This window comes from Populus alba, chromosome 6, assembly GCF_005239225.2.
Source record: "Populus alba chromosome 6, ASM523922v2, whole genome shotgun sequence".
Lineage (NCBI taxonomy): Eukaryota > Viridiplantae > Streptophyta > Magnoliopsida > Malpighiales > Salicaceae > Populus > Populus alba.
The window spans coordinates 16592061-16723373 of record NC_133289.1 but is presented as its reverse complement, the minus strand read 5'-3'; the positions used below and the strand labels follow the sequence as shown (position 1 = coordinate 16723373).

At 32.9% G+C, this 131313-nt stretch overlaps 12 protein-coding genes and 1 pseudogene across 18 annotated transcripts; 6 read left to right on the top strand and 7 right to left on the bottom strand.

Moving 5' to 3' along the window:
* Positions 1-13537: 13537 nt before the first annotated feature.
* LOC118043905 (putative leucine-rich repeat receptor-like serine/threonine-protein kinase At2g24130) lies at positions 13538-16629 on the bottom strand. The gene is made up of 2 exons (XM_035052019.2): positions 14085-16629; positions 13538-13938 (listed from the first exon to the last, which is right to left on the bottom strand). Exons 1-2 carry the CDS (start codon positions 16627-16629, stop codon positions 13538-13540), a joined length of 2946 nt encoding a protein of 981 aa, XP_034907910.1.
* Positions 16630-23911: 7282 nt separating this feature from the next.
* LOC118043906 (DNA-directed RNA polymerase 3, chloroplastic) lies at positions 23912-35488 on the top strand. Of its 4 annotated transcripts, XR_012170166.1 has the most exons (20): positions 23913-24902; positions 25469-25672; positions 25846-25979; positions 26354-26423; positions 26910-26968; positions 27242-27359; positions 28064-28177; positions 28536-28667; positions 28976-29392; positions 30241-30291; positions 31361-31431; positions 31582-31666; positions 31874-32026; positions 32300-32374; positions 32485-32574; positions 33053-33100; positions 33195-33309; positions 34267-34370; positions 34747-35278; positions 35363-35488. XR_012170166.1 is itself a non-coding variant. In XM_035052022.2 (19 exons), exons 1-19 carry the CDS (start codon positions 24105-24107, stop codon positions 34855-34857), a joined length of 2934 nt encoding a protein of 977 aa, XP_034907913.1. In that variant the 5' UTR covers positions 23912-24104; the 3' UTR covers positions 34858-35488. The 4 variants fall into 4 exon arrangements, 3 of the variants coding, with proteins under 3 accessions (XP_034907913.1, XP_034907912.1, XP_034907911.1); XM_035052022.2 differs by having other exon boundaries at positions 23912-24902; positions 31582-31651; positions 34747-35488; XM_035052021.2 differs by having other exon boundaries at positions 23912-24902; positions 33201-33309; positions 34747-35488.
* A 2281-nt stretch (positions 35489-37769) lies between these two features.
* Positions 37770-38792, bottom strand: LOC118043748 (mitogen-activated protein kinase kinase kinase 20). Its single transcript, XM_035051812.1, has one exon. The coding sequence runs from the start codon at positions 38790-38792 to the stop codon at positions 37770-37772; it is 1023 nt and encodes a 340-aa protein (XP_034907703.1).
* Positions 38793-40494: 1702 nt separating this feature from the next.
* Positions 40495-44448, bottom strand: LOC118043908 (uncharacterized). 2 transcript variants are annotated; one of them, XM_035052023.2, is made up of 5 exons: positions 44026-44448; positions 43657-43730; positions 43463-43578; positions 43252-43320; positions 40495-41059 (listed from the first exon to the last, which is right to left on the bottom strand). In XM_035052023.2, the coding sequence occupies exons 1-5, from the start codon at positions 44088-44090 to the stop codon at positions 40814-40816; spliced, it is 570 nt and encodes a 189-aa protein (XP_034907914.1). In that variant the 5' UTR covers positions 44091-44448; the 3' UTR covers positions 40495-40813. The 2 variants fall into 2 exon arrangements, with proteins under 2 accessions (XP_034907914.1, XP_034907915.1); XM_035052024.2 differs by having other exon boundaries at positions 43463-43566.
* A 6274-nt stretch (positions 44449-50722) lies between these two features.
* On the top strand, positions 50723-57676 carry LOC118043909 (autophagy-related protein 11). The gene is made up of 5 exons (XM_035052025.2): positions 50723-52592; positions 53713-55390; positions 55809-56029; positions 56428-56608; positions 56997-57676. Exons 1-5 carry the CDS (start codon positions 51649-51651, stop codon positions 57411-57413), a joined length of 3441 nt encoding a protein of 1146 aa, XP_034907916.1. The 5' UTR covers positions 50723-51648; the 3' UTR covers positions 57414-57676.
* Positions 57677-67861: 10185 nt separating this feature from the next.
* LOC118043912 (uncharacterized) lies at positions 67862-70981 on the top strand. Of its 2 annotated transcripts, none has more exons than XM_035052030.2 (4): positions 67862-68079; positions 68567-68948; positions 69188-69886; positions 70160-70981. In XM_035052030.2, the coding sequence occupies exons 2-4, from the start codon at positions 68582-68584 to the stop codon at positions 70369-70371; spliced, it is 1278 nt and encodes a 425-aa protein (XP_034907921.2). In that variant the 5' UTR covers positions 67862-68079; positions 68567-68581; the 3' UTR covers positions 70372-70981. The 2 variants fall into 2 exon arrangements, with proteins under 2 accessions (XP_034907921.2, XP_034907922.2); XM_035052031.2 differs by having other exon boundaries at positions 68562-68948; positions 70160-70980.
* Positions 70982-71152: 171 nt separating this feature from the next.
* Positions 71153-74717, bottom strand: LOC118043911 (uncharacterized). Its single transcript, XM_035052029.2, has 6 exons — positions 74386-74717; positions 73827-74108; positions 73555-73728; positions 73338-73444; positions 72583-72917; positions 71153-72042 (listed from the first exon to the last, which is right to left on the bottom strand). Exons 1-6 carry the CDS (start codon positions 74545-74547, stop codon positions 71429-71431), a joined length of 1674 nt encoding a protein of 557 aa, XP_034907920.1. The 5' UTR covers positions 74548-74717; the 3' UTR covers positions 71153-71428.
* Positions 74718-78338: 3621 nt separating this feature from the next.
* LOC118043913 (nuclear pore complex protein NUP43) lies at positions 78339-82100 on the bottom strand. Its single transcript, XM_035052032.2, has 5 exons — positions 81322-82100; positions 80287-80356; positions 79431-79665; positions 79149-79222; positions 78339-79073 (listed from the first exon to the last, which is right to left on the bottom strand). Exons 1-5 carry the CDS (start codon positions 81969-81971, stop codon positions 79020-79022), a joined length of 1083 nt encoding a protein of 360 aa, XP_034907923.1. The 5' UTR covers positions 81972-82100; the 3' UTR covers positions 78339-79019.
* A 289-nt stretch (positions 82101-82389) lies between these two features.
* LOC118043914 (uncharacterized) lies at positions 82390-83100 on the top strand. Of its 2 annotated transcripts, none has more exons than XM_035052034.2 (2): positions 82390-82814; positions 82926-83100. In XM_035052034.2, exons 1-2 carry the CDS (start codon positions 82441-82443, stop codon positions 83044-83046), a joined length of 495 nt encoding a protein of 164 aa, XP_034907925.1. In that variant the 5' UTR covers positions 82390-82440; the 3' UTR covers positions 83047-83100. The 2 variants fall into 2 exon arrangements, with proteins under 2 accessions (XP_034907925.1, XP_034907924.1); XM_035052033.2 differs by having other exon boundaries at positions 82392-82814; positions 82920-83100.
* A 3608-nt stretch (positions 83101-86708) lies between these two features.
* On the top strand, positions 86709-99226 carry LOC118043916 (protein REDUCED CHLOROPLAST COVERAGE 2). Its single transcript, XM_035052035.2, has 23 exons — positions 86709-87353; positions 87812-87873; positions 88555-88647; positions 88873-88945; positions 89074-89379; positions 89480-89544; positions 89634-89765; positions 89881-89922; positions 90019-90540; positions 90627-90784; positions 91060-91582; positions 91872-91934; positions 92024-92125; positions 92269-92589; positions 92685-92777; positions 92850-92951; positions 93046-93150; positions 94306-94439; positions 95064-95247; positions 95999-96130; positions 96220-96332; positions 96467-96545; positions 96644-99226. The coding sequence occupies exons 1-23, from the start codon at positions 87284-87286 to the stop codon at positions 98765-98767; spliced, it is 5598 nt and encodes a 1865-aa protein (XP_034907926.1). The 5' UTR covers positions 86709-87283; the 3' UTR covers positions 98768-99226.
* A 1506-nt stretch (positions 99227-100732) lies between these two features.
* LOC118043750 (AP2-like ethylene-responsive transcription factor At1g16060) lies at positions 100733-101989 on the top strand (annotated as a pseudogene).
* Positions 101990-111294: 9305 nt separating this feature from the next.
* Positions 111295-112946, bottom strand: LOC118043917 (anthocyanidin-3-O-glucoside rhamnosyltransferase). The gene has a single exon (XM_035052036.2). The coding sequence runs from the start codon at positions 112864-112866 to the stop codon at positions 111469-111471; it is 1398 nt and encodes a 465-aa protein (XP_034907927.1). The 5' UTR covers positions 112867-112946; the 3' UTR covers positions 111295-111468.
* A 10548-nt stretch (positions 112947-123494) lies between these two features.
* On the bottom strand, positions 123495-125095 carry LOC118043918 (anthocyanidin-3-O-glucoside rhamnosyltransferase). Its single transcript, XM_035052037.2, has one exon. It carries the CDS (start codon positions 125056-125058, stop codon positions 123661-123663), a length of 1398 nt encoding a protein of 465 aa, XP_034907928.1. The 5' UTR covers positions 125059-125095; the 3' UTR covers positions 123495-123660.
* Between the last annotated feature and the right edge of the window lie 6218 nt (positions 125096-131313).

The following is a 131313-nucleotide window of genomic DNA, read 5'->3' as shown; positions in this document are numbered from 1 at the left end:
GAAAAGTATGAAGAACACCGGATAGAATTTTCTCACGAACCACATGACAATCAATGTCAATGTGTTTGGTGCGCTCATGGAAAACCGGATTGGCCGCAATATGAAGAGCAACTTTACTGTCACAGTAAAGGAGAGCAGTTTGTAGGGGAATTTGTAAGTCGTGGAGAAGGGCTTGAAGCCACACAATCTCACAGCATGTGGATGCCATTGCTCTATACTCAGCTTCAACAGAAGATCGGGAGACTGTGGTTTGTTTCTTAGATTTCCAAGAAATCAAAGAATTATCAAGGAAGACACAGAAGCCTGTGACTGAACGTCTAGAATCCAAGCAACCAACCCAGTCGGAATCACAAAAAGTTTTAAGTTGTAGGCTAGAGGCGACTGCAAAGAATAGTCCCTGACCTGGGGAGGCTTTAATATAACGTAGGACTTGAGTGGCTGCATCAAGATGAGGAACGCGTGGCTTATCCATAAACTGACTTAAAACCTGAACAGCAAAAGAAATGTCAGGACGACTAATGGTGAGATAGAGTAGTCGGCCAACAAGTCGTCTATATGAGGTAGGATCATCTAAGAGTGGTCCAAAATCCTTAGAGAATTTCACATTAGGATCCATTGGAACTTTGGCTGGTTTCGAAGCTAACAAACCAGTAGTCTCAAGGATGTCCAAGGCATACTTGCGCTGACAGACGGATAAGCCAAGCTCACTGCGAGCTATTTCCAAACCAAGGAAATACTTCAATTGTCCAAGATCTTTAAGCTGAAATTTGTTATTAAGCAAGTGAATAAACGTGGAAACTGCATCTGAATTGTCACTGGCAACAACTATATCATCAACATAGACTAAGATAGCAATGAAGGAATCTGCCAATGATCGAGTAAACAAAGTGTAATCAGCCTTGGACTGCACGAAACCAAAGTCAAGCAATGCAGAGGAAAATTTGGCAAACCATTGCCGCGAAGATTGCTTTAAACCATAGAGTGACTTATGGAGTTTGCAAACTTTGGATGCCCCCTTTTTAGCAAAACCAGGGGGTAGGGACATGTAGACTTCTTCATCTAAATCGCCATGAAGAAATGCATTGTTAACATCCAATTGATGGAGATGCCAATGCTTGACAGCAACAACTGCCAAAAGAGTTCTCACCGTGGTGAGCTTAGCCACAGGTGAAAAAGTGTCATAATAGTCCAGTCCTTCACATTGAGTGTACCCCTTGGCAACAAGCCTGGCCTTATACCTCTCTAAGGTGCCATCAAACTTGAGTTTAACTTTTATAGACCCATTTGCATCCAATAGTATGTTTAGAAGCAGGGAGATCAACAATAGTCCAGGTATTATTCAATTTAAGAGCTTTAATCTGATTGTCCATAGCCTCACACCATTCCTTAGAATGCATAGCTTGAGTATACGAAGTAGGCTCAACAAGGGTAGATACAGAAAGACTAAAGCATTTCTGATTAGGAGATAGATGATCATAAGAAAGGACAGAGGAAAGTGTATAAGGAATACCTGAAACTGAAGAAGAAGGTGCAGGCTCTGAAGAGGAGGTTGCAATATGACAATGATAGTCATGCAAATATCCAGGTTTGTGTTTTATCCGAGAAGACTTCCTGCATGGCTGAGAAATAATCTCAGAAGGAGATGCTAAAAGAGGTGCTGAGTCAGAATTCAAAGAGGGAGGAGATGGACTGGGATTAGAGGGTGAGGGAGTATTAGTGTGAAAAGGAAAAGAAGCTGAATCCATGTGATCAAGGGATGGGGCTACTGATTCATGTAGTGTAAGAGGTAAAGGAAGGACAGAATCAGTAGAGGAGATATGATGTTTGAGGGAAAAAGGAAATATAGCTTCATGGAATATAACATTCCGGGAGACAAAGACAGTGTTGAGATGTAAATCATAGAGTTTATAGCCCTTGATGTTATATGGATAGCCAAATAATATACAAGGTTTGGCTCTAGAGTCAAATTTCTGGCGATGTCTAAGGAGAGTAGTTGTATAGTAGAGGCAACCAAAGACTTTTAAATGGGAATAAGATGGACGAGATTGGAACAACATTTCATAAGGAGATTTGTTATGTAAGACATGAGTAGGAATCCTATTGATCAAATGCACGGCAGTGAGAACACAATCACCCCAAAATGATAAAGGTAGATGAGACTGAAAATGAAGGGATCGGGCAACATTTAAAATGTGCTGGTGCTTTCGTTCAACAACTGAGTTTTGTTGTGGAGTTTCAACACAACTCAGTTGATGAACTACACCTCTTGAGGCATAAAATTGAGGCATGTGGAATTCAATTCCATTATCTGATCGAAGAGACTTGATTTTTGTATTAAACCGTGTCTCAACCATAGTGAAAAAGGATTGAATATGAGTTCTAGTCTGAGATTTATTGTCCAAAAGATGAATCCATGTGAATCTGGTATTATCATCTACAATGGTCAGGAAATAAGAAGAGCCACTAATAGATTTAGTGGAAAAAGGACCCCAAAGATCACAATGAATAAGATCAAAGGGTTGTGCAGAAGCTGTGATGCTGTGTGGGAAAGGTAATCGGTGTTGTTTAGCTAGAGGACATATGCTACAAGTCTTATTAGATTCATGTAAAACTTGAGGAATTACATGAGAAAGCAATTTCAAGGGATAATATGAGGGGTGACCTAATCTGTAATGCCATAGACTATTGTTTACAGCATGAACAAAGAAACTAGCAGAAGTTAGATTCATTGTTGTAGGCTGGGACATAGTTTTCACAGGAGTGGAAAATGCAGAATTCCTAGATAAAGCAGAAACCGGATTTTGCAGCAAATGGTATAAACCTCCAGCTTCTTTACCCACACCAATCGTTCTCCAGTTTGCAAGAGTCTGAACAAAACAGAATTTGGATAAGAAGATGACACAACAGTGTAAGGTTTGAATGAGCTTACTGACAGAGATTAAGTTGAAAGAAAAAGAAGGGATACAAAGCACATTGGTTAAAATAAGAGATTCTGTAATCTTAATGGTACCAATGTGAGTAACTGAAGCATGTTGTCCATTAGGTAACCTTACTGTTTTGGAAACGATAGAAGTAATGTGTGTAAATAATGAGGTAGAACAAATCATATAATCTGTAGCTCCAGTGTCAATTATCCAAGGGGCCTTGACAGAATTTGTGAGAGCAGTTGGAGGAGTAAGAGATAAGGTAGATGAAAAAACAGAATGTTTTGTATTGATAGGAGATATACTGGAAAGAGTACCTGCTTGGTTTAGTTTGATTGGAGAGTCACCTGAAGTAAGAATTTCAGATTCTTTATGGACAGATGAAGAGACTCGATTCACAGAGGATTCAAGTTCTGAGATTGAGGGGTTGAACATCTCCATGAGTTGCTGACATTGTGCATAAGTGATAGGTAGCTGAGGAACAATGCTGTCAGAGACCTGATTTACACTGTGAACTGCATTCTTCCCTTTGGTAAACTTGTAACCAAGTGGGAATCCATGAATTTTGTAGCATTTTTCCACAGTGTGGCCATGAATACCACAATGAGAGCATATTGAACGCTCTTTGCGAGGATAAGAGGATTTGTGTATAGCAAAATAGGTTGGAGTTGGAGCTACTGTCCTGGCAAGTAATGCAGTGGTGTTCTGATTGAAAGAAACACTTGAAGAAGAAATCATACGCTGCCTCTCTTCCTGAATTATAAGGGAGAAAACTTTGTTAATGGATGGTAATGGATCAATTAACAAAATTTGTCCTCGAATGTGGGAATAACTCTCATTCAAGCCCATGAGAAATTGATAAACATGCTGTTGATGATGATAAGATAGAATAGTCTTCAATGCTCCACATGTGCACGTAGGAATGGGTTGATGATTGCGTAATTCATCCCATAAGCCTTTCATAGTTGTGAAATAAGCATTGACAGAGTTATTCTCCTGTGACAGAGATGAAATGGACTTCTGTAGCTGAAAAATACTGGGGTCCATTGTGTTGAAGAATCTATCTTAAAGATCATTTCTAAATTTCAGATGCATCATCAATATAGATGATGCTGTTGGCAATCTCTGTTGAAACAGAATTCAATAACCACGAGAGAACCATATTATTGCAGCGAGTCCATGCCAAACCTTGAGAATCTGATAGATTGCATGGCCTAGACAAGGTGCCATTAACAAAATTGAGTTTGTTCTTGGCTGATAAAGCCATCATCATCGCCCTCTTCCATGAATTATAATTCTCACCATTTTTGAGTTGCTTCGAAAACAATCATGGCTCCAAAGATTGTCACCATGATGTAGAAAGAAAGGATTGGAAGAATCCATTTCTGAAGTAGCTTCAGTCATTGTTGAGAATGAAGAGAGAAGAGAGAATGAAGAAAAAGAAGGATGCGGAAAAAAAATTCAGAGAGAATGCTCTGATACCATATTAGAAATGAAAATGTTTAACTGATTTTCTTATTCTGTATTGATTTAACTGATACAATATTTATAGCCTACATTTAGTATAGTAACAGAATCAGTTATAAATAACAGATTAATACCAGACTTTACAACAGAATACCAGACTTTACAACAGAATCTAACCACCTGCTGTGCCTACTCTAACCGTTTGCTAAGCTTGTTATAGCAGCCTTAGTTTTCAGCTCATCAGTGCAATGTCTTCATTTTATCCATTAGTAGACTTGAGTGTGCCGAGTATATTCAATACAATGAGAGCAGCATTCTAGCACCTGGTTTTGAAAGGGAAACCTTGATACTACAGCTATCATCTTCTTCTTGTTGTTTTTTTGAACAATAGTACTAACTCAAGATCGTATCAGTCAATCCATATTTCTTTCTTAAAACAAAAGCATCGCTCCTTATTCCATGCCTCACAGAGCTTTTATATATATATATGTGTGTGTGTGTGTGTGTGGATCCACTCTTCATTTCTGATTTTCTTGGGGTGTGCTTCTTGGATTTTATCCTTTCCATTTCTTGAAATGTGTGAGTGGCTTCTGCTTTATTTTGGAAAGATTTGCTCAAGTGACATTTATAAATGTTCCTAAATCTTGATTGCCTTTATGTGTTTATTGCATTGCCACGAAAAGTCTTATTTTGCTTATTGTTTCAGTCCCAGGTTGAGATCTTATTCTTTTCATGTCGTTTCAGGGTATATTAAGTGTCCTTGTGCAATGTACATGCTATTATTATTATTATTATTATTGCTATTATTCACTATTTTAGCCTGCACACATCGTCATATTTTCTTTTCTACAAAATATTAAAACTTGAAGGTTTAAGATTGATTCGTTATGGCGACAACAAATGAAAATTTGACCTCTTATAAACTGTTTTATGTTGTTCAATTTAAATTTCCCAATCTCTTTTTGCTAACTTTCAACTTTCTTACAAGCAAGGTTAAAAGATATTTTGCTCTTCAAAAATTGATCATGATCATATTTATCATGGACATTGTTAAATATATATTAATGATTTAAGTAGATTTAGCAGTTTGCTTTAATTTTAAGAATAATGATGGTGTATAATTTTTAACAAATAAAAAAAAAATACCTTTATTGCCATTTGGATCCCGGCCCAAACCCAACACCCAATCTAACCCAACTAAGTTTTTTTTTTCATCTTCTTATCTTTTTTAACATGTTATTTAATACAGACTGAAAAAGATTTTAAGTTATGAAACATTTCTATTTACATAAAATTTATTTTTTATCAACAAATTCTTTACAAGTATATATTTTTATATTGGGTTAACATTATATTTTTAGCTAATAGGCACAGTGCAACATGCACCACGTCCCATGCAAACTAGATGTCTTATTTCTTGATCAATGATTATTTTTTAACCAATGTTTCATTGAACTTTCACCAACCACTCTAACAATAATACTACAACAATGATGGACACACTAATATATATTTTTTCACCAATTAATATTTATACAATTTCATGAGATGATTTGATGTAACTAAGATTTATAAATATCTTAAATCATCAAATAAATAGGGTAAGATCACAAATCTTCACTCTTTAATAATTTGTTCTTATATATATATATATATATATTTTTTTTTTCTTATACATTTATTGATTTAATTTTGATAATAAACATTTTCTTGTTTCAAGAGACATTTTTTTTTTTTAGAAATAATTAAACCCATACATAAAGTTCAAATCAAACTCCCAATTTCTATGTAAAGTCTTTTTTAAAAAAATTATAAAGTTGAAGTTTTCAAATATGATTGAAAGCTAAATTTCTATGTAAAGTTATTTTTATAAAAATTATAAAGCTGAAGTTTTCAATTTTTTTTCACACAAAAATTATACAGTTGAAGTTTTCAAATATAATTGAAAGCCCAATTTCTATGTAAATTTTTTTTTCATAAAAATTATAAAGTTGAAGTTTTCAAATATGATGGTCTCAATAAATGTTATTATCAAAATTAAATCGGAAGATTAATTCAAGGCAATGCTTCACCTAGTAGTTTACCGGTTCAATTGTCAGCTCACTGAAATGACATATTTTTTTATTGTTTTATAATCTTATATAATTCGATTAAGGAAAAAATATAATCTAGTTGTTTGAATATTCCAAATGGTCACCAGATCAATAGGTTCATCTTAGTTACACTTGGTTCTTTTTTATTTTTTTAATATTTAATCAAGTTTTGATAATACTAGGTTAAGGTTATATTATTATTATTATTATTATTTTGGCTAATTCAATTAGAAAAAAATACATGAAAAAACAAAGATGTTAATTAGATAACTTAATTATAACCTCCGGGAAAATCCACTATGAACAACATTGAAATTCATATAACTTGCATCAAATAAGATATCTATATTATATTTATATATATATTTTAAGGAGTTCACTTCATCTAGATACTCCATAGTATAGTTAGGACTAGCCTCCATACTAGAACATAGTCTCCAGGTTAGACTATATTTTTTATGCAAAAAATATTTTTTAGGTGCCAAAACAAAGCAAAAAAATGATATAACAAAATCAAATTTGGTAAATCTAAGTTATCATGACAAATCTATAACTATAGTAATTAGAGTCCAACCAACTCGAGATATCTCCATAAACCCGCGACCTAGATAATAAAATTGGAATAATTTGATAAAAAATAAAAAGGATTATAAAGTTTTTTTTTTTTTTTTAAAAAAAAATCATGTTAACTTTTCAAACCCACGACTCTTATTATTAGACCTAAAGCACTAAATATGAAAAAAATCATGAAGTTCAATTCCTAATCAATCAAATATTGAAAGATAAAATTAAAAACAAAATTATATAAAAGGATTAAAAAATAGCAATTAAAATAATGATGATCAAAATTGAAAAATAAAAGAAATTCTATATTTGATTGAATGATAAAATTAAAAAAGTAAAATTAATTTAGTAAAAGAACAAAAAAAAATCAAAAGAATGAGGATTAAAGTTGACATAGAAAAAAAATATTTTTGATTGAAGGGTGAAGTTGAAAAGAATAATAACTTTTAATAAAGAGTCATGAAAAAAAAAATAAAAATCAAAAAATAAGGACCAAATTAGAGAACATAATACCATCAATTTGAATTGAAGAATGAAAATGAAAACCAATAAAACTTTTGCAAAAAGGACAAAGAAAAAAATAGAAATACAAAGAATGAGGAACAAATTGGAAAATCTAATATTTGGTAAATTGAGATTGAAGAATGAAATTAAAAATAATTAAAACTTCTACAAAAAGACAAAGATAAAAAATTAGAAACAAAAGAATAAGATTGAAATTGCAATTCCAACAGCCAAGAGGGCCTCAAGCTATAATTCTCGGGGAAGGAGGGAGAGGAAAAGGGCCTACCAACGACAAACCGGACCACCATCAAAGACATGCATTGCACCAATAGAAAGAGGACATAACAACGCTTCCAATGAATGAAAAAAATGCATTATTTGTTGTCGGGAGGCGTTGCGTTGCACACATTTATCCTTTTTTTTTTTTTTTTTTTAGCCAAATGCCAAATAACCTTTGAGCTAACTTAATAATTATGCAAAAACCATGGTGAAAAGACCTAAAAACCCCTTGACTTTAGGTTTATTTTTTTCTTTAAGAGTATTTTTGTAGTTTCACTATGATTTTAATTGTTTATTATTTTTTATATTTGGTCAAATACTAAATTGTCCCTCAGTCTAAATTATAATAATGAAAAAACCATTATGAAAATACAAAAATATCTCCTGACACAATGTTTACATTTTTTGCTTCAAATGTTATTTTGGTTGTTTCACTATGCTATCATGAAGGAAAAAGACTTATTTGTCTCCGATCAATTTGGTATAAACAAATGAGTCACATAAAAAGACTTTAATATCCTTGATAGCTAGCATTAAGTTTTTTTGTTGGAGTGGTAAAAATATAATCACACTGCTCTAGTGAACAATGTAAATGAGTGAAGAGCTAAAGTGTTTTTCTAAAGGGTTTTAGCTCTTTTTTAATAGTGATTTGTAATTTACCAATATATATATATGAATTTTTCTTCAAAGCACAAAATTCAAACACAACAAATATATTTAGAAAAGTAACTAGTTGTGGACTCGCGCTGTGCCATATGGTCTCTCTCTCTCTCTTTCTCTTTTTTTTTTATGATGTTCAGGTATTGCAAACATTTTTTTTTTTTAAGAAAGAATCTGCAATTTGGGTGATAAAAATTTTTATTTTAATGAGATAATAAAAAAATAAACAATGATAATAAATGAATCAAATTAAAAAAAAAACATAATCACAAAAACAAGGATAAATACATCTTTTTTGAAAGAGGATAAACAATATAGCATGAGATTGTGATAGCTTACCTACACTTTTTTTTTTAAAAGGGTAAACACAAAAAAAAAAATTGATGGGATATATTAAAAATAAAAAAATTCAATTGAAAAAAAAGAAGAAGGAAATTGAGATTAATTTGCCAAACTATCCATTTAGGTCCTGGACCTCGTTGGATTTCATAATTTTTAATTTAAAAAATTAATTTTTTCATTTAAACACAATTTTATATTTTCAAAATAAAAATAAAAATAGGATTACATGTGGGCTTGAAATATTAAAAAAAAAAAAATCCTCAAATCAAATAAAAAAAAACCTTTAAAAACCACACAAATTATGAAATTTTTTTTTTTTAATGTTAAAGGGTTGAAAAAATATCAAATTAAAAGAGTATTTTTAAAAATTAAATAGGCCGTATATTAAATTAAATAATATTCTTAATTAGAAAACACCATAAAAATGCAAAAGACCTATTTAGATTTTATTGAAAAAAGCTAAAAAAAAAATTCAATTAAAAACTAAAATAAAGGATGAAAAATGGAAGTAAAGAAAAGGACAAAACCAAATCAATGGGCCAAAAAGAGGCGCAATCGAATGGGAGCACAAGCACATTGGTATGGGTGGACTTATTATTTTTTATTTTTTTTGAAAAAAACACAAAAAAAAATTAAATAAAAATGTTCCAATTTTTTTGGTCAACATGAAAATTAAATTACATAAAAATAAAATGATGTTAAAGTCTCGAACTAATCTGAGTTAGTATAATAAACCCGCGATCTGGAAGTCAATTAGAAAAAATAATATAAAAAAATAGCAATAAAAAAAATGATGATTATAGTTGATATAAAAATCCAATTAAATTAAATGTCAAGGAATTGAATTGAAAAGAGAAATCCATGAAAAAAAATTAAAAAAAAAAGCAATTAAAAAAATGAGTACTATAATTTAAATAAATTAAAAATGGGATTACAACTTTCAATTTTACAAAGAGATGAGATTGAATAGAAAAATGCCAAAGAAGAGGATTTAAAACATACAAAAAGTAATTAAGAGAATGTGAATTATAATTGAAATACAAAACAAATAAAAGGACTTCATTTAAATTTGGTTGGGCGAGTGCAAATCCCAATGCTAAGAGAGAGAAAATATGTGGAGAAAGAACAAAACTTGCCTTTGCGAACCATACGTGACCCCATTAGAAGTGCCTTCACTTGGAGGCTTTAGAGACATGACGGTCTGTTGTTTTTGCCGACAAAGGAAAGTTGCATTTTCAGCTATTTAAATGCAGCGGACCTCCACATATTTTTTTAATTGTTATTTTCTTATTATTTTTTGATTTTTTTTAATTTTATCCCTTAATATTTTATTTTTTTTATTTATTTTATTGAATTTTGGTTTTTCATTCTTTTAATTTCTCTTTTTTTATCTTTTCTTAATTTTATTTTTCAATTAATTCATTAACATTTTATTTCATTTTTTTTTATCTAAATTTAATCCTTATTCTTTTAATTGCTCTTTTCCTTATCCTTTTTTTTTTTTTAGATTAACTTAGATCGCAAGTTAGTTAAGTTAACTCGAGGTGACTTATATTTTTTTCAATGTTATTTATTTATTTGACATGATCCTTTTTTCTAGGTTATTTTTTTAAAAAATATTTTTTTAATCTAGGTCTCTTGTCGTGCGTGGCAGGTTAGTAAAGTAAGCCCAGGCTTGACTCAGGTTTTTTTCTTCAGACATTTATTTTTTAAAAATAATTTTTTTTTTAATTTTATCATTTTATATTGGGTTATTGGGCCTTGAACTTTATGGTTTTTTTTTTTTTTTTGCTTTCCATTCTATGGGGTATCCTAATCTCATATTATACCATGTTTTCATTAAGTTAACTTAGGTTAACTTAAGTTATTATCATCTGAATATTTTTTTATGTTAAAAAAAATTAACTCGTAGTATGGCGTGCACAATATATATATATATATATATATATATGTGTGTGTGTGTGTGTGTGTGTGTTTGTTTTACATGTTTGTTTAATAGCCCAAGTTTCTCTGTAAATTAAACATCTATAGATAGATAAAGACCTATGAATAATGTTAGTTATGGCAATCACAATCATGGAGCACCATGTCACATTCGCCTTCCTCTTTCATGCACAAGGAGTATTTTATGTAGCTAGTGGGTTATCATTTGCAGCTGCTTTAGAACTACTTCTTCAACCCGCCTCTACAATGTGATATGACCAAGAACAGTGAATGAGCTTAATTTGCAGTTTGTGGAAGACTTCTTTTTATGTGGAAGAAGGGAGTCCAAGTGAGGAGGCAGAAATCATGAAAGCTTTTGCTTTTTCTTTCTCCTTTTTCTCTCATCTTCTTCGGGAGGTTGGTTTTGTTTATGTCTCAAAGCAAAGTTTCTCCTTTTTAGGAGTGGAGTTTCAATATTCAGACGACCCCTGCATTCTAATTTCATTGGTAAAATTGTCTATGAACTTCCAAATTCCAGGCCAGAATTTCAGTTGTTTAGCATTGATAGAGTTGCTTAGCAAGATAGCAATCTCTCGTTGCTTATTTCTGCAGTCAAGGGCAGGTTAAAGGCTTGAGTTAGCTATTGTTTCATAGGTTTTATTAATATTTTTTAATTAGTTTTATATAAATTTTTTTTATAATTTTGAATTGAGTTATCAAAAAATTTAAAAAATTTATATGGAGCTTTTTAATATAATATTTTAGTTTGGATTAAGATTTTAAATTTTTTTTAAAAAATTCTAAAATTTAATGAAAAATTATAATTTAACCAGTTTTTGAGTAGGTCATCTCCTGGGATATTTTATCTTGGACCAACAATTTCTCCTGTGGATGGTTCACAACATGTGTCCATGAATGAGTAGAGAGACCTTTAATTTACTGAAACTTAAGGATACAAATATATTTACTAATTAAGACCACACGTGCAGAAGATACAAGTGAGGTTTTTTTTTTTAATTTATTTGTATGGAAGAACTGCCTCGTTCTCAGGAAAATTCTGATGTCAAATACCATCTGTCATTAATTATGTGAAGTTGTTGAAGGAAGGATTGAAATGGGAGGTGTAAGGAACCCAGTCAGACTAACTGGTAAATTACCAGTCAAGATTAGCTGCAAACCGAGTGGAATATTTGATAAAATTATGCTCCAGCTTTTCAGAATCTTTTTCGAGGACAGAAACACACTAGTTTCGCCTTGATATTTATTTATGACTCCTTCCAGTACGTGCTCCCATGTGTAATGGTGTTTCAGCAAATTTTGCAGAAAATGAATCCATAGCATATGCGACGGGGACAGCTAACTGGCACCTGAGATTTACTAGGCATGGTTGCACCAGACAATGATACCAGGTTTGCATTGCAGTTTCACAAATGACCATTATTAATTTTCAGGCCATAATGGTGGTTCTGGCTAGGACTTTTAGTGCCCAGCTATGAAGCTGCAGCCTTCACCCGTCACCTTTGGCCATCATACGAATATAGAGTTCGAGATAATCATAGGCCTTTGGAGATAGAATTCTAAAATCAATACTGCTCCAAAGATTGTCATTTTTTCCAAGTTCTGCAAATATCTGTTTCATTGGTAACAGTTCTAAGTTGCAAACTAGTATCAGCAGACTCTGCGCCAACATCTGCAACTTTTTTGGTTGCTTTGCTAGTACTGGGAGGGAAGAGAATCATTGGCCTGCTGAAGTCATGTTAAGGAAATTGTTTATGCCCACCTATGGTTTTTTTTCCATAAATCTCATTATAACAATAAGGAAATAGAGGGAGAAAAAGGATAGAGGAGGTGATGGTAGGTGCATGAATTATGATGGATGGGAGAAAACTATAGCAAGATATTGGTAGTTTGTGCAAGAACACAGCTTAGTTTATTAGAGATTAGGACAGTGGCCTAATTCATATCACATTGCACATAAATTCGGTCTCCAGGACAGTCTCGGATGTTTACGCCCTCATGTGGCATCCCTATTTGACTTTGTTATTGATTTGAGTTTCTTTGTTAATGTTTTCCCAGAGACAATCTAACCTTCTGCAGCAAGCATTGTGGTCTAGGGACTCTGTCCCTATTCTCACGTTGAAGTGATAAAAAGGTCCCGAGTGCTTCTTATGATTAAAATGGAGGTGAGTAATAGGCTTATTATAATCTTCCACTTACTCCTCAGTTAAGGCAAATCCATATCATAGGTAGGCTAAAAGGGACCCTGGTGCATTTTCTTGATTATAGAAATCACTGTATTGCTCACCACAAAAAGAAATGCTGATATTTTAACAGAGAAATAGACCAGCAGAACAAAGACTAAGGTTGAAGCATCAATGTCTGGTTCATAGTTGAACTATGATTCAGAGTTCACAATCGAGTGAAATCTATTAAGAAATTAACAAATCAAGGAGGTTTTTGGTCGGTTGTGATTAGAATACAACTGACAAAAGCAAGGAATATTTTTCCAGCTTAAAGAATCCATTGGACGGTGAAAAGAAGATGTTCTTTATGCTTTGACAAATCTGTCTGATCTTTTCACCTCACCACGAACACTGTAGTTATCAGTATTGAAAATGATCCTACAATACACAGTTGCGAGAAGGTCAAAACTTCGGCAAATTGCTAATCAAGAAAGCTGTTGTATTGAATTAAAATCAAACTTAGTTACCATGAAAATAATCAAACAAATGAATACAATGATTAACAGTTTCAGAGGCTACTTTCAATGCTGTTGCATAATTAAGCACTGGCCTTAGGATATGCTTCGTCAATCAGCAGGGGGGGTGGACTAGAGAGATACTGCTTTAGGCTGCCCATTTCGTTGGCTACTTCTAGCATGCTTGGTCTTGTTGAAGGATTGTTTTGAGTGCAAATAAGACCAAGCTCAATCAATTCCAAGATTACATCACTCCATATTTTGTTATAGTATACCGGCATGCCAGATGGAGCAAACCTAAGCACTGTTTTATCAACTATGGGCTTGAGCTTGTCGGGATAGTGGCTCTTAATCCATCCATGCAAGCTTGAACCTTCATGAAACAGAACATCTGTGGGGCGTCTTCCGGTTATAATTTCTAGCAGGAGGACTCCAAAACTGTAAACATCTCCTTGCGTTGAAGCACGCTTTCCCATTCCGTATTCTGCGTTGGATCAAGTTGACAAGGAAATTAATAAACATAACAAGGTCTTCAAAAATGTTCTCTCTTTCCATGAGGAACATTATAAATCATTTCGTGATTATAAATAATGAAATAATACTACGTTGTTGCAGAAACTAAGTACATACCAGGGGCAATGTAGCCGACAGATCCACATAGCAATCCATCAGTTGAGCTAAAGGACACTGAATCATCTGTTGGATTACTGTCATCAGCACCTTTAATCAATCTTGCGATTCCAAAATCAGTTACCAAAGCTGTCATGTCTTCATCTAGAAGAATATTGCTTGGCTTGAGATCACAGTGAACTACTCTAACAGGAGAATAATGGTGCAAATAGGCCACCCCTTCAGCCACATCATTACATATGCTCACCAACTGAATCAAATCCAACCCTGTATTTAGTCCATGACTTGGGTATAAATGCCTTTCCAGGCTCCCATTTGACATGAGAGGAAGGACAAGAGCCTTAAAATCTGGCTTGCTGCATATTGTGATGATCTTGATCAAATTTCTGTGTTTGGCTCTTTTTAGGACTTGGCATTCTCTTTTGAAGCTCCCTGAAATTTCTCCAGCTGTCTTTGTATCCAATACCTTAACAGCTATCCTTGTGTTGTCTTGAAGAACTCCCTTGTAGACATGGCCAAATTGGCCTGAACCTATCAGGCTTGAAGCGCTAAACCCCCCTGTAGCTTCAATGAGATGTCGATATGAGATTCTTGGATGCTTGAGGTCTTTCGTTTTGTTGTCCTCATCTTCCAAGTCACCTCGATTGAATTTCTCCATTTGCCTTTTGAATTTTGACCTGAGAGCGAGGGGGTATGCAAATATGCATAATAAGGTAGTAGCAAACAAAGACAGGAGGACAGGTAAAACAAGTGAATGATGAGCATGTTTCCTCCGGCAGTTGGGCATGCCCTTTATTTCACCGCAAAGGCCTTCATTGCCTTGGAAAGAATCTATCGTCAGAGAAGAAAATGCCCCCTTGTTTGATGTGTTTCCAGAGAACTTGTTGAAAGAGAAGTTGAGATGCTTGAGAGTTGGTGATGCCTCCAGAGATTGTGGTATATTGCCACTCAACTGGTTTGAAGATACATCCAGTTCCTTAAGATAGGGTAGCTGTCCTATTGTAGCTGGAAGAAGACCTTCTAAGACGTTCCCTGAAAGGTTAAGATGCTCTAGTGCAATGCAGCTTCCAAGTTGTGGCGGGATCGAGCCAGAGAGATTGTTGGAAGATAGATCGATTGCTAGCACCATGTCCATTTTACTTAGCTCTAGTGGTAAAGGACCATGCAAGTGATTGCTCGACAGATTCAAATACAACTTCAAGCTCTTGAGTCCTGCAACTTCACTAGGAATTATCCCAGAAATCTTATTTCTAGAAAGGTCTAGGATCTCCAAATTGACACATTGTCCCAAGCTTGGTGGTATGGTTCCTGAGAGCTGATTTTCATAAAGTAAGAGTCTCCGTAGCTGTGAAAGGTTGGCAAAACTGTCTGGGATGGGGCCTGTAAGTTTGTTTTTTGACAAATCAAGAAGCCCCAAGTGGGAAATGTTAGCAAGAGCTGCTGGAATTTCACCAGATAGTGAATTGTTTGACAAATAAACCCTCTCTAGTTTTCCCATACGACATAGTTCTAGAGGGATGGTACCGTTCAAAAGGTTACTAGACAAGTTTAAAAGGGTGAGATTGACAAGGTTTGAAATGTGAGGAGGGATAGAGCCATAAAGAAGATTCTCATCTAGATGAATCTGTACAAAATTGGTAGAAAGATTACCGATAATAGGAGGTATCTCTCCGCGAAGGTTATTTCCGGCTAATTCAAGTTCTTGAAGGTCAGAAGAATTAACTAAAGAAGCAAAAAAGGGTTCAAGATTGGTGTTACCATCATGGCTAACGAAGTCATTGTAAGACAAATAGAGGAACTGTAACTTTGGCATTTTACGTACAATCTCTGATGGCAATTCCCCCGTCAGCATATTTGACTCCAAATCGAGCCATGTAAGATTGGTGGACTTAGAAAGTGCTCGAGGGACCCGACCGACTAGTCTATTCGACCAAAGCAAAAGAAACCTCAAAGCACTAAGCTCACATTCATTCTTCAAAGGGATTTTTCCAGTTAAAGAATTGTTAGAGAGGTCCATATACTCCAGAGAAGAGGACCCATTGCAGAAAAGTGGCGCAGGAATATCACCAGCAAGCCTGTTACTTCCCAAATCAAGATATACTAATTGGTGAAGAAATCCCAGCTCCTCGGGAATGTTTCCTCCGAGAAGATTCCATGATAAACTGAGCTGTCTTAACTGGAAAAGATAGCCCAACTCTGCTGGAATATGGCCTTCAAAGAAGTTCCTTGACAAATCAAGAACCAGCAAAGAAGAAAGATTCGCAAGAATCGGAGAAATCCTGCCGTGAAGTGATAGGCCACTAAGGTCAAGCTGTATGACACGATCACTACCATTGTCGCACCTGACTCCTGTCCAGTGGCAAACGTGATTGCTTGAAGAGTTCCAGCTCTCAAGTGCACCTTCAGGGTCTAATACAATACCTGACCTGAAAGAAAGCAATGAAATTCTATCCTTAACAAGCTGGGGACTTCCTTCCCCAGAAACCACTACCAAAATAATGATCAAACAAAGGAAACTAAACATGGAGAATTTACAAGAACCCATATTGATTCTTTTATCCCTTCGATCTAGAGAGAGTCAGAAGAAAATGGTTTCAAAGGTAGGAGGAAGCAAAGGGAGGGAGTTAGTGGAAAATGAGCAATCCACAACCATGGCCTTAAGATGTTATATAGCTTTGACATGTTCAGTATAAAGGAGCTTTAGGCTTTGCTGGCTAGATAAATTTTTTTGTGCCCAACTGCCGTCGAAGGTGTGAAATGAACGTTTGGAGCCTAGCGAATAGCGTACAAACATGTGTCCACGTGAGAAATGACACCTAAGCAATGTTACAAGGTGTATAGTGTTGGTGCTGTACGTGTCAGCTATATGCCTAACATCGTAACACCTTGTACTTCGCTCAAATTAGTGGATTATTGGTTGTAATAAAAGAGAAAGATAATTTTAGGTTAATAGAGCATGCTCGAGGGATGGTGTGGCCTTTTGGGTGATTAGGATTTCGGTACGTTTGTCGGCTAGATAGTGGATTTGAGACAGAATGGAATGTGAACACAAAGATTAAAAGAAGCATAATATGTCGTTTACGTGTCTTTGATTGGGTAATATAGCACTCATTGATGTAATTTACAAACTTTTAAGGATAGCACAACATGCAGGTAGATAACCTTGAAGGAAAACAATGATGCTTCAATGTGGTATTTGGAAGTGATAAACTCAAATTTATTGTGTTTAAAAACTTTTTTAAAGGTCTACAAATCTATTGTTTTAAGCAATAAGCCAAAGCAGTAGTTCTAATGAACTCGATCTAAGGGAAAAACTCAATTGTCATGGGCTTGGTTTTGAAAAAAAGTCCAACTTTCATGAGTTCAACTAAATTTTGAATTTTACACTTCTAAGTGTATAAAAATCTTCTAAGAAATCTACCATATTTTTATCTCATAATTATGTTAGAGATATTTATATCTTATTAATGCATATGCCAGGTATGTTTTCTCTCATTAATGCATGAGTAAGAGATATTTATCTCTCATTAAAAATATCAGGGCAAATTACACTCTAGCACTTTCTCTCCATAAACAGACAAGACTTATAAGCTATAGATACCTCATGAATCCTTTAGGCTCTAGGTTCACAATCTTCATTCTTTGCTGTATGCATATTTTCAGAGTATATTTCTCTAATATATATCATTTTCTTCTCTCTTTAAAAACATACTTAAGCATATGAGAGTCCTCAAATCTACAAAAAAAAAAAAAAAAATCTTTTACAAGTACCATCCACCAGCCACTTTGGCCTACCAGGTACTGGTTACCAGCCATCTTAACCATAGAGAATGGATCAGATTGTTAGAATTAAGAGATTAATCGATTATCCAACATATAAGTCTTACTCCTAAATTACTTGGATTTTTTTAGATATCATTATTGGAGTCGTCTAAGTTAAATTGAACAAAAAGTTAGTTCATTCGTGTTTCTTAAAAGCTCTTTTCATAAATGACGAAACCCTAACACAACAGTAGCTATACCAATAACTATATTTATGGCTATGCCAACAACATGTCAATGGCTAAGCCAACAATTATGCCTAAGCTATGCCCCACATGGTTATGCTAGAGGTTACGTCCATGGCTATGCTCATGAGACTATGCTAGTAGCTACACACGACTATGCTCAGGTCGATGCCCACAATTATGCTTATGACTATGCCTAAGGCTACGGTCCACGACTATGCCTCAAGGTTACGCCCACAAATAATTTTTATGACGGCTTGTACACACTAAAAGATGTCACTAGGACTTAAGGGCTTATATGATACACAAATGATAACATTATCCACTATAAGTATATTCTCCCTCACTCTTGGTAGACCAGAAGCCTCTCACACTTTACCCACAACCTTTTAAGGATAGGATTGACTTAGTCTTTATAGTGCGATAACACAACTCTCCTAAGAAATGATGGATCTGAATACTTTCTAGTACGATAACATAACTCTTATTAAAAGGGATGGATATGAAGTCTCCCTAGCGCGATTGCACAAATATCATTGGAGTGGATAGATCTAAAGTCTCCCTAATGCAATTGCACAACTCTTATTAGAAGGGATGGATCTTAAGCCTCCCTAGTGCGATAACATAACTCTTCCTAGAAAGGATGGATCTAAAACCTTCTTAGTGTGATTACACAACTCTCCTTAGAATGGATGGATTTAAAGCCTCCCTAATGCGATTGCATAACTCTCTTTGGAAGTTATAGTTACAAAGCCTTTTTAATATGATAACACAACTCTCATTGGAAAGGATGAATTTAAAGCCTATCTAGTATGATTGTACAACTCTTTTTAGAAAGGATGAATCGGAAGCCTTCATAGTGCTATTATATAACTCTCATTTGGTCCTTCATTTATGCCCTTTAGATATTTTTCTAAATATAGGTGTAGATATGGGTATGTCGCCTCCGTTTCTTAGAAATATTTCTAAGTATAGGCATCATCATGGGTTCCTCTTGGCCATTTAAAAATCTTCTAAGTATAAGACTCACCCTTTTTTGATCCCCACAGTCACTTATAAATTTTTCAAGTATAAGGCTCACCCTTATCGGGTTCCTTTCAATCTCTTAGAAAATTTTCTAAGTATAGACTTACTCTTCTTAGCTTTTCCCTCCATCCTTTATAAATTTTTCTAAGTATAAGCATCGACATGGGTTCATCCCCTTCTCCTCTTAGAAATCTTTCTAAGTATAAGCTCCTCTTCCATGAGTTTCTCCACCTATTAGAAAACTTTTCTTAGTATTGGTTCCTCTATGATTCCCCTATCCATGCTTAGAAATTCTTTTAAACTATAATGTATGTACACACGGCTTCTTTAATACATTACCTGGGGTTTGCACTTCTCTTCTCAATGAATAAAATTCAACAAACTCATCTTACTATGTATTTTTACAAAGTCTTTAGGTATAAATATCACAAAGACTTTGGGGTTACTGATAAACTCCAATTTAACAGGCCTAAAAACTCCTTCAAAAACCCAAAAACTTATGGTCTCAAGTAATGTGCTCGAGCTCAGCCTAGGAGAAAAGCCTAAACCTCATGAGTTCAGGCTTAGAGAAGAGCCTAATGTCATTGGCTTAGCTTAAAGGAAGATACCAATGTCATACGCTCATCCTAAGGGAAGAGCCAAATGCAATAGGCTTAGCTTAGGAAAAGAGCCCAGCCTTCATAAGCTCAACCTTGAGAAAGAGCTCAATGTCATGGATTCAACTTAGAAGAAGAGTCTAATGCCATGGGCTAAGCTTAGGGGAAAATCCTAGCCCTCATGAGCTTAGCTTAGGGGAAGAACTTAGCCTTCATAAGCTCAACTAAATTTTGGATCCTACTTTCCCAAAACCTTAGATGTATAAAAAAATCTTCCAATGGATCTACCTTATTTCCATTGCATTAATAATTGTGTAAGAGATATTTATCCCTCATTAATGCATATATTAGGGATAGTTGTCCTCATTAATGCTTGTAAAAGAGATATTTATCCTTCATTAAAACTATTAAGGTAAAATTACAATCTAATTCATCCTCTCTATAAAAAGATAAGACTTCTAGGCTATAAATACCCTATGAATGCTTAAAGCTATATATTTTCAGTATTATTTCATTCTCTCTCTAAAAAAAATACTTAAGCATTTAAGAATCCCTAAATTTATCAAATGGGATCTTTTACAAGTATCATTCAATGGTCGATAACTAATACCAATGGAATATTTCATCGCTATATTGTCAAAAAATTATTGACGGATAAGGCGAAAAAATTTAGTTGCTAACTTCATCGCTAAATCCATCAAAGAGCCTAAAATATCCTAACCGTTATGTGACTTTCTAATGAAATAACATCCTTTTTGCCAAAAAAAATCACCAACCTATTTGTTTTGTCCATCGATGATTTCATCAAAAACTTAGTAAATCTTTTTTTGAGTTATTAGGGTATTAAATAAAAAAAAAAAAACAACAATTAAACACAATAAAACCAACCAAACACTAAATTTACTGAACATTAAAATTTTATTAATTCAATGTTCATTACAGTATTAATTTTGTAATAATAAATACAACACTATACAAATGAAGGTGAAGGTGAAGGTGAAGGTGTGGGTGGAGGTGGAGGTGGAGGTGGAGAGGAGGAATCCTGAGCCAAAAGGACCGAAATGAAGAGAATAACATGAAGATGTATATTCCATCAATTTCTTCCAATTCTACCTACTTTCTTCTTCTAATATGACTTTCATCACCATCATCATCTTCTTCTTTTCTAATTTGGCTACTCGCTCCTAGACCTATTCTTAAACCCTCGACTCAAATTCCAGCTTTGATTGGCTTAGGCTGGACTATTGTTTTTCTAGAGTTGAAGTAGTATGAACCCATCTTATTTCTCTGACCAATGTTATAGGCATCCTATATACCTGATTCGTATCGAGTCTATCAGTTGCTTTAGCCTCCAACCATAATCAAAGATCATGAAGCAGATGGGTGAAAATGTCTTCTCCATGTTTTTCAAACATTGCAGCTTTGCATCTTTCCTATAAAAGATAACAAAAAAGTAAATTATAATTAAAATTTTTAAAAAATTAGATGAATTCAAAAAAATATTCAACAAATGCCTCATCTCTGCTATTTACAAAATTTTTCATCCATTCCCCCTTATTCACCTTACTTATATAAGTCTCCTCATATAACTCTATCGGTGCATGCTCATGCCCAAGTTATTGTTCCTACAATATAAATATGTTGCAAAAAAATAACAAGTAAACATCGTATTGAAAGATAAGACAAAATAATTCCGAAATTTTACCAAGCGCTTTGCATGATTGACAAGTGGGAGCAATCCACTAGTGTGCATGCTCACTGAACCATGTGTTTTGTTATTTCAATTTTGTGACTAGGATCATGATCGCCTTCCAAATTATTTTGATGCTAAAAAATCTTGAAACTTCTTCCAATTATCCTCTATGACTTGACTCGCTCTATACTTCTTCCATACTTCAACGTCATCAAATCCAACTTAATTTTTTGCATGTTTATGGGCATCATATCACAAATCATGTAACCTAGTACAAAAACATTTGTTAAGTATAATTAAAATAAAATAAAACTACAAAATATTTCAATAAATTAACCTAAAACATAAATGAAATGCAAAAAATAGGTGGGTTTGCTTACTTTGTGTATTGAAGTTTCATAAAAAATTTCCAACAATCGATGTTGACACTACTACTAATAGATGTAGATGAGGATTGGGGTGGCCGACATTGTGATAAAAGGAGGGGTTGGTTTCTAGAGAGAAGAAGAAGAAGAAGAAGAAGAAGAAGAAGAATGACGATGGGGAAGAAATGTACATGTTACTTAGGGAACTATGTGATGATGCATACTTGTCAGAGGGATTTTCTTCCATCTTAACACGATAAAGGTAGATGATCTCACAAATAAATATCACGGGTAGTAAACCTTTAAGAGGAGATTTAGGAAATATATATTATGATGGTCACGGGTATGAAATTTGACTTCAAGTATGAAAATACACTTCTAAATTGTCATGGTAGTAAAATATATTGCATGTATGTTGAATTGGCATGTACGTATAATCCATTGATGGTAGTATCAAGACAATGGAAGTAAGAATAAAGTAAAGGGTTTGTATCAAAGAAAAAAAGTGTAACGACCCGGTATAAGTTATGAAAGAAAGGGTGTCTGCTAGTATATAGCCAGAGTGTCTAAGGCAAGATTATAAAATATTATTTTGAAATCTTGCATAGTATTGTAAATTACTCAGGATATCTTGCCAATGAATAAACTGGGAAGAATGAACTCATTAATGTAAAGAAAAAAAAATATTATGTCATTTTGTATAGGTGTTGAACTTGGAATGATGAAGTAAATTGATGTATGGATTCAATATTAAATGATTGATGTCATTGTATTCTTATGTGGTATATATTTGATTTTAGGTGTGTCTCAAACTTGAGCAGAGTAATAGATTGTATATATATCCTTTTAGTTTATGTAATGAAAATAAATAGACATGCTAGATTTCTCTTGATATGAAATAGGTGCTAATCTTTTGGTGATGCACACAAAATTAATATTAGTGATGCAAGCAATTTAACTTTTGCTTTTTATTATTATATTGTATTTCAACATTCAATCTACTCTTGTATATTAAATTAATTATACATGTAAATAAATATAATGTTTCTTATATACATAATTTGTTAATGTTATTTATGTGGAGTTGTTTTGTATGTGATGTACAAATTGGGATAGATAACTTGATAAAGAAAAGGATGTCTACTCTTGATTTATGTTGTGAATAAATAAAGTTCATGATAATTGAACAAAATAAGATTGTAATGGTGATATGTATGCAAATGTGATAACTTGGGAATATCTTGTTTTTAAGGAAACCTTGTTGGCATTTCAATAAAGTTTTAATTGACCTTAAAGAATTAAGAACCACGGGTTATCGAACTGTAATTTTTTTTAAAAAATTACATTGCTTTTCATTGAATTCAAGTTATAATGCCTCTAGACACAAATTTTAAATTTTTTTACTTCAAGAATAATTTTATCATTTTAATGTGGTTTTGAAATATTAAAAGATCGATTTATCCCAAATCAATATGATAATGACTAATACATCATATGAAAAGATAATTTTACACTTAATAGCTAGTTATTTGGGTGTTTTTACGAGGGCAAAATGATTATTTTATTATTTCATAGTAGCAAATGTTTTGGTTTACAATCCTTAAAAATTTTTTTATTACAAAAGTAAAAAAAAAAAAAAAAACCCTTAAGATTTTCCTATTTGACACCCTATTTTCAATTTATTCCAAAACAAAAAATATGTATTAATTAGATTTTTAATGTTTATATTTTCCATCAATGCTTGATATAACTTCTGCTTCTACTTTTAGGTGTTTTTTAAAAATGTTTTGGCTTGAAAAAAGTATTAAATTGATGTTTTTTTAATGGTTTTAATGTCATAATATATATATATATATATATATATATAATTTTAATTTATTTTAGAATAAAATATTATTTGAAAAAAATCATGGATCACAATTACAAACACCTTAAATATTTTTATGCAAAAAATAGTGTTTTTTTTTTTTTTTTAAAAAAGAAAATCTATTGAAAATACTAACAAAACTACAGAAGGCTCAAATAGACCGATTGAGAACTGTCTACGACTTCGAAGGACTTAAAAGATAAAATATTTTTGTGTACTATATTAATAATTTGATAATACATTAGGGTTTAATTTAAAGTTCCCTAAACAAACAAAAAGTTGGATACTTGGAGTATGCAATGTTTCATTACGAAAAGAAAATAGCCTGCTGTATCTGTGTGGATGGGCTGGTAGCTATTGAGGTTTTAGAGAGGTTTGATTTTCATAGAAGTTGAGCTCTCTCTGTTCCCTTGTCTTCTGCCCTTCTAAACCCAACCTTATCTCCACTCTCTCTAGCAGAAAAAAAATGGCTTCCACAACCCCTTTCTCTGTTCAACACCCAACATGGACAACATCAAAAACTCTTAAATTTCATGAACCCTACAAAAACCTCCATTTTCTCTCTAACCCGTCTTCTCATTCTCTTTCCAATCCTTCTCTCTCTTCCTCTTCTTTCCCTCTCAATCCCAAACTTTCTATCCTAAACCCACCACTTCTCTTTCACCCTTTACATGATTCTTCTCATGACCGTCTCCTTGAAGACTTTGAAATCCCCACCATTAATAACCACCAAAAGCTTGAAACTTTGATCAAATTTGACCAAATTGTGCATGGAGAGTCTTCCAAAAGAGTTTTTATTCGAGACTCACCTTGGATTTCAGCTCTTTATTGGAAGGGTACGCGTAAAATAGCCAATAAAAAAGTGAAGTTAGAGTTAAAGGATATTGAGAAGAGGAAGTATAATTTGTTAAGGAGGAGGCAAATTAGGGAAGAGACCGAGGCGTGGGAGAGAATGGCAGAGGAGTATACGGGGTTAGTTAAAGAAATGTGTGAGAGAAAGTTGGCACCTAATTTGCCTTACGTTAAAAGTTTGTTCTTGGGGTGGTTTGAACCATTGAAAGAGGCTATAGAGAGGGAGCAGAAACTGGAGAAATCGAAGAAGCAGAAGTCGGCATTTTCTCCCAATATTGAATTGTTGCCAGCTGATAAAATGGCAGTCATTGTTATGCATAAGATGATGGGGTTGGTGATGGTGGGCCATGAAGATGGGTGCGTGCGGGTTGTCCAGGCTGCGGTGCAGATTGGTATAGCTATAGAGCAGGAGGTGAGTGTTAGAGTTGCTGTATTTGGCTATCATTTCTAACTTAGTATTGGGATGCGTTTGACATAATTATTTGTGCTCTTGATTTTAGGCTGGAGGGTATATGGTTATTTAGCTAAAGCTGAGTACTTAATATCCATATAGTGTCTTGTTAGTTGTAGGGATGTGGTGACCATGTTGAGGTACTAGTTAGATATTCTGTTTGAATAATGCATCTTGGTGTTTTTAAGCTTAGATACGTGTAGGAAACATTAAAGTATTAAAATTATTTTTAACATGCAAAATGTTACTGATATATAGTATATTGATTAAAAAAAAATTAACACCACCAACTAGAAATGTGATGTTATATATTGTAGTCCATGTTTGTAGACAGATTCAAGGTCAATTAAGAGTTAAGACTTGATGTTAGGTTCGAGTTGATAAACCAAACTTGAAAAGTATGAAACTTGATAACAGGCTTAACTTGAGCTACCCATAATGAGATGAAAAGTTACCCTGCAAAATCTATTTCAAACATCAAGCTTGATAATTCTATCTTTGAGCTCCCAGTTCTCTGCCTCTATCAGGTTAGAATTCATAATTTCTTGGAGAAGACGAAGAATCACCAAAGGAAGAAGACAATGCATGATGTTCAAGAGAGTATGGACAAGGAGAAGGAGATGCTCAGGAAACGTGTAAATAGTTTGATTAGAAGGAAAAGGCTCATGGAGGTCCAAAATCTGGTGATACAGGATGAAACTAAACCTTGGAGTCGAGATAAACAAGCTAAGGTTTGTAGCCCGCACCATTTATTTCAAAAGGGCTAATTGGGCCCCTTTCTCTATTTAGTTTTGATAACTTTCTGGATTGAAGTTTTTTCTTTCTGTTTTTGGTTTCGCCTTAACTTTCTTCTTTTGTGTCTTTTCCCCCCGCCTAGTTTCTAATGCACAATATAATTTTGCAGCTTGGAAGTCGTCTAATAGAATTATTAACTGAAACAGCTTATGTACAACCCCCAGTTGACCAGTCAGAGGGCATTCCACCAGATGTTCGACCTGCATTTAGGCACATATTTAAAAGTCTAACAAAGAATCCAGGGTGAGACTTTATTTTCTATTCCCTTTTGTAAGCTATTTTGTCCAAGCGCTCCCTAAGCAGTTGGTAATTGTCCAGTGTATCATCCTTATACATATCAGTTTAGGGTCTTCTTAGGGAATTGGTTGCGTAAATGAGCACTGGCCAATATATGATTTATAGGTTCTTCATCTTGGTTTCTGTTTGACCATTGACATTCAAGAGATGGCTGTATGGTTGATTATTAGTCCATAAAATTTATTTTTCATATATGTGGCTGTTTGTCATAAGTTTCTTAGGAATGGTTAACAGTGCATTTTTTTTTTAATTTGCTTCTAATCCCCCAACCCTTCAATCTTGGTTCCATATGTTTATGATTCTCATTTTTATCCATTTAGGCAGAAAACTGTGAAGAAGTATGGGGTTATAGAATGCGATCCCCTCATCCTCACAGGGCTTGATGGAACGGTGAGTGAAAACAAAACATCTCTTTCATTCTGAACATGAGGATTTTAGTGTACTTAAATTTAATTTCGATTAACAAGGTTATTCTGCAGTTACCTACCCATTTAACCCCCCTAGATAATTCTCAACAAAGTTAATGCATTTCTGTTACTCATTTCCATATTTCCATGCTTCTTGTTTTTCTTAGCATAAATGTCAGCAATGCATCCAATTGATCTTACCATAGTTCATTTGACATCTCAATTTTGGTCCCTTGGAAGAAAAGGAAAATGGTTTCTGGTGGTATAACTTATCACTTACTTGGTGTGTAGTTCTGGTATAACTGTTTTCAAATCTTTATTTTGACTCCACTCAAAACATCTCATATGTATACCTATGAATTTGGGGAAGGGGAATGGGTGCTAGTATTGAAGATATTAAATGCATATCTAATTGTGACTTTTAGCCGTAGGACACTCTACTAATATATGCATCTATGTTCTGATGCAGGCTAAGCACATGTTGATTCCTTATTTTCCAATGCTGGTGCCTCCCAAAAAATGGAGAGGGTATGTATGAATCAGAGACGATAGATAATGTAGATATCTCATACTCTTTTTAGAAAGATTGCTGTTATCTTCTTATGAGAGGCTGCTAAGGTCCATAGATATTATCTTAATTATAAAATGAAAGTACAGAATCTTGACTGACCCTGGCATGCTTTACCTAGCCGACTTTTTTCCTTTCGAAAAATAATGTGAATATGGACTGCACATGGTTTCTATGTTATTTTGAAGCTGTTCAAAAGTTTTATAGGAGATTTATATTGAAGCTCCTTGCAGGTATGATAAGGGTGGGCACTTGTTCTTGCCTTCATATATCATGCGCACTCATGGATCTAGGCAGCAACAAGATGCAGTCAGGAGTGTTCCTGGGAAACAGATGCAGAAAGTATTTGAGGTGAGCGATGCTTATTTTGGTTCCCTCCTTGCTCGTTTTGTTTCTACTCTTGCATAGAAAAAGAAGGGTCAAGCTTGGCTGGCTAGAACTTGTGCATTTGTTGTGGACCAGCTGCTAGGTCTTGAGCATTTGCCAAGTGCACACACCTGTCCTTCATGATGATTAAATAATTAAAGCACATGATCCAAAAATATTGAACAAATAAAAAGTTTAATAATAGATCAGATCAACAGGATACTGAAAGATTATGTAATATCCTAAAATAAAAATACAGTTTAATGAATGTAAATGAATTGTCCTGGGATTGTGTTAATGTAGCATATATGCACAACCAATAGTTTGATAGTGTAGGTTATTCCATTATTTTTACGATAATTATGTACAACATGTTCATTCAAATATTAAGACCATCAAACTTGTGCTGTTGAATCTCAGTTCCAACTTATGCTTTGAACTCACGACTGATTTTATTTTACAGTGGCATTTTTTTTATAAGAGAAGTGTTTATATAGAGACACTTCCTGTGCTAAAAGATGACATTTAATCTTGCCAGTTAACTGAAATTTATGCCTGGGTCTGAAGTATGCTGGTTGAGATTCCTTGTCTAATGGCATGTTGTTATGTTTCAATCAAGCCACTGCTATGGTTTTGTTCTCATGAAGCTAACATATGACTTGATTCCTTGTCTGATGTCGCATAAACAGGCCCTGGATACACTCGGAAATACCAAATGGAGGGTGAACGGAAAAGTGCTGGATGTGGTGGAGAGGATATGGGCGAGTGGTGGTAACAATGCAGGCTTGGTCAATCGAGGAGATGTGAGAAAGTTGAAATTTCACTTAAATAATTTCTTGTGCAACAGTTGGTTATGTCAATTGCATGGGCAATGGGATCATTTGAAAGTTAGAACATACAGTATGCAACTATTTTGATGGCTTCTACATTCATTTAGTTTACCTGTGATAATTTGATTTGGTGATCCTTGAAATCTCATAGACCACATGATTCTTGTGAAATAATCTGTCATGCATTAGGAATCTTGGTGGTTGGATGTGATGCCACAAGCAAATTGCCCTTTAGTCAATTACCAAAATAAGATCTGTTACTTTCTTATGATATTAATTCACCATTTAAACAACTTGACATTTATCTGAATTGTACTTAATTGGGTTTCAGATTCCTATACCAGAGAAACCATTCTCAGATGATCTAACAGAAATTCAAAGGTGGAAATGGAGTGTGAGGAAGGCAAAGAAGATAAATCAAGAGAGGCACTCTCAAAGATGTGACACTGAACTTAAGCTTTCTGTAAGATCCACTTCCTTCTCAGTTTTCAAATTGACAAGATGTCTGATTTCTGTATGCTGCAAGATTGTGTTGTTGATTGAATTGATTCGTTCATAGAAACAAAATGCTGGCGAGTTCTTATGCTCAAGAATCAAGATATTGGCTTGATTGACAATCTTTAAATCTATTGCAATAATTTAAAGTTTCTTACTTCATATACACTTAATAGCTCGAGTAACCAGATAAATGTTGAATTTGCACTTCTTGCCTAATAACACGCATATACAGGCTTTACATTTCATTTCATTTCATAACCATGGCTTATATAGGTTGCTCGAAAGCTGAAAGATGAGGAGGGATTTTATTATCCTCACAATCTTGATTTTCGAGGCCGTGCATACCCGATGCACCCACATTTGACTCATCTAAGTTCCGATCTTTGTCGAGGAGTTCTTGAATTTGCAGAAGGAAGGCCATTAGGGAAGTCTGGGTTATGTTGGTTGAAAATACATTTAGCAAACTTGTATTCTGGTGGGGTTGAAAAGTTGTCGCATGATGGCCGTCTAGCATTTGTGGAAAATCATCTAAGTGAGATATTTGATTCAGCAGAGAACCCTGTCAATGGAAAGCGCTGGTGGTTAACAGCTGAAGATCCTTTCCAGTGCTTAGCTGCTTGTATTAATCTGTCAGAAGCCTTAAAGAGTGCGTCACCACATACTGTCATCTCCCACCTGCCAATCCATCAGGTAAATCCTTCACCATAAGCAAATGCAGCAAAAAGAAAATTTGCTAAAAAATAAAAATAAAATACTATAAACACATTTTTGAAGGATGCACTTCTTTTCAACAATTGTGGGGAAAAATGAAATAAACATGCAAATATTACCTGATTGTGCAAATATCTGCTTTCCCGCTTATCTGACAGACTGTTGTTGCCATTACCTTTTGAAACCAGCTCTCCTAGTCAATTTGAAAGATTGTAGCGGAGAGCTTAGTTGTCACTTAATTATTAGGATAATAATTTCTATTAGAATGAAGTAAATTTAGATGAAAACTGTCATTTCTATCACCAGGCATGAATCATTGTTCAGATTTTTTTTTTTCCATGTACTTAGGACATAAAGTGTAAGATTTGAATAATTGATCTAAGCCATTTTCAACATGGCTGAATTTGTATGGGATAAGAAGTTTGAATTAATAACCAATGCCACATGTGCAAAGCTCTTAACTGTGTAATGTTTCAAGAGCTTTCACAGGAGTTCTCTTAGTTGATAATTTAGCAAGATTGTAGTGCCTTACTTCCTGAGTTTTGTTTCTTTCATCTACTAGGTGGACGTCTTGTACTATTTCTGGTTTTGTTTCCTCACTTCTATTTGTTGTTCTAAAAAGAACACATTTCTTATGGAATGTGACCACGGTATATTCTCTCATTTAAAAACTTGTGCATTTGCATTATTGATTGATTTTTGCTCATATATTTTAAATCTTATGCATGTTGTAACTTTTGTTTAAAAGCATCTGGTACACAATTGCTTTTTAGTTCTACTTCTGAAAAAAACAAGCTAACACAGAAACCTCCCTTTACTTGTTATAGGATGGCTCATGCAATGGTCTACAGCACTATGCAGCCTTGGGAAGACACAGTGTAGGTTTACTCTTTCTTTGTTTCTTTCTTTTTTCTTGCATCATTTTAGAAAATAAGAAAATAATGGAAAAATTCATAAGTATTATCTGGTTGAAATGTCACCCTGGTAATGTTATTTTGTGCAAGAAAAAACCAAAATGATGCCATTATTGGCCCCAAAACAACACCCCTATCTGGTTAAAATGACATCATTTGGGTTGATGTTTGAAGGAAATGAAAGTACTTGGGCGACATTTGACTTGATAGTTTCAAATGTTTTACTTTAACTCTAAGGTAATCAGAGGGGATTTTTTTTTCTCTAAAACAATACAAATTGCTGTACTCATTATGATTATATAACCACTATTTGGTGTTAAAAAATATTGTTAATCAGTTAGGGTCTACCTTAACCCCTTCAGACTCATTTATGTTTCATTAAAGCAAGTTTGGATACAGTACATGAATCACCTCTCTGTTGTTATTGCAGCATGACATTATAGGCACTTTCATTGTCCTGTTACCGTCTCCTTTAAAATGATTGAAGATACCACTTTCTGGTTACAATGCCTTTAAGAACAGAATATTAAGAGCCGTAAACTTTATGTGATTCCTGACCCTTACTTGTTAATCATGTGCTCATGTTGCTTATCACTAATTCCTTTAGCCACCTTGGCTGTGTACTTTTGTACCAAGCTTATTCTTCTCCCATCTCTAAAAATGTGGAATGCTGAAAATAACCAAAATTGAAGTTATTTCTCAACCATTCTGCTGATTCATTCATAATTTTAAGGCATGCTATCCAAAATTTGATTGATCAAAACTGCATCCATGAATACCTGAAATCCTTCTCCGGCCTCCTATAATCATTTATGATCCAGTGGTATTGGATATAATAATTCCACAATGATTAAATTTCCAACTATTCTCTCTGATGCAGGGAATCAGAATTGGTTTGAAATAGAGTGCTGTTCTTAGGCTGTGCAATACACAATAATTCATATATTTTCTTGCATTTTGAATATACGCATCTTCCACTTTTCTGGTTGATTTGAACTGAGATTATGCATTCTCGTCTTCTGATGCTTTCCAGAAAGAAGCAGCAGCAGTTAACCTAGTTGGTGCAGAGAAACCTTCAGATGTTTATTCAGAAATTGCCGCTAGGTATTGTAATTTTCTCTACAGAACATTAACATGTTGTCAACTATGAATTTATTTCTGCATGACTGTGCTTGTCTTTATGGCACTATTTGTATGTGTGCATTTGATATATATATTTGCACAAAATGAGAATGATGAGATTTTTGCTGACAGGGTCCATGAAATAATTAGAAGAGACAGCAATAAGGATCCTGCTACAAACCCACATGCTTTATTAGCCAAGGCCCTAATTGATGAGGTTATTCTTCCTTTTCTTACTTTGATGTTCGGATTATCAACTTTTTTTAGATAAGAGAAAATTGTTCAAAAAGTGAAAGGAACTACGAAGAGGATAAGCCATCCTCTCACATACTGAAGCTTGATGGATTATCGTAATTTTTTAATAAAAGCAATCATTTACTTCTCAACTTCTTTTGACCAAATCTAACATTTTGGAGCTTTTCAGGTGGATCGCAAACTGGTTAAACAAACAGTGATGACTTCAGTGTATGGTGTCACTTATGTTGGGGCACGTGAGCAGATAAAAAGAAGGTTAGAGGAGAAGGGTCACATCACAGATGATAGACTGCTCTTCAGTGCAGCCTGTTATGCTGCTAAAGTAAGCATCCAGATTCCAGCATGTTTATAAGGAGAGTATTTTGCTTTTCTAGGATATGGTAAAATTAATTGGACTTGATTTCTAGAAAATGTCAACGAAAAGTTGATGACAGTATCTAATGTCAACTAATGTGAGATACTCTAATCCTGATGTATTTTAGCTATGTGTAATGTATGCTGTGGATTACATGTTCATCTCACCATAGGCACCTAAAATTGTGAGGTGATCCTTATCTTGAATCATTTTCAAATTTACTCACTCACTCTTCCATAGGTGACATTGACTGCTTTAGGAGAGTTGTTCCAAGCTGCACGTGATATAATGGGCTGGCTTGGTGATTGTGCAAAGGTATGTCTCCGTCACATTTGTGTGTGAAATTACATGGACCACCCTTATATTAATCAATAGTAACATTTTATTCAAGTATATTTTATTGCTTGACCTTGAACCTATTTTAGGTTATTGCTTCAGAAGATCAGCCTGTGCGGTGGACAACTCCACTAGGTCTTCCTGTCGTGCAGCCATACTATAAGACTCAACGACATCTTGTAAGTATTAAATCCTTGCTGCATTTTTTTGTTTATTAGGTGCAGGCTGCTATAGATTAATATTCCAGTACGAAAGGTTCCTTGCTTTCATGGTGTTCTCACTTTAAAAATGTTCATTCACTAAACTCTTTATTGCTGGTAGAGGATTTATGAAATGGCTGGTTAAATTATGATAATAGGTAGGATATTTTTTGGTCATGTTAAAGATCCTTTTCCCTGTTGGGATCCTTTCTCACAGCACTGGAAAAAGTTTGTAGTGATGAAACCATTGGTTGGCTATGAACTCATGCCTTGCGATTATGACATTAAATATCACAAGAAATGAATGGCATGATATTTATGTCAGTTTTTTCTCCTGCACAAAATATGGCATGAAATTTATGTCCTCTGCATTCCCACTCTCTCTGCAAGTGTGTGTGTGTGTGTGTGTGTGTGTGTGTGTGTGTAAACAGTCAAGCAACTAAATTTGGTGTTGCAGATAAGAACTTCACTTCAGGTTTTGGCCCTGCAACGGGAAGGCAGTTCGGTAAGCTTTACTCTGTTGTCTTGCTTTCATCCCCTCTTTCCTTTCTAATATTTCATGCACTCACATGTAAACATCATCATACTATTACTATCAGGTGCAGGTTAGAAAGCAGAGAACTGCTTTCCCTCCAAATTTTGTGCACTCGCTTGACGGCTCACACATGATGATGACTGCTGTTGCATGCAGGGATGCTGATTTACGTTTTGCAGGTTTGTCTTGCAGTCTTTAGTATATGAAGCTTAAACCTAGTGACTAGATTGGAATTGACATATTGTCATGGTGTAGAAGACTAGAAGCCTTCTATGTCTTTGATGAATGAAGAAGTTGAAGAATGTCTTTTTCAAACAGTCCATGTAGAGCTATTATTTATATCATTACCTTTTATAGTTGGGTTAACTTTTTGTTCAAGTTTCGACTTGTTCTGTTTGTTGCAAACAATGTGGTAGGAATTAATTTTCAACTGTTTAATGATAATTGAAACTTGACTGATAAACTGAACCTTGCCATATGGTTTGAACTTGGCAAACATTTAAGCCATTTATTTTATTTTGTCCATTAAGCTCCCAAAAGTTGCTAATTTAAGCCTAGTAGAATGTTAAGCTCCTATATTCTATTGACTTTGATACAACAATGAACAATTAATGCAATTCTTCATATCTCTGTAGCTAAGCCAGCTTAGCCCTACTGCATGCCCGAGTTAATGTTAGTTTTTCATTGGAGCTTTTTTTGTGGTCTGCTAATTTTTGTGAGTTTACTGCTACTAAGATGAACCTAGTTCTTCAAGTCATCCTTTCTTCCCTTTAACTTTGATTTCTTTTGAACTTATTCCATGTTACCATAAGTGCAAGTCATTGCATTATCAGAAAATCACATGAATTTATCCGTACTAAAACCTATTCAGGGTGTTATTATTCATCTTGTTTGACTTGCACATAAATGTGCTATGAGGCATTCTGGATAAGAAATGTCTACTTATGAGGCTATGATAGTGCAGTTTCAAATGATGGCAAGTACTCCTAATAACTTGAGTTGAGAATCCAGAAGTGTTACTCAAGTATGAACAGTAATGTGTATCACAGTTAATTTTGTCATTGTATAGTTTCCAGCTATCATAGCACTATCATCTGTAATCCCCACATCCTTATGAAGTGAACCTCCTTTTGCAGGTGTTCATGACTCTTTCTGGACACATGCAAGAGATGCGGATTTGATGAATAGGATACTACGGGAAAAATTTGTGGAGCTTTATAACATGCCAATACTTGAAAATGTGAGTGCAGTGGCGTGTGATGACCCAGTTTTTCTCTCTGACCGACATGACCTAATAAGCGAGCATTTGTCATTGTCTTCAAAAGGAACTATGAATTATTGTGTCTTTATAACAAGTAATTTTGGAGGCTATAAACACTGAGTTGATCTTTAAAATGAAAGAACAATTAACAAAAAAGAAAAGGAGCCTCAAACATGCAACTTAACTAGAATGCTGGCTTCTCCCAGCTTCCCAATAGCCAGATAACTGCTTGGCATTAGTTTTTCCTTTTTGTATTTCAAATATAAATCAACTCAATTATGACATTGTTTCATTTATTTATTTATTTTTATTAATAGTATTGTTGACCTGTATAAATAACTTGGATTATCCTCAGTTACTTGAAGACTTCCAGACGTCATATCCAACATTGAAGTTTCCATCTCTGCCTGAGAGAGGCAACTTTGACTTGCAAGAAGTTCTTAGATCTCCATATTTCTTCAACTGAATATTCATCAACTGTAAATCTGAAGCATCATATTGGCATATTGCTACCTTTGACCATGAAGTTGTCAAGAGTTTCAGGCATATTGTGCAGAATTAAGCTGAAAGTTTGAAGGACAGTAAAGGTGGTGAAGAGATGCCTGGTGCCATCGGTGAGTCTATGATCTTGAAGATTTTCAGAAGAAACGCCCTTGTACTGTAATCATGCCAACCCAGAAATGGTCATTTCTAGCTCAGAAGATGAAATCACCCAACGGCTCATTCCTGTATGCAAAGAGGGAAACTCTAGATATGGTTGGATCACAAGAGTGTCAGATTTCTATTCATGGTTAATTTCTGGAGACCAACTTAGATGGCTACATGATTATGTTTCGATCATTCTTTTTTTTTTTTTCTTGTGCTGTGAGCAGATCAAGAGAAATTAGGTGATTTGATTGTTGCAAGACCAAGTAAAATCTTATTCTTCTTGATTCTTTTTTTCTTTTAATCATGTACCATTTCTTCTGTAGATAGACAAGCATAGGAGAGAAGAGCCTGTTATATAGTGGGACCAAGCTCCATGTAACATTCACAAGCTGCTTGGCAACCCATGTAAAAGTTTTCCCTGCATAATGGAATGAAAGTTTGTTTCATCAGAGTAGATTGTTTGCTGCCCTGAAAATGGGTTTGTTTTTATGTTTCTTCTTGTACATGACTCTGCTCTGCGTCTGCCATCTCTTTACTTGAACTGGAAAAAGGGAATGGAGTTCAATTTTAAGGACTACCAGTTCTTCATTCTGCGGCTCTTACTTTGGAACATTGTTAATCAACATGATGTGGTTTCAAAAGCATCTCTTGGCAGTTTTATCAGAGATGATTCGTTAAAACTATGCTTATCGGATTTTATTATCCGAGAAAAAAACTATGAGCTGTGGTAGACGGCTGAAATTCAAGGAGGCCACGTATTTAACACTAGAAAATGCTCCAGGGCAGCCGCAGTTACTGAAAAGGCTACTGGTTTCACTGTGGTGTTATTTATTGTTTGTGAATTTAAAAAAAATAATAATAATTTGATTCTCAAATATTTGTTTTGTGCAATTGCAGCAATTTTGATCTCAAATCTAGCATTGTTTTTTGGGAGGGAGGATTAAATTAAAAAATATGGGCCTGGAGTGGAAAAATTGGGTAAGAATAGATGGTAGATTTGAAATTTATTTGAAAAGTTTTTTTTAATCCTCTATTTTTTTTTTAATTATTAAATGACCAATCTTTTTAATTTTAGAAAAATTATTTTCAAACCAAACTTTATTTTTTTTATTTTTTAGATTTTTTTGGTGTAAAAAGAGAGGAGGCTCACCGAATTCCAATGTAAAGAGAAAAAATTGTCGTTGCGACAATTCTAACCATTAAAAGAATCAATTTTTATATCAAATGGTACCATGTAATAAGAAGAGTTCAAATTAAATGTTTTTTGTACCTTAAAAATGTCTAAAATATATATCTAAGCTCAAAAGAATTTTTTATTTCAAGTTAATTTTGGTTTTTAAGGCGGTGTATCTATGTTTTTGGAGGTCATTAGTTGGTTTAAAAAGGTTTCCAAGGGTGTTTTCTAGGTCTTTTAAATTAAAAATAGATTGAAAATGAATTTTTAGATAAGTTGACTCATCAACTTAAAAAAAATAATAAAGACATGTGCATGTGGGCCTAACCTTATAGGCATGCATGCAGGCCTTTTTTTTATAGGCCAGATGCTTGGCCTAACTTGCTAGGCACAATAATGCCTAGCATTATTCTTTTTTTAAAAAAAATTAAAACCTTTTTTATGTCTTTTCTAAAAAATCAATTTAAGTTTGTATTTTACTTCTCTGTTATTTCTTTTGCTTATTTAGTTTTTTAAAATAACAATTATTTTTTAATTACATTGAATGTATTTAATTTTTAAAGAGGTTAATATAATTTATCTTTAATTTTTTTATATTTTATATAGATTAAATTTATTTTTTAAAAATAAAAATAATATTTTTAATATGTGCAGCCTTGTATAATATTTTTTTCGTTTTATTTTATTCGATAAATTTTATATATGTGTTGATTTTCATTACAATTTGATTTGAATAAACAAATTTATTAAACACAATCAAGTAAATAACCCATGTTATAATATTAAATATTTTGATTTATATTTGTCTCTCAAATTTTTTATTTTTTTTTAATTTATTGTTAATGATTTATTTTCATTTCTTTACTCATATTTTTTATTTATCTAATTAGATGTGTGCATAAATTTATATATATATATATATATAGACATTTTTTTATGTAAATAAACATGTTGAAAAATTTGACATGTTTATTTTTTTTTTATCGTGTTTTCAATTTAATTCTTATTCTTTGGATTTCTGATTTTTTTTTACTTGATCTTTTTATAAAATTTTTTTTTTTTAGTTTTGTCATTCAATCCAAGTTTATAATGCATTGTTTTTTTTTTTTTTAATTTTAGTCATTATTTTTTTAATTTTTTAATATATATATTTTTCAATTTAACTTTCTGAAAATTTATTATTGCTTTTTAATTTATTTATTTTTTATTTTAACTTTAACTTTTATTCTTTTGATTTAATCTAATTATCAAATTTCTTCTATTTTTTTAAAAAAACATAATCGTTTTCTATTTTTATTTTTTTTACGTCTCGCGGCGCCAGCAATCTAGTTATATCCAAAAGGAGATAGATGTTAGCATAAACAGGAGCAAATTTAACAGAGACACAAACAGAGCAAATCCTTACTGTACTATTCTCATATCATATTAACAATATTACATTAAATTCTGCGGAACCTAAGTTACATTGTTTACTGAAAAGACTCAAAAAAGAAAATCATTGATAAACAAATAAAAATCGTCATTAAACACACAGAATCACTAGGGTTTCTTCACCACTAACCCACCGAAAGAAATGGGTGTTCTAGCAACTCGTCCGCAGACCACCTCTGAGCAGCATTCCTTACAAGACACTTCCCCAGGAAATCCTTGGCATCATCAGATATAGAACTTGGTATCTGAGGCAAATCCTGACTGTCGCCTATCGTATACAAATAACCTGGAACATCCATGCGAGGCCACACAGGTTTACCACTCAACATCTCCACCACAGCGCAACCGAGTGCCCAAATATCTACACCGTAATCATACCTCTTCTCTTTGACCAATTCCGGCGACATATAAGGATATGTCCCAATCAGATCATCACCCCAATTCTGATTTTCATAAATGGACATTGCCAATCCAAAATCTGCAATTTTTGCAACAAAACCCCCACTCCTTTCTTCAGTACCAGGCACGAGCAAGATATTACCTGGCTTCACATCGCAGTGAATATACCCGCGACAATGAACATACTTCAGGCCTTTAACAACATCTCTTGTATATTTCCTGACATCAGACTCCGGTAACCCAGAACCTGACAGTTTAATCTGACGATGTAAACTGAGCCCGCAACAAAACTCTAAGAGAAGGTTGTAGATTTTTTCTCCGTCGCAACCCGTGTCGGTAATTTCATCTCCGTAGCACCTGATAACATTAGGGCTTGCTTTAAGATCGCAAAGAACCCTCTTTTCATGCTTGAGGGTAGACGCGTTTTCTAAAGTAGCGGATTTTACAGCAATTTTATCAGGAAGATCACCATCGCTTGTTGTTGTTGTTGTTGTTTTTCTTTTAGCAAGAAAAACAGAGCCATAGCCACCTTTACCAAGCAGGCAACATCTGGCCCAAGTAACCCCATGGCTCGTTTCCAAACTGCATCCAGCAGCGGCTTCTTTCAAGATTTCGAGACAAGTCCCTCTCTTCATGATGGCATTGCGTCTCATCATCATAGCACGCCATTTTGCATCACGTCTTGGTTTGTTGACGGGTGCTGTGGAAGATGACGACGAAGATGTTTTGCTGATTTTTTTGGCTGCCATGTTAACAAAACTCAACAACCTTTTTTTTTTTTGTGTGTGTGGGCGTGAGAGAGAGACAGAGATCGAGTAGGACGCTATGTTTCCGTTGGATTGGAGAGTTTGAACCAAATCCTGGCGACCCTCGGATTGTAAACCTCACAAATACTTCAAGTCGGTGCTGTTGTGATCTTTGAGGAAAAAATATAATTTTTTTTTTTTTTTTGAAATAAAAGACTGTCAGATTAAGAATGATCAACGCTGGTCAAGGACCGTATGATTATCTTTTAACATTAGAGGGATTAATTAATTTATTTCAGTAAAAATATATAATTAACTCAAAGAATGAAAGATTCTATACTGGAGAGAGCCTTGCCTCATGCTCGATAAATAGGAAAATTTAATCAGGGGAGGGGAGAGAGATGGCATTATAGTACGTGGTGGTAACAAACATAAGATTTCACTAAAAAAAAAAAAAGGAAAAAAACATCCTTACTGTTTTTGCCGTTTGACAGTGTTTTTATTTAATTTGAAAAAAAGTTTAAGTTTATTATTGAAAGAACGATAGCAAGAATTAATCTCCCTGTTCTTCACACATTAATTAAGTTTTGACACTCAACTTTGAAGCTGATTCATTAATCCCAACGGAAGATTGGTATCCATGGATGCATCTGCTAGCTGTGGAGAGTGTTTTGAGCATCCCTCGGCATGTATAAAAGAGTTGTTCATATAGAGCATGGCAGCTCCCATGGAAGATCCTCCAACTTCATGTCATTTTAGTACTCTTTCTAAAACACAGACTTATGGGCTGACCAATCATGGTAAACAAGAAACAAGTTTCAATCTCCAGAGGTTTCCCTATGAAAATCCAAAAACAAAAAAAAAAAAAATGGAAGCAACGAAAAAAGTAGATTCACAGACAAGAGCAGCTTGGAAAATAATAGAGAGCACGCAAGGATTAATAATCCTATATATATTACGAAGTCAAGTTAGCACAAGTGCAATGCATTCTCCATGGGGCATGTACAAGCAAGGTGTAGTCTTCAAGACGACATCAGAAGAAGACGATGAAATATATCTCAAACAAATAGGGAAAGCATGCAGCATCTCGCCGAGGCCATCATCGAATGTTTTTTAAAAAAGTTTTTTCAAAAAAGATTAGCCCTTCAAACGCTGCCTTAGAACTTCCAAACATCTCATATTTGTGACATCCACCGCATTAATACTACCTTTTAATTTTACATTTATCGGTTGTTTCCGATTCTCTTCCTACTGAATCACAAGTAATCCATTCCTTCCTGGTTGTTGGATTTTTAAGTTTAAATTTCTAATATGTACTCCGGCTAGGCGTTCAAGCGAGCAGAATCCATGCCAGCACACCCTCTCTTTTTTTCTTTGTTCTTTTCCATCATGTGAGGACTGAACTTAAAGGCCAGTTTTGGTGTGGGAAATGTTATTTAAAAAACAATCTTCAAAATAATTTAAAAATATATAGTTTTTTAAAAATATAGTTGTGCTGTAATATCATCAAAGTTTAAATAAAACAATTGCAGGCATGAAATTAAATAATAACAATAATTTAACATAAAAAATCGAGGGAGGTAAGAGAGGGAACTTTAAAGTGATTTGTTCATCACAAATAAAAAACTTTAAGAAGGTTGACAATGTTGTTGTTTCACTAACTAAATGATAGGATGTCATGAAAGTAAACTTTGTCACCAAAAAAAAAAAAAAAGCAAATAAATCAAAGTTTAACCACTTGGGATATCAGTAATGATCAACTTTACATTAACATGATGTGACATTGCTTCATGTTCACATGGTTATGTTGACAAACTGATGTATCAGACATGTCATGAAAGCAATATCTGCTGACTTAGAAACAGTAGGTTGACTTCTTGATCATCGTCTCGGTAAACTTCCCCGCGTAAACCTGCTGGTAACAATCCTCCTCGTCAATATATGCATAGCATATAGGCCTATAGCCCGGTGAGAGCACCTGAGGCTGACAAGGGATAGCCAATTCCGCAGTCAAGGGGTACAATCTAAACGCAAAAGCTTGCAAAGGCTTCCTCAAATCCCCTTTTCTTACTGAATTCTATGCTCCACCCAGCCGCTCTACTCGCATTCTCTGTTCGGATCCTCATCGTTTCCTCGTCTTCTAAATAACCGTGCATGTCTGGCCCTCCTCTGAGAGGCACTGGTTGTGGAGCAATGCCTGTTGGCCGTGGCTGTCCCCCAACAACTGTAGGAGCATACTGCCTAGCTCCAACACTTATGCCCTGGGAGCTCTGGCTCGACAAATAGACAAAATTGAAGTTAATCAGGGGAGAGGGGGTGAGACGGGCATTCCAAGGAGTAACAAATGCATGATTTGAGACAATAAACATACTTTCCAGGTCTGAACTCAACCTTGAAAAGGGTTAATTACTTCTTCTGTTCCAAAGCGGCTAACTTTTCATCCCACTTGCCACATATAAAACAGGGCAATTTTTATTTTTATCTCAAGAAAAGCATACTGCTTTTGCCAATCATCAGTATAAATAGCTAGATTGTTTCATATTTTGACAATGTTGGACTACACTTACATAAATTTAAGTTCCAAATCTGAACTCCAAAAAGAATATTAATTCAAGGGACTTGACCTGATAGCATCCTCTCCTTCAGAGGGATTTTTTAACATATTATCGATATGCAAATATTTAATTTGGTGCTTCTGACCACAAAAGATTGTAAGAGTCAATTACGAGCAAAACATGTTCTCTAACCCATTAAAATAGTATCCTTTCTAGTAGGAGATGGAAAAAATCTCACCATTGAAGTCATATTCATAAGCTGTGGATCCTGAAAAGCACTCTTATTGCTACCTGGTGACCCTTGTAACAGTAAAGAGCTGTCCACTTTTACTTGAACAAAGTTGTATGGACAAATTGTTGTCTCCTTCAACTTGAAAAGGCACATTTGGATTAAAACTATTTTGGCCTAGAATCAACTCAATGTGGTCTCTCTCTTCATTTTTTCCAGCAACTAACTTAAAAAGATGAAAAACTAAGCCAGCCTTTTTTTTTCCACCACTCACTACTGGTTTCATTCTGGATTAAAGATTTCACATACTATCCTAAGCTATATAAATACAATCTTAATAGCACTGTGGGTGTTGATCTTTAATTCGAACTGATTTTAAAATCCAATCAACCTCATACAGCACAAAGCAGAAGTTGAAGTAGTAATGTAGCAGTGATAATTAGTAGAGTGGTTACTGTACGAGAACCTTTCATAATTATAGCAGTAAAATTTATGTTGCACTCAAATCCACTGAGGATGAATTCCAAACTAATTGGGTCAATCACATGGACGTACTACCTCCTCCAATTAGTGCATTTATGGATTATAGGTCTGTAAGCTATCATGAAGCTATATTTTCCTTTAGCTCTTTAGCCAATGTTATTTTTTTGCCTACCTCTCCTATCTGGCTCCTCTATCCCACTACTTTAATTAATCACTCTTTACCCCTAATGCATCCGGAAGTTGATGCCAGATATGGCGAAATCTAATCACATGACTCTCCCTCAACTTGTACTCAAACAATGCAATCATCTCCTTCCATAAAGGCACTTCTTCTAAACTGGTCCTTTCTTGAGTTCTCACACATCCATCATAACATCTTAGCGATCCTCATTTATGAACTCACCACACCACCAACCTCCATATCGTAGAATAGCCAGTCTAATTGCTGTTAGCATATGTTTAAAAAAGTAAAGATTCCAATCACACAACAGAACTTCATTAATTTAACCACCCCACTTTGATTCTTTGGTAAATGTGCTCCTCGATGTTCCTCTAGATTCATATGACAGAAGCTAGGTATCAGAAGTAGACAAAGTCTTCACTCTTTTGGGGCTCGAGAAGCCCTTCTATTCCTGGCATAGCATAAATCTTGCTGTTACTTCACCCCTATTATTATGCTTAACTTGACAGCTTTGAACTCCACGGTATTCCTCTTTAACTCCAATCTTTGTTCACATCCACAGTTACATAATCAGAAAATAGCTTGCATAATTGCATATGGGATATGATTTATATATTGCCTGAGGGATTTATCAATAATCAAAAAAATAAAAACCTAAGGACTCAACTTGAGAAGTAAATTTACAGTCAGACATGCAGACGAAATATAAGAGTCAAAGAGAACAAGCTAGAATACACAAGAAGCAAACATCATTCTGAATTTTAACTACCTGTACAGGCTACTAATTTCAATTTCCAAGATCAGAAGGCAGCAGCCCATCATAAATAGATTAACCTTACCACAAACAACAAACTAAAATAAAAAAATGTGAAACCAAATCAAACAACTATGAAATTGATAATAGAATAGGAAGAACCAATAAGAGCCTTCAAAACTCCTTTTTTTTTTTTTTTTTTTACAGAAAACAAAGATATCCCGAATAAAAATAAAAATAAAAACTCATTATATTCTCACCCCATCAGTATTATCAGTTTGTGCAGGAGGCCCCTTGCTTGCCGCCATAGCTAAGGCTAATTCTTCAGCCTGTTGATCAGAATAAAAGGTTACACCTGAGAAAATCCTCACAAGAACTATCTACATATTGTTGAAATCCTGATATGTGGTGCTGATTTCACCTATTGCATTGTTGCTTTAAAAGTAAAAATAAAAGGATTCGTGAAAGTACCTTCCGAGCTTGATTAACCAATATTAGATCCGCATTTTCTTCTTGATACTCAGCAATTTTTTCTTCAGTAGCAGCGACATCATCTCCAGCAACCAAGTTAAATACTGTCACGAGACCTTTTCTCGTCAAGATAATATCTTGAATTGAAACAATCCTTAAAATTAATTGCGATAAAGGAAAAAAAGAACACTCACTTATATCCTCTACTTCTTCCAAGTAATCATTGTATTCCCTCAACGACGGAAAATCATCTTCTCTCTTATTGAATCTATAAAATAATGCAACTTCGAATTATGATCTGCAACATATATGCTAAACAATACTGCTATGGACACATTGGAAACAAGAAAGTAAAAACCAATCACATTTCAAGCTGATGCAAAACTGTGCATGAAAAGGAAAATCTATCATGTTTTTAAACCTCATAACTGATTACATGATGCTGCTGATTGAAAGACAGAACAAGTTTTTCCGTAGAAAATCATTTAGCTCACTACTAAATTTAAAACGCGAAAAGAACAAATTAACAAGGGCAACGAAGAAAACCCAGAAAGAAAAATTACATGCTAGCAATCCTTCTCCTAACCACTATCTCCTTGTTGTGGGGATTAATATTGGAGACTACCATATTTTCTGAAGGTTCCCACGAATCAAGATAACAGAATCTAGCACAAGAAATTATTCTCTTAGATTACAAGAGACCCATGGAAGCAAACATTTCGTATTTGAAGGGTTACTGTCGCTAGAATGTGCTATGAAGGTGAAGATTTCTTGAGCTGTTGATGGCCGTTTTGTCCTACCGACACCAAATCTTGAACCTCCGATTAGAATCACAGCATGGCTATCAATTTTGTTCGTGGTACAGACTGGAGAGGTGAGACAAGGGGACGAGAGAGGTTTCTGAGCCTGGCGAAACGGCAGTGTTAAGGAAACTGGGTAGGAGTCCAGGAGTGGTTGAGGGCTACGGGGTGCTAGGTCGAACTTCAAACTAAGAGGGTGTTTGGAAGTGTGGTAGTTGTTGCTTTTCAAATAGCTTTTCGTACCGAAAAGTATGCCAATAATATTTTTTTATTTTTTAAAAATCATTTTTGATATCAGCACATCAAAACGATCCAAAAAGTACAAACCAAACTCAATTTTAATAAAAAAAATAAAAATTTTGAAATTATACAAAAAACCATTTGGACCGCAGTACCAAACGGCCCCAAACGTATTGGCTATTGGGGATTTGATGTACTATGTATTGATGTGATGGTAGGGTTTACTTTATTTCCAAAAAAAAAAAAAATAGATAGACTTCAAAATTACATTAAAAAAAATACTAAAACAAAAGAGATTTTTATTATATATTTTTTATAAAATATTATACATATTTAAATTTATTTTTTTATGAGGAACTCGGATTACAAATTTAATAATTTAAAATAATTATCTCAGATATTTTTTAATTAATTTTTTTTAATTTTATTATTTAATATTTAGTTAATTGAGAATTATTTTTCATGATTTGTTTTATTTGTATTTAATTTACTTATAATATTGGCATATATTTTGTATTGTCAAGTAAGAGAAAAAAATTTTATATAAACGGTATAATATTTTTTTAATTCTGACAATTAGGATATTTTTAAGATAAGATAAAATATTTAAATTTCATTAAAATAAAATAATATATTTTAATGTTCATTAATAAAGTACTCTTAATATATACAGTAATTCTTAAGTTATAAGAATATTTTTTCTCAAATAATTTATTTCAATATTAAACTTATGGATAGTATTTCATAGATCATGTAAAACAAACTCATAAGTAGCTAGCGGAAGTCATTTTCCGATCAATAAACAAGACTTCCGGGAACTATCAATTTTCCAAACAGAACGACTCACCGGTCAACTCATACGCCTCCTCCTTGACTTCCCTGTCTACCCGCATAGTAAGACAATTAAGATTTTATCTTATTTCCTGTTAATTGCAAGCATGAGGGTCACATGGGCGGAACTGGTCCATTTCTCAATCGACCCACCAAGATCTACATCCTTAAATTACTTGCGTGATGAATAATTCACTGGCCTTTAAACTTAAAAGCTTATTTAAAAGTATAGCTGTTGTTGTTTTTTTAAAATATTTTTTGAACTAAAATGTATTAAAATGATATTTTTATTATTTTTTAAAAAATTATTTTTTGAGATCAGCATATTAAAATAATTTAAAAACATAAAAAAAAATTAATTTTTAGCTAAAAAAAATTTTAATTTTAAAAAAATACGACCACACAATTGTGTTTCTAAACACTTCTAAGATTGTGAAGCTTTTTGTCACCGAATAATATAATTTAAGGATGGATTTCAAGGATTTCCCTATAGATGTAAAATATGTTTATTTTAATGTTCTAAAAGTTTTTTAGAAAAAATTATTTTTTTTATTTTTTGTTTTAAATTAATATTTTATGATGTTTTTATATCATTTTGATGTGTTTATGTTAAAAATAATTTTTAAAAAATAAAAAATATTATTCTAATATATTTTCGACCGAAAAAACACTTTTGAAAAGCATTTAGTATTACACTCTCAAATATCCTCCTATATGACTGAAACCTCACACTTTCATGCCATGCGCCATCAACCTTGTATCTTGGAGTGTTTAAGAATGCGAATGTAATTATTTTTTAAAGTATTTTTCGGTTAGAAATATATAAAAAATATTTTTTTATTTTTAAAAAATTATTTTTTATATAAACACATCAAAACAATTTAAAAAACATACAAAAAAAATTAAAATAAAAAAAAATTAATTTTTTTTAAATACACTTTTAAAACATAAACAAATTACATCTTTTTTTTTAAAAAAAAAAACTCTTAAATGTTTTTAAATAGAATTTTAAAACACAAAAACAATTTACATCTTTTTTAAAAAAAGAAACACTAACGGTTAAAAAGGAATGTGATCAATGTTATACTTATCCAGTCATATTTATTGATTTTAACAAACAACATCGTTGAATGTTTCCACTTATACCCTTCCATCAACTTTCCATGCAAATCAATTGATTAATTGAATATTCCATTGATCATGACAACTCCTTAATGACTTGTTAAATTTACAAGGAAATAAACAAAATTGATAGTGAGAATTTGAAATAAAATAAACTGAAATATGAAAATCCCAATTTTTTTAACTTTGGTTTTACACGGGATTAGATCTTTCTTTCTTTTATTTTTTTAAGTTTTATCATCTTATAGATTTAAGACATGTTTTATTTTTTAAATCCCGAGTCTACATGGGATTCGATTTTCCCAACATTTTTAGTTTAAATTGATTTTTAATTTTTTATTGTCAACTTTTAATTTTTAAACAATAAATTTAATAAATTTGTAAGAGCCAAAGTTGTACCATGTTCCCTCAAATTTTGAATTGTTTTTTTGCTAAAAATTATTATTATTTATATTTTTAGATCGTTTTAATATGCTGATATAAAAAATAATTTTTAAAAAATATAAAAAAATATTATTTTAATATTTTAAACCGATACTGGATTTTTTGGGAGTATCAAATTGATTTTGTTAACAAATTTGGATGGAAACAGGCCGGAAGGAAAGGTAGGGTTTAATATCTCAAATAATGTGAAGGGTAAAATTGATCGAAACGATATATGAAGGACAATATCGATAACAAACTTATAGATAAAGGATTTTTTTAGCTAATCTTGAGGGAGAAAACATAAAAAAAATAAAAATAAAATTACAACACATTTTTATTTCACAAGAAACTGATGGAAGCAGATTATCATAACTCGAGAAATTACAAGGAAATAGCCATGTTCGCCCTGGCTTCAGGACAAAGTTTTGTCTCTTGTTCTCGTAGGGCAAAGAACGTGTATGTGAACAGAGTGAGTCACTATCTTAGCCTCCAGATTGGACCACTAACCTGTTTGTTGCATGAACGCCTAGGTGAAATCCATGTAGCCTGGTCAACAATCTACATTCCTCCCCGAGATTTTACATTCTTCGATTAATATATTGTTTGTTTTTTAAAGTATTATTTAAAAAAATATATATTAAAATAATAGCTTTTTCAAAAAATTAATTTTTAACATTAATATATTAAAATAATAAAAAAATATTAAGAACAAAATTTCTTGAAAAAATATAATTGAACCGTGAAAACAAACAAACACTATGGTTCTGTTTGTTTGCTGAAAAGTATTTTTTTTTTTAAAGTGAATTCTGAAAAAGTGAATTATTTTTCAATGTTTGGTAATATAATGAAAAATAAGTTGGAAAAATATTTTTCAGTGTTTGGTTATGTCATGAAAAATAAGCCGTAAAATAACTTATTAACGCTTTATTTTTTTTAAGTTTATTAAAATAATGAGAAATAAATCTTACAAATTAAAAAGTTGAATGAAAATGAAATTGAAAAAAAATATAAATTATCTCAAATAAAATAAATAATAATCAAAATAATAGAAATTAAATCTAAAAAATAAAAAAAATGAAAGATTAAGAAATTAAAATAATAATTATTAAAATTTCGTAAATTATTTCAAATAAAATAAATAACAATAAAAAGAATGAGAATCAAATTTGATAGATAAAAAATTTCAATTAAAAAATAATAAGGGAAAAACAAATAATAATTATAAAAATAAAGACCAAAATTAAAAATAAAAATTAAATTCTAAGGAATGAAATTGAAAAATAAATATTCAAAATAAAATATATATAGCAATTAAAAGTTTAAGGATCCAAATTTGATATAATCAATAAATAACATGACATTGTTAAATTTTTTACAACTTCTAAAAAGTGTTTTCCGCTTAAAATAAAAGGAAAATACTTTTCTGGAAATTAAGCTATTTTTTTATTGGAAAGTGTTTTTTTATCAAAAAAATATTTTTTCATTGATTAATTTTTTTTAATAAAAAATAAATATATAAAATTTTAAAAAATAATTTTTTAAAAACCAGTCTTTAAAACAAATAGAGTAGTATAGCATAGCTTGCTTTCATTGGTTGCGTTAAAGGAGGAAAGAAAAAAAATCCAATTAAAGATTTGCTTTAATAATTCTCCTCCAGGGAAAGGACACTGAATGCGGAGTCCAGTTTTCCAACAAGTTGCATTGAGGTAGAGATAATGAGTTCTGAATTTTCCAGGGTTTTTCTTCTTTCAGAAAAAAGATATTTTTTTTAAAAAAGGTTGAATTAAACAGTTTATTTTTTCAGATTCATTACCATTCTTTTAATCCTTCATCTTATTCTAAACTTAAGAAATGTTGGAGAATATAGTAATATTTTTTAAAGTATTTTTTTTGTTTGAAAATATATTAAAATAATAAATTTTTATTTATTTTTGATATTAACATATAAAAAATTAAAAAAATTAATTCTAAATAAAAACAATTAAAATTTTTAAAAACACAATTCTAAACAACCACTTAACACAAAGAAGTTGAACTTCATTCTATATAGTCGAACTTTGATAAATTATATATGTTATAATTAATAATTATAGAATTATTTGTGAAAATTTTATTTTATTAACAGAAGTGTCTGGGTCAGTTTGTGTGTACCCAACTAATTTTATAAACTTTAAAATTAAAAATCATATAAATCTCAAGTGATCATAATATTTACAACTACATGTTTCGCATCTAATATCATAAAATAAATAAATTTTCTGATTCCAATATCTGATTACTCATTTTAATTTGTTTTTTAAAAGCCAGAGTGCTTTAGATTTTAAATTACTAAGTTCTTCAGTTCGTTGGATCTCGTAAATGCTGATGTGAGTAAGAGTTCATCCTCTTAGATTACTTTAAAAGAAATTTGTTTTCCTTCGATTTTTTTTTCCCCTTACAGTTCCCACCTTGAAGTTTCTCGAATCTCTACTATTTTAATTTTGATTACTTTAAATGCAAGCAACTGGTGTTATGGTAAAATCATTTTAGTGATCGAATTATCTTTGAATTAATTCTCAAAACACTAAATTAATAAAAAGATGAAAATAATTAAAACTAAGTATAAAAACTCTGTGCTCTCCTTTGGTTGAACTAGGTGTTGTTTTACACTAAGGTAATAATTGTTTTTTAAGTATTTGTTTTTAAAAATATTAAAATAATATATTTTTTTAAAAAATTATGTTTAATATCAACATATTAAAATGATTTAAAAAATATAAAAAAAATATTTTTTAATAAAACACCTGAGCAACGTTTCCAAACAGGTTTGTGTTTGCGATTCAAAAGCGTTTTTGAAAAAAAATTAAAATTTTTTTACTTTTTTTACTTTAAATTAATATATTTTTGGTGTTTTAAAATTATTTTAATGCGCTGATATTAAAAATAATTTTTTAAAAAATAATAAAAATATTATTTTAATATATTTTTTGAATAAAAAAAATTTAAAAAATAAATATACCAATACTATCAACTAGGCTATACTTCTTCCTTCTAATTCTTGAAAGCAAAAATTATAGTGAGGGTTTGTTTTTTGTATTAAAAATATGTTTTTCAAGATTTAAATTTTTTTTTAATTAACTTTTTAATAATTTTAATATATTTTAAAAATTAAATATCTTTAAAAATAATAATTATTATAATATCAAAAACTATTCACTAAATAAATTCATTGCAAAATCAGACATCCGTATGAATGTAACCCTAACAGAATCCCAATATAAAATGTCTACGTGTTTGTCTTCAAACAACTTATATGGGGTTTCGAGGCTCCAATTTGTCATAGGAACTTGTACTTTTTCAGACTTGGATAGACAATCTCTCTCTCTCTAGTCTCTCGCTCTCTGTTTTTTTTTTTTTTTTTCTTTTCAATTTAGTCTCAAACGAGAATGGGGAGAGAGGATTAAGTTCAATGATTTTGGATTCATTTTATGATTTTAGTCCTCTATGTTCTTTTAACTACTGTAAAACCCCTTATGTTTCATGATTTTAGATTCAGAAAAGTCATAATTGCCTTTCATGGTGGGTTTATGCATTCCAAAATTAGAAATAGAGGGGCTGATTTGATCAAAGTTATTATAAAAGGGCCAGCTAACCAAAATCACATAATAAGCGGGCACCGTTGCCCAAAGTACAAAATGAACCAGAAGGGTACTTCTATCACAAGAAAAACAAAACAAGTCATTAATTAATTAATAATTAATTGATCAGGAGAGTCTTTAATAATAGGAATAAGGAAATAATAATTAATATATAATAAATGATACTAATAATCTAGTCTCCAACTCCAACGATATAAAGCTGCTTGCTTTTCTCTCTTCTTAGTTCTTCCAAACATATTGCAGAGAGAGAGAGAGAGAGAGAGAGAGAGCTCCTCTGCTGCCCTTTGGTGAAGGTTCTCTTTGATTTTCTTTTATTTTGTATTATCTTAATCGCCATTTCTCTTGCTACTTTTATGTATTCAACCAAAAAAAAAAAAAAAACTAACACCAACAAAATCATTGGAAAAAAAAATTACTTCCAATCAAAGAGGCTTCGTGGAGAGAACCATCGTTTATAGACAGAGAGACACTAAAATTCCTCTTTAGTCTCGTAACGTAACCACTTTTGATGCCTTAATCCTCCACTTCGATCTTCTCTCTTTAGAATACGTTAATAAAAAATGTGTCTTTTGATTTTGTCTCTCTGATTTTTCGCTGTCCTTTTTTTCTTCTTGGTATTGTGAGAGCAAATTTCTGGGTTTATTTAGTGAAATGATTCGTGGGTTTACTTGATTTTGGTGATGGGTCGGTGATGAATTTGGGTTGTTTTAGTGTAATCATTCGTGGGCCCGCTGTGATTTTGTTTGCTTGGAGGAGTTTTGAGGTGAAAAGATGCTGATTTGGGGTTTTGTGGAGGATTTGAGGCTAAAGGTTGGGGCTTTTTGTCTTTGATAAAATCTCTGGTTGGTGTGGTTTCACGGTGGGTTGATAAAAATTGGTGCTTCGTTGATTCAATCTCTCTGGGTTTATGGTATATTTGCTTGTTTTGCAGATTTCAGTTTACTGGTAATAAGGTAGGAATAAAGCTCTAACAGTCTGGAAATCTCCCTTTGGGTTCTAAGGGCTTGAATTGAATCATTTTCGTATAGTCAAATGGTTTTGGGGATTTTTTTTATTTAAATTATCTCTTAGTATTGGCGTTTCTTGTTGGATTTCATTTTGAGGTGTATAATTCTGCTCTAAAGATAAGATGAGTTCAAGCATCACAGAAGGCTTGGTAAATCAGACCAGGCTTGTAGTTCATATAGCAGAAAATGGCCATTCACTTGAACTTTATTATGATGAAACAACGCATGTGGAGACGGTTATGCGTGATATCGAATCATATGCTGGGATTAACTTCAATGACCAGCTTGTTCTGTGTTTGGAAAAGAAACTTGAACCTCAGCAGCCGCTTTCTGCTTACAAGCTCCCATCTAGCGATGGGGAAGTGTTTATATTTAACAAAGCAAGGATGCAAACCAATCCCCTTCCCCCTCCACTCGAACAAATTGATCTACTTGAAATTGCAGACCCTCCACCACCACCTTCTTCGCATGACCCCCATCCTTTAGATGATGCTCCAGACCCAGCTTTGAGGGTTTTGCCTTTTTATGAGAAACAATTTAGATACCATTACCATAGGGGCTATGCAATTTATAGTAGAACCCAAGTCAAGCATGAACATTGCCTGAAGTTATTGACGGAGCAAAAGGTTCAGGAGAGGGCAATGGAGGTTGCTAGGATTAATGTGCAGCAATTCTACAGGGCAATTCTTCAGAACTACTCAGAGTTCATGAAGCGTTATACACAACAACACAGGATACATTTAGATCTCTTAACAAATTTTGAGAGAGATTTAGAGAAACTGAGGTCGATCAAGCTTCATCCAGCCTTGCAATCTGATTCACGTAAATGTTTAGTCGATTTTGTGGAGGAAGATGACTTGAGGAGGGCCGTGGATAATTGTAGCCATTCACATAGGCAGTTTGAGAAGAAGGTTTTAGAGTTTAAGCAAAAGTTTGGTGATGCAAAGCGCAAAGTGGAAGAATTATTTGCTTGTGGAGCTTCATCATCTATTAGGAATTTAGATCTTGCCATCAAGGAGCGTCAGCCATCCATCAATGAACAGAAGAGCATAATGCAGTCTTTGAGGTTGGTTAACTTCAATTTCAAACAGTTGAACTGCCTTCCTATTTGTTAATTTTTCTGTATGATTTTGTGCTTGTTAAAAATTTCTTGATTGATGCAGTAAGTTGAATTTTTTGAAGCATTGCTGTGATAATACATCTTAGCACTGTCAAGGATTGAGTTTATAGCTTTCCCTGTAATTTCTGTGATATAGCTGGTTCATTGCTATGCCAATCTTATCTAATTCCTGGCCTGAGTTTTTTTTGCAAGTGATGAGCACATAGGAACACATGGTACGATGGCTGCTCAGTGGTGATTGCATTCAATATTAGTCACTAGTCTGTCTTTTTTATGGATGATATTACTTGGATTTTTGTTCTTTTTCAAAAGTAGTCCGTGTGTTTTAGACCTTTGATTCCCTCTTGTGGGCAGATAAATAAAAATATTTAAATGTACTCGCAACCTTTTCTCCATCTGATGCCTGTTTTGCTGTTGAATATTTTGTTAAAGACAACCTACAGCTAGATTCTCACCTTAAAGGACAATAAGAGTAGCAGTCCAACTTTATGATTTGGCTCAATGCCATTGGCCTGGCAATTTTTGTTTGAAGTAGGAGCTGGTCATAAATGAATAATGATTATGGACACGATTCACTTCTAGATTTCAATTTCAGCTGGTGTGTGTCTTTGGAAATTTTAAGACATTCAAGTGAGTGCAATAACTTGATTGAATCATCAAGTACCCTGTTGGTGTTTTATCCACAAACCTTGGGAAATAAGGAAAAGATAGAAAACCTAGAATTCACTAAGCTAATCCCTCAAAATCCAAAAGATGCGTTTCATGAATCTTTGAGAACCTTAGTTTCCTGAAATCCACAAAAAAACAGAATTCTAAAATTCAATTTTTAATTCTTTAAATCCTGATGGTTTTAAAGAAGCAAACTCCCTACTAAAGTAAAATACCAAATGGTTCTAATATGGTAACATTAATAAGTTCCCAAATCATAAATTTTTGTCAATACCAATTTGCAAGTAAAACCTAAAGTTTCTGTTTTTTCAAGTCATACTAAATGCTGCAGCAGTTAGGATGTAGGAAGATAATGTACATACCACTGATTGATGGCTGTGAACTTGTATTTATGCAGAGTCGATGTAAGCACGGTAAAGAAACTTGTGCATGATTGTCTGTCATGCCAGTTTTCCTCCTCAACTCGTCTCCATACTGAAGTTTCAGCCCTGGGTCTTATGTATGATGTCCATGAAAAGAGTCATTTGCCCAACATGCTGGCTCTTGGTGATTTAATTTCCAAGCTGCTTGGTTTTTGCAAGGATAAGAAGAACGAGATGAACATCTTTGTGCATGATTTCCTACAAAAGATCGCCTATGTTACTTTCCTCATGAAAGATGTGAAGTTAAGGTTTCCTGTTTTTAGAGAGGCAATGTTGCGTCAGGATGATATTTTTAGGGACCTAAAACTATTCCATGCGACTGGTTCTGCATACAGAGGCTGCCTTGCTGAAGTAGTGAGAAGAAAGGCCTCTATGAAACTTTACATGGGCATGGCTGGACAACTGGCTGAGCAGCTTGCTACAAGGAGGGAGGTTGAGGTTAGGAGACGGGAGGAGTTTCTGAAAGCATACAGTTCATATATACCAAGAGATATATTAGCATCAATGGGGTTATATGATACTCCTAATCAGTGTGATGTCAATATATCTCCATTTGACACTAATTTGCTTGATATTGACATCTCAGACTTGGACCGTTATGCTCCTGATTATTTGGTTGGACTTCCTTCAAAAAGTGACAAGACTGCAAGCTTGAAAGGCTCATTGTCTATGTCTAATGAGAGTTCTCGCTCAGCCGAGATGGAAGAAATTGGTGAGGAAGCACTTGAGAAAGATTGCTCTGATGAGCCCCTCGAGGGCTGTGAGTTGTTAGAGATTGCTGGAACTAGCAAGATGGAAGTTGAGAATGCAAAACTGAAAGCTGAACTAGCTTCTGCAATAGCCTTGATATGTTCACTTTGCCCAGAAATTGAATACGAGTCAATGGATGAAAGTACAGTGGGTAGTCTATTGAAGAATGCAGATAAGACAACTGAAGCCTTGCGGCTGAAAGATGAGTATGGAAAGCATCTCCAATCTTTGCTTAGGGCAAAGCAAATACAGTGTGTGTCATATGAGAAGCGCATTCAAGAACTAGAGCAGAGATTGGCTGACCAGTATTTGCAGGGGCAGAAACTTTCAAATAGTAAAGATGCATCAGACTATGCTCTTTTGGCTGCAAAGACTGAAGACTTCAAACCAGAAATTTCCAGTGGTGAAGCACCCATGCCTTATGCAATGACCTCAGAGCCCATGGATGAGGTTTCTTGCATTTCTAATTCTTTGAATTCAAAGCTGGGGCTTTTCACCAGGCAACTAAGCAAAGGTAGAGAAGGGTTTGATGAAAATATGATGGACTCGTCTGGGATGTTCAATACTCAGTTGGATTCATCAATGGTGGAGCCACATCGTGAAGAGCTGCAAGTTTGTGATAAAGATGGGAAGGGTAAGATGGTGGGACAACTGGGCATGTCACTGACAAACAGTTCCACAGCTGAGAGTATGCCGGAGCCTCTTGATGTCTCTCCTTCAGATGCAGTTGCTGAGCCTAAAGTTAGTGGTGACCATGGAATTATGTTAGAATTGCAAAATGCACTTGCAGAAAATTCAAAACAATTGAGTGAAACTGAAGCGAAGCTCAAGGCTGCTGTCGAGGAGGCTGCCATGCTTACTAGGGAATTAGAAATGAGTCAGAAGCTCCTTGATGAATCTCAGGTACTGGCACTTCAACTATGTTTTGTAACCTGCAGTTTCTTGGTGTTTGTGTTGCTCTTATGTTTCAATTATATTGTTGAGTTATTGTTCTCAGTGATGTTTCACGTTACCTATATTTAGAAATTGTACCTTGTTGCTCACCATTATTGAAATTCTTGGGTCATAATTTTTGTTAGTGCATATGGTTTGATGCTATTTATTTAACTTTCTGTGATGGAAAGGCTTTTTAGTAGACAATAGATTCCTAAAATCCCTAATAACAAGTCATTTTCCTAAGTAATCAGCTTCCTGCAGTTCTTGAATTGTGTTTGGCTTCAATTTCCTTCTTTCTTTTTCTTTGCATAAAATTTATTATCAAATGCATTTATTAACTGGTCTTAACCTGTACTGATAATCTTAACTTCTTGCTATACAACAGATGAATTGTGCTCACTTGGAGAATTGCTTGCATGAAGCAAGAGAGGAAGCTCAAACCAATCTTTGTGCAGCTGATCGGAGGGCCTCAGAATATAATAAACTGCGTGCATCTGCTGTGAAACTCCATGGCCTTTTTGAAAGACTTAGGTGCTGTGTATATGCTCCTGGTGGAGTTGCTGGTTTTGCTGATTCTTTGCGTGCTTTAGCTCAATCTATGGCCAAGTAATTTTCCAGAATGCTCTCCATTTTACTTTCTTCAGATAAACTTTAACTCTGTTGCAAAACTCAGTGCTCCTTATCCCCTTGCTTTGTCTTGAAATTTGTTGGTGTTGATGGAATTTTGTTTTGAAATAGCTTATCCTACACTATTTTAACCTCTTTCCTTTTCTCTCTACATTCAAATATTGATATCTGTTTCGAGAAATCTTAAATTTAAGGGTTGCAGGAATTCTTTTGGGGCTTCATTCATAGTAATTTCTTATAGAGGTTGGCAGTGACATCAAATTTATTTGGTGATTGCTGATGGACTGAATTGCTATCCTTTTTGTAAAATCTCATTTTTTTAAGTTTTGACAATGACAACAGCCATGGTTTCATTACTTTAATTTGATTATTTTCAGTTCCAGCAATGACAATGATGATGAGGGTGCTGCTGAATTCCAGAAATGCATTAGTGTCCTTGCAGAGCTGCTTGACAAGTACCCAAAGCTTGAAGCTGCAAACGAACAGCTTGGAAAAGAATTGGAAGAGAAGAAAGAGCTGGTTGTCACTTTATACAAAAAGCATCAACTTGAGAAGCAGGTATTCTTAACTTGCTGATGGTGTTCATGCTTCATTTTTGTACTCAAGGATGTTCAATTGCTGATTTACTGTTTACAAGCTCCAAAACGTGCTTTCCCTTCTAACTACTATACACGAATCTTCATGCCCCCCCCCCCCAATCAATTGCTTGTGGTCATTGGTTTTAAACTTGACCCTCATCAGTTCTTCGCTCAGCTTTTGGCCTTTGTTTCCAGTGGAGCCCTCAAACTGTGGTTGGTTATTTGATGCTTCTCTAGCAAGTTGTTAAGTTTCAACTGTTACTTGCCATACCAATTTGTTTTGCCCTTGGGATCCCTTTTACATGGTGCCCTGTGCTTTTATCTTCCAACTACAAAAGCTTTATATCTTTGTTGATGTTTTTCTACAGGCAAACAAGGAAAGGATATCCTTTAGCCGTTTGGAAGTCCATGAGATTGCTGCATTTGTTCTGAACTCAGCTGGACATTATGAGGCTATCAACCGGAACACCTCTAACTACTACCTGTCTGCTGAATCTGTGGCCTTGTTCACAGACCATCTCCCAAGCCGCCCCAGCTACATTGTTGGACAGATTGTGCATATAGAACGCCAAGCTGTAAAGCCATTGCTCCCCACCTCAACGAGGCCTGAGCACGGCAAGGCAGATGAAGTGGATCTTCTGACCACTGACCAAGGGACTGACGGTTTGAACTTCAATTTGGGACCGACTTCGAACCCATACAATCTTCCTATCGGGTGTGAATACTTTGTAGTGACAGTAGCCATGTTACCGGATTCAACCATTCATTCAGCGCCTCCTTCCTGATCCCCTGCTCCAGGCAGCAAGAAGTGATGGAAGAAAGAAAGTGTACATAGATAATAATCTAAAAAAAAAAAGAAAAAAAAGAAAAGAAAAGAAAAAAAGACAAGTCCTCGTGTGGGAATTTAACATGTTTTTCCTTCGTGTACAGTTGATGATCCAAATTAAGTTGATTCCCCACCTTTGTATATCTATTCTATACTCTCTTCAAGCATGTACAAAAAAAATATAAATAAAATACAATTCAGAATATAACTAGGTTTGATCAAGAGTTTCGTAGACTGAAGAGTGAATTTAACCTTGGTGCAATGTGCCCGGATATATATAATTTTTTTTATTTCGAGTTTTATCTTAAAAAAGCAAATAATTTCAAGCTTTTTCATGGAGAAACACTTCTCCTTTTTAACACCTGTCTTTCACACTTCTTCCACTTCTTCCCTGCCAAAGATCTCAAACAACGTGGCAGTATCAAATTAATAAATATATCTCCTATAACAAGTCTATCTCAAGCAAATTTCTTAATTGCAAGCCCATCTCTAGGAAACCCTAAATATTGTGGGGTCCAATACTTACAAAGACGCCGAATCCAAGTAAGTTTCTTCTAGCTTTTTAATTCTAAATTACTAAAACTTGAAACGACAGACGGAATCTTATGTTATTTACCCCTCTAATTGAATTTGACCACCTACAGCTTCTCTCTATTCTTTTTAATTCCAATCAACACTTGCTCTTCTCCTCCTCCATCAACATATATAGTTTTTCTTTATGCATGTGAGAAGAGGGCACCAGAAACACTCGGCAAGCTGTTTTCTTTTCTTGTAGGAGCCGTCCATGAAATATTAAAGGACAAAGTATAATACTTGTACGTGTTCTTTCTTTCTTTCTCGTTAATTACTTGTTAAATTATAATTAATTTCTCAATCTTGATTTTGTACTAGATGCTAAACTGATTATTCTTCTTCCTATTAATTACGTGCAGGTTGGTTTAGATAGAAAAAGGAGTCGTCCAAACAAAGATACAACAATGAAGATGATGAACAGAAGAAGAATGTTTACAAGGACTAAGAGAATAGCCATAGAGAAGGACTATGATATTGATTTGCTTTTGAGCATCGACCATGCAGAGGGTTTAGACAACCCTAGCACCTATCCTTCAGTAACCACCAGGGATTACCGTGTTGTATTTTGGGTTCACCCAGATGATAAACTTGCAACATCTCGCGACGTAGGCTCTCCAGATCCTGTATGGAACCAGAAGTGTCGTATGAAGTTAGACAATTCCAGGGATTGCAGGTTTTTGTATGTTGAGGTGCTTAGGTATGGATCCTCCTCTGAGAGTAACCCAGGAACCTCTAATGGTATAAGCTTGGTGGGCAGGGCTCAGATACCTCTACCGAACTTGTCAAGTAAAACTGATGGCCGCTATGGACTTGTGAGGCCTAAAGAGGATGGATATAAGGCTGAGGGACACATTATTCTGTCAATGAAATTGGTGAAGATCGATATAATGTAACGAGCGAAGGCCTATGAAGTTATAGCTACAATGACTTCTTCTTCTTCTTCTTCTTCTTCTTCTCCAAACAAAAAAGGGTACGCAATAGAGGTTCTCATTATGAATATTGTTTTCCAGTTTAGGATTAAATTTGATGATTCTATCAATGTCAGAACTAATTTCTAATGTGAAAATATTAGGTTTGAAGCATGTTTTCTTTAAGTTTTTGTTCATTTCCTAAAGGGATATCACCTCTGATCTAGTTTCCATGCATAATTAAGCACATCTGGTTTCTCTAATACCTTCAAAGACAAGGAGGAAACATGTTATTTTAACCACTTTTCTACTTAATTAAATGCTTATCACATTGATGATTCAGCTCTAGTGTTGTGAAAATTGGAAGATACTAAATTACAGATGCACGCGGCATGTTAGTAAATGTATTCTACTGTGCATCCATGGGAGACTGCGATATTTAACGTCGGCAAGTGTTGTTTCTTGAGGTCAGCACAAATGTAATTAAATTAAAATATAAAAAATCGGAACTGTTTTTGCAATTACTTTGGATACAAAAATTAAGTTCTTTCTGCTGAACAAAAATCTGATAAGAATTTAGGTTCCACATTTATCTTTCGGATGTAGATTGAAATCTCAGACAAATGCGTAATCAACTCAATATAATTATTAATTGAAATGAAATCCATAATAATCTCAGAATAGTAGGTGAGGCTATGAAGGGAGGGGAGGGTTTCTTCTTCAATATTAGGCGGGACTCAACCATAAACATACAAGTTTTATGCAACTACTTGTGTCGTCACCGGAGGTTATTTTTTGGTGAGAACATTGGTTTTAATATTAGCTTAATGGTAAATAAAGATGATGAAAAGAAGTTAAAATTCCATGTTGTTGGCAAGTTTTTGGTCGGGAATTTTCTTTTTGTTAGCGTTTTTGTCTAGTATCTTATTTTTTTGATGGAGTGGTTGATGAAATATTTATGCCAAAAAACTAGATTTTATAACAGTCCATATTCAAATGGGAAGTCCATCAGCAATATTAATTCTTTACGGACTATCCCGTTGCCAATTCCATCTGAAATAAAAAAGATTAATTTTTGATAGACTATTTCTTCACTGATTTCATTGAAAATGCCAAAACCTTATGTAACTTTTCAATTAAATGTGAGCGAATATTGCCACTGAAATCGGCGATGGACATGCACCTTAACTCCTAATGGACTATTATGTTGTCTATTTATTTGAAAATGCCAAAATCTTCTCTAACCTTTTGATGAAATGTGAGCAAACATTTCTAATAGACATTTGATTTGTTGGTGTTTCAAACTTTCTCTTTTTGTTGTTTAGTATTTAAAATCCTAAATGTATTTTTTTTTTATTAACCCTTAACTCACAACAACATCATCAAAAAAATATGAAGTATTATAAATTGAATTCCATACATACACAATAATTTATTAAACTAAATTCCATACATACTTTTTTTAAACAAGAGGTTAAAATTCATAAAATGGTGGAGGAGGAGGAAAAGAGGGAGGAAACAACCTTAAACCAGAAGTTCCAGGAGAGGGAAGAGAAAGTACATCCAAATATACACATGCTTGCTCCTATTGTATATTCCTTTCTGGTGTTGGACATCTTGTTGTTGCTCCAAGTTTTATCCCTTCAGAACAAGCCCTAGTTTATGTGAGCAATGCTTTTTCCTCGTAATTTGCATTGTTAAAATGTTTAATCAATGTTTGATGTTCATCTATTTTAAGCTTTTCATGCATATATAATAGATCTTCTTCTTGAATCCAACTAAACTTACTAGTTATGAATTAAATAATAGATAAGCATGTAATACTTACAAGTGTTTTAAACTGCATGATAAATTATTCATATTTTAATTTGTAGATTTAAGATTCACTAACATTTAGGATTCTGAGATAACAATAATTGATAATTTTGCCTACAAGGAAGTTAATTGATATTTTTTTTTGCAAGAGAATATAAGAGAAGATTATTTTAAATATATATAATTTTATAATTTACTTACTGAACAAAATATGATAATTCATCATAGTTAAATAACACAAAATTATGTGCTTGTTTAGATTTGATATTTGTCAACTATCTACTCACTATATTATTTGATGAATGGTCGTCTAAAATACTAATAAGCCTCACATATTAAAGTCGCAACATGTGCTTTAGTTTTAACATTTTTCTTAAGGTTGAATAAGTAATTGTAGATGAATAACTACTGAATGTTTTTTTTTTTTTAAATGGACAATTACTAAGGATGCATGCAATCCCTAATCTCTCGAATGGATATATCCATTTGTATTATATATGACCTTAAATGTTTTCCTCATAAGTTAAATGAATGAGAAAATTCTCTATTGAGTCAAAGAAAGAGGGAGGAAAGATCATTTCAAGTTTGTAAATTATCTTAATGATGTTGTTTTCAAGCTGCTCCATGTGATCGGAATGCAATTTATTCAAACAAATATCTTTTAAAAATATTTAATCTTCCTGAGTGTATCTCATATCCCTTTTAACAATAAGTCATATAAGTAGTTGGAATTAATATTTGTATAAACATATGACAGTCATGATTTTTCATTCCATGCAATTTGCATTCCTCTAAATTCATTAATTTAGCTATGTTTAAAGCATATCCATCAAGAAATTGCAGACTTTTAAGCCATTTAGAGAGAAAAAGTTGTCCATCCCTGTCTAACATGAATGTGGCTTTGAGCTTTGCAACACAAAACTCATCATTAACCAATTCTATATTCCCACAGTCAAAATACATACTTAGATCTATTCTAGCTTTTATATTGTCATTTGTTTTCCTTTTCACGTTCATGACAATGTTAAAAATATTGTTAAACACATTCTTCTTGATATGCATGACATTTAAATTATAATGGATGGCATTAATTTTCTAATAAGAAAGCTTCTAAAAAATACTTTACTTTACCCAATTGTGTATTACACCAAAATGATGGAACTTTTGCATACCAACATGAAAACCAAATATAATGCCCTCATATTATGAAATTTTATCATACACTTCTTAACTTGATAATGATTGTAGTATAATATCCCTTTCAACTTTACCTTTTAAGAAGTTGTTATTATTTCTAAATCGATAATAACTTGGCAAGAATATCTAGCAGCAATAAAAAGGAGGAGTTTTACCAATTTTGTTTAATGTAAATACCTTATTATTACCCATATAATATAAACAAGCTAATTTTCCATATCCTTCTCATACACAAGAAAATGATTTATAGTCTACATCAAAGTTGTTTTCATTTAAAAATTCTATTTTCTTGAGATATTATATGTTAAAGCCCCAACTGACCATAATAGATTTAACTCATCAATCAATGGTTAAAGATAAAAATCTATATTCCTACCTGGATTGTAAGGACCAAGTATGATCATATATAAAATCATGAATTCCAGTTTTATACATATCCCTAAAAGCAAATTGTAAATTGTTAAAATGATTGGCCAACAAGAATAAAGTGTAGTAAAGGATCTCCATAGATTAAATCCATTTGTATACAAGCCAAAACATACATTCTGCAGTTCCATTAAAAATTAAAGATGTACTTTATTAAACTGCTTTCAAGCTTCACCATTAAAAGAGTGTACCATGACTTCATCCACTTAATCATATGAATGATGCCATGTCATATGCTCAATAATCTTTGGAGACATAAATAACATTTGCACCCTGAGAGTGATTGAGAAGTATCTTATTTTTTATATTCGATAAATGTCCTTCCTTTACCATTATTACCGAGCATGTTGATAGGTTTTGCGCTAGGTAAAATTTATATGTTTACTATGATACAACATATCAAGTTTATGCACATATCATTTTTTTGGTATCCTAGATCATAAGGTTTTATCATGGATTTTGTAACTTATAAGTTATATTATAGCCTATTCCCTTTAGGTAACATGTTTTTTATCCATTTAATGTTCCTATCATAACCGGCTTTACTCTACCCATAATTTGACTTAATGGTAAACACTTAATGATAATTTATTATAAGTTATACACCAATTCCATAATGGTTCACTAAAATCTTTCAAAATTTTAAAAAACCTAGCTGATTCTACATTTTATTCTTCTTCTAAATTTTAAAAAACCTAGTCATCCGAGCTAGGTCAAAACAGGTCCAGCCCAACCCATTGGTGACCCAACAAACCCTTTTTCTTTTTTTAAGGTGGGTTGGACCCGACAGAGCCATCTAGGTCAAGTCCAGTCCAGGCTCGAATGGTTGTTAGCCTGACCCAACAACCATGCTAATTATTTGGTTATTGCATGAAAAATCATGCAATGGCCGTATCAGGACGAGGGAAAAACAAGACGAGGACGTGGCACAACCTTGCTTGGCTAAAGGCAAACAATTATTGGAGTCATTCCTGGTATTGCAGGGAGGACTAGAGTATGGTTGATGGCAGCAACAACGACTAAGGTGTTGCGAAGGAAGTGGCCAAAGTGGTTGCCAAGAGGGGGGAAAGAAAAACTAGGCAAAAAGATGTGTTTTTTTTCTTCTTAACTTTGGCTTATGATCTCTCCTCCCTTGAGGCATGAAATCCACCTCTATTCATAAGAGATGGAAGAGGGACACTTTGTATCTTTTAGGGACAAACCTTAGCCATTGATTCAGCTGAGAAAGATCTCAACCGTTGGCTCAAAGTTGTCATCATGGCTTGAAAAGGTTGTTGCAGAAGGGCTGGCTAAGTCGGGCACTTTAGGGTGGTGCCGAGGTCACTGTGGTGTCAATCGACCAGCAAAGATCATATTAGAATGTAGTCAGATATCAGGTCATCATTTACGTGCAAGTTTTTTCAAATTTGGTGAAAAGATGAAGCATTAAATGTCTCGAAAAGGAGGCCACTCGAGTAGCTTTTTCTGGTTTAAATGAGAAAGAAGATGAATAGTCACCAAATGACACGTCGTCTGTTTTTTTTTTAATTGTTCAAAATGCCATCATTTTGGAATTTTTAGGGTTTTAATTTAGGGTTTTGGCCAAAGTTTAATTTTATCCTTTATTTTTTAATTTCTTTCAATTAAAACCTTAATTGACCCTAAACTTTTAATTTTATGCAATTCCCCCTACCAAACTCCAATGTTAACCTTGAATTTCAGTTCCCTTTTCACATTAGTTCCTAGTCTTGAATTTATGTAATGTGACCCTCAATTAACCATTAAACTTTGAATTGTCTTCAATTTCACCCATGATTTCAATCAATTAAGTCTCCATTGTTCGACGTCTTTGGTGAAATGATCATTGGCTGTGAATTTCTTTAATTTAGCCCTTAATTGACCCTAAAACTTTGATTTTCTTACAATTTTACCCATAATTTGAACCGATTAACTTTGTAAAAAAATTAAGTTTGGTCTCCTAAAATTCTAAACTTCCCAATTAAGCTCAAATTGGGCCCCCAAACTTAATATTTCACCAATTAAACCCCTAATAAAATTAATTTGACCCATTTAAAGTATAATTAAGTCCTTGTACCTAATTAGATCTTTAAGTTGGACCCTAATTAATTTTTAAACATAACTAAACTTTAATTTGGTCCATGATTAAACAAAATTGACCTTTTAAAAATCTAATTTTTATGCAAATTTGTCCAATAATCATGTAACTTGACCTTGAATCTGCATTGTTTCTCCGGTTTTTGGTAAAATATGGTACAATTAAGCTCCTGATTCCATCCAAAATTACAGCTTGATTTATTTATTTTTACATTTGAAATCCCTTCAACTTGCTTTTGCCAAAATACCAGTCTTCTTGTTTTTATTATTTATTTTTTTATTTTGGAAAGAAAGAAGATGAATTTGGGGAATAACTCAAAAAGGAGTTATGACATGAGGGATTCCTAGAACTAATATGTAGGTGCTTATTAGGTGACATATATACTGAATTGACCTACATGAGAATTTGCTATAGAGAGATCACTTATGTTTTTAGAAAGGCTCATGTGACGTTATATAAATGATCCATAGACTTGAAATTACTAAGTTATTTTATATAGAGAATGTTATACTTTGATTCTGCCTACACGCTGTGGATTACCATTAGAGACTAAAAACCTTAGACAACTTGTGTTTTACGATAACCAGTTTACCCAATCTTAAAGTAATTATTCAAAGCAACAAAAAAAAAAAATCTAATTCTTAAGTAATCTTTGTATAAACCCTAAATAATTTTAGATATGTTTAAACGCTTCTTCTATAACAATGAAAAACTTTGTCTACCTTGTTTTTAAAAAATAGAAGAAAATCTATGCGTTGTAGCATTTCCTTTTGCTTTCAAGATCCTGTCATCCATAGAAGGTAACAGAAGATTTGTCGGATTCATCAAAATAGTAAACTATTCATGAAAGATATCGCGCATCGCTCTTTAAAGCATTCTAACGCATGTCATCTTTGATGAGTTCTTGTATGCTGCTGCCGCTGCTTCTTCTTCCTAAGCATTTCAGGGGGGGAAAAAGCTTCAGTTTTCGAAGAGGAACATTGAGATCTAATTAAGAGCTCCTTGTTTAAGCATGTCAATTGTCAGGTACGTAAATTTATTTTTCCTCCCCTATGCTTATTGTCTTCGGAGAAATGTAATATGCTGGGTATGCAGTATCAGAAGTCTTAGTTCATGTGAAATATTGCAGGTGGTAAATGGTGAGCAGGAAGCAACATGTGTGGATCAAAGTTCGGGATTCGATGGATGTGTGGATTATGTTTGCAGACCGTGGCCCTTTTAATTGTGGCCAGTATAGCTTACACAACCCTCAAACTTATCGTCGAGACAGCACGTTCTGCGTCGGACCAATCCAAATTAATAGCTTGTTTCGACATCTTTTTCCTCATTATTGCAGCCCTTTGTCTTCTTTACTGTGCTGCTGGAATTTTTGCAGCAATCTTCCTCTCTATCAGAGATTGTTCAGGCGATGTAATGGCCCTCCTCTTCACCAAAAATAAGATTGCTCCTTCACCTTCACCCCCTTCAACAGTCGTCCAAGATGGCGCACCCCCACCCCCACCGCCACCTGATCACGATCATCTTCCCGTTTAGCCTGCCCACAAGTTAAGTCATAGTTATATTGTATCATCTCATGACTTGCTTTTGTTCTTCTTTTCTTCTTCTTCTTCTTCATGTTTTCGTGGAAGTAAGTTTCAACCGAGAAAACAAAGAAGTTTATTTTTTCCCTCTCAAATTAGTATGAAGAGGGAAATTTGAGTAATAAGGTTGGGATATTGTATATTCGTATCTCCATTCAATACAAAGTTACAAAAATTGGATTCATGTATGCTCAAATATCAACGACAGATCTAAGATGAAATCGAATAAAGCATTATACAAAGATGTCCTTCATTTAAAAATATATATTAAAAAATATTTTTCATTTAGAAGGAATTGATTATATTTTAATAACCAAAATAACTGATGTTGATTTCCAAAAGTTTTATTTGATAAGAAAAGTTGTATTTACATGTTTTTGTCATTATCTTGCTACAAAAAGTAGATTAGTCCTTGAATATTTTTGGGGGTTTTTAGTTTTTTTTTATTAAAAATTATTTCGGAGTTAGATATGTTTTTATTTAGGTTTATGAGAGCGTTTATTAGATATTTTTAAGTAAAAATAAATTAAAAAATAAGTTTGTAGATCAAAAACTCTGTCATGACTTTTCGACGACATCTCTAGTTACCAAAAACTACACCAACATATGACATTTCATCTACTTTGTGATTTTAGATTTGTTACCCTCATTTAAAATAATAGATATTTTTAAAACTTTTTATGATTATTTTTTTAGTAAATAAAGTTCTATTTTTTTATAGAAAAAAAAAAGGAAAGGTGGAATTATACTAGAAAATCATTTTGTTTCAATGAAATTTAAAATAGTAATCTTTGTAAAAAAGAACTTAATTGTTATATAATTAAATAAAAAGATTTTAAGGGCTCTCCATAACATTAAATTAAAATATTTTAATCTATATTTATTTTTAATTTTTTAATTAACATTAACAAAGATAAAAACCTTATGAGTTGATTAATTGAAACAAAATCACTTTGTTACCAACAAGTAAAGAATGTGATGGAGACATGTTTTGGTGAAGGTGCCAATGAAAGTATGTTTGTGTGGTTATGGTAGCTTTTCAAATAATTTTTCATACTAAAATACATGTCAATGCTGTTATTTATTTTTAAAAATTATTTTTTAACATTAGCACATCAAAATGATTTAAAAACACTAAAAACATATTAATTTGAAGTTAATAAAAAAAAAAAAAATTTCAAAAACATTTTTGAAATGCAGAAACAAACAGATACATATCAATTGTATGTTTTTATATATTATGGTATATTGGTATGATATAAAACACTTCGCGAATTAATAAATAAATAATACTTTTAAAATGATTTCACTTATGCAATAAAAACTCAAATAATATTTTTATTATTTCAATTTATATTTTTCTCACTCTTAATTTTTTTAATATTTATTATTCATTTCTATATATTTAAATTCCAGGACATCAAATTAATCAAAATTAACAATATATTTCACTTTAATAATAATCCATGAATATTATTAAGGAATAATAATACGTGATATTTAATACTATTATTTAGTATTATTATACTTATATTTATTTTGACAAACCACCTTTATCAATTTACCATACTTATTATCAAAATATTTTTATTTAAGGCATCTAGTTGACTCTTTATTTTTTTTTTTAAAAAAAAGAAAATCTCTATATAAGGCCTGTTGCTCCAACGGCTCCAATCCGATTACAAGAATACCGTAGACCTCATCCAATGAGAGCTGTCCACGTAAGAGACGGCTAAATTGTGGACCCCAACGCCAAACTCTATATATGTTGCAGAACCCTCCTCGCATGCCCGTTAGTCTCTTCTACGTATTGAGGTCTGTTCAAAGAACACAAAATCACAAACCTAATAAATTACAAGAAATTAAAGTGGCCTGCCTGCCTGCTCCTTGCTTTAATTCTTCTTCATCTTGCTCTGTAAATTTCGTTCGATAATAGAAAAGAGAACCCTTTAATTTTCTGTTTCAAGAAATTTGCTTGGCAAAATTCTTTCCATCATCAAAATTAGCTAGTCCTCAGGATTTTTGTAACAGGTATTTTTCTTTCTTCTTTGTGAAACCCTTCTGTTTTCTTGTATTTTTAACGGGTCTTTTCGGATTTTCAAGAATTTTTAATTTAAAGAAACTGGGTTTCTTTTTTCAAGAATCAGAAGAGATGTTGTGGTGCAATATCTTAGGACAATATTACTGTTCTGCAGAATTTCTAGGTAGTCTTTAGTATTATCCTAAGACACCAAATTTGTGCAGAATTCCAAGAAAAATCTGTTATAGATGATACGGATATTGATAACCTATTAGTTCATTATGTGATTGGTAATAGCCAATCAGACAACATTGTTACCTACCTGTTTGTTTATAGCCTTTGTAACATGATATAATCAGATTTGAATCTTGTTAGGGAATGATATTTCATTGCTGTTATTTACAATTCATAATTTTTTCATGCATGCCATGTTATGTTTTAGTTTTGGAAAGCAGAGTGTTTGAGTGATTAATGTTGAATTTATGAATGTCAGCACAGGATTCTTTTTCTGCAATGGGCATTACTCATGATGTCAGGACCTGTACAGCCAACTTGAATTGTGATTGTGAGCCAACTGGGTTATTGTTAGGAGTAAATGGTGGTACAAAAGCTAGATATGTAAATAGGGATTCACGAAAATGTTCTGAAATCCGTGGAACTGCATCGAAACTTTCTCGTCGAAGAGACTCTACTTTTCCAGTTGAAAATCAGGGAAAATTGTATAGGATAAGTTCAGAAAATGCAACTGAAGCTAGAAACCCAGATGAACATGGACTACAGAATGAAAATATCAAGGCAGCTGGGACCTCCCAAACTGTATCAACCTCCGCTTATGTTGCTGCTGAGGCTAAAAGAAGCAACGGCCTAAAAGTTCGATCAGGTATTGTACAGTTCGACCCTGAAGTGTATGGTAGTCATCAGTAATGGTTACCTCTTATTCGTGAAGATTCTAACTTTAACTGATTGGAAAATGATAATTCTTTTGGCTGAATCTTTCTTGTGCTACCATGTACTTGACATTTCTTGTGAATATAGAAGGTTGAAGCTTTCTAGTAGTGTAAAAATCTATTTATGGAATTTTCATTTCTAAATGAGCATTCGTGATTGCGGATTTTGCAGGTAAATCAGGTCTTGCTCAACCTCATCAGCTAACTCAGAACAGCAAACACTCTGCAAAAGCTGCTAATGATAATAGGAATCCAATGCGACCTGTCAAGAAAAGTGGAGATAAATTACCTCCAACTTCAGGACAGGATTTGGGGGTGAAGGCTAAGATAGTACCTCTAAAGTATTCATCTAAACCATCTTCAAGTGCTTGGAAAGTAAAGGAAAAGAAAGAAACTTCAAAAGAACCATCTAATTTGTCTCCAAACATGAGTTCATCCGATCAAGTTCATAGGGGTCAGCCCACTCAGAAGGGAAAATGTTCTGCAGGAGCTGTTAAGAAGAGTAGAAACCAAATACAAGCTGCTAAAAAGAGTGGGAATAAAATAACCCCAACTCCCGAGCAGGAAAAGGAAAAGGAAAAGAAAGAACCTTCAGAAGGTCCATCTAATTTTCCCACTAAAATAAGTTTGTCTGATCGAGCTCACAGGGATCAGCCTGTTCAGAAGAGAAAATGTTCTGCAGAAGCTGTTAAGAAGAGCGGAAACCAATTACCTGCAATTCCCAAGCAAGTATGGCAGGTAAAGGGAAAGATAGCATCTTCAAAGGTTTTCCAGGTGAAGAAAAAGACATCTTCTACATTGTCTTCAAAAACGCGTTCATCCCACGCCAAAACAAGAAGCTTCTCTCCTGAACATTATATAAAGGGGGATGGTATGTCCGAAAGATCTCTTTTAATTTCTTCGCTTCTTGTTTTGGAAATATTCTCCGCTAAAATCTGCTATAGTTGTTTCCACACTTGTGAGTTGTGACCTTGTCCTGAATTGAAGATTCTTCTTCTTTGAGCTTTCAATGCAGAGCATTTTCCAAATAGAACATTTTGCTTATTTTTGTTTTATAACTTCTTGAGTTTTTCTTCCAATATATCTGGTCATCCAATTACATGGAACAAGCATCTAATTAAAGGATATCGTCTTCATATTGCAGGTTTTGTTAAACTTGGACATAATTGTTTTTTATGCGAGAATGATCTAGCTCATTCGCCATTACCAACTGATGAGGAGTTGGAGTCTGATAAATTTCCAGATGCTGCTGTTCTTCCATGTGGTCATGCATTCCATGCCATGTGCTTGCAGCAAGCAATACCTGAAGATCAATTGAGAGATCCTTCATGCTTTGTATGTGACAGCTTACAATGAGCCTCCTCCTCATCTGTTCTTTAAAAAACCTTTAAAGTGTATATATCATTAAACCACCATTGGAAGGAAATGGAGGCAAAACGTGGAATGCATTATAAAGTGGTTGGAGTAGGGAAGTACATGCAGCCGTCCATACGTTGGTGAGACTTTATGCAACTGAAAATGTATGCAGGCGTACAATAACTGGCTCCTTAGAGATGCACATAGCAGTGATTGGTGTATTTGTTTGAAGAACGCTTCAAAGAAGATCATTTACAATTCTCTTGGATTCATTGTGTTCCGCAACACGCTTTGTTACAAAGCGAACACACAATGGAATTAGAAAGCTCGGCTCTGAACAAATATGATTTTTTCTTGTCTCTTAACATGCCCTGTTCCCTGTACAACATTCGTTTTCTTCAGTAGAATTCTTCTCTATTCAAAATAAAAATAGTAAAATGATGTTATGTTGAGTATCGGAGTGTGGGAGAGCACAGTTTGCTGGCTGAGAGAATGCAATTTGTTGTTTGGCTTGAACCTTGGTTCAGTTGTCGGGAAATATAACAACAAAACACCAGACCCAACAGCGTTATACCCGATCGAAGTAATTACCGTTTACAGAATTATCAAGTTTTATTTACCAAACCCCCTCTAGCCTAGGGTTTCAGTTTCACGGCCATACAGCAAAACCCTAAACCATTAGCTACCCCTTACCATATCGAATTTTGTACCCAGCTTACCCTTGCTCTTAACGCTAAAATTTGCAATTACGTCAGAAAGAGAGGGAAAATGATGGACCTCATTGCATAGAAATAAAAATTATAATGTAATTTATGGGAAATGAATGATGAACAGTGAGGCTACAACAGCTTAAAAGATTTGTACATGGGGCATTCATTGGGATCCTTCATCAAACCAAATTTCGGAATCCCAGAGCTTTCCCAAGGTTCAAACTAATGGTGGAAGCATCTGCTTGGACCCTTGAGATAATATTAAACAACCACCAAATCTACGTTCACAAGTTGAGAGAGACAGAGATTGACTTTCTAGCTCCGATTATTAAACAAAACATAATTATCTATATATCTTGACTGTCACCATCTTCAGAAATGTTGAATAAGAACTTTGGAAGAGACGCAATTCGAGGGAGATGGAGTAGCAGGTCCCCAAATGAGTCTTTCCTCGACATTCCTGGTGCCTGCTTGCTGCCAGAAACATCCTTGATACTGCTACCTTCAGACCCTTTGATATCACCTCTAAATTTATTCTCATGCAGCGACTCATTGGTGCAGTTTAGCTGAAGCCCCTTCCCATTGTTAGACTCCTCAAAGAAACTTTCCCCATTAACCTGCAAGTTGTGTGTGGAAGCAGGGTCCTTCTGCAAAAGGCAGCAGAGAGAATTGACCCTTGCCATTATCCTTTTCTCATCAGAGGAGGTTGTTTGTTGGGTGTCGCTAAGAAGGCACTGAGCTATGTCCTCTAACATGTCCCGACATTCTGATTCGTTAGCAGAAAAGAGTTGATTTCCTGAGGTCATCTGTTCTGAAATACAGTTCCCAATGTGGTTCATAAGATCAGTCATCGAAATGGAATGGCGCAAGCCTGGCACTTTAATCTGATCCCAGTTCCTTGGTGCTTTGGAATCAACAGCTTCACAAATTCCACTCCCTTCAATTGCACGAGTGTCCATCACTAGTACAAGAAGATCAATCAGTGATAATTTAGATTAGGATGTAGATATGCACCCGGACTCATAAGCTATAGAAACAGATCCAAAACCATTCACTTTGAGCAACACTCAAACCACAGGGAAAAAAATGCTAGAATCCTAGCTGCAATAGGAAGAAAAACATTGATAGTAACAACAATAAACAATAGGGATTGGAAGTGATGTGCTGGACATGTCAATAATAACTGGAGACAAAACATCAAGCAACGAGGTTTTTGACTCTCAAGAGATCATGCAAAAACTCCAACCTCTGAATCCTGTGACATCAAACACTGAGGTTTTTAAATCCTAAGAGTAGATCATGAAAAAACTCCAAACCTCTGAATCTTATGTTCAAGTTCATTGCAGAATGCTACTTTGGCAACACTAGCACTGGGTTATGGGCCGTTGCAGCACTACAATTGGAATATGGCCAGACAGTTTATAAATCACTTGTATGAAAACTACCATAAATGACATCATTTTTAAAACATGTTGGAAGCAAATTCAATACGTCATGATACCTGAGCTGGGAGAAGGAGCTTCTCGGGACATGTGGTCTGATGTCGAAGCAGAAGGATCCCCTTTATCAATCTCTAAGGAAGATGATTGAGCTGCAGATGGTGATGCTAGATGATGGAAGCCAGAAACAACAGATACCTTAGCAGACTCCACTTGATTAAAATCTTGACCTTTAGAATCATCCAGATCCTCAAAAACAGGCGGTCTCTGTTCAAAATATGGTGAATTCAGATTTATCTCTGGCTGTCGACTTAAGAAGTTCAAACGCATGTCGCACTGGATGAGCTTTTCAAAATGTTTATTTAACAGCCCTTGTGGACACTGCAGAAAATGTTGCCTGCAAAACCATATTAACAAAAATTTGAGTATCATTCCCTCGTGGCTAAAGAAATGGTGGCATCTTAGCAAGAAAAATCTCAAAATAAGTGTCCTTCATGATTTTATTATTTACAATAGATGTATTCAGAAAGTTTTTGCACAATATATGACTTGTTAACTACAGTTTTGTGGTTTGAGTAGGCATGAAATATGATGTGAAAACAGAGAAAAATTTTCTGCCAAATCAATGTACACAGTGTGATTTTCTAAAAGTGCAATCCAGAAGATTGCTATTTTCAAAATACATAAAACAAAACTCATAAAATTGGAAAAAATAAAATCCACAACAAATTCATGCAGAAAACACCTACCAGTTGAAGAGTGGAAATCAAAATATTAAAAATGAAGCAGAAGAGTGAATATGGTACAAATATCTTACTTGTGTATGCTAGCCTGTCCATCAGTAAAATCTGCCGTTGCCTGCCACAAGGTGTGTTTTCGGGGCTGTGGATTAGTCTCCCTGAAGAAAAGGGGCTGCCTGGCTAGCTGCATCATACAAAAAAATAAATAAATTAAGAGACCAAATTAGCACAGCCATAGTCATACAAACACCCACTGTTAGCTTCAAAAAAAGACAGTAAGAGTCAACACATTACCACAACATTCAATGTCCCAGGTCCATTATCGGGACAGTTTGCCTTCAGAGCCATGATATCAGACCACTGGATTTCAATCTTGCTCTTAAGACCACCTTCAAGAACTTCCCAAACCAGCTTATGCTTCGCAAAGTAACACTTCGCCACCAAATCACCTTCATATCTCGACTTGTACTGCCAAAAAAAAAAAAAACACAAACCCTCAGCAACCCATGTGCTAAAATCACCACCACAACAATAATACATACCGAAAACACAAAAACATTCGTTACCTCCCAGCTCCCAATCCTTAGAATGGAGGCAGGAAAATTTGAAGCCTTAAGCTTGTCAATGGAGCTAGAAGCAGCTGCAGTCTTACTCTCCTTCTTAAAACCCAAGTTCGAATTTTCGATCTCTTGTGTTCCGAGTACAGAAGCAGTCCCTTGAGTGAGCCTCATTTGAATCAAATCCAACAATGATGGGCTCTTCCTCAACTGCAGTCCAAGCGGACTAGGCTCATCTAACGGATTATATTGCCCGGCGGGAATAGGAATTGCATTAGCACCCGCACCCCACTGATCAAATTACCAACAAACTCAATTACAAAAAAATTACAATCCCTATAACAATAAAAACATGCAAAATCAACACTAACACAATAATTAAAACCAAAATCAAACAAAGAAACCCCATAATTTCCCAAAATCTTAAAAACCTATGTACTAAAAATCCCGAAGTCCCAATCTTCTACCTAGACCGATAAAATAAATTAAGTGAAGAATCTATTTTCCCATGTTTTCTTGATTTTCTCAGGAACCAAAAAGAAAAAAAACAAATATTTTTGAAGATTACCTGTTGAATAGTTTGTGAAGCCTTGGAACGCTTATGAAGAGGTCCATATTCTTCCTCTAATGAATCCTCAACGATCTCTAGCTTCACTGCTCCCGTTTTATCCAGCGAAGACGACGAACTCGACGTCGTTCCACGTTGTCCCTTCAGTTTCCCTGAATTCATCAACAACAAATCTTCCCTGAAAATATAAAAATTAAAGATAAAAATGATTTATTTTCTTCTTGCTTTCTTCCTTTTTCTTTTTTTAAGATTAGACGCAGGAAATATCGAAGAAATGATCATGAGCGAAGAGAAGGGAAGAGAGAAGTTTTTAACGGTGCTTTTGACCGCCAGCATGTGAGAGAACCCGTGTGGCAGGTACTTGGATGGTGAAATTACGAGAACAGGCTTCCGTTAGAGGGGTGTGATCAGAGATGGTCATGTTAGGCGCGAGGGCTGTTTGGGGGTTTAGCGGGGATTTAATATGCACGTGATAGCCGACACGTAAGAGTTAGTGGATAAAGTGTGGGGTCCGTCGATTCCTTAAAATGATGACGGTTTTGGGGTTGATAAAACACGTGTCAATTGATCTGGGAGTTGCTTGAGAAGAATGTGTTTTTGGAGCTTACACGTGGGAAAGGTGACAGAGGGGAATTAGCGTGTTGATTAACATGTGTTTACTGTAACTCCCACGTGTCGGAAATCTATATGAAGGGGGGAGGAAATGACAACAAGGATTGGATATTACTTTCTGAATTATTTTTTCCTGCTACCTTATCTTTTATATATTATTTCTCTTTATTTGTCAACCAAATATTTAATTTATGGAAACAAATCTAATGAATGCTCTTATAACACCCATCGACTATAATTAAATATATTTATTATAATTTTAAGGGGTTTAATTTAACTAATTAGGCTTTAAGTTTATTTTTAAAAAATTACTAGTTTGAATTCTAGAAATCTCGAGGGTCACTGGAAACTTATATAATCGTTAATTTTAGAATCCGTGAGATTAGTCGAAGGTATACACAAGTTGGCTATAATAATTATATTAATAATAAAAAAAAATATTTATTAGACTTCATTTGTTGTTTAAAGGTATTAAAGTATATAATTTATTTAAAATAAATGTTATCTTATGAGACAATAATCATAACAATTGATAATTAATTCTAAAAAATAAACATAGTAATTGGTTATAAGCACTAATGAGTGTTTCAAGAGATACATATAGAAACTAAGATATTTGAGAACATGTATGCATACATATTTAAATTGCTTACTCAAATAGTACAATAATGTCTATCTTTTTTAAAAACAACAAATGTCTTGGTTTTGGTGTCTTAATTATTATTTTTTTTGTATGTGACATTTGTTATTAAAAAATTAATATGAGGTATATGTTTCTTTCCTATTATTTTAAGCAATAAAATGATTTTGTTGGCCTTCAAATCAAAATTTATAAAACTGACAAACAAAGAATATGAATTCTTTTTATTTTTTTTAATTATAATAAAATGACAAGTTTAATCTTGAAATAAAAAAAATTAAATCATACATCCATGGGTCTTTTGATCTTCTCATTTTGATTTTTTTTTGTTATTACCAGGTTTATCGTTGGTATTGTCATCTTTTAACAAGATTTAATTATTAATTAGATTAAAAATGCTTATGATGCGTGCAATACACACTAACGCATAATGACATGTATGACATCTTATGATGGCAAAAAAATACATTTTTGCTATATTATTAAACGCTACGCTCTATCCACTTTCTCATGCATTTAAGCATTAAAATCAATCAATCACTAATAATAAACCAATAAGGTTTACTTTTACATGCCAAAACAAAGCTTGATATTGGATATCTTTTCTCCTTTTTATGGTAAGAAAAAAAAAAGATAATGATTAATTCATGAAAATAAGAATTTATTGACGCCATGAAAGATGATGTAAATTTACTTTTATGCGTTGGCCTGATGTCTTTTTTGCCTGTAAGTCTCGAATCGTTCTTCTTAAAATAGACATTGTTGCATTGCTCCATTTTAAGCCTTTTTAGTTTTTGATTATTGGTCCTGTTTGATTTTGTGTTTTAAAAATATTTTAAAAAAAAATTAAATTTTTTATTTTAAATTAATATTTTTTGGTGTTTTTAGATCATTTTGATGCGCTAATGTCAAAAATAATTTTTTAAAAATAAAAAAAAAATTATCTTAATATATTTCTAAGTAAAAAAACACTTTGAAAAGCAACTACAATCACACTTCTAAACAGGCACCACGAAGAAAAAAAAATCAAATCCCAACTGTGAAAAAATCCAAATCCATAATTTAAATGACTACCATCTTGTATTGTATTGTATAAAAGTTATTCTGCTTTCAACTCTTATGATTTCTTATTTTTCTAAAACTCGTGATTTCTTGTTTATATATTAGATTATTGACTGTATAACTAACTTTGTATGACTTTTTGAAATTAGCCGATACATGTTCTCATCAAATTTTTCTAATTCCATCTCCATTTCTTCGGTGTCCTCCTCAAAGCTCACATTCAATTCTTTTAGCAACAATGTACCAAAATCATTCAAGGAGGCCTTATATTTTGGGAAAAAATACATTATTATTTTCCTTACAATAAATAAATAAATCATGAAAAAGGACATACAATTAGGGAGGCAAGTTCATCCATGAGCGATAAAAACTCTTCCACGAGCGTTCCAAGCTCATCTATGAGCTGTGGTAATTTTAACGCTGACTCCTACACTGGCACTACAGGCTTGTTCTCAAGTTTGATAAGTTATGGCGATGTAAGCCCATTCATGAGCACTCTAGGAGAGATTATATATTTACGGAGCGAAATCTAATAATTTATCTAGACAACTATATGAGATGGTATTTATCCATAACATGTCGATTTATTACACTAACTTGGTCGTGTTTCTTCAAGCGTCCACATATTCCAATGCATTACAAGCCCTAATATATGAGACATAATCGATTGATATGCAATATTTTTTTGTATAACCTTTATTAAATATTGTTAATGTTATTACAAATGATGAATGATAATTATTCTTTAATGTATTTATTAGGTGCATTACTTATGAGATGCTCGAAGAGCAACAACAATTATCCGTGAATGAGTTGATAAGATGGGACATGCTCTGACCAACAATACACTTAACTTGTGTTGTGGTGGACTTTAACATGTTAGGGAGACTGAGCGTCTCAAAACAGTCTTGTCAGAAGACGAGATCGTTTATCATGAACATGGACATGCAATTAAGGAGGCAAGTCCGTTCACAAGAGATTCAAACTCTTCCACAAGCATTCCAAGCTTGTCTACGAGTTGGGATAATTTTGGTAGTGACCCCTGCACTGGCACTACAAACTTGTTCTTAAGTTCGACGAGTTATGGTTATGCAGGCCCGTCCATAAGCACTCAAGGCACATCTACTAGCTGGGGTGATTTTTGGATATATTTAGATTACATGCTTTAATTTTATAAGATTTATGAATTTAGTTTAAATTTAATCAAATGTTATTTGACTTTTTATTGTATTTAATTAAGAATTGTTACTTTTTAGTTTGGATGAATTGTAAATTGTGTTTTTGAGTTATTAAGTGTTGGGTTTGTTTTTTATGGTAAAAAGTTAAGGTTAGAAAAATCACCCGACCACATATTTTTGATGACTCACGGATAAGACATGCATGGAATTCACGGGGTGCAAATGTTCTATGCAACTTGCCAAACTCTATTATTTCTTGTTTTTTTTTTTTTTTTTTGTTACTATACTAAACTCCAAAAAAACAAACTCACATTTGCATGCCCTATTTTTTCAAAAAAAAAATTTCCCACAAAAAGGCCACAAATAAAATGGGAGGGATTAATGGTGATCAAGATTTACTTTGGAAAAGATAATTTATATGATTTGCAAATACATTTCAAAATAGTTAGAGCACACAAATATAATAAACAAAAAAACCATTAAATTAAGAGAAATACATTGAGCCCATCACATGGAGTCCATTAATCTGTTGAAGTTCAAGCTATGACAAGAAAAAGGCTTGAATAATGGGAATGACAATTCAGGATACGGCAAGTTAGAGTATACTAGACGACGAGCATTTTCTATTGAATCCAGCCATTAGAGATTTCCGAAGTTCACCAACAGAACAATGGCACTCCACGTTCTACAACAGAAAAATTGTCATAAAACAAAGTCTACACTGCTGTTGGATTCGGTAGAATTGGCTACGATATCATTGTACTACTTGACATAGGACAATGGTTAGCAACCAAAAGTACAGTTACTCGAGCTTCTGGTTGGTGTTGCCAATGGCCACCCACTTCCCTCTTCTTACACTTTAAACATATGCATCAATTCCATTAACAACGATGCAGCGGTGGTGATAAAACATTGCTCCACCAAGTGTTTTCTTGAATGCCATTTGTGAAGACTACAAAACATAATTATTGTTTGCAAACGAACTGGTGAGTAAACATTATTGACAAATAGCAACAAAAACTTGCTCCGCTCATCCCACCACAGGGACCACTCCTCCATTAACTCCAGGTTGGAGCACAAAATTCATCGAAGATGTTATATAACAAGATTTCAACTTGAGCTTAAATTCTCCATGTCCAATTCTACGGCCTTGACAAAATGACAATGGATTCCCACTCCAAACTACATATTACATCCTGCACAGCAGAACATGGATCAAAAACATGATAAATTATCGAGTACTTGACCACTCAGACACAGGTCCTACATACCGAGGGGTTTTGGCGATCAATGTCAAAGCTGTTGATGGCACAGGGTTCAGCCAAGAGCTCAGTGGGTTCCTCACCTACACAGCATAAGATGTACAAATGAAATTAGTGCCAGTTTGAGCTCTAAAATATCTTCTGGTATGTCAATATCATACCACCAATCAGTCAGCAAATGACGTGGGTTTCGTGCATAATAGTCAAGCCTGCACATGTCTGCCAGTAGTGACAGTAATAGCCTAATAGCAGAGCACGTGACAAACAGAAGTTACAGTGAGAACTACATACCTTGTTCAATGACAGCAAGGATCCCATCTTCAGAGCAGATCATAGCAGGTAAGATCCGCGATGATGAAATGTTACTATTCAAAGACTTGGTGTAGTAGTCATATTGAACTTCCCAAACCTCGCTTTCAGACAATGGATGGGTCATAGTGTTACTAGAGCCAATTGAAGAAAGAATAATCGGTTCTTGTTGCCTTCTTAAATCCCAGGCAAATACAGTACCTGATGAACCTCCTGCCTATGACAGGAAAGACAATTCAGTTTTCATACAAACACAAGAATGATACTAAAAACTAAAAAGCAACAAGTGATTTCCTCACATAACAGGAAAAATTAACGCATGATGGTTTTCAAGCAAGTATTCACTTGTTATGATTGGCTACACAAACAACGTGAGCTAATACTTGTTCTCATGCAATAACATAAAGAATTCTTTACTTTGGTTACAAGGCCTGATTGGAGTTTCACTAAGCACTAATTCCTCTCTTAGTAACATGAACTAGAAATTATCCAGGATCTAACTTTGGCTTTAGGAAAGATAAGCTGTCTAAAAGAAACATATTTATCAAACGATAATAAAATCTAGGTAAATGTTCATGACCAATCTGCCACTGAAATGCAAGAGCATCCCAATCCACAGCGATCAGGAAGGGGGGGTGAGACTGAATAGCATTATCAACACAGAAAAAATAAAATAAAAACAAGTATCCAAATTGTAAGATTCAACCATTCAAAAGCAAAACAAGGAAGAAAATAAATTCAGCTAACAAGCTACATCCATATCTATTAACAAGGAACATGTACAGGGTTCTTCATGAAAACGAGAGTGATGATAATAAAGGCTGAGCAGCTATCTCACCAGACATGTGTGCTTACGGGATGGATGGATATCAATGGAATGAATGATCCCAGAAGTTGTGCCATGATCCCTACAGCATAAGCTTGACAGCATCAGTACACTTCTTGCCGGCCATAACGATATGGAAAATTTGCTATGTTGCTTAATTGTAACTAAAAAGAACAAGGTCAACCAACCATTTGACTGTAGATGTATTGCTAATACACAGAACTAAAGTTACGCCTATATTTATTCCAACCATTTGCAAGCAACTAAAAAAACCCTTCTGAATTACAATAGATGCTTTAAACAACTAAATAGAACTTAATACGCATGAAGCCCATTCTAGAAGTTTCACACGCTACCAAACTGCATTATTAAACCACAAGCAATTTAATCCTGGCCAAATTGGAAGCTAATCAACGCATGCAGTCCCTCAAGAGTTTGTTTTCAATCGTATTTTTACAGTGCTTGCAGGAACACATATATACCAGTGTCCAGTGCATTTGCATTGACTGCACCAAAGCAATAATCCATAATGTCTACTAGGTTCACTCAACAATTTGATAGCTTTTACTTGACTCAGAAGAGTTTTATACAGATCAGATTTTCATCAATCAGTGAAATACCACATACTATATTAACTTCTCTTTTGACTTCTATTCTTTGATCTTTCAATTTATTCAGGTAAGAGTCAGTCGTACTCATCCAACATTATAAGTCATATATATCATCAAGTCTAGATATGCATGACTATAACAAGACATTTTTTTCATACCTTTAAAATCATAATCCTAATCCTAAACAAAATTCTCCCAATTTCAGTATAGGCATCCTACAAATCTGATGAAAGTTTAGCACACAAAAATAATCACAACCTATTTCATTTCTTACAATAACATTCGAAGAGTTATTATCCAACTAATCGGCCACGATTATATTTGAAACAAGCAACAAGAGAAAGCACTATGAATATCAACAGTTTTGTGTAAAAGGAAAACCAAATTCAAATCCATCTCAGAAGTGCAATTAAAAAAAGGTCGCAAAAGCACTCACCAGCTACCCTTAAACTGAGCAACGGCAGCACCAGGCTGTCTAAGGTCCCACCACTGAAGTCCAAACCCACATCCACCAGTCACAAACTCAGACGGGGAAGCCCATTTAACTGCCGAATATGAAACCAATCCATTCCCATCAAAAACCCTCCTAAAACCTCCCTTCTCAACAACCAAATTAACCCTCCCATCTTCTCCAACACTAACACACTCACTCCCTCCTTCCATCAAATCCACACCCCCAATGGACCCCACATGAAACTCCCTGCCAACAACCGACACTACAGGTTCCATAACCGAAGTTTCACTACCCAAACCCGACATATCATTCCCCAAAACCGACAATTCCTCTGGCGTTTTGAAAATGTGGAGAGAACCCAAGAAAGTGGAGGCAGCGAAGAGGGAAGGAGTGGATTTGAGAGAGGAAATACGGGAAGGTGGGGTCCAGGACAAGAGTGGGGTGGATAGGGTTTTAGAAGGGTCTAGAGAGTGGATTTCGAGGGAAGGAGTGTGGAAATCCGAATCAAAGAGGGAGGTAATGAAGGATTTTCGAAAAGGGGAAGGAGAAGGGAGCCAGCGGATTGCGTCAATGAATTTGGGTTGTGGGATTCTGTGGATTTTGGGGGGTTCTGTAAGGTTTGTTCTTGCCATTCTTAGGGTTTTTGTGTTTCAATTCAAAAAAATACAGTCCAGAGTGAAGTGTCTGTGGTGTGGGGGGTTTTCTGCTTCTCAGGTCATATAATCAACTCTTTAAGTTAATTATATAAATTTCTTACATATATAATAATAATAATAATACATTATTATACAAAACTCTAAATTTTAGGCTTAAACACTGTGCACATATATGTTCAATTTTTTTCCGAAGATGCTTTTTTTTTTTTTAATAAAAGTTTCGAAAATAAATAAATTCATTTTTTTCGAAAAAGGAATAAGAATATAATTTTGAAATTATGAGGACTAATGAATTAGTATTCTTAAATTATGAGGACTAAGTTAAAAAAATATAAACTTTTGTTTGTGGCTTGTATTGTTCAGATACTAGGATAAGATAGTCAACTCGTGTAAATACATGACAGGCAGAGACATCTGAGGCACGTTAAATGTGATAGCCAGGGAAATGGTGGCCATAAAGAGGAGCTTTTTCTTGATCAACCTCGAACTCTCTCATCATGTGCGCCTGAAGAAGAATGGCAGAAAGTGTTTTGCCACCGCATTGGCTAAAAGGAAGGAACCGTCTGAGAACTCAAGATCCCAGGAACAGCCTGTTTTTCCGGTGACAGCTCCTAAAAATATTCTGTCTCAGTCTGCTGCCGCTGTTTTCGGACTGAAGAAGAATGGCAGAAAGTGTTTTGCCACCGCATTGGCTAAAAGGAAGGAACCGTCTGAGAGCTCAAGATCCCGGGAACAGCCTGTTTTTCCGTTGAGAGTTCCTAAAAATATTCTGTCACAGTCTGCTGCTGCTGTTTTCGGACTTGGATTCATTGATGCTGGGTAAGTTTTCTTCATTCTTTGTGCTTTTTTTTCTTAATTTATATAAGCTTGATTAGTTAGGGAAGCCATGTCTACCTCACCGATGTAGTGCCATTTCAAACTCAGGTACAGTGGAGATTGGTCAAGGATTGGAGTGATCTCAAAGGAGAGTGAAGACTTGCTAAAGGTTGCGGCCTTTCTGGTTATTCCCCTGTGTGTCTTTCTTATATTTTCAGTCTCAAAGGAAGAATAGGCTTATTAAATTGTTGAACTTGGAAAAGTGCAATTTTATTAATATTAATATCCAGCAGCTTACTAAATCTCAATTAATTTCTTGAAATTAATATTTATATAAACTTTTAATCACCATTGTATTAGCAACTCTAGACTCAAACTTAAAATTATATGAAAAGCAAACCTCACGTGAGAAGGTATCGTTAGCAGTATATGCTTTCACAGCCCTATATTTCTGTAAATTTTGTGCATGGAGCTACTATGCTTGATAGGTATGAAAACAACAACAAGAAGAAAAAACAGTGATGGGATTTTGAAGGCAAATTGCTGTTTCCGTGCTCTTTCATTTGAACTGTAATAATAGTCTTTCATAAAAATATACTTGATTTCTTTGAAGGGATCTTCAATTTTTCTCTATATAAGAAGAGCAATGGATATCCCAGGGTATGTCACTGGAGAATTCATATACAAAGGTGTGCATCTTGATAGAAAGAATTCCTTTTCAAATGAAAAATACATGGGGAAATGCTTTATGGCAGTGTTAGCTCGAACTTTAAGGATCTGCTATCGGTGTTGTCGATCTGGTAGAGGATGAAGGAGACCTTTTACTATATAAGGATTTCCATCCATTCCACACTAGAACTAAATCTCAACCTTATTACAAGCTAAATCTATCATGTTCAACCCTTTCAGTGAAACTTGACACATTTAAGAACGATCATCCATTATTTATAGAATATTTGATAATATATATTAAATTAATTATATAAAAAATTAAATAAATTAGTTAATACTAGAATTTAACTCAAATTTATCCAATCTATTTTAATAAATACCCAATTTAAGACGAGTGTTTAAAATACCATACTCATTTATTTATAAATATATAAGTCAAAAATGGTAAGTTTTGCACTACATGAAAAATTCTAAAAACAAATTAATCATAATAGGGATGCTGAAAGACCGAGTAGCTATTTTTGGTGATGAAATTTTGATTTGTGAAGAAATGTGGGGGGGGGATTGTTGTTATAGAGAGAAAAACAAAGAAAGAAGAAGAAATGGCAGTTGGGAAGATTCTAGACACCAAAACGGTTGATTTTTGTGTCTTCCATGATGAAGGGGTTACATTTAAGTGTTTTTTTTCCTTGAAAACACCTAAAAAAACATATTTAAACTCGGAAATAATTTTTGTTTTGGGTGGATTTCAAGTTTTGGAGCAGTTTGTGTGTATGTGTGTGCTGATTTCAATTACAAATTTTATGTGTTTTTCTGTTACAAATTTATTTTGATAGAGAAATTCATTAAATATAACCAGGTAAATTACTTGTGTTGCTATGTTAGATATCTTGATCTTTATTTTTCGCGAATTTTTCTTACTTTATATTTGGTTGTTTATTAGATCTAAGTTCTAGAAGTTCTTTTTACCTTTTAGGGGGGGAAATTTAAAGACGAGTGTTTAAGGTATGTACCATACTCATTTTATATTGAAGTCCATACATAGTTTGCAAATACTTAACTGGTCCTTACAGTAACTTTTTTATTTTTTACTTGACTTCTACCCAAAAGTTGGGCATACTTTTTTTGTCATCATGCCACTTTTTATTTTGATTACTCAATAATGTCTATGTTAGATTGATGTCTTTTTACATTTTACAATTTGATTCTTATATGAAATTCAAGATAATTTAAACAAGTTTTTTACATGTTACCTATTTGTTATTTGAAAGCTAAATCATATACTTTTTAATGCTACTTGCTCTTAATTGCATGCTTAGAAAGCTCCTTTTTTTTTTCTTTCAATTATTTCACAATTAAAAGTAGCACACGTTTCTAGAAGTAGCCAACGATAACGTGTGGATAACCTATCTAGTATAAACTTAATAAATTAGATAACATTGGTTTAACTCAAACTTATTCAACCTATTTTAATAATACCCTTAAATCATTATCAATTTTCTACAAAATTCAAATCCCTCCACATTTATTGAAATTTTCAACTTAATAATAAAATTGACAAAATATAAAACATACCTATTAAATAAGACATTATTTATTTCATTACAAAACATCTTAGTCACAAAATCAAAATCAATTTCATCAAATTACAAACAAGTATAATTTTTTAAAATCTAAAAAAAACCCATAATATTTATAAATCATACATTCACACAACAGATTTCTATGAGAAAAAGTTATAAAACAAGTAAATACACAACAAACTACATATACTATATCAAAATACCAAAAAAATTAACATTATCGATGGCTATTAGTGAGGAGTTTAATTTTGTTGGTAAAACCATACATCATTTTTTTTTCCCATTCCTTCGTTTTATATTGTAATTCGTTGGTACACATCGGAGGAAAATTTATGTTGGTGTATACCAAAGAACATAACAAGATAATATTTCGTCAATAAAATTCACCATAATTTACTGATGAGATTGTTTCCATTAGTATTTTCATTTATATTTATTAATTTTGTGGATGGAGCCACATGTTTATGAGAGGTTTTTTAGGTCTTTGAAAAGCATCCCTTCACATTGTTTTTGATTTTTTTTTAATATAATATTATTTTAATATATTTTTAAATAAAAAATATTTTAAAAAATCATATATTTTATAATATCTAAAACTATTCCTACCGACAGCATCAACACTGGCCTTTCGATTTTTCTTATCCGCGGCCCCATCAGAATCAATTTAACAGCATGCAGAACCCGCTGAGGTGCTCTTTGAGGGGCAGTAGACAGATGTTTCTAACTGTCCAGAAACTCATCATGCTGTTTTTGAGGAGCTGCTTGCTGGTCGCATACCTGATTCCACCGTTCCTTAAAACATGTGGCCTGATAAGAATTATATATAAGCCCCATTGGAGAAACAAGTACTGCACCAAACTTGTTGGGCTCTGGAGCACCCACCACCTTGCTAGACAACATACATCTGATTTTATTTTCTTTTAATTATTTGTCTTATATTTTGCAAAATAGTAAGATTTTGATAAAAAAAGAAATTGGTTCAGTCCTCCTGTCACAATATCATTCCTCAACAATTAAAGTGAACGTAGAAAGAATTGGTATTAAGTAAGAATTTCACCATACATGGGCACAAGAAAATAACTTCGTTGAAAACCCATTTTTCCTTGGTTAGACCAGCATGCTAGTGTGCTCAACACATCCACCTCTTAGCTACAACCTCAACAAGATATGTTCCTACACACTTGGCAAACGTTTATAGGTTCCAAACTGTCATGTCAGCAAGTAAAATCTAGCAAGATCACGACCCATAAATTAGCTCTTTACAGTGAAAAACCTCGCGCAGCATATAGAACGAGTAAAAAATTGCTCCATAATTATCTAGAAGATGGGTGAGGAGTAAGAATTTGGAATGAAAAGATTTAAATTTTTTTTTTTTTATGATTTTAAGCTTGAGTTTTGTGGTTATTAATATAATAGTTAATAAAAATTTACATAATTATTTATTTCAAAATTTATAAAATTAGTTGAAATATATACAAATTAATTCGAATATTTATATTAAAAAAAAAAAAAAAACTCTGATGAAAGGGAAGCGATGAGGCAAGTTACAAAGAAAGAGAAAAATGAGAGGCCTGAAATGGTTTACCTTACATTCTTGTGCTACGCTTGTGTACAAGAAAGAACTTGGCTTACCTTATCCTATCCACCTCTCAGGCCCTCTCTCTCTCTCTCTCTCTCTCTCTCTCTATATCCTCTTCCCAGTAGCAGTCTCTCTCGTTCTCTCATATTCTCCTTAATTAGCCCATGTCCCAAGTTTTCCTTTCACTTAAAGATTTTATTATGCTCAACAATATCCTACACAAACTAACTTCAATTCAGTTCCCTCTCTTTTCTTCTACTCTCTATCTGTCCCCATCCTTCTCCTCACCATATATATATAAAAGCAGCTTCTTGCTTGAGCTATGAACTGGTTACGCATGCTTGCTAGCTAGCTAATCTCCCCCCCTTTAATTATCCCTCTGTTTGTTAAAAAACAACAAAAAATCCTGCACTTTTGCATTATTATTTTGTTTTCTTGGTGCTTCCTCTCCTTGCTCCACATGTATTTGTTTCTTGATTCCTTATGAGTGTTCGACGAAAGATTCTGTAAATTTTTCTTCCATGCAGAGAAGTTTAGTCGATAAATTCAATCCGGGATATAGTTTTTACCGTCAATTGAAGGAGTAGTTCTTATACCCAATCAAAACAGATTTCTTTTCCTTCATTCGCAGCAACAATATGGCTCCCAAGACTGGAAAGGCCAAGCCTCATAAAGCTAAAGGAGAGAAAAAGAAGAAGGAAGAAAAAGGTTACTAATTCTATCATCTATATATATATTCATTGCATCAGTCATCATATTACTTTCTTCTTCTTCTTCTTCTTCTCTATATCTACTGTATATTTCATTTCCGCTTCCATTTGGTATCTTCCATGTCTTTTCTCTTTTCAAAAGTGAAAATCCAACTCTTATGCGTGCGTGTGTTGAGCTCAGCGGCTATCTTTTTATCTTACTGAGTTTATTATTTGGATTATCAGGCCCTACATAAGATCGGAAATGTATGGTTCACAAATTTTCTTCTCCATTTTCTTATCCTTTCTGCAACCAATCGAACCTTTTAGCTAGATTGCTTAGATAAAAACATTCTGTGTGTGTGTATGCATATGATATGAATGCGAGCAAGACGATGGACTGAATTATTGTCATTTATTTATTTATTTTGAGAATGCTGAATTTGGGTCTTGTTGATTTTGTATGGGAATGTACAGTTTTGCCTACTGTCATAGAAGTCACCGTTGAAACGCCGGACGATTCTCAAGTGTCTATCAAGGTAAATGCACTTGCCTAGCTAGTATTTTCCCTCCCTGTCATTATAATTTTTCTTCATTAATTCCAAAAATCAACCCTTTGAACTACTTTTCTTAACTGGTGATATTAGCATAAAATTAGCATAAAATTTAAGAGTTTAATTAGGTTTTATAAATTTTGAAGTTAATACTTTAATTCATAGTTTTTTTTTGGTTGAGTTTTTAATTAAATAATATAAAAATTGAAGAAAAAACTGTTCAAAATTAATCAAGTTATATTGACTTTAAGAACAATATATCTCTATTAATCCAAAACAAATATATTTCTTTTGTCAAATTACTAATTAATGAGTTGTAATTTGCTTGTTACTATCTTCTACTTTTTCATATTTGTTTTGTTGTTTTTGGTAGGTATATATTTCGATAACATTTCTATTAATATCTGATTTTGGTTATTTTTTAAAATATTTTTTACTTAGAAAAGTATTAAAATAATATATATTTTTTATATTTTAAAAATTATTTTTTGATATCAGCATAAAATAATCTAAAAACATAAAAAAAAATAATTAAAATAAATAAAAAATATATTTTTAAATTTTTTTTTAAAATATTTTTAAAACATAAAAATAATCCGTATATATTATTATATTTTCTATTTTTTCTGCTTGGTTTGTAAGACCTTTTGTTGCATATATTTGTAGGGCATCTCCACAGACAGGATCTTGGATGTAAGAAAGCTTTTGGGTGTGCATGTCGAGACATGCCACTTGACCAATTTCTCCTTATCTCACGAGGTAACTAACCCTTCTATTTTAATTAATTTATACTCTTAGCCCCCAAACTTCTTTTTATTTTTTTTGAATTTTTTAACTTTAAATTAATTTTTTAGGTATTTTTAATTAATATAAAAAAATATATTTTTAATTTTTTTAATATATATAAAAAAAAACAATAATTGGAGTGCTAAGTGCTAACGGCTTTTTTTCCCTCAAACTCATTGACTCCTACCACACTCACAGGTACGGGGACCCAGACTCAAAGATTCAGTGGACATCATCTTGCTCAAACCCTGCCACCTCACCGTTACAGAAGGTAAGCCCCTCATATCAACGGTCAAAAATTCAACACCCACTCTATCTCACTAACCACCACCAACAGCGTACTGCTACCCAAAAAACCCCGATTTTTTGCTTAACGAGAATTCAAAATTTCTGTTGCAGAGGACTACACAGAAGAACAATCCATAGCTCACATCCACCGACTCCTTGACATCGTCGCCTGCACCACCTCATTTGGCGCCTCTTCCACTTCTCCGACAAAAATACAGGGTCGAACCGGAGGTTCAAAGGAGTCCGGTTCGACTGAGACGGGAGGAGATAACAAGAAAATCGTGAACAAGAGTGGCAAGGATGCTTGTACGGACGCGATGGAGAAAGCGGATGCGGCGGTTTCCATGTGCCCACCGCCACGGCTTGGCCAGTTTTATGAATTCTTCTCTTTCTCGCACCTCACGCCGCCGGTTCAATGTCAGCTTTCATTTTCATTATAATTATAATAACAAACATATTTATGCAAAAAAAATATGATTTTTTAATATAATTTTTTTTTTAATTTTGTTGATTTCAGATATCAGGAGATCAAGTCGTCCTTTCCTTGAAGATAAAACGGAAGATGATTTCTTCCAGATAGACGTGAGAGTTTTTGTTTTTTTATGAATAGTTTGATTTTTAGTGGTTTTGGTTTAAAATTAACGAATATTTTTGGAAATGGAAAAATTCAGGTTAGGGTTTGCAGTGGGAAGCCAATGACAATTGTTGCTTCGCGGGAAGGATTCTATCCAGCTGGAAAACGCGCTCTTCTTTGTCGCTCTTTGGTTAGTTTGTTGCAGCAGATTAGCAGAGTTTTTGATTCTGTAAGTTCTAATTCCAAACTGACATGTCGTTTTTTTGTGTTTTTGCTTTATTTTTACTATGAAAATCAAAGTCAGTCACTGGTGGTGTTTTTAAAGCTATAATTTTTTGTTTTAGGCATACAAAGCTCTCATGAAAGCTTTCACTGAGCATAATAAAGTAAGCCTTCCCATCTCTTTAGCTCTTAGGTTTTAATAAGACTATAAGAGATGTTTGATTGTTAATTTTGTATTTAATGTTAATTGTTTGTTTCAGTTTGGTAACCTTCCTTATGGTTTTCGAGCGAACACGTGGGTTGTTCCACCGCTTGTTGCTGACAATCCTTCTGTTTTTCCGCCACTTCCTGTGGAGGATGAGAATTGGGGAGGTAATGGAGGAGGACAAGGAAGAGATGGGAAACATGATGGCAGGCCATGGGCGAAGGAGTTTGTGATTTTGGCAACAATGCCTTGTAAAACAGCAGAAGAGAGGCAAATTCGGGACCGGAAAGCCTTTCTGCTTCATAGTTTATTTGTCGATGTTTCTGTTTTTAAAGCTGTTGCAGCAATCAAAAGTATCATTGAAAATCAGTGCTTTTTAAGTGATACTGTGAAGTCGTTTTTGCATGAGGAAAGAGTTGGAGATTTGATTATTATCATTACGAGAGATGTGTCAGATGCTAGCACCAAGTTGGATTGTAAAAATGATGGGTGCCAGGTTCTTGGAGTGTCACAGGAAGAACTTGCTCGGAGAAATTTACTCAAGGGAATAACTGCTGATGAAAGTGCAACTGTTCATGTGAGTAGTCTAATGGCTACATTTGCTCATTATGTTTTTGCTGAAGTAGTTGTATGAGTTGCTGAAGTGGACTTGTGATCTTGTAGGATACTCCCACTTTAGGTGTAGTGGTTGTTCGACATTGTGGCTTCACAGCTGTTGTTAAAGTTTCTTCTGAGGTGAACTGGGAAGGGGATCCTATTCCCCAGGAAATTTCCATTGAGGACCACCCTGAAGGAGGCGCCAATGCCTTAAATGTTAATAGGTCAGTTCATTTCAAACGCTTTATTGCTGTTCAGGACATGCATTTATTCATGTTTTAGTCCTAATGAACTGCTTATTTGTTGAATCCTCTTAAATCAGGTCAGTTTTCTCTTAACTCTTCTCTGTTTCTTAATGACACATGGATATGTGTATGCAATTGTACTCAAACAGACCCACTATCAGAGAAATTACGCTTTGATGGCTTATAATAAAATCCATTGTTCCATAATAGCATCCACAGTTGTTAATTGTCATTTTCTTTAAATTACTTTTCAGCTTGAGGATGCTATTGCATAAGTCATCGACGCCCCAGTCATCTAATACACTCCAGCGACTACAAGATGGAGATCTCGAAATTTTACACCCTGCCAGGTCTTTGGTGAGGAAAATACTAGAGGATAGTTTGTTGAAGCTACAGGAAGAATCCAGTAGATACACGAAATCTATCAGATGGGAGCTAGGAGCATGTTGGGTTCAACATTTGCAAAATCAAGCTGCGGGGAAAACTGAGGCTAAGAAAAATGAAGAAACTAATCCTGAGCCTGCTGTCAAGGGGCTTGGAAAGCAAGGTGCATTGTTAAGGGAGATGAAGAAGAAAACTGATGTCAAAACCGGCAAAACTGAAGAGGGAAAGGATGTTTATGCTGGTAACAACCTTGACATGAGCAAGAAACCTGATAGCACTAATCAGGAAGAATTGGAGAAAAAAGATGAGGAAATGAAAGTAATATGGAAAAAGCTGCTTCCTGAAGCAGCATATCTGCGACTTAGAGAATCAGAAACCGGTCTTCACCTCAAGGTTTGTTTACTACTTTCGAAGGAGAACATCTATCTGCTTAAATCTGTTCTATGTATTTTTCTAGACTTAAACAACTAACTCATTTCTTCAAGAGTTGATCTTCAGGGAGTCTTGAACTTCTATATTTACTTGCGTATACTTAATGCTAAATATTTAACATTAGTTATTTATAATTATCATTGTGATAATTGCATATTTTTCTTGTTGAGAAGAGGAACCCCCAGTATTCTGATTTTATCAATCAATCATATTCAAATTCATATTTTCTGTGGTTATGTTGATTTTGCAGACACCTGATGAGTTGATTGAAATGGCATATAAATACTATGCTGACACTGCTCTTCCAAAACTGGTTAGTTTTTTGATAATCGACACTTCTTTTTTGAATCCTAAGATGTTCCAGTGTTAATATGAGTGGTTCATGTCACTTCAATATCTTAGGTGGCAGATTTTGGCTCCCTGGAACTTTCACCAGTTGATGGAAGAACATTGACAGATTTTATGCATACACGGGGTTTGCAGATGTGTTCTTTGGGGCGTGTGGTAATTTACCTTTTGTGAAAGTTCTGTCTTGTTATTTTCTATTCCAAACAAGAAAATCTTTTGTTAATGCTATCAGAGTTGGCTTATCTATATAGCTGGATTCAGAAGCTTTATTATTTTTTTCTTTTCTTCTATCATTCTAGGTTGAACTTGCAGACAAGCTCCCTCACGTGCAATCACTATGTATACATGAAATGATTGTCCGAGCCTACAAGCACATTTTACAAGCTGTTGTGGCATCAGTTAATGATGTTGCTGACTTGGCTGCTTGCATTGCATCATGTCTAAATATATTGTTAGGAACGCCTTCAACTGAAACTGAGGACTCAGATATCATAAATGATGAGAAACTAAAGTGTAAGTGGGTGGAAACCTTCGTTGGAAAGAGGTTTGGGTGGCAGTGGAAGCATGAGAGCTATCAGGATCTAAGAAAGTTTGCCATTCTTCGTGGACTGTCCCACAAGGTTTGAATATATGACCCTTCTGCTACTGCTTGAGAAGCCTCACAGTGCGTATAATAATTCATCTTAAGTTTATAAGTGAAGTCATCTTCTGTCAGGTTGGCCTTGAGCTTCTTCCCAGGGACTATGATATGGAAAATGCTTCTCCTTTCAAGAGGTCTGATATTATAAGCATGGTCCCTGTATACAAGGTAAAGATACTAGTAACTCGTTTAAAAACTTTCATTTTTCTTGTAGTATCTGACAATATACTTCTCCTATAGCATGTTGCATGTTCATCTGCGGATGGACGTACCCTGCTAGAATCATCCAAAACTTCCTTAGATAAAGGTAAATTGGAGGATGCTGTAAACTATGGAACTAAGGTACATTATAACTTTTCTTGTGGAGATGACATCCTACTCTTACCAATTTGTAAAACCAGTAATGTTAACATATATGTGATATTGAATTTTGAAGGCACTGTCAAAACTCGTGTCAGTCTGTGGCCCTTACCATCGAATGACTGCGGGAGCATACAGTCTTCTGGCTGTAGTTCTCTACCATACTGGGGATTTCAATCAGGTATGTGCTTTAATATGTTTTAAAACTTCTATACATCCACAGCACGCCAAGCAATAAGTAGTAGCAGCATGTATCTAGTTATTTAAACTTTTGGGAAACTCAAGATGGTGGAATTTATAGTTAATATCTTTTTTTTCTTTCTCAAAATGATTTGAACATCAATTTTCTCCTTTTTTAATCGGTTTGGTTTGTTTGGTATCGTTGATGATCACATGTTTAAGAATGAGCACAATTCTGCTCAGTTTTGTTATACGTGGAAAAAGGACTATCTTGTCACTTGGCTTTTCTATCGATATCAAGGATATTGAATTTTATTTGCATAAACAAATGGATTCAAGATGATAATCAAAAGAAATAATAGAAGGATACAAATTAAACTCTGAGAAAGAAGAATAGTTGAGAGTTAAGTTTGGTTAGAAATCTTAATACATGTTTAGTTGTCATAGATACCTCACATCGTGATGCCTGTCTTGACATGATATTCTGAGTTTGACTTTGAAAAAGATCTAAGCGTAGCTATGAGTCCTAAAGAGCTTGAATATAAACAGTTTACAGTATGTAAAAGAACTAGATTGCCATTCCATTCCTGAAGGTTTGGTAAATACTTTATGCTTTTATGTGATTGGTATTTTTATTATGAAGTTAATGCGTTTCATTATGCAATTACCAAAAATCAAGAACCTCTGAGTTCTATACTGATCTCTAATACTCTATCTATAGTTCTCTACTGGTGTGCGTTTCCATGTTCTTCATTAGGTATTCTGTGTTGTTTATGGAGAATCAAAATTAGATAAAGGGAGAATTTACTTTCATGCTTCTTTGCATGATTATCCTAGCTACTGCGGGGGAAATTTGATACAGTAATATAAATAAAGAAGACAACTTGCATCAAGTCCATGAAATCCAAAAGGAGAAAGCAATTAAAGTTCGAAATTCTTTTGTATCTTAAGTACAATCTGAATCAAGTAAAGCAACGGTAAAACTTGTAAAGGGAGCAGTTTCCATAACAAATAGAGTATGCTGTACTTTTTTTGAAGTGTTACCTTCAAGATTCAAGATTCAAGCGCACCATTACATGTTTTAATATATTTCTGCTTGTCATCTAATTGGTGTAGTGTAGTGATTTTCTGTACTGACCTCCTCCACTTTATTTAGGCTACCATTTATCAACAAAAAGCATTGGATATTAATGAGAGGGAGCTTGGACTTGATCATCCTGATACAATGAAAAGTTACGGGGATCTAGCTGTCTTCTACTATCGTCTTCAACATACGGAATTGGCCTTGAAGTACGTTTTCATATTTTCCTAACCAAAAAATAATTTTCTACCTGACTTTGGCCCCACAATGGCTATCCTCTCTACCTTTTCATAGCTTTATGTGGTGCTATGGGCTACTGTATGGTGCTATGTGATGAGTATAAACTTTTATTGAGGTTCTTAGCGTGTAGAATTCAGGCTTGTCTCACTTTATTCACTGGTAGGACAATAGATAAACTCCTTAGTTAAAGGCAAGAGGGACTTTTATCTATTTAAATCGTGGAAAGAAAATATAATTCTCAATTAAAAGATTATGTTATTTGGGGCTTCCATTATTCCTTACTAGTTAAAAATTAATCATCTCATCGGAGTTTTCTGAAATGCTCTCAGGAAAAACCAAAACACCAACATCGAGATAAAAAGCTTTCACATCCAAAAGGGGGTCTTAGAAAGGATTTTTAGGAATTTTTCACGCATACTGAGCTGGAAAAACAAAGAATCTGATGCCAACCCTGTGATAAAAATAAAATAAATATTATGGTGCTGGAGTGGGGCAGGCAGTGCATCTATAAGAATGAAATATAGTTAATTCTTTCAGGAGTTATAACCAGTATCAAGGGAAATGCCCTAATGGCTACCTTTTTGCTTTTCCAGGTATGTCAATCGTGCACTGTATCTTTTGCATCTAACGTGCGGGCCATCTCATCCAAATACTGCTGCGACGTATATCAATGTAGCAATGATGGAAGAAGGATTAGGGAACGTGCATGTTGCTCTTAGGTACCTTCACGAGGCTCTAAAGTGTAACCAGAGACTTCTTGGAGCGGATCATATACAGGCAAGTTCTCCACCCCCCCCCCCCCCCCAATCAAATAGAAAACTTTTAACAGTTCGGTTATTCATACAGCCTTCAATCAGAAGCACAAAATAGAAAACAGTGATTATAGACTACAAAATCTGAAATGCATAATCATCCTCTCCAATTTGTACTTTACACACCAGTTACTGTTGGCAAGCCAGCTCTTCCTTGTATTGGCTGCTTCTTACTTTTTTGCTGAATTTCAAGGTTTGGTCAAGAAAATATATACAGCATAAGTTATTATGGTCTTTCTTCCGTGATTTACAGATAGCCTTCACTACTCAAAATAATTAATAGCTTGAAAATGAAACAAGAAGGTTAAAACTGATTCAATGGTTGTGCTTAAGGCCTGGTTAGAGTTAGAATTTCAATAAATGATATTACCATCATTGAACTCGCTATTCTCTCAACTTTGATATCCTTAGTTGATTTGGATATCTTTAGATGCAACCAAATTAAACAATCAAGAATTATAAAGTGGGGCTACTAGAAGCGCTGAGACTTGAGAGGCAGTAGTGGATCTATGACTAAAACAGATTTACTCGTTTGAAAAACCAATAACATTTCAAAAGGTATGTCTAGATTAAACATTGAATATAAAAATCCAGAAATCCTGCTTCTTGAATCCAACCACTTGACAATTGCGTGTGTGCATGTATGCACATGTCCACTTTTTAATGAAGGTAATGGCTTGCATTGTCATGTCTTAACACATGTCTGGCTTCTTCAGACTGCTGCCAGCTACCATGCCATAGCAATTGCTCTGTCATTGATGGAAGTTTACTCCTTAAGTGTTCAGCATGAACAGACTACTCTGCAAATACTGCAGGCCAAACTTGGACCTGAGGATCTACGCACTCAGGTAGTATGAAGTTCAATATTTCAATAGTCAAGTCTCATATTTTCCTGTGATTCTTTTTTCCTTATCTCTGTACACGATGGCTTTTACAGGATGCAGCTGCATGGCTTGAATATTTTGAGTCAAAGGCTCTGGAGCAGCAAGAAGCCGCGCGCAATGGTACTCCAAAGCCAGATGCCTCGATCTCCAGTAAAGGTCATTTAAGGTAACAATCAGCAGACATCAAATATGTGCTTTATATTGGTCAATGGTAGCAAGTTTTGTTTTCTTTTGGCACTGAATTCATTGATATCATGTGTTAATAACAACTTTAAGCAATATTTTCTTGTATTGGATCAGTGTATCAGATCTTTTGGATTATATAACACCAGATGCAGATATGAAAGCAAGAGAAGCACAAAAGAAAGCTCGTGCAAAGGTCATAAACTCATGTACCTGCATATTTTTGCTTATGCTACTGGTATTAACTTTTCTCTTTTCTGAAATAATGGCTGAAGTTTTCTTTTCATCATGCAGGTTAAAGGCAAACCAGGCCAAAATGGGGAGACAGTCTCAGATGAATACCAAAAGGATGAAATATTGTCACCAACTTATCCTATTGTAGAAAATTCAAGTGATAAGGAAAACAAATCTGAAACTCAATTTGCAGAGCCTGGGAATGAAAAATCTGATTCTGGTCTTCCAGATCAGTCATTGTTGAAGACTGATGATAAGACCCAAGAGGAAGACTCAGATGAAGGATGGCAAGAAGCTGTTCCTAAAGGTCGTTCACCGACAAGTCGCAAATCTTCTGGTTCAAGGAGGCCAAGCCTAGCCAAATTGAATACCAACTTCATGAATTTACCCCAGTCATCAAGATTCCGAGGAAAGCCTAACAATTTTGCATCCCCTAAAACATCACCGAATGATCCTGCTGCTTCCACTGGACTGACAGTTCCTGTTCCTAAAAAGTTCGCCAAGAGTGCCAGCTTCAGTACAAAAGTAAATAACTCTGGTGCCTCTACTGGTGGAGCAGAGAAATCAAGTACCCCTAAATCAGCCCCAGCTACCCCTGCCTCAACTGAACAAGTTGCCAAAGCAGCCCCAATAGCAAGTCCAATCAGCGTTCATTCAGCTGGAAAAATCTTTTCCTATAAAGAAGTTGCATTGGCTCCTCCTGGGACAATTGTGAAGGCAGTAGCAGAACAGTTGCCGAAAGGAAATATTCCAATGGAACCAAGTACTCGGGGTAGCAATGAGGCATCTGCAACTGATCTCACATCAGGAGAGGTGACAACATTAAAAGCTGCAGAGGTAGAAAACTTTCTGAAACCTGAAGCAGTGAAACATCTTCCGGCTTCAGAGGGAATGAAAAGTCCTGTCGATCAAAAGAAAGAAACAGAAGTAGGGGGTTTGGTGGTGACAGAGCAACTCGAAGGAAAGAAGTCTGCTGTTGAGGATCGCACTGATAAAGAAGACAATGGTGCTGGAATTAAAATAGTTGCTGTTAAAGTTGATGCCTCAGAAGCTGGAAACATTTCATTCTTGGGTAATGAGAATTTGGATACTTCCAAGGATTCAAATACCATCTCTTCCCCAACTGAAGTGCCAGAAACACTAGTATCAGACGGTTTCCCAGCAGCTTCCCCTGATATGGAACCTCAATCTACTTCAACTGAAAATTCTGGTTTGATGGAAAAAGATGCTTCAATCTCAAATGAAGGGGTAGAAGATGAGAATACTCTGGATCCATCTAGTGACAATACAAATGCTAAGGTATTGTCGACTGAAGGAGGAAAGCAAGATGAAACAGAAACTGGCAAGGAGACAACCAAGAAACTTTCTGCGGCTGCACCACCATTTAACCCATCCCCAATTCCAGTTTTTGGCTCAGTTACCATTCCAGGATTCAAAGATCATGGAGGGCTTCTTCCTTCACCAGTGAATATTCCTCCAATGCTTACTGTCAATCCTGTTCGCAGATCACCTCATCAGTCAGCAACAGCTAGGGTTCCATATGGTCCAAGGCTGTCTGGTAGTTTTAACAGATCTGGAACTCGCGTTCCACGTAACAAACCGAGCTTCAACAATGGTGAGCATACAGGGGATGGGAATCATTTCAGCCCTCCTAGAATAATGAACCCACATGCAGCTGAATTTGTGCCTGGCCAACCTTGGGTTCCCGATGGCTATTCAATGCTGCAAAATGGTTATATGGCTACCACGAATGGTATGCCAGTATCTCCAAATGGCTTCCCCATTTCCCCAACCAGTATTCCTGTGTCACCAAATGGTTATCCAGCATTATTGAACGGTATTCAAGCAACTCAAAATGAGTTTCCAGCCTCTCCAGTCAGTCCAGTAGAAACACCCATGTTAGTTTCTGTTGATGTTCGTGTTGAAAACAAGAGTGAAGCTGAAGCAGAGAATGGTGTTGAAACTTCTGCAATTGAAGTAGGAGTTGAAAACCAGGCAGGTGAGAAAGAACATCAAGAAGATGTAAATCCCGAAATAGAAGAAAATCCTACCGAGCTCCCAGAGACTAGTGATACTGTTGTAGCAATAGAAACTTGTGATAGCTTGCCAATTGAGGAGAAACCAAGCAAGTGTTGGGCGGATTACAGCGATAATGAAGCTGATATTGTTGAGGTTGCAAGTTGAAAAATATCCTGAACTTTTCAAAGTTGGAAACTGGAAAGAAATCTGCTTGAGACCCAGGATGTGTAGCAATGAAAGAGAGGAGAGAAGCAATAAGCAACAACTGAAGGCCCCCGTAATGAGTGGCGAAGAGCAATGTTGCTGAGTCTGACATAGTCATCTGTATATTTTTCTGATAACGTTTGGTTTTATTGCAGCGAGGGAGGAGAGAGAATCGGTCTGATAGACTGGCAAGGGAAAGACATACCATGACCATTGAACGATCTCAGTTATTTTGAGGAGAGCTCATGACACTTAATTATATTTTTTTTTGGCTAATTTCCGTGTTATATCTTTTTGTTGGTAATGAAATTCAAACACAATAACCTCGGAGGATTTATACTTTCCTGGATGTATCTTAGGGATGATAGATAGACACTATCAAAGTTCTTCAAAAATGAAGTTCCAAGTAATTAACTTGTATGTGTTACAGTATCGCCCTAGATGTTATGCCTTGTCATGTCATCCGATTATCATAATAGGATTCCTCACAAATGCATTAAGATCTTGCAGGAGATCAACACAAGTTAGTTTCTTAAAAAGCCATGGAAATGTTAGAGTATTGAATAGCATAACAACCTCAACAAAACCAGGAACAATCAAGACAGAACCAAGCACAGGAGAAATATCAGAAGAAGATAGAGGAAGATAAGAAGATGATAGAGAAAGATAATTTGTTATCGTTTAAATTTCAAATACCTATACTTATCCTCTTTTCAAGTTTTTTTATATATATATATATATATATATATATATATATATATATATATATATATATATATATATAACATGCAATACACACACACACATTGTAAAACCTAAGAATTAAGAAAAGATTAATTTCTTCATCCTCTTTTAGCATAATTGTCAAGAAATCTTTCATCGTATCAGAGTATCAATAGGCTAACACCTGATCTAACATAGCTTCCACACAAACACAAATCCACTCTTTCTTTATTTCTTCACCTTAACCATGACTTCATCTAATTCCACAATTCTTCCCTTATTCTCTTCACCCCAAAAGATTTAATCTACTTCACAACCAGTCAACCAAAGACTTGAAGGATATAATTACCTACCATGGATTGTTCAATTTCAAGTTTTTCTTCGCTGTTCCAAGGGCTGGTTGAGAATGACCTTTATCCAATCAATAGGAATAAGAGTTGCGCCAACAAATTTTGTTGTTTTACTTCTAAATTAGAGATAAAAGCCACTAGGGATTAATGGCATAAACGCCTTGATTATCCTTCTAACTTCACTCTAGACTATTTATCTTCTTTAAGGAAAGCTAAAAAGCTACCTTTTAGTCATTCTCAAAGACAATTGACTAAACCTTTAACCTTGATTCACACTGATGTCTGGATATCTCATATTCCTTCAGTTAGGGGATGTTGATATCATGTTTTATTCGTTTATAATTTCAATTGTTTTACATAGATGTATCTTATGCATTTCAAAAGTTATGTCTTTTTCATTTTTCAACAATATAAAGTTCTTGTTGAAAATCTGTTCTTGTGCACAATTCAACAATTATAGTATGATAATGGTGGAGAATACTTATCAATAAAGTTTCAAATTTTTTTAGCTGAATATGGAAATTTTTCATCACTTGACATGTCCCTATACATCCCCATAAAATGACATTGCTGAACAAAAACATCGGCATATTCAAGAAATGGGATTGACACTATTAGCCCAAGCTTATAGAAATATAGGTAAGAAACAAGAGAGAAAAACCACAAGAGCCAGTAGAAGACGATCTCCGTAACAGTTCGCTCACTAGTCGACCATTTCTTCTATGACAGCACACACATTTAGAACCCTATTCTCCCCTATCATTCCTTTTAAATCGACTCGGTCTTCATATCTCTTAGTTTTTATCTCACATTATTCTAGCTACTAGTTATAGTGAACATACAGCTCAATTTCATGGCAAAATTATCACAACAGAACACAAAAAACACAACTATTAACATAAAAAATACGGCATATTGTGTTACCAAGGTGAAACGAACAAGGAGAAGTGTGCCAAAAGACTCTCCTCCTCAACGTAGCTCCATTTATCATGGTGTTACTAAGTTATCAATCATTCGCCTTCATTTGCTTGATCAAAAATTTTAATTTACTTCTTAATTTGTCCTTTTTTTTTCCTTACTAAAATGATACCATTGTATAACTTAATGTTTCAGGCATCGATGGACCGGCCGATATGAAGCTCATTTGTGGGATAAGAATTATTGCAATGAATCACAAAACAAGAAAGGACAACAAGGTTCATTTAACCACCTATATTAGCTTTATTTTTTTTTTTCAAGTTGTAGCTCAATATAAATGATCATGGAACAATATATTGTATTAATGTGAACTTTTTATTGTCTTTTCATGGCACTGGTTGGTGAATTTTTGCCCATGCTTGGATAATGCAGTCTACCTTGGTACGTGTACATGTTTAACCATGCATTTTCTTTATAAAACCAATAGAGAGTTATGTAAGAATTGAAAAAAAAATAAAATTGAGACCAAGTGGTATCTCTATGGCATTTGTGATGACTGTTATTGATCAGGTGCCTATGATGACGAAGAAGTTGCAGCACATGCCTATGACTTAGCGGCATTGAAATACTAGGGTCATGAGACAATCCTTAATTTTCTGGTAGTTTTATATCAGTATTTCATTGATATGAGAAAAAAAAATAGATGATTTAGCTCTATAGTTTTTAGGATATAGAATTAACAAAGGAATTTGTTATTTTTTATTCTTTTTCTTCTTTTTAATGGTAGCTATCGACATACCAAAACCAACTAAAAGAAATGGAGGGTAGGCTAGAGAAGAGTACATCGGATCATTAAGAAGGTAATAAAGCTTTTTGCATCAATGGTTGTGGAAATGAATCCCTGTATAAGGAATTGCTAAATTGATGAATTAATTTATACTGCAAATTGATTTATTTGGACATTCAAATTTATAGGAAAAGCAGTCATGGGGTTTCAAAATATCAAGGAGTTTCTAGGTACTCTACGTACAGAAACCTTGTTCTTCAATTATATGCATTTTATTAATTCAATTTCAAAATTTAAATTAACTTCAATTTCAGGCATCATCATAATGGAGGATGGGAAGTTTGGATTGGCAGAGTGTTGGGCAACAAGTACCTGTATCTCGGGATATATAGTAATTCATGTTAGAGAATAATATAAATCATATCATAAAATCTCATGTAATAGTTTAAGCTATTGGGTTAAATTGATTCTTTAACATGGTATAAGAGCCTTAATAATTAAATGGTCACGAGTTCGAATTTCACAATTCATATTTATTTAATAAAAATTAAGTACAAGGTAATATGAGCCTGTACAAGTTTCAAATTACTTGAGAGGTTGCGTTAGAGAATAATATAAATCAAGACCTTACCTATTAGCTTAAGCTATTGGGTTGAATTGGTTCTTTAACAATTCTTCCTTGAGGTTTTTACTTGTGGGATTTCTTTCTTTAATTCCAACCATACTCTTACATGCAAAATCAATCCTAACATTAATCAAAGCTATTTTTTTTTATTGCAAAACCATCCACCAACCTTTATTGTAACCTAATTCTTACCTAACATGACGCAAAATGGATCGATCCTAACTTCAATCAATTGATCTCATTGAGTTCTTGTAGATACTCAAGAAGAAGTTGTGGCTGCATATGGTATAGAGCCCCGAGCTTGAATGTTAATCTTAGCTAGTACATCAAGTGGCTGAAACCTAATTAAAATAACAGTAATGACAACAATGATCTGAATCTTCCTAATCCTATGATCATAGGCACTGATAATTCAACTCATCCTAACCCTAATCAAGAACTTGGACCAACATTCCTTCACAACAAACAAACCTGGCTAGCCTAGTGAACTATATTAATTCCACCATGGCCAGCTACTACGAATCCCACATCAGCCCTAAGGCTCTTACTTCAATCATCTAAGTTCAAGGAAATGATGGAAATGACAGCAATGACAGACTGCCCACCAACCTCATCATCATAGTTAGAACTGACACCGTGTAGCTTCCCTGAAGACGTACAAACATATTTTGAGTGCCAATATTCAAGTAGCTATAGAGATCAAGGAGATGATATGATTTTTTGGTGACTACAACTTGTTTATACCACCCATGTTTCACTCCAATTTCTAAACATAGGGATTAATTCTGGTGATTGAATTTGTTAGTATATTCATTCTATATAATATTAAATTAGAAGGTTCTTTGAGAATACGAGATCATGTAGTCTTTGATTCTCCCAGATCACTTGGTTAGCAGCTCTTTAGGGTTGAAATTTCCTTGAATAAGAAAATTTGTAGAACGAGAAGAAGATATTGATAGCTTGGAAATCTGATTTTAGTTATTACTAATAGGCTATTAGTTATTTGGTTCATTTCTTTGTAGAGCGATAATTAAGGGCAAACAAACAATAGATTTATCATCATTTTTTATTTATTTTTTATGAATATACTTTTTTTCAATTTAGTTTTTCTAAATATGGCAACAAATATCATATAACCAGTTACTGAATATATTTGTTGCCTTCTTCATCCACTCGTATTTTCTCTCATTGGTTGCTTAAGCTGCTGCACTGATTCCTTTTAAAGGAAAAAATTAAAGAGGTAATATCATATGATATAAGTTTGGAATTCAATCACTTTGATAAAATTGCTTCTCATCTATTCTTAATTAGCCATGATGATGAACCATATTGTTACCAAAGATTTATCCAACATGAAAAAAAAAAAAAAGAATAAATAAAGGAGAAAAAACATGAGGATGTGCTTATATGATGGAAACCATTTGTATCATTCTTTGGTTTCATTAAACTGAGGGATATAGGGATGTAATTGACTAGGGATAATTAACTAAATATATGTCTAAACAGAGGGATTAAATATACGTCTAACACTAAAAAGGCTAATTAACTACTTTCATTAAACTATAAGGACTAAGTTTTAATAAATAAATAATACTAGGAAGATTAAGAGGCATAGATCATCTACTGGATTTATTAATCTAATTGCTTATTTGTGTTTGTGAATATCTCAAGAAATAGCATTAGTGATGAATTATATATGCTACAAAATCCTTTACGAAGTAGGGTTTGAAAGACCCAGTGAAACATTGTCTCCCACTCTACTATAAATACACTCACGCCCTAAACATTTCCGAATCACCAGATGTCAAACTTTCCTTTCCTTTTTTCTTCTGGAGAAAAAAACATCGAAGGGAAAACCTCAAAGAAAAAAAAACGGCGGACAAGACTTTGATGAGCGCACCAATCTCAGAAACCTCAGAGAGGAACTGGGATGTAGATCGTGCGATGCAAAGTGGTGGTGAACCGAGGCGTCACGATCAAGTAAGGGAAGCGTTTAGAAGCTTATCTACATCAGCCAATTGGATGGATTGGTTCAAGTTTGGACCAGTTGGTTGGAGATTTAACCCCAGTGACATAGAATTGCTTGATTATTATTTACGTGCAAGAAAATATGGTGGTGGTGCAATTTGTGAAGGTATTTTTGGTGACTTTGATCTCTATGAATATGATCCTCAAAACTTACCACAAGGTAGGTCACGCTTCATGTTTTTCTTTGAATAAACGAAGATTTTCTTTCAATAAACAAGTTCGTAGTTAAAGAAATATATGTTGAGAGAGAGAAGATTACTTGATTTGCAGTTTTTTAATGAACAGATAAAGTGCATCGCCATTGTAATGGCAGGATGTATATTTTCACTCCTATTTACAGACTCCATATAAATGGAGGAAGGAAGGGTAAACGAAACACCTCGAACGGACATTGGAAGATGAATTCATCTCCCATTCCCGTCATGGAAAATAACGATGGAGAAACCATTGGTACCAGGTCATCTCTTGTCTTCTTCGATAAGGATAAAAGGAAGACACGTTGGCTTATGTATGAATTCAGGCTTGTAGATCCTCCCACACAAACCATTGAAAATGAAGCCATGGTCTGTAAAATATTTTGCTTGGTTTTTTTTTTTTTTTTTTTTTAAAAAAAAAAACAGGGTCTTGTGTAGCATGCTGACAATTACTTGCTTTTCTTTTGGAAATAACACAGTTGGATCACTGTGTGCTTGCAGTGGTTTATAGGTCCAAAGACGATAGACTGGATCAGGTTCTGTCCGATAACAAGGAAAACCATTCCATGGAGCAGAGCCATAGAAAGCGTAAATATCCTCAAGATATTGGTGGGACTTCAACTTCAAATAGTAATTCAATCACAAATTTTTCCTAGATCAGCATATTCTTTCTCCAATACGTTTTTCCATTTGATGTAAAGTTTTCTGTATATAACTTCTTTTCTTCGTTGAATTAGAATCACTTCTAGTGTTTCTTTGAATATGAATCTTTGTCTTACCAAAAAAAAATCCTTTTGTTAATAAGGATCTTTATATTTATTTTGTTCTTAATTCTTTATTAAATGTTGGTGATGAAAACACCAATAATCCCATATATTATTAATATATTTTTGAGCTAAACCGTAACAGATCCGTAGTTTCAACTAGGCTAAAGTTGATTCAGATGAAAATCATTGAATTAATATGTTAGATAACATGTGTAGCAAATGCATGTCAACGAGCAAGAACTTGAACTGCGTGTACAATGCCACAATATCCTAGAACCCACATGCAAGGAAGACTCTGAACATCACTGTTAAAAATTTGACTTTTTGAAAAAGACAAGAGAAAAATAGAGTGATGAACGTGATTCCAAGAATTGTTATGAATCAAATACAAGAAAATGGAGCTAAGTTTGTTGTGTATGACTTAATTGTCATCCAATCACTCCCTAACTAAATCTAAATCATGAATCTATTAGAAAACACATGTACGCTATATATGTGAGCAAAAGCAAAAGATGCATCAGATTTGGATAGAAGTCGGCAATCTAAGCACTTTTGTTGGGGGAAGCATGCTAAACTAGATCAACTCTCCCGTGAACTCCATGGTAGTGTCTCCCATCTTTGCATAAAACATTGCACCTCCAAGAACCTACCTTGAAAATACAAGGAAAAAAAAACTCAATATTTTTTTTATTTAATTATATAAGAATAATTTTTTTTATTAAAAGAGTAATAATTTAAATGATATTGAAATCAAATAATTTTCTAGTATAATTCTTTCTTTTCTTAGTAATATTTTTTTATTTCTACAAAAAAAAAACCTAGTTTAATAAAAATCAAAAGGAATTAAAACACATATCCAAAGAGATTTGCTCCTTGATTCACTTAAGTTTGAACTAACTTGACTCAATCAACATAGCAAATCTAGATGCAAACCAATTAAAATCCGGTTTGATTTCAAGAAATAAATTTTAAGGCATCATCATTTAACTCACTATTTTTATATATATATTTAAGATAATAATATTTTAGATTGACTCGAGTAAACTCAAATTTACTCGTCAATACTATAACTTGAGCCATGGACTTGATTGGGTTTAATCATATAATAATAAAAAAACATTGATAAGTCACCAAATAAAATTTAAGAAGAAGAAATCATTGCTAAGGGCTATACAAAAAGAGCATTTGTAAGTGTTATTAAAATAATGTTATAATCTTATTTGAAAACAATTCAAACATTGAATGGAATTTAATAAAATAATATTCATAAAAATCTCTAATAAATTTATCATAATGAATCACAATTAAAATAAAAAAATATGCTAAAAAACATTAAGGTACTTAGAACCGGGTGGGCCAACACGCCTATCCTATAAAAAATAAGGGCAAGAGGTAGGGGTACAAGGGCAGGCCCAATGCTAGCCCATTTTCTTTTTCTTTTTTTTTTTTTAACCTGAAATGGGTAAACACTAATTTTGTCTATTTTTTTATATAAAAAAACAGAGTAGGTGGCTCGTCATCTACAAGTGTAGATGACATGTCACCTCTTATTCAGTTTCAACCACCTTACATGACAAGAAAATGAAGCTTTGTCCTTTTGGTCTAAAAAAAGCCCCATTTTCAATACCATATTGAGACTTTTATTTTACATCACGATAATCCAATATAAAGCATATAAAAAATAAATTATCAAGTTCAATTCTTATTCAATGCATTGTAAAATGATAAAATTAAAAAAAATAAAGTTCAATGACCGGACAACAAAAAATTAAGGAAAAAAAAAAGGAAAATACTATTACAATTCATAGTGATTTCTCTCATGCACTACAATATATTTTATAGTGAAAACACCACACTTTTAAAGTTTTTGTTAATAGTTATATAAGAAATTACAATAAATTCAAAATGTCAATAAACTGATTATAAATATTAAATGGTATGAAAAGTAAATATTAATGTTGATCTATGATATTAACAGGGTTTGAACCTTTGATTAATGGATTATAACTATATAATTACATGTGCTATGTTGTGGTGGGACCAAGAATTTTTTACATGTAAAAATGTTATGTCCAAATGAAGGGAAATTCAGTAATAATGTCATTAAACACAACTCAGCGGGTCAAACTTGAACCCTCTTAATTATACTTTTTGCCTAGCTCGAGCTTCAAATTAAAATTATAGAAGTTGCCCTTGATCAACTTAGCGAGTTAAAGTAAATTCAAACAATTGGTAAAAACATGATTAGGATTTAAAAATATTTTCAAGATAACATCTTTTTTAAAAACAAATATTGAGATGGTGATACATTGAATCAACTTAGTTCAACCTACATTAACTCACTAAACTCGTGATCTGGGTTATGAACTCCATTAAGTTTAATAATTTTAGTTTAAAAAAAAAACTATTTAAATTAATTATGTGATAAAAAAAATAGATTCTTTCAAAACCGAACAAGAACTTAATACTAAGATATTTTTCTAAGACTATGATAATCTCATAAAAAGTAAATTGAAATAAATCATGAAGTCTAATTCTCAATAATTATTTTTTTTTGGAATCATTTTTTATTTAATAATATGATTAAAAAATAGATGCTAAAAAATCCAAACACCAACCTAATGTCGGGATGATTTTTCAAGACCATGATATTCTTGTATAAAGAAAACCAAAATAAATAATAAAGTTCAATTCTCAATAAATCCAAAAATATGAAAATTAAAGAGAGAAAAAGAAAAAAGAAAAAAGCGAAAAAGGAAAAAAGGAAATGAAAAAAGAAAAAAAGAATTAGGGAAAAAAAAAAGGAAAAAGGAAAAAAAAAAAATGAAAAAACAAATGTTACTGTTCATTCAACAGTAACATGTGAGTAGGGGGACATTGATTTTCTTTCCCCTCCTAAACTAATTCTTGTCAATAATAGTTTATTTGATTTTAAAGTTTGTATTTGAAGAATTACGCATATTTAGCAATAGGTATTTTGCATTTAATCTTTAGATTCTTTGATTGTTAGATGCAAGTTTAAGTTCTTAAACGTATTGAACTTGATTTTTAAAATAAATCAGTATATTGTATCATAGTATTAACTAGTTTGTTGCTCTGTGCATTTTCATGGGTAACGTTTTGCACTAGTATTAATAAATTTGGCTTGGCTCGGCGAGTACTTAATATGATGGCCAACAAACTAGGTTTTTTGTGTGAATTACATTTTAAATTAAATTATATAAGAATTAAATTAAAAGATGCAATAAAAAATTTAGTCAGCTAGACAAAACCTAGTTGACTTTTTTAAAAAAAATTGTTGATATAATATTATTTTATAAAATAATTAAAATGATAATAGTTTTAATGAATTTGAATCAACTTCACAATATTTTTTAATGGATTTAGGTCAACTCATTTGATATATGACATACATCATAGTTCTAACTAATTTGAACAAGTTTTCTTTTGGAATCTATTTTTTATTTAATATTATAATAATAAAAATAAACATTTGTAGCTCATACAATATAGAAATGTTTTCATTAAAATTATCTTCTTTTCATTCATGTAATTGTTTTTTACAACATAACGGTTTATTAAATAAAAACCAACAACATTAAAAAAAAAAAGTTTGATAAAACTACAATGATTTTAACTAAAAAATAAAAATTATATATTTCTTTTATCAAAAACCTAATTTTTTCATTCATGCATTTCATTTTTAGTTTTATGAAAACATGTTCTTTTTTTATGAGAAGCATTTTGTTTTAAGCAAAGACTTATTTAATGAAAAATAAAAAATTTGAGAATATATCATTTTCATGCACCTATATAAAAAACATCAGAACAACAGAATTTTTAAAAATTCATATCAAAATTAATAATATAAACTAAGAAAATAGATATTTTAATCTTATCTAATATTAATAAGAAAGCATTTCAAGAATTATGCATATCATGCTAACACATAATTATTCATAAAAAAAAATTGATGATATCATCATAAAAATCCTTAATATTGTCAAAACAAATGACATGATTTTTTTATTAGAAGCACATTTTTTTGAATAAAAAGCAATGACAATTAAAATAGAAGTTTGTTAAAAATTTTAATCATTTGAAATAGGTAGAAAAATAATTTGTTTTCAATTTAAACTTAATCGACTTATTAATGCATCTCTTTTATCGTTTTAACAAAAGCAGGTTTTTTAATTGAAAAACATTATTTTATTGATAAATGAACTATCATGATCTCAAAAGCAAGTTCTTATATTAAAAAAAAATATATTAAAATAATATCTTAATATTTTGTATGTGATTGAAAATAAATAAAATTAATTAATATGATAAAATAATGTCAAAAATCTATTGAAAATAACACAAAAAATTCATTTTTATTGAATATTAATTAATAATGTTTTAATTTTTTTTCATATCTTGTATATAATAATCGAAAACAAAATTGTGAACATTCTCATAAAAACATGTAACATTATTTAAGAACTATGAAAGAATTGAATAATAATTTAAACATAATGTTAAGTATTTTATTCAAAGGGTATCCCAATAAAAAAACACATAAAATAAAAATTTGAGTATTAAAATGAATTATTGAAAAATATACAGTGCCATTCATCCATGGTGTATTGTGTGTATACAAACAGTGTAGCTCAAGATACCCCGCCTTAATTAATTTTTTTATTATTATTATTATTATCTAATTTTAGACGCTTTAGAACTTCCATCCCTTTAATTTATGTGTGCAAATAGGGTGCCTTTGTTTTGTAAAATATATTTTAGAAAATATTTTCCTAAAACTGAATTATATATTTTCTTTTGATAGATTTAGACCCTGTTTGTTTAAACAGAAAAATATTATTTTTTTTTTAAAGTGATTTCCTTGAAAAGTGAATTTCCGAAAAATAAATAATTTTTCAATGTTTGGTAGTATCATGGAAAGTAAGTTGAAAAATATTTTCTAGTGTTTGGTTATATTATTAAAAATAAGCTGGAAAATAGTTTATTAATATTTTGTTTTATATTTTAAGTTTATTAAAATAATAAAGAACAAATCTTATAAATTCAAAAGTTGAATGAGAATGGAATTGAAAAAAATCTAATTTCATAAATTATCTCAAAAAAAAAAATAATAATTAAAATAATAGAGATCAAATCTAACAGATAAAAAAATTAAAATATGAAGAAATTAAAATAATAATAATTATAATTCCATAAATTATTTAAAATAAAATAAATAACAATAAAAAAATAAGAACCAAATTTGATAGATAAACAATTTCAATTTAAAAAATAATAAGAAAAAAAGTAAATAACAATCATAAAAATAAGAACCAGAGTTCATATAAAAATCAAATTAAATCAAATTTTAATAAATGAATTTGAAAAAAAAAAGATTCAAAAAAATATATAGCAATTAAAAAATTTGAGGATCAAATTTGATATTATCAATAAATAATATGATATTTTTAAAATTTTCACAATTTCTAGAACGCGTTTTACGCTTAAAATAAAAGGAAAACATTTTTTTAAAAATCAAGCTAATTTTTTTTTATGGAGAAGTGTTTTTCATTAATTGAAAAGTGTTTTCTATTTATCAAAAAGTATGTTTTATTAATTGATTTATCTAATAACAAACAAAAATAAAAAAAATTTAAAAAATAATTTTCTGAATAATACTTTTCCGAAAATAAAAACATCCTTAAAGTAAATGTGTAATGACAATGATGGGATGGTAGATGACGCATAACAGCAGTATTAAACCACTGGTATTGTTTTTGAAGAGGTGATGATACGATAGAGATGATGTACTGTTGATAAAGAGGTTATATAATGTATTTTTTTAGTGGTGATAATTATAGAGGTTGTTTTAATATATTTTTTGTTTTAAAATATATAAAAATATATTTTTTTAATTTTTAATATTAGGATGTAAGTATATTAAAATGATATAAAAAATATTAAAAAAAAAAAATTGTAACTAATAACATGTTAAACTTCAATAAGCACTTCATTTCAGTCTATTTTCCAAAAGGGAAAAAAAAATACTGAAAGTCCAAAAATGCCAAAAGGAACAGTGCAAATCACACAGAGGACTCGAAAAAGAAGTTCATCATCATTAATACATCTCCTTTTTTTATTTCAACGAGAAATTATTTTCTTCCTTCAGAAAAAGGAAGGGCAGTACGCTGTGGCTACAGATTAAAGGAGACAGACTGCAAGCGGACTCAATAGATGCTCGAATATGTAGCATGATCGACGAACATGATTCTAAGCCATGGCTTTCAGTTCCTCAATCAACTCTGCAATGTACTTGTTCTGAATCTGAGCGTTCAACAGAAATTCCCTCCATTTTTTGTGATTTTCCCTCATAGACTTGCCAGGCTCCTTGTCTACATCCAGCATGACAGCTTTGACAGCTTCACAGATATCATCCTTTCCAAAATACCCATCCTCATCTCTCCTATTTATCTCCACCCCAGCCTTCAGGTCTCCAGCTATGAGCTTGGTGTTCAAGAACTGGTCACCCTTCAGTGGTAGCATGGCCAGTTGACAGTCATTCACCAGTGCTTCAATCAGAGAGCTAAATCCTGAGTGACAGACAAAACACCCTACACTACTATGTGCGAGTATAAGCTGTTGCTGAACCCACCCTGTGTGCAGAACTCCTCTCCCCTTGACCCTCTCTAAGAACCCCGATGGTAAAGCCTGGTTTAACTCGGTTTGGCTATCGAGCTCTGCAGGAAAGTTCAAAACAAGGAAAAATGGTAAACCAGTGAGTTCCAAACCAAGAACAAGCTCTTTTATTTGGTCATGGTTCAAGAATGTTTCGCTGCCAAACGAGCAAAAAATCACAGATTTGGCAGGAAATCGACCCAACCAATTAGCCCATTTCTCATCGAGCACTCCAGAAGGTGGATCAGGGACTAGAGGACCAGTTAAAAGCACAGGTTTTTTAAACTGTGTTCTTATAAAATCCACGTACGGTCCTTCCATTTCTTGACATGACTTCAAGAGCATTGCAGTGCAACCAAGACGACTACCGACAGCTCTATCGTATATAGTAGGGCCACCATCAAAGCTCTTATATACAATCGAGAAGTCTCGAGCCTGAAAGGCTTTTACAGAAGTAATGGATGTTGAAGGATATCCATTTGGAGGTTTCATGAGATCCCCAATCGAGGGACTTTCTCCTTCTTCACTTATTCTGGCAGGGACAGTAAGGTATGAAGTTGAAGTGGCAGAGAAAACAGTGTAGCTTATTGTTTTAATGCCAATCTGGGAAGCTAGCTTCGGAAGCCAGTGCTGAAGGAGATCGAAGAACACAAAATGGGGTTTGAGGTCTTCCAATATGGTCTTGATTTGAGGCTGCATGAGGTCTAGAGCTTTCTTGAGGAGACCAGCCATAGCCGGTGTTGTCTCTGCGGTGCTGTTATGCCCCGGAGGGAGGCCCTCAACCGCAGGGATTGGAAGAGAGATGATTTGGGTGGTGGGAGTGGCAAGAAGAGAGGACTTGATGCGTGCAATGTTGCCAGGAGCTGACAGGAAAGAGATTCGAACTCCATGGAGGGAAAGCTTGTTAGAGAGTTGCACAAATGGGCTTATGTGACCAAATGCAAACCATGGAAACATCACAACATGAAGCTCAGATGATGATTCACTAGACATGGTTTTTTAGGTGTTGTTCCCCCCTCCTTGTTTCTTGTTTCTTTTTCGGTTTTTGATGTCCATTACAGTCTTTATATATAAACTCATGGTGTGTTTGAGAATTGTTTCTTTCTTTAAATTTTAAATTTTTTTGTTTTTATTTAAAATAACTTTTTTTATATTTTTAAATTGTGTTGATATTAAAAATAAATTTTTAAAATAAAAAAAATCATTTAATACATTTCTAATTCATTAGCATCTTCAATCAAGTTACCTATAAAATAAAATTTTAGGTTTTTTTATCAGCTGGATCCTGTTTCTAAAAACCGAAGGACCAGTGACCTTACCATCCAACAGTAGCCATGGGTCGGTCTTGTGCATGCATTGGTGGTTCGCTTTGTTTATAAAGTAGAGCTTGCAATATTATTTTTAAAAGTATTTTTTAAAAATATATTAAAATAATTAATTTTATTTTATTTTTAATATTAATGAATTAAAATGATATAAAAAAATTAAATTTTTTATAAAGCACAAATGAATGTGCTCCCAAACACAAACACCCCTAGCAAAGTAATCGAACCCCACAACCACGAGGCTCTGTCAGCCACCATTAAACGCGAGACCCCAGCTCCAACTCCCTTTCTGCATGCATTCATTGCTATTGTCAGGGGAAGAGGTGGTGCAGTGTCAACCACGTTATGTGGTGCAATATTGGCATGTTCACTGCGGTGTCAGTAATAAATAAATAAAATTAAATGTAAAACAAATAAAAATAAAAAAATATATTAAATTTTTTTAGGTTTTAAATCAACCCAACTCTATTGATCATGTTAACCCAACGGTATTCCGTCTTCTTGGATAAGTGTTTGGTGTGCGTTTCATCAAATTTTTAATTTTTTTTTTTTGTTAAAATTGAGTGCGGTTTGTATTTTTTGGATCGTTTTGATGTACTGATATCAAAAATAATTTTTAAAAAATAAAAAAACATCATTGGCATGTATTTCGGCACGAAAAGCTATTTGAAAAGCAACCGCTACCACACTGTTAAATACGCTCTAAGACCTAACACTTAAAAAAAAAAACAAATTCAACGAACCCAATTTTAAATAAAAAAAATTATCATCACTTAATTTTTATATAATATAAAAAAGTTTCTTCAATTCATTTCCTCTTAATTATATGAAAAAAAAATCTAAAAAAATAAAAAAATAAAATTAGACATATTTGGGTCTAGCTAAAAGCCGGATCCAATAGCTATGTGACCGTGCTCTGCTGTGGGTCAAATGTTTTTATTTTTCATAAAAACATATCCATACAGGTTTTTTTAATGCATTTTGATAGTTAAAAAAAAAACAAATAAAAAATTTTATGCATACATGTAATCAAATAAACTAAGAATTATGTTCGATAATAAATCAATAAAAACTTATTAATGATATCTAAAAACAAAACTTGAAAAAAACAAAAAACAAATATAGATTAAGATATTGAATCATAAAAAATATAAAATATAAAAAAATAACATGTAAGGCTACACATATTAAAAATAACTTATTAATATTGATTATATTTTGTTAAATTTTAATAGTATTATGATATCAATAATATAGATATGTAGTAACAAAATACCAGAGTTCTTGAATGTATACTTTATGATAATATACTAACTCCTTCATAAGAATTAATGATCTTCAATTTGATATCACAATATTATTATCTTAAATTATATTTATTGTTGTTAATTAGTTAATAACTGTGAACTAATAAAAATAGAGAGTTTGTAATCAGTAGTGATGATATTTGATGATATAATCTATAGTTTTTAGATCTGGTTCGGTCTAACACCCGGATCCAGGGTTTTGATCGGGTTACCGGGTCGCTCGGGTTAATTTTTTTAAAAAAAAAGTAGTTCAAAATGACATTATTTTAGTAAAAAAAAAAAAGTCAAAAGGTTGTAACCGAGTTTTTTACTTGGTCGCTGGGTCAACTCGGGTTTTTTCTTTTCCTATTTTTTCTTTATCCTGGCCCAGTTCAAGCTCCAGGTTGGCCAGGTTCCGGGTTGACCTGGTGAGCCGGGCCGAATTTCAAAACTATGATATAATTATTATTATTTTTTAAATGGCATTATAGAAAAAACCACATAAGTTGTCACGTACTACTGGAACTTTAGTTCATATAATGTCTTATACCCATATTAATGATATGTAACTTTACTAGCTAATTAGTTCAGGCTCCGTTGTAGGCTTGTAGCTCATATCAAAGTATTTTTTAATGTTTAATAATATAGATTGTACATTTAATAAAATTAATTGAGGATTAAATGCGTCATACCAGACACGAAACAAGCAAAATCAAGTTAATTAGCCGAGGAAAGGCATTAGCATGGTAGCGAGCCTCCTCGGCCCTCGACCTTAACAGGCTCCGTTGATATAGCCTTCTAAAATGAGGAAGTTTTCTCTCTTCCTTCTCAACCCGGCTTGATAAATATTAAAAACAAAAAAGTTGAGAATCCTAACGGAAGATTAAGTTAGAAAACTGATAAATATATAAATTAAGATATTTAATATTTTAATTTTATTATATAAAAATATTTTTTATTAAAAGATTAATAATTTAAATACTATTTAACTAAAATAATTTCTAGCATAATTTTTCCTTCTCTTAGTAATATTTTTTATTTCTATAAAAAAAAAAAACCCTAGTTTAATAAAAATAAGGAATCAAAACACAAATCCAAAGAGATTCCTCCTTGATTGACTCATGTTTGACATTAAATTGGATAAGAACTAACTTAATGTGACTCAGTTAATATAGTAATCCAAATACAAACCGGTTAAAATCCAGTTTGATTTCAAGAAATAAGTTTTAAGACATCGTCGTTTAACCTGTTATTTATTTACACACACACACATTAAGACAACAATATTATGGATTGACTCAAGTTAACTTAATTCTTCAAAACCATAACTTGAACGATGAACTTAATTGAATTTAATCATATGATAATAAAAATTAATACGTGCAAGAAAGTAAACAAATAAAATTTAAAAAGAAAAAAAACATTGCAAATGGCTATACAAAAAGAGCATTTGTAAGTGTTATTAAAAGAATATTATAACCTAATTTAAAAACAAATCAAACATTGAATGAAATTTAATAAGTCTATAATAAATTTATTTTAATGAATTTCAATTAGACAAAAAACTAAAAAACATTAAGACACTTGGGCCTAGGTGGCCCAAATGCCTATACCTTACAAAATAAAAGCAAGTGGTGGGCTGCTAGGGCAAGCCCAAAGCTAGCCCATTAACTTTTTTTTTTTTTTTATACCTGGAATGAGTAGACAATAAGTTTTTCTATTTAATTTAGAAAAAAAAAAAAAACAGGTGGATCATCATCTGCAAGTGCAGATGACATGTCACTTCCTAGTTTAGCTTAAACTACCTTACGTTACAGGAAAATTGGGCTCCGTCCTATTGGTCTTAGAAAAGCTCATTTTTAATTTCATATTGGGATTTTTTTTTTGACACCATGATAATTCAATATAAAACAAATAAAAAAAATTATCAAGTTCAATTCTCATTCAATACATTATGGAAGGAAAAAATTGAAAAAGAAAAAGTTCAATGACCGGACTAAAAAAATTGAGGATATAAAAAAAGAAACATGATTAGAATTCATAGTGCTTTCTCTCGTATACTTCAATATATGTTTCAGTGAAAACACCACATGCACTTTTAAAGTTTTTGTTAATAATTATATAAGAAATTATAATAAATTCAAAATGTCAATAAATTGATTGTAAATATTAAATGATGTGAAAAGTAAATATTAATGTCGATATATATTAATGGGATTTGAACCTTTAACTAATGGATTATAAATAGATAATTAAATGCACTATGTATGTGGTTGGACCAAGAAATTTTTACATGTAAAATAGTCATGTCTAGATTAAGAAAAATTCTTTGATAGTGTCATTAAACCTAACTGAGCAGGTCAAAATTGAAACCTCTCAACTATATTATTTGTTTAGCTTAAGTTTCAAATTAAATTGTATAAGAGTTATCCTTGCGTCTTCCAATCAACTTGATGAGTTAAAGTAATTCGGATAATTGGTAAAAACATGGTTCAGATTTAAAAATATTATGAAGATGACATTTTTTTAAAAAAAAAATATTGAGACAATGACACATAGGATAAACCTGGTTTGACCTACATTAACTAACCAAGCTCGTGATCTGAGTTATGAACTCCATTGAATTTAATAACTTTAGTTTTTTTTAAAAAAAACTATTTAAATTAATTATGTGATAAAAAATAGACGCTTGTAAAACTGAACTCAATACTGATATATTTTTCTAAAACCATGATAATTTCATAAAAAAAAAAATCAAAAAAAATCATGAAACATAATCCTCAATAATTATGTTTTTTTCTAGAATCACTTTTTTATTTAATAACATGATTAAAAAATAGATGCTAAAAAAATCACGCAATAACCCAATGTCGGGATGATTTTTCAAGACCATTATATCCTCATATAATGAAAACTAAAATAAATAATAAAGTCTAATTCTCAATAAATCTAAAAATATGAAAATTAAAGAGAAAAAAGGAAAAGAAAAAAGGAAAAAAGAAAAAGGAAAAAGGAAAAAAGGAATTAGGCAAAAAAAAATGAAAAAAAAAATGTTACTGTTGCAATAATGAACAGTAACATGTGAGGAGGGGAACATTGATTTTCTTTCCCCTCCTAAACTAATTCTTGTCAATAATAGTTTATTTGATTTTTAAAGTTTTTATTTGAAGAATTACGCATATTTAGCAATAGGTATATTGCATTTAATCTTTAGATTCTTTGATTGTTAGATGCAAGTTTAAGTTCATAAACGTATTAAACCTGATTTTTAAAATAACTCAGTATATTATATCATAGTATTAACTAGTTTCTTGCTCTGGGCATTTTCGCGGGTAACGTTTTACACTAGTATTAATAAATTTAGCTTGAGTTAATATGATGGGTAACACACTTGGTTTTTAGCATGCATTATATTACAAATTAAATTATATAAGAATTAACTCGAATTCGAAAGAATTAACTTAAAAGATGTATAAAAAATTTAGTAAGCTAGACAAAATCTAGTTGAATTTTTTTAAAAAGATTGTCGATATAATATATTTTTATAAAATAATTGAAATGATAATATTGTTAATGGATTTGGATCAACACGCACAATATTTTCAATGGATTTAGATCAACTCGTCTAATACATAACCTAGACCATAGGCCTAACTAATTTGAATAAGTTTTCATTTAAAATCTATTTTTTATTTAATATTACAATAATAAAAAATAGATATTTGTAGCTCATACAATAAAGAAAAACTTTTCATTAAAATTGTCTTTTTTTCATTCATGTAATTGTTTTTTTACAACATAATGGTTCATTGAATATATTTTTTTTTTTTTATCAAAAACCTAATTTTTCCTAATTTTGATAAAACTACAATGATTTTAACTAAAAGATTAAAATTGTATATATTTTTTTTTTATCAAAAACCTAATTTTTCCATTAATGCATTTTATTTTTATTTTTATGAAAACATGTTCTTTTTTCATGCGAAGCATTTTGTTTTAAGCAAAGACTTATTCAGAATAATAAAAAATTAAAAATCTGAGAATATATCATTTTTACGGACTTATATAAAAATCATCAAAACAACTATTAATGTAATTATTCCAACTATATTTATTATCATATATAGAATAATTATAGTGGGAATCGTCACTCCTAGAAAATTCTTTTTCTAATTCACTCAAAAAATAATGATTATTGTCAATCCCAAAAACTTAAGCATGATATAAGTTAATTAAGTATAATAAAGGAAATTAAAAGTATAAATAAGATATTAATGAAAGCAAAACTTAAGCATTATAAAAATATAAAGAAAAAGAGCAAGAACATGATTTTGATCCCAAAACCAAGATGCTTAAATGAATAGCAAATGCCTCTTTTTACAGGCTAAAATTCAGAATTATTCATTTGATAATTAATTATTGATGTAGTGGCCACCTATTGATTTAGTAGACTTGGTGAACAACATTATTCAAGTATTTTGGCTGAATGAAATGACATTGATTCAATCAGAATTTAGCAAAGTATTTTTCATAAAAGTTGTTAGAAATCATCTCCTCTTTACACCCACAATATTTCAGAGTATTTGGATCACTACAACTCGAGATATGTCTAAAATACTGAGTAGTGCTTCTAGTGGACGTGGTAGACAACCCTCAAGCTCTTGTCTAGATTAAATGTCATTGCTAACATCAGAATTAGAGTAGGTCGTCTTCATGAAAGTTGTTGGAAATTGACTTATCTTTCCACCCACCAAATTTGATGTTATTTTGCCTTCTAGAACTCCAGCTATGGATTAAATTCTGAGCAGTATTTGGGATGAATTACATAACAGATTCTGACTTCTCTTTTGTGGCCTATTTCTTATTGCCATATAAACCAAATTGAATTTCAAGATCTACAGCTCCAAATATGACCCCATGATTTAACAGTGTTCTAATTTGAATTTAATCGATATCTCCTTTCTAAACTTAACCTTTTATTTGTCCTTTCACTTTCAATAGTTAATCACAACAATCAATTATTTGAATTGTGAGATATGCTTGCATTTAAAATGAGCATTTACCATAAATTAAAGCTATTTTTTATTATCAGACTTGTTATTATAAAACATGTTCTAGTTAAGGAGTTATTGATACTTCAAGTGCAAAATAATAATATAAAGCCTTGATAAAAATACACTTTTAAGTATTAATCATTATTCATAAAGAAATTGATGATATCATCATAAAAATTCTTATTATTGTCAAAACAAATGACATGATTTTTTATTAGAAGCATACTTTTTTGAATAAACAAAATTGTGAACATCTCGTAAAAACATGTAACATTATTTAAGAACTATGAAAGAATTGAATTATAATTTAAATATTATTTAAAGGGAATCCTAATAAAAAATCAAATAAAATAAAAATTTAAATATCAAAATGAATTATTGAAAAATATACAATGCCATTCATCCATGGTGTTTTTGTGTGTACACAAAAACAGTGTGGCTCAACAATACCCCACCTTAATTAGTTTTTATTTTTTTAATCTAATTTTAGATGCTTTAGAATTTCCATCTCTTTAATTTGTGTGTGCAAATAGGGTGCCTTTGTTCGGTAAAAATATATTTTAGAGAAACATTTTCGTGAAACTGAGTGTCGGTGATATAATAATTTTTTAAATGAGTGTTGGTGATAATTATAGAGGTTGTTTTAATATATATTTTTTTGTTTTAAAATATTATTACTATTTATTTTTAATGTTAGGATGTTAGTATATTAAAATGATATAAAAAATATTTTAAAAAAATTAAATTTTAACTAATAACCACTTCATTTCAGTCTATTTTCCAAAAGGGAAAAAAAATACTGAAAGTCCAAAAATGCCAAAAGGAACAATGCAAATCTCACTGAGGACTCGAAAAAGAAGTTCATCATCATTAATAATCTCTTTTTTTTTTTTTTTTTCAAGAGAAACCATCTAAAAGCAGCTTCTGCAACAAGAAATTATTTTCTTCCTTCAGAAAAAGGAGGGCTACAGATTAAAGGAGACAGCCTGCAAGCGGACTCAATAAATGCTTGCAGTCTGTCATTGGGTCCGCTTGCAAGCCAACACGTCCATACTTTAAAAAATAAGGGCAAGTGATGGGCTGCTAGGGCAAGCCCAAAGCTAGCCCATTAACTTCTTCTTAATTTTTTATACTTGGAATGAGTAGACAATAAGTTTGTCTAATTTTTTTTTTTAAAAAAAAAAAAACAGGTGGATCATCATTTGCTAATACAGATGACATGTCATTTCCAAGTTCAGCTTAAACCACCTTACATTACAGGAAAATTGGGCTCTGTCCTCTTGGTCTTAAAAAAGCTCATTTTTAATTCTATATTGGGACTTATTTTTTTACACCACCATGATAATTTAAAATAAAACAAATAAAAATAAATTATTAAATTCAATTCTCATTCAATGCATTGTGAAAGCGCAAAATTAAAAAAAAAAAAATTCAATGACCAAACTAAAAATTTTAAAAAATATAAAAACAAAACATTATTACAATTCATAATGCTTTCTCTCATATACTAGAATATATGTTACAGTGAAAACACCGCATGCACTTTTAAAGTTTTTGTTAATAATTATACAAAAAATTATTATAAATTCAAAATGTCAATAAATTGATTATAAATATGAAATGGTGTGAAAAGTAAATATTAATATCAATCTAAGATATTAACGGGATTTGAACCTATGTAACTAATGGATTATAAATAGATAATTAAATGCACTATGTTTGTGAGCAGTAACTTGTGAGGAGTGGAACATTGATTTTCCCCTCCTAAACTAATTCTTGTCAATAATAGTTTATTTTATTCTTTAAGTTATTTGATTTTTAAGTTTTTAATTGAAGAATTACGCATATTTAGCAATAGGTATATTGCATTTAATCTTTAGAATATTCTTTGATTGTTAGATGCAAGTTTAAATTCTTAAACGTATTGAACCTGATTTTTAAAATAATTCAGTATATTGTATCATAGTATTAACTAGTTTGTCGCTTTGTGCGTTTTCATGGGTAACTTTTTACTAGTATTAATAAACTTGCCTAGCTCTACGAGTCAATACGGTGTCGGTGGCCAACATACTTGTCTTGTACTAGATTTTAAATTAAATTAAATTAAAATTAATTTGATGCAACGGAATCAACTTAGAAAATGCATCAAAATTTGGTCAATTAGATAAAATCTTATTTGACTTTTTTAAGAAAAAAAATGCAGTGCTTATTTAATATATTTTTATAAAATAATTGAAATGACATTAATATTTTTAATGAATTTGGGTCAACTTGCCCAATACATGACCAAGACCATAAACCTAACTAATTTTAATAAGTTATTTTTGAAATATTTTTTTATTTAATATTACAATAATAAAATTAGACATTTGTAGCTCATACAATAGAAAAATATTTTCATTCGTTTAATGTTTTTTACAACATAATAGTTTTTATTAGCAACATAGTTCATTAAATAAAAACCAACAACATTAAAAAAAGTTCGATAAAACTTCAATGATTTTAACTAAAAAGGAAAAATTGTATATTTTCTTTTTATCAAAACCCTAATTTTTCTATTCATGCATTTCATTTTTATAAAACATTTTTTTTTATGAGAAGCATTTTGTTTTAAGTAAAGACTTATTACGAGGATGAAAACTTAAAATTTTGAGAATATATCATTTTTAAGTATCCACATAAAAAAAGTTCTGAACAACAATTTTTTTTTAAATAATAATAATAATAAATAGATATATTAGTCTCATATAATATTAATAAGAAAATCATTTTAAGAATTATGCATGTCATGCTAACACATAATTATTCATAAAGAAATCGATGATATCATCATAAAAAGCCTAATATTATATATATATAAAAAAATGACATGATTTTTCATTAGAAACACATTTTTTTTAATAAACAACGACAATTAAAATACATTTGAAATTGGTAGAAAAATATATTTTTTTAAATCTAAACTACATTGTCTTATTAATGCATATTGTTTTAATCAAGTGAAATCATTATTTTATAGATAAAGATCTGTAAGCATGTTTTAATAAAAAATATTAAAATAATATCTTAATATTTTATATATGATTGAAAGTAAAAAAAAAAAAAACACAATTAATGTGATAAAATAATGTAAAAAATCTATTAAAAATAACACAAAAAAATTCATTTTCATTGAAAACAAAATTATGAACATTCTTGTAAAAACATGTAATGTTATTTAAGAACCATGAAAGAATTGAATAATAATTTAAACATCATGTTAAGTATTTTATTTAAACGGCACTCTAATAAAAAATCACATAAAATAAAAATTTAAATATCAAAATAAATTATTGAAAAATGCACAGTATCATTCACAGTGCATGAGCCGCAACACCTAGCCTTATTTATTTTATTATTATTATTTAACTTTAGATGCTTTAGAATTTCCATCTCTTTAATTTGTGTGTGCAAATAGGGTGCTATATTTTTAGAGAACATTTTCCTGAAACTGAATTATTTTCTCTTGATAGATTTAAAGAGAAGGTGATAATAATGACCGTGATGGTTAAAACAATGGTGGTCAGTGATGCATAACAGCAGTATTAAAGCACTGGTATTGTTTTTGAAGAGGTAATGATACGATAGAGATGATGTAATGTTGAAAAAGAGGTGATGTAATGATTTTTTTTTAATGAGTGTTGGTGATAATTATAGAGGTTGTTTTAATATATATTTTTTTTGTTTTAAAATATATTAAAATATTTATTTTTATTTTTTAATGTTAGGATGTTAGTATATTAAAATGATATAAAAATATTAAAAAAATTAAATCTTAACTAATAACATTTTAAGCTTCAAAAAAAATTTTCAGTCTATTTTCAGAAAGGAAAAAAATACTGAAAGTCCAAAAATGCCAAAAGGAACAGTGCAAATCATACAGAGGACTCGAAAAAAGAAGTTCATCATCATTAATAGATCTCGAAAAAGAGAAATCCATCTAAAAGCAGGTGCTGCAACAAGAAATTATTTTTTTCCTTGAGAAAAAGGAGGGCAGGACGCTGTGGCTACAACTTGAAGGAGACAGACTGCAAGCGGACTCAATAGATGCTTGAATATGTAGCATGATCAACAAACATGATTCTAAACCATGGCTTTCAGTTCCTCAATCAACTCTGCAATGTACTTGTTCTGAATCTGCGCGTTCAACAGAAATTCCCTCCATTTTTTGTGATTTTCCCTCATAGACTTGCCAGGCTCCTCGTCTACATCCAGCATGACAGCTTTGACAGCTTCACGGATATCATCCTTTCCAAAACACCCATCCTCATCTCTCCTATTTATCTCCACCCCAGCCTTCAGGTCTCCAGCTATGAGCTTGGTGTTCAAGAACTGGTCACCCTTCAGTGGTAGCATGGCCAGCTGACAGTCATTCACCAATGCTTCAATCAGCGAGCTAAACCCTGAGTGACAGACAAAACACCCTACACTACTATGTGCGAGTATAAGCTGTTGCTGAACCCACCCTGTGTGCAGAACTCCTCTCCCCTTGACCCTCTCTAAGAACCCCGATGGTAAAGCCTGGTTTAACTCGGTTTGGCTATCGAGCTCTGCAGGAAAGTTCAAAACAAGGAAAAATGGCAAACCAGTGAGTTCCAAACCAAGAACAAGCTCTTTTATTTGGTCATGGTTCAAGAATGTTTCGCTGCCAAACGAGCAAAAAATCACAGATTTGGCAGGAAATCGACCCAACCAATTAGCCCATTTCTCATCGAGCACTCCAGAAGGTGGATCGGGGACTAGAGGACCAGTTAAAAGTACAGGTTTTTTAAACTGTGTTCTTATAAATTCCACGTACTGTCCTTCCATTTCCTGACATGACTTCAAGAGCATTGCAGTGCAACCAAGACGACTACCGACAGCTCTATCGTATATAGTAGGGCCACCATCAAAGCTCTTATATACAATCGAGAAGTCTCGAGCCTGAAAGGCTTTTACAGAAGTAATGGATGTTGAAGGATATCCATTTGGAGGTTTCATGAGATCCCCAATCGAGGGACTTTCTCCTTCTTCACTTATTCTGGCAGGGACAGTAAGGTATGAAGTTGAAGTGGCAGAGAAAACAGTGTAGCTTATTGTTTTAATGCCAATCTGGGAAGCTAGCTTCGGAAGCCAGTGCTGACTGTGATCGAAGAACACAAAATGGGGTTTGAGTTCTGCCAATGTGGTCTTGATTTGAGGCAGCATGAGGTCTAGAGCTTTCTTGAGGAGACCAGCCATAGCCGGTGTTGTCTCTGCGGTGCTGTTAAGCCCCGGAGGGAGGCCCTCAACGGCAGGGATTGGAAGAGAGATGATTTGGGTGGTGGGAGTGGAAAGAAGAGAGGACTTGATGCGTGCAATGTTGCCAGGAGCTGACAGGAAAGAGATTCGAACTCCATGGAGGGAAAGCTTGTTAGAGAGTTGCACAAATGGGCTTATGTGACCAAATGCAAACCATGGAAACATCACAACATGAAGCTCAGATGATGATTCACTAGACATGGTTTTCTACGTGTTGTTCCTCTCTCTCTCTCTCTCTCTCTCTCTCTCCTTGTTTCTTTTTTGGTTTTTGATGTCTAATACAGTCCTTATATACACACACTTAATCCGCTGGCATCTTCAATCAAGTTACCTATAAAATAAAATTTTAGTTTCTTTTAACAGTAGCCACGGGTCGGTCTTCTGCATACTTTGGCGGTTGGCTTTGTTTACGACATTCAGCTAGTGGAAATTTTTTTTTTTTTTTTAATTGTTTTTTTTAAATGTATTAAAATAATAAATTTTATTTTATTTTTAATATTAGTAATATTAAAATGATATAAAAATGCTATAAAATATATTTAAAAAAATAATAAAATTTTTATAAAGCTTAGATGAATGTGCTCCCAAACACAAACACCCCTTCAAAGGTAAAGGAACCCAACCACCATTAGTCAATCGAGTCCCCCTGTCTCTCAGCCACCATTAAACGCGAGACGCTAGCTCCAACCCCCGTTTAGTTAGTGCTCCGAGACAACCCAAAAAAGGGTTCAACTTCCTGCTTGTGTTGATTGTTATTGTCTATGGAAAAGGTAGTGGAGCCCCCTGTCCATGTACAGTGTCAACCACGTGATGTGGTATGCAATAAAATTAATAACAACTCTAATCTAATATTAGGTGCCATACTTTTGATCCGCATTAAAAAAAAAAAATAAGAAAAATAAGAAAAAATTGAAAGGAAAAAGAAAAATATTAGGGAGTGAAATAGTGATAAGGAAAAAGAGGACAAAAATAAACAAGGGAGTTTAAATTCTTCAAAAGAGTCATGAGTTTTAAAAGATGAATAAGAGTGAAATAGCTTAAGAGAAAAATTACACAAAAAGTCATGTGAGAAAAACAAAAAGACAAAAAAAAAAAATTCACAAGAGAGAAAAAAGCAAAAGAAGAAATTTGTCCAGCCAAAAACAAAGAAAAAACTAACAAAAATGCCAAAACTCATCTCCTCTTGTAAATAGTCTAAACCACAACGACAACGACTATTGCATACAACCATCATCATTGGTGATACAATAACCTCTTTGTCTCATCACTACCATAACAATTATGACAGCTTTCAAATCTACTCCTCTTTCCTCCAGTCCCAACTATGACAACATCCAACCCTCTCCTCCACATCGAAAACTCTCTCTCTCTTATAAACAAACAACAACATATCTACTATAACAGTATTTTGGTAGCCTCCTTAATATACCAGTGCTTGTCAGTCACGTGACACTATCTGATCAATTTCTAGTGCTTTTCAATCAACTTTGGTAACCCTTAACAATTGATTTTGAATACTAATGTATTGATTTATCTGTTTTGATTAATTTGTAATGTGTTATTAATTTTAGTGTTTGTATTTATTTGTTAATTATTGTAGGATTTGTATTATAATGTTGTGATTATATGGTTTTTTGGTTTCTCCTTGTGTGATATTTGTTGATTGAAGAATTAACCTGAGAATGGTATAAACCTTGAAAGGATTATGATCTTGAGAAGTTAGGTCTTTTTTGTTTTTTAAAAAAATATGTTATGTTGTTTTAAAAAACTATAAAATAAAAAAGGTTTTTTTAAAATTAAAAATCAATTTGTGGATAATATAGTTTTTAAAAGGGTTATGATCATGAGAAGTTGAAACTTCATAGTTTTAAAAAAATATAAACTTTTGTTTTTTATCAAAGGATTGATTTGATGATGGTATAATCTTTAAAAGGTTTTGTTTTTGTGAAATTAAAATTTTGTTATATTTCCATATATATAGAAAGAGAGATCATATAAATATTTTTTTTGTAAATGTTATGGTCATTTTTTTTATTTGGGTCTTGTGATATGTTTCTCTTGAGTAAACTTGACCAGGGTCAATATGACCCCACAAAGATCCATGGAGTGGGAGTGGAGGCCTTGTGTCCATTTTAGAACATGACCAAAGAGATGAGTCAAAAGCCTAATTTATCATTCATAATTTTTTCAGGTCGAATACCTATACTTTAAAAGTGAGGATCAAGTTATGTTGCTAGACCCAAGTCCCACATTACTATAATAGGTTTTGGTTTTTTGTTTTTTTTAACAAAACACATATATACTAGTTTAGAAAAAATTAGCAAAAGCACAACATGTATATTTATCATTAAAAATAAGCATCAATGCAGCTTACCTTAGATAAAACATATAAGGTAATTGTTATATTTCATATTACATTAAAAAAAAACCTAGAGTAGACGTACCTCTTTCACATAAGTTGAGTTGAGCAATTCCTTATTGAAACTATTAGTTGTTAGTGTTCATCAACTGTTTTTAGGATTTTCTTCTATTAGTTGCTTAATGGTTTGAATAATTAATATTCTTTAGGGTTTGTTTGTTTTTTAGTCATTTATCATGTTAATAGGCATGTAAAACATGCATTATACTTTACTTAATAAAGCATATAAAAAGGAGATTGATGATGCAAGGTTGAAGGATATAAAGGCGAAGAATTTTCTCTTCAAAGTAATAAATCAATTGATCCTTGAAACCATTTTGAACAAGGATACAACCAAAAGTATTTGGGATTGGTTTAAGAGAAAGTATTAGGAAACAACATAAGTGCAACAAACACAATGACATGTTCTCCAAAAAAGAGTTTGAGATGTTGAATATAAAAATAAGAGATTATATGAATGAGTATTGTACTCATACTCTTGTTGTGGTCAATAACTTGAGCGTCTATAAGGGAAAAAACAAATGATGTAGTAGTTATCAAGAAGATTTTTGATATCCATAACATCCAAGTATAATTATGTTGTGTGTTTTATTGGGAAATCAAATGATTTGGATGCTTTTACAATTAATGAGTTACAATGTAAGCTTTTAGTATATGAGCAATATATGAAAGCTCATATTGTAGAAGAGCAAAAATTAAAGGTTATTTTTGGAGAGTCCTTAGGAGAAAAAATATGAGGCCATGACAAAATTTAAGGATGAGAAAGAGGAGGAGGTAGGTGTAGCTTTGATAAATCGATTGTTGAATGTTATAATTGTTGTAAGCTTGAATACATTTACTATAAATGTCTAAAGAATGACACAAAAGCAAAGAAAACTATATGGAAGGTAGTAAAGAAGTGGTGTTTATAGAATATGTGAAGGATAAATAAGTTAACAAAGAAAAATTATGATTTCTCATTATAGATGTAGTAATTATATGTGTGGCAAGAGGTGGGTTTTCTAAGATTTTGAAGCAAATTTCAGGGAAAAGGTAAAAGTAGGAAATAATTCAAGCATAAATGTGATGGGTAAAAGTAATGTACGAATGCTAGTTAATGGTTTTATACTAAATATTATTGGAGTATTCTATGTTCTAGGATTAAAGAATAGCTTAATAAGCATTACCTAGCTTGCTGAGAAGGAAATTGTATTTTTTCATACAACAAAAAAACATGAAAAATTTATCATTCTAACATAGGGGGGCTAATTATAAACATTACAATGTCCTTGAATTAAATGCTCAAGTTATTTGATCAAACATAACTGAAGAAGGAAGCTTGTTTTAATTCTTTCATGGAAGATCCATCTTAGACTTTGGCACCACAATATGTAGTAGTCTAAAAATTCTTTAACAAAACAAAATGATGAGGGGTTTGCCTTGTCTTAAAACCTCATCGAATAAATATGAAGATTTCCTGATGAAGAAGAAACATAGTGATCCATTTCCTAAGAAAGGCAAATAGAGAGCTTCTCATATTCTTGAACTTATGCATGACGATATATATGGACCAATCACCTCTATGTCTAAGAGAAATAATAGGTACATGATTAGTTTTATTAATAACTATAGTCATAAAGTTCAGGTTTATTTCTTGGTTAAGAAGTAAAAACACATTTATTACCTTCAAGAAATTTAAGAATTATGTTGAAAAAAAAGACAAGTTTGAGTATAAAAGATCTTTATACTGATCATCAGAGTGAGTTCACATCATTCAAATTCACTAATTTGTAAAGTAAAAATAGTATTTGAATACAACAAACTGCCATATACACCCTATAATAAAATGATATTACAAAAAGGAAGAACTAAACTATCATGAATATGGTTTAAAGTCTACGCTCAGGAAAGAAGTTCCCAAAACATTTTGGCCAAAAATTGTGAATTAGACAGTTCATGTTCTCAACATGAGTCCAAATCTTGTGGTGAAGAACAAAAATCTAGAAAAATCTTGAAGCGACAAACCATTAGTGGATCACTTTACAGTGTGTTTCTCATGTTTATATGCCCGATTGGAAAATAAAAAAGCTCGATGACAAAATTTCAAGTGTGAGAAAAAATATAGATCAAAAAAATTAATTGAATTTCATTGAAGATATATTGTCTAAAATATACGAGAAAATTTATAGGTTAAAAATAGGTTATGAAAGTTTACATAGATGTATGTCTTGTCTTGTTGCATAGTACAAGAGTATAATTGTCTATTTCAATGCCAACAATTTGCATCAGGAACTGATAAGGGGATATGCATACTCGATGTTGACAGGAAAACATTAAGCCAATATTTTAGTGTCAAGCTGAACTGGATCACGTATTATGTAATTTTTTGCAAAATTATCTTATTATATTTCTTCCTTAATTATTAGATTTTCTAAGAATTTTTAGATTTATTTAATTAGGCAACTGGTTTATGAAAAATATTGTAATAATTCTAGGATTCTATTTTGTTTTTTTAGTTTTAGTATTATTAGGGCTCTATATATATATATATAAAAGGTTGTAATAGCCTTCTGACAATAAAACTTTGATAAATAAAAATTAAATATTTTTGGTATTTCTCTATAGTTAGAGTGTTCCTACTCTTTAAAGACTTTGGTTTGTAACAAACATTGTTATCCTTATTTATATGTAATGTCATACGGTAATCGTCCTTTAGGGAAAAAAAAACTTTAAGTGCATGCTTGTATTTAATAGATGTATTATCTTACTTGCAGTTGGTTGGAGATAGTTTTGGTTTTCAAAGTCTTGTTCAAATATAATTTTTTAAAAAAAAAAAAACTTTAGAATTAATTACATTATATCTTGTAAAGTTGAGAAAATTTCAAAGATGACGTGGCTCATTTCAGGGTTAAATGGATGCTATGTGGTAGCTATCAAAGGTGAAATTGGTTAAATGACTTGCAAAATGATGTGCCGTGAATGATTTGAAAATCGGCAACAATGATTCTAAAGAAAATGGATGAAGGATGGGTCTGGTTGTGTTGTCTTTCTTTTGGTATTTAGGCTGGATTGTAGTGATTTAAGGTAAATAAGATGGAGGATAGACTAGAATGATACTTTGATAAGTCGATCTGGACGCCACAAAGATCAATCTAGGATTTCGACGTCACACTCTTTGTGATTGAAGAGTGATAAGTCAGGTAGGGTTCTTCACAAAACGAATTTGGAAGAACAACTCTTAATTCTCTGAATTAAGTTTTCAAATCTTGGTCAAAAGTGTTTATTTCATATTCTGATACATATTTATTTTTGGAACATCCCTCCAAAGTTAGGTGAATCCAACATGACAGAAGTCAAGCCTAAAAACTAGACTTTTAATAAAGCAAGTAGACAAATTTAACTAACACATGTTTTTTGTTGACATTTCTAAAACATATGCAGACGAAATTTAAAACAGCCATAACTTTTGACATAAAAGTCCAATGCACTCATGGTTGGACAATATAGAAAGATCACGTTCTGAACTTGAATTTTACCTACATAAATCTTGTTTTCACATGCATTGGATGACTTCAAATTCGGGTTCAAATCCATCTACTGTTCTGACCGTAAACAGCATCAATTCCTTCACTTGCATTATCAATCCAAATACAAGTAGCCCAGCATGAAAAGAAGCATTAAGGGCTTTTCCCATCTCCAAGTTCCAATTGTAGGCAAATAAGCACCCTTGAACCAATTTCAAACTTATTGCTAATTTTTAACTCCGACGCAGCTTCAATCATTGCAATTTGATTCGTCAAGGCCCGTTGTAGTTGTTTCGCTCTCGCTCTTGTCATTGGACCATCTGAATCCTCTTGTATATTAGATTTAGCTTTACGAGATGGATTATAATTCCCATGATGCACATCATCAGCCCCGGGTTGAAAATGATTTGTCCTCAAATCAGAATCGTCATCATCATCCAAGTACGGAGATAAGTCTTTCACATTAAAAGTAGCTGATACGTTGTAATCACCAGGAAGATCTACCTTATACGTATTGTCATTCACCTTCTCTAT

Bases quoted from the DNA above. Each gene is read 5' to 3' on its own strand.
- LOC118043905 (XM_035052019.2), bottom strand. From the start codon at position 16,629: ATGGGTTCTTGTAAATTCTCCATGTTTAGTTTCCTTTGTTTGATCATT. The intron at 13,939-14,084 runs GTATGTACTTAG...GATCCAACGCAG, and splicing joins TGTCGGCTACATTGCCCCTG to AATACGGAATGGGAAAGCGT.
- LOC118043906 (XM_035052020.2), top strand. From the start codon at position 24,105: ATGGCTTCCACAACCCCTTTCTCTGTTCAACACCCAACATGGACAACA. The intron at 26,424-26,909 runs GTGAGTGAAAAC...GTTCTGATGCAG, and splicing joins TCACAGGGCTTGATGGAACG to GCTAAGCACATGTTGATTCC. The intron at 31,667-31,873 runs GTTATTCTTCCT...GGAGCTTTTCAG, and splicing joins CCAAGGCCCTAATTGATGAG to GTGGATCGCAAACTGGTTAA.
- LOC118043748 (XM_035051812.1), bottom strand. From the start codon at position 38,792: ATGGCAGCCAAAAAAATCAGCAAAACATCTTCGTCGTCATCTTCCACA.
- LOC118043908 (XM_035052023.2), bottom strand. From the start codon at position 44,090: ATGGTAGTCTCCAATATTAATCCCCACAACAAGGAGATAGTGGTTAGG. The intron at 43,579-43,656 runs GTGAGTGTTCTT...TGACGAGAAAAG, and splicing joins GGAAGAAGTAGAGGATATAA to GTCTCGTGACAGTATTTAAC. The intron at 43,321-43,462 runs GTACTTTCACGA...TCTGATCAACAG, and splicing joins TGGTTAATCAAGCTCGGAAG to GCTGAAGAATTAGCCTTAGC.
- LOC118043909 (XM_035052025.2), top strand. From the start codon at position 51,649: ATGAGTTCAAGCATCACAGAAGGCTTGGTAAATCAGACCAGGCTTGTA. The intron at 56,030-56,427 runs GTAATTTTCCAG...GATTATTTTCAG, and splicing joins TTAGCTCAATCTATGGCCAA to TTCCAGCAATGACAATGATG. The intron at 56,609-56,996 runs GTATTCTTAACT...GTTTTTCTACAG, and splicing joins AGCATCAACTTGAGAAGCAG to GCAAACAAGGAAAGGATATC.
- LOC118043912 (XM_035052030.2), top strand. From the start codon at position 68,582: ATGGGCATTACTCATGATGTCAGGACCTGTACAGCCAACTTGAATTGT. The intron at 68,949-69,187 runs GTATTGTACAGT...CGGATTTTGCAG, and splicing joins CGGCCTAAAAGTTCGATCAG to GTAAATCAGGTCTTGCTCAA. The intron at 69,887-70,159 runs GTATGTCCGAAA...TTCATATTGCAG, and splicing joins ACATTATATAAAGGGGGATG to GTTTTGTTAAACTTGGACAT.
- LOC118043911 (XM_035052029.2), bottom strand. From the start codon at position 74,547: ATGAATTCAGGGAAACTGAAGGGACAACGTGGAACGACGTCGAGTTCG. The intron at 72,918-73,337 runs GTAAGATATTTG...ATGGTTTTGCAG, and splicing joins GGACAGGCTAGCATACACAA to GCAACATTTTCTGCAGTGTC. The intron at 72,043-72,582 runs GTATCATGACGT...TTCTTGTACTAG, and splicing joins AGCTCCTTCTCCCAGCTCAG to TGATGGACACTCGTGCAATT.
- LOC118043913 (XM_035052032.2), bottom strand. From the start codon at position 81,971: ATGGCAAGAACAAACCTTACAGAACCCCCCAAAATCCACAGAATCCCA. The intron at 79,223-79,430 runs GTATGTAGTTCT...TATGCTGTGTAG, and splicing joins CCTTGCTGTCATTGAACAAG to GTGAGGAACCCACTGAGCTC. The intron at 79,074-79,148 runs GTATGTAGGACC...TCTGCTGTGCAG, and splicing joins TTGATCGCCAAAACCCCTCG to GATGTAATATGTAGTTTGGA.
- LOC118043914 (XM_035052033.2), top strand. From the start codon at position 82,441: ATGGTGGCCATAAAGAGGAGCTTTTTCTTGATCAACCTCGAACTCTCT. The intron at 82,815-82,919 runs GTAAGTTTTCTT...TTTCAAACTCAG, and splicing joins CTTGGATTCATTGATGCTGG to GTACAGTGGAGATTGGTCAA.
- LOC118043916 (XM_035052035.2), top strand. From the start codon at position 87,284: ATGGCTCCCAAGACTGGAAAGGCCAAGCCTCATAAAGCTAAAGGAGAG. The intron at 87,354-87,811 runs GTTACTAATTCT...GGGAATGTACAG, and splicing joins AAAGAAGAAGGAAGAAAAAG to TTTTGCCTACTGTCATAGAA. The intron at 87,874-88,554 runs GTAAATGCACTT...ATATATTTGTAG, and splicing joins ATTCTCAAGTGTCTATCAAG to GGCATCTCCACAGACAGGAT.
- LOC118043917 (XM_035052036.2), bottom strand. From the start codon at position 112,866: ATGTCTAGTGAATCATCATCTGAGCTTCATGTTGTGATGTTTCCATGG.
- LOC118043918 (XM_035052037.2), bottom strand. From the start codon at position 125,058: ATGTCTAGTGAATCATCATCTGAGCTTCATGTTGTGATGTTTCCATGG.